This window comes from Oryza brachyantha, chromosome 4 (genome assembly GCF_000231095.2).
Source record: "Oryza brachyantha chromosome 4, ObraRS2, whole genome shotgun sequence".
Taxonomy (NCBI): domain Eukaryota; kingdom Viridiplantae; phylum Streptophyta; class Magnoliopsida; order Poales; family Poaceae; genus Oryza; species Oryza brachyantha.
This window is the reverse complement of record NC_023166.2, coordinates 15,054,716-15,192,800: the sequence shown is the minus strand read 5'-3', so window position 1 is coordinate 15,192,800 and position 138,085 is coordinate 15,054,716. Positions and strand designations below refer to the sequence as shown.

Here is a 138,085-nt window from a genome sequence, read left to right as displayed (position 1 = left end):
CGCCTCGGCGCCGTCAAGGTCCACTGCAGCAGCGAGCGCCTGCACCGCGCCTTCCGTCAGGAGCTCGAGGTGCTCCTCTCCCTCCGCCACCCGCACATCGTTCGCCTCCTCGGCTACTGCGACGAACGAGGTAATTATCGTCGCGTCAACACCAGATCACAATTGCTCCCTTAAACGTCGAGTAAATTAAACGGCTTGTTACAAGTGTGCTAACGTTCTTGCGCCTCTGTACAGATGAAGGTGTGCTGGTGTTCGAGTACGCGCCGAATGGTGACCTCCACGAACGGCTACACGGCGGCGAGGTCGCGGGAGTGGCGGCGGTGCTGCCCTGGTCGCGGCGCGTGGCGATTGCGTTCCAGGTGGCCATGGCGCTGGAGTATCTCCACGAGAGCCGTCACCCGGCTGTAATCCACGGGGACATCAAGGCATCTAACGTCCTCCTCGACGCCAGCATGGACGCCAAGCTCTGCGACTTCGGCTTCGCGCACGTCGGCTTCTCGGCGACGGTAGGGTGCAGGCCGTCGGCCCGCGCCGTCATGGGCTCCCCTGGCTACGTCGACCCCCACCTCATCCGCTCCGGCGTGGCCACGAAGAAGACCGACGTGTACAGCTTCGGAGTGCTGCTGCTCGAGCTCGTGACGGGGAAGGAGGCCGTGTGCCGCGAGACTGGGCGACGTCTCACCGCGGCGGTAGGTCCGACGCTCAGCGAGGGGAAGGTGTCCGACGTTGTCGACCGGAGGCTACGAGGCGAGTACGACGGCGCAGAGGCGGCTGTCATGGCGGAGCTCGCCATGCAGTGCATCGGCGACAGCCCCGGGCTGAGGCCGTCCATGGGCGACGTGGTGCGCGTGCTCCAGGAGAAGACCTCCGCGTTGGCTTCGGCCGTTGGATCGAGATTGGACCGCAAGATGATGTTTTAACTTTCTGGTGTAGATTGTGAATAGTACCAGTATTTTAGGGTAGGTAGAAGAATGTGTGTACTATTGTGTAGTTTGAGAAGGTAGATTAGTTTAAGTCCTTTGGATCAGGATAGAAAATTTTGTGATGACATGGCATCTTGTAGCACTAGTGTATGCCTGCACGGGTTCAGTAATCGAATTCTTTGCTTGTAGATCGCGTGTATTAGGTAAGGAATTGTTTGTTGTTCTTTTATGCTTCTCTCATGGGTCTAACTTTAGATGGTTGGTGGAGGACAAGCAATTTAGTTTGCTTGACGACATAGTCAAATTAATTTGCTTAAATAATCACCAAACTAAATAAATGTTGCTAGTTGCTATACATGCATTTGACATTGCAGGATAGGATTAAACAAGATCGGTTAGAAGAAATGCACAAATGAAGTTCATATTCACCAATACGCGTTCCAAATAATGCTCACCAGAAAGCTTTATCTCCAATTAAAGCTAGATTCCACATGTGTCTGTCGTGTTTAAGTGTTTAGAACTCTTCTTTTTCTCCTTTATATGTTTAGCCACATCTTGCGTGGCAACAACAAAGCGTCTTATTTGTTGGATACTACAATTCGTTTGTGCAGTATGCAAGGCGTGTTCTGCAGCCATTGTTTTCCCTGCATAAAAGGAGGGGCTTTTTACCATCCTCGAGAGTATCTTAAGCTATAAAAAAAATATTTTAAAATTTCAGGACATAGAGTATATTATACCTTAAATAGTGAATTTTTATATTGAAAAATATATTACCTCAAGATATTTTTTTAACCACGGCAAGAAAGCTTTAAAAGGGATTGTTGCACTCGTATAATATAAGGGCACGTACAACGTCGATCTTTAAACCGTCTATATGTTGCGAAATTTGCAAAAAAAAAAAGCATGTTCCATCTAACAGACGACAACATCGTCTCTTCGCGAAGAGACGACGACGTGGGTGCGTGCTTCAATGCCAAACCAACACCTCTAGCACTGTTATACGACACGTCTCGTCTATTTGCTAACACCATGGATTACCTTGATTCATGTGTCAAAAATAAATTAAATGTTTTGTATACAAACAAATAGACAAGTTATTGTATAAGTTGTCTATTTAGTTGTCTGTGTGCATCAAATAGATAACAACCGTCTATAGTATTGTACTTGCCTAATATAGCTTTGTCGTATGTATTTTACCGAGATGCTATACTTTTCCTCTTGTTGACTAACATTCTCCATTTGGTTTCATAGTAGTGAACGCACGAGAAAGCAGAGCAGAAAGCACGACAACAATCACTATCCGTGTGCATGAATGCATTGTGAACGCGTGGGTTGTGTGATGATTTTTCATTTTAAAAATAAAACTGTGGTCAGCGAGTAACGAAAATTGACAGTCATACGAAAGAAACGCATGAAAATGATGCAGATTACTCCTACTCCTAGATTAGGTGTTGCGTGTGACATCCTAACCAACCAGTACCCTATTGGCGACCAGAAAGAAAAAAACAAGTACATACGACAAAGAGAAACAAAACTATTTGGCTGCTTGCTTGGTTTGCTAGCTGTGACTCATAAATAAAAGGCATTGCTGTTGCAGAATTGAATTCGTACAAATGTGAAGTAGGTGCCTGTGCAACTAAAGCAACATTAAGAAGTCACGGTTGCTTGTGAGGACAAAGGCTTATCTGACCGTGGATGATTAATTTTTCACTAATGCAAATGGCTTTGAGGCCATTTGTGACTGATAAAGTGGTAATATCACCACTGGACCAGCTGTAGCTTTGATGTCACTGTAAACATCTATAGAGGAAAAAAAAATAGGTCAGCTTCGTACTGAAGGAGAACGTCGTTGAGCTAGAACTTGAACCTATGCTCTGAATGGCAATTTGTTGATCTGTTATACCCGGCCCTGCAGGTCCTATATTGCATGGACTGTAATGAATTATACCTAGTCCAACCAATGGTATGTTAAATATAGTGCGGCTAATTAAGAGCGGCGAATCGGTTGAGTCCTCCTCCATGCTAGTCACATGCAGGTCAGTTAGCCAGATGGCCCAGATCTACCTCTGGCACAATCCTTTCATCCAGCAAATTCATGGCTGCAAGCCTGCAAGTGCGCATTGTATTTGTACCAAACTGAAACACTGACATCGGGACTAGAGGGGACTGTTCTTGTTGGCCTGTAAATTGGTTAGTTGAAGATTTTCTCCTTTTTTTAGATAATGGCCGAGGATGCTTTCCTGTTCACAGCTGAAATGCCCCGTTGGTTTCGTTGTTTATACGTGGTCTCTGTTCCACAACGGATAGTAAAGTAGAATTAGCACAGCAGTATGTGCATGCTTACATTGATATTCTCACCCTGTTCATGCACGGGTTAGTCCGGGTTTCTGTGGTTTTTTGACCCAGCCCACCAGCGTGTGGTTTAGTCAGGTTGGGTTGATTTCAGCGGTTTGAATTGATGTGATCTAAACGGGTTGGCCTGGTCCGGTTTCACAGTTTAAATGGTTTGAGACTAGTTAATAATGCCTATCAATTTCAGTTGCTGCTAAGAAGGTAACTATAGACACTAGTAACGCACACACCATTTTCAGTGAATGTACGTGAATACACAAATATAAGATTTAAATCACTTTATACATCGACAAGGACAAAATGAAATGGTCGGACTATGAATTGATCTGATCTATTTCACACATCTTTCGCCTAATCAAACAGCATTATAATCCAAAATTTTGTCATGTTAAGCCCACGCCTGATGAAAAGAGATCCTGCAAACCATAGAATTGATTAATTCATAGCTTCACTAGGTCAGTTTTGAATTTGAAATAATACAAGAGAAGAACAAATCAAAATAATCATCAGATCAAAATACAATACACAGCCTGCTACAGAAAAATTGTCAACCAAAATAAACTATGCAACCGACTCTAAACTTCAGAAGGGGCAATATTCTAACCTAGAGTAGCAATATAATGTTAGCAAGCTAGTTAACTTGTGCCTCCACCCATCAGTCTAGTAATTTCTGTAAAAAAGATAAACACCATGGTCATTTTAAGTTATGCTCTAAGCAGACTTAAAATATGCAAACATAAAAAATTTTACCTTAATTACATAAGGTGTTTGGCCCCCAATAGTCGTTGAGCTAATTGTGGTTGTGCTGTTCACCTCAACAGGATTTCTTACCCTGGTTTGAGTTTCAGATATTTCCATCGGCACAGTCATAGTGTGCTCAGCCTCCACATTAAAATAGCATTGTGGTGCTACTTGATTGTCCATCTGCAATAGAAACATTCTTAAATTCAGAATAAATGTTATGAAGAAACCAAACAAACAAGAATCATCTCGCTGAATCTGAATAAGAAATACTAAATAGAGGACTAGTGCAGTGACAGCAATGTACAAACTCATTCATAGATTAATTTTAATCTATGAATAGCCATATTAGCAAGGGTACAATTATTAGAAATCAGATCGAATTAAAAAACCTGTCACCATAATACAATAAATACCTTTTCAATCCATATATTCTTTTGCAAGAAAAAATAAAACCTATGCATGTTTCAACAGGTGAACTATAAGTCAAATATTCTCAGTGAATCTTACTACCAGACATTTCAAACTAAACACTAGCCTATTCACACAAATTACTGCTAATACCAAGCATCAGACAAAGGTCACAAAGGTTCCAGCCCACACGTACTGCATATATGAAAAAGAAACATATTAAGTGCTACATACTTACATGCCATTGCCTATATGCCTGACACTTGGGCATTATTTTCTGAACAAACGTCAGCACAAATTAGACCAAAATAAATCTAATAGTTGCATCAGTGAATGATAATGCTAATCTTGAACGGACTGCATCACACACCAACAAGAAACATGACAGTAAAAAAATGTCTATATCGAAAATCCTCTATCTCAGGTTCTTTCCTGACAGATCAACCCATCAGACTTAATCCAATCAGAGAAAAGATGCAAATCTAATTCATAGGATGAATCAGTGACCCATACCTCAGAACGGAATCAGAAAGCGCACCTTGTGCGCTCAGAACGGAATCAGAAAGCGCACCTTGTGCGTGCAGAGGAAGGACGCGTCCGCGGCGGAAGAGGCAGAGAGAAGGATGGCGAGGAGGACGGAGCTCCATCGTTGCCGCGCGCGCCGCGCCGCCGCCGCCGTTGCCGTCGTCGTGTGTGGTTTCGAGCGTGAGAGCGTGGATTGGGACGGGTTTGGTGGTTTCACTGGTTCTACCCACCCTAAAATCTAACCCGTGAGTATTTTTTGTGGTTTTGACCCGGGAACCATCAGACCCGTTAAAACTATCAACAGCGGATTGGTCCGGTCTGGTTTCACGGGCTGGGCTGGTTTTGCTCGACCCGTGTGCAGGGTGAGATATTCATTCTTTTTCTGTAGAGAAAAGAATATGTGCATGTGGCGACGATGCGCGTGCGTTTCATGCACCAATTATTAAACACAACAATGGACCATCCATCTTATGTGCGAAAATCCATCGTAAAGCAAACTATATTAGTGTTTGGTAGCTGAGGCCGTAAGGTGCAAAATCTAAAGGACAGGCATACGATATGTGTCTGTATTCACATACATGCCAACTCTGAAGTCTGGACTCTCGTGGTTCTCAATGCTTACATCCATATATTCCTTCTCTTCTGAACATAAACGCCATGTTTGTTGCTGTGGCTATATTGTCGTCATCACCAGGCTAGTCCAAAATATACACCTCATATCGTCTTGTTTCTTATTGACGGGTCTGATTCCTCTCATCAACATTCATCAACCGAGGACAAGAGCTTATGTCTGCATACCGATTATGCTTGCGCGGTATTGCCCAAACCCCGTCTGTCCCCGCCGCCTCCGACGACTTACATGGGCCTCCAACCGGTGAAGCCGATTGCTTGCTGGGCTTCTTCACGACGAGAGAACCTAGCCTAACCGTCGTACTGCCTGCCGTTGCCGCGAGTGAATTTCCACGGAGGAATTTGCTCCCTCGCCGGAGCGAGGCGAACTAATACGTACGATTACACGAACATGAATGCGGATTCTCATCGGACCCAAGTGTAGAGCCCAGGCAACGCAATACTGATGGAACTGGCATAATTGCTGCGGCTAGGGGTGGGCAAAATATGCCGAAACGGCGAAACCGAAAAACCTAAATCAAACTAACCGAGATCGAAGCCGAAGTGACCTAAATCAAATCATCCGGTCACAAGTTCGGTTAGCCATTCCAACTAACCGAATTAATTACGTTTAATTCACTCAGCATAGTCGGTTAACTAAAAACCAATATACTCTATAAGAGCATCTCTAACATATATCTTAAATTAAAGTCCTAAATTCATGTATTATGAGCATCCAAAAAATTATTGCGGTAAAAATCACCCAATTCTCCAATAGTTGCCTAAACATATAGTCCTAAAAACTTTAAATTTCTAAATTGGAGAGCAAATGATTTGACACTCAAATTCAGCAATTCAATTATATATGCTAGACCAATAAATCCAAACCGCATATCCTTACTCTACATGTGATCAATTAATTAACAAACTTACAAATTCTTCAACGCAGCAAAGCTATAGATTATTGAACAACTCGAGGCACATGCAATAGTGGCGGCGACGAGCGATGAGGGCTGGAGACGATGCGAGTGACGGGCTAGAGACAGTGCGCGCGGCTAGATGGAGGCGACGCACACGATGGGCTAGAGACGGAGATGCTGTCGCGGGAAGGGGCAAAGTGGAGGCCGAGCGTGAACTGGACAGAAAAAATGGCACGATCGATTCACTTTTGGCGCACTAACAGATTTAGGAACGCAGAAGATCATCCTGAATCTTGGATACAAATGAGGTGATATTAGGAATACCTAAATTTTAGGAATAGATTTAGATACCTATTGGAGAGATGTTTTTCAATCTATTTCCTAAATTTTAGTTTTTGGGATCCATTTTAGACATCTCTTAAATATGCTATAAGATCCAATAGAAGTCTATACAACATACAAAGCCTTCGCTTTTAACTCTAATCCTAAGTCACAAACTATTCCCCTCCTCCCACACTCCTTGTATCCATAGCCACAACCGGCCCACTTACAATCCCCAACGCGACGGCTGCTTGGCGACGTCCCTAATTTGGACCGACATCAGCGAGTGTCGGCGTTGATTAGTGTCGCCTCTTCCAAGACCAGGTAGCAAATAAAGCATCGTCAACATCTCTATTGCATGATTGTGTAGTCTCTCTCCAGTGCCATGGTAAACTATGGCACCGCCGATACTCAGCGACTCAATACAAATGTCCACTTGAGGCCTAGAGGCAGAGCAAACTTGATATTGACTCACACGGGTTGTATTGCTAAAGAAGTGAAGGAAAAAGAAAGAGCATTATTGTCGTCCCGAGGTGGTACATAGAAAACGGTTGTACTTTCTGGTACCTACTCAGTAATGATAAAATTATTTCTAAATTTTATATAGAAAACAGTGGTACCTCCTGCACACGTAAAATTGCTCAAAAAAAATGCGGCTTGTTTGCTTCTGCTTGCATGCTTGGTTGTTGTTGTTGTTTGCGTGATTTCTTGCTCTTAATTTTGTTTTCTTGTTAACGTGCATGTGCCTCATGATGTCAATTTTCGTTGAGCCATCTCTGATTTATTTCTTTCATCCCCTGTCTGTCAAAATTCAGTGATAACCAAGACCGAACCCGAAAACTAACCAAAACCAAAAGTCTCGGTCTTGCCTTTTCCCAACATGTTTTCGGTCTGGAGTTTCAACTAACCAAATTTTACTATCAACCGAAAAGAAACCCAAATGCCCACCCCGATCTACGGGCCATATATATATGTCGCTGCGCCAAAGACCGCTTCGCGTCAGCCCACCATGCCAAGGATATCTCGAGAAGCCCATCGCACAATGCAATGAAAAATGCATACGCGCCCATGTTAGAGGATCTTTCGGATTGTAGGGCTGGTTAGCTGGGCCAGGCCGTATCCACTCCAATAGACAAAGCAGAAGACCACAACCCGATGCTTTCCTGCAGTTGAACGAAGCTCCACACAAGAAATGAATCGTATGAGGCCATCGGCAATCGGCATATCCTGATCCCTGGCGGCGAACGGGTGAAGCACGCTGCGCTGTCTGCGCAGATGCCCATCATTCAGCCTATGCCTGGTAGGCAGGTACGTACCTTCGGCCCATCACCTAGAAGCCGACGAGTAGGAAGATCGGCCACGTATGTTGATTCTCCCTGCAGTAATGCAGACGTTGCCACGATCCATGGTCAATCCCCTCGGATTGTATCGACCAAAACCCCATGCCCGGGAGCCTCGCACTCACCCGGACGGTGATGGGTCACCCGAACTCTGGCAAAATCCTCAATTTTCTCCGTGACATTTTTTTTCCTGGAATAATTTCTCCGTGACATGTGCTCTTGTTTCTTCTGGTCGTAGCAACCGGTTGGTACCAATCATGAACCTTTGCCCGAGTTACACCATTAATGGGGTGAATTCTGCTGAACCGCCCTGGTACCACCATTGATGGAGTAGTGCGTAGGCAACAGTCGCAGGAGCACGTCAGTTGCCATAAATTGGCCTCCCGGGACGAGACTTTTTCTTCTCCTTGCCGCTTGGCGCTTGCAGTTGCACTACACCGGAGTGAGGCAGTGAGATTGGTGGAGGAGAGTGCGGCGAGGAGGATGGGAACGGTAGCGCCTAGCGTCGATGAGGCTGCAGGGGGCGGGCAGCCGCTTGGGCTCGGCGAGGCTGTGAGCGAGACGGTGGGCGAGCTGAGGGCGGCGTACGAGAGCGGCAGGACCCGGAGCCTGGAGTGGAGGCAGTCCCAGCTCAGGGGGCTCCTCCGTCTCTTGGCGGAGGAGGAGACGGCGGCGTTCCGAGCGCTCCGCCAGGACCTCGGCAAGCACCACGCCGAGGCCTATAGAGACGAGGTTTAGTAGGCAATGAAATGTGCATTTAGCATTTCCTGTGCAGAATATCAACTGATCGATCTGTCGATTTCGTTTTTAATAACTTGTATATATGCGAACGGTTCTGTGGCTTTAGATCGGCGTGCTCGTCAAGTCCGCGAACGCTGCTCTGCGGGAGGTCGGCAAATGGATGGCGCCGGAGAAGGCAAGCTTGATCTGACCACGCTTGTGTGCACTGTTCGACAGTTTCCACGAATGGTTTGGTGCTCCAGGTTCTAAGTTACTGACGCCTCGCTCTCCGGCCTTGTGCTGTACGAATGGCGGGGTTTGGTTGCAGGTGTGGGTGCCGCTAATTGCTTTCCCGGCGAGGGCGCAACTGGAGCCGCAGCCGCTCGGGGTCGTGCTCGTCTTCTCCTGCTGGAACGTCCCCTTGGGTAAGCGACCACCATCAATCTCTGTCTGCGATTTTTACCTTCGTTTGCGTTCTTCGTGCAAGAGCATTTGCATTATTGCATAGTAGAGTGGCTGCCCATGTGAAGCATTGTCAGAAAAACTGTGCTACAGACGCGCATTGATGAACTGGTCCATTAATTGTTCACCTATGCTTCGTCGGGACAAACCTAGCTAGCTGCCACGCAGTGCTGCTAGCTGGTTTCCGTTTCTTACGTGAAATCTGCAAGACTAAAATTAGGCAATTAGCATAGCAATATACGGAGTAGAGATGGCGATATGGGCCGTCCGGCTGGGCTCATGCCTAATTCCGTCGGCCAGCACGTCCTAATCAGCGCACCAGGCCGTGCTGCGCTGCCTACAGGCTGCACCGAGCGCTCAGGCACACCCCAAAAACACTCGGACCATGTCGGATCGGTCCGAAGACACAACAGCTTATTGTGCTTATTCATTAAATAAGTCTATATTTCCTTGGTCACCTCTTTAGCTATGTGAACAAGTCTGTTTCTCATCCCTCTTCTTTGGGTCATGTGGCTAGAATAAATCTATTTTAAATACCTCTCTTTTTGGCTAAGCCTTATATAACTAAATTAAATCTATTCTAAATCATTTAATATTTTTATCCCTATTAATTAAACCAGACCGGCCCAGTGTGCCGAGAGTGCAGCCCAGGCACAGCCTAGCACTCCGGTCGTGTCAACACGTGCTTGGGCCGGGCCATCGTGCGGGCCTTATGGCCAACTATAATACATAGTGTTATATCATATTAATATTTTATGCGGTTGCTTCGAAAAGATTAAATCTAAAATTATATAGTTAAATATAAATTATACTACACTACTACCGCCAGGGGCGGATCCAAAAACCAAAAATTGGAGGGCTGAACTGCCTGAACATACTACTAAGCACCTCCTACCTCTTATTCATGGCAATTTTTTTCAAGGGGGGCTCCATGGGTCTGGAGAGGATAGGGGGGTATGAAGCCCCCCTGCACCCACATTAAATCCGCCACTAACTACCGCTACAAGTAAAACGTACCGTAGCATTGCCCCTTACTTAAGAGCCTCACTTTCCAAAGCAACAAATGGTGAGGCGCTTAAACTTTTACGGCCTATCCCCACCAAAAAATACCGTTAAGCCTCGTCGTTTCTGCTAATTCATCGGAATATTACAATGGATATTATTTGTACCACAATTCTAAAAATATGTTTGTACTTTCTTCTACTAAACTATAATTGTCCATAATATAGGTGTTATCTCTTTCAATCATCCTATTCTTCACCAGCTCCTTAAACCCCTCAACCAGCAGCCAAGTTGACTCAAACATAAAATTTTTATTTCTAATTTCTACAAAACAATCACAATCTAGGACCATGGGTGAGTGGTCTGAACCAACTCTAGCTAGAGATCTAAGAGAAGTTAGAGGCCAGCAACTATCCCAATCGGAGTTCGTCAAGACTCTATCCAAAACAACTCTATCTGGGTATTCATGCTTATTAGACCAAATATATTTGCAACCATGTCTGTAAATCTCTCTCAAGTCACAATTGCCAAGGAAATCATTGAACTTACCCATCTCTCTTATCAACATTATCATTAGATTTTTCCTCTTTAAAACAATACATGTTAACCACCCCCACCCCAACCCCCACCTCGCGCAAAATATCAGTGCAGATGTTTTTCGAGGGTCGTGGTACAAAGTCTAGAATTTTGCGCGTGAATGATACATGTAAAAGATTTTTTTAAATGAAGTATTAATAAAATTATGGGTGTTACAAACTTTAAGCATGCCTTGTAATTTTGCATATTTGGATAAAAAATTTAAATAAGACAAAACAGTCAAATAAAAAATGGAGGGAGTACAATGTAAACATGGGCAAGCATATTTGGATACAAATTTTAAATAAGACAAATGGTCAACAAACGGAGGGAGTATGATGTAAACATGGCAATATACGCATCCCTAATGAATGGTTCAAAATAAATTGCGAGTATTGTGAAAATTGCAATTTATGTTTGATGCACTAGCTAGTTTGACGTTTTATAGTTCGAGTTTCCTTTTTTCGTGGTGGCAATATGATTGGCACTTGGGTTTTTTTGGAAATAAATTCAAAGATATTCACTCCGTCTTAAAATATAAGTATTTATAGGATTCAAATTTTGTACAATAATATAAAGTATTTCTGCACTGATTTCATAATTTAATCATTTCAATGATTACAAAACAAATCGTGTGCTTGAAAAGAGAATCTAATAAATTTAAAATTTAAAATTAACCACACAAGCGCTCCAAACCTGGTAAACCATACGGGCAGCAGCCGGCAGCTCCTATGAACTACTCATCTAATGCATAGTAGCTGCCGTTAGGCTGTTCTTGTATATTTTCATTTTTGCAAAAATAGTATATTAGCATGTGTTTTTAGGAGCTGAGCTTAAGTGATGGAGGGTTCCCAGACACCCGGCGTAGAAATTTTTTAAGTTAGAGTTTACATATTTTACCATATATGCACCTCTCTTAGTTTAAGCTATCACCCGTACCACTGTGAATACATAGAGTGGCACCCTGAATGTTTTGTTATGGCTCCGCCCGGTTTCCCGTTACGTTTATGCCTCAGCAAAAACCAAGCGGCGTACAGTACATCCGTTGCGGCGGTCTGCGCTCGTGCCTGTGACTCTGGCTGACACAATGCACAAGGATGTGCCCCACGAGGGTTCTGCATGCCGAAATCGCCTGCCTATCGAGCAGTGAGTCAGTGACTTTGCGTGCTCTATGCATGCAGGACTCTCTCTGGAGCCGCTTGTTGGGGCGGTGGCGGCCGGCAATGCGGTCGCGCTGAAGCCGTCGGAGCTGGCGCCGGCCACCGCTAAGTTCCTCGGCGACAACATCGGCAAGTACATGGACGCCACGGCCGTGAAGGTCATCCAGGGCGGGCCGGAGGTGGGCGAGCAGCTCATGGAGCACAGATGGGACAAGGTCCTTTTCACTGGTAATTAACAAGCCCCCCACCATGCGTATTACTATCATGGAGCACTGCCGTAGTGTGGTCGCAGCGTTTCCGGTCCCGTTTTGTCCCTTCCGAAACGCCAATGATGTGTGTGGCCCGTGTGGGGTTTCTTCGTTACGTGCAGGGAGCCCGCGCATCGCGCGCGTCGTGATGGCCGCGGCCGCGAAGCACCTGACGCCCGTGGCGCTGGAGCTCGGCGGGAAGTGCCCCTGCATCTTCGACACGATGGGTGGCAGCGCGCGGGACCTGCAGACCGCGGTGAACCGCGTCGTCGGCGGCAAGTGGTCGTCCTGCGCCGGCCAGGCCTGCCTAGCCATCGACTACGTCCTCGTCGAGGAGCGCTTCGTGCCCGTCCTGGTGCGTTTCGCCTCACCTCACCTCACGTCTCCTCTGATGTACTCTGTCGCATTGTGTGCCTGACGTGTGCCTCGCGACGTGCACGCGCGTGTTCGTCCTCATCCGAAGATCAAGGCGCTCAAGTCGACGCTGAAGAAGTTCTTCGCTGACTCGGATCACATGGCGCGGATCGTCAACGCGAGGCACTTCCAGCGGCTGAGCGGCCTTCTCAAGGACAAATCGGTGGCGGCGTCCGTCCTCCATGGCGGCACATTGGACGCCAAGAACCTGTAAATTCTGAACAAAACTGCGTGCCATTAACTAGTCTCTGTCGTTTCGTCCCACAACCCAAGGTGATCTGCCTCGCGAAAATTTTCAGGTGCATCGAGCCCACGATTCTGCTGAATCCCCCACTCGACTCGGCGATCATGACCGAGGAGATCTTCGGCCCTCTGCTGCCCATCATCACGGTAACTTAATGATGAGTTCACAACACCAGACTGTATTAAGTGAAGTGCTATCGGACAGATCGATCAAATGAAATTATTACTTCTGGTCACAGGTCAAGAAAATAGAAGACAGCATCGCCTTCGTGAGAGCGCGGCCAAGGCCACTTGCCGTCTACGCGTTCACCAAAAACGCCGCTCTGAGGCGCCGCATCGTCGAGGAGACGTCGTCCGGGAGCGTCACGTTCAACGACGCAGTTGTACAAGTACGCACAGACACCTCACTCAAACAAGGCCTTGTTCGGATGGGCTTCAACATCGGCCCATCAATGTGTACGGGGCCGGAATTGCAAGTTATTTATCCAATGCTGCAGCATCGTTTGACGGATTGAGTTTTCTTTTCTGATGATCTCCTTTGCAGTACGGGATTGATTCGCTGCCGTTCGGTGGCGTCGGCGAGAGCGGATTCGGGCAGTATCACGGCAAGTACTCCTTCGAGATGTTCAGCCACAAGAAGGCGGTTCTGACGAGAGGCTACCTCATCGAGCTGACGGCCAGGTACCCGCCGTGGGATGACAGCAAGATCTCCATGATGCGACAGCTCTACCGTTACAATTACGTCGGATTCGTCTTAACCTTCCTTGGTCTAAAGAAGTGAGGATTTGGAGGGAGGAATTTGCGATGGCTTTGTGGAATCTTATTGAATGGATTTAGCCCAAGAGACTACTGATGAGTGAATAAATTAATAGACATATATCGCTTAGTGAGTAATAAGAATCGGATTTACACTTGCTAGCATACCGTGGTGTGGTGAAAAGGTGCTACCTGTAATGTATGTTTCGTCGAGAAGCCACCTTTATGAGTAGTAAGGTGAATGTAAGGTGCAATTTCAGTAAGAATTCCCTGATGTAGGATTTGGGGTGAACTCAGGCTCAGGCATTCAGCGAATTTTTAGGGAAGTTACCAAGGTAACCTACTCATATATTTTACACCTGTTCTAACACTATTCGACGGTAAGTTTTCTGCTCGCTTGCTGATTAGCGCATGAGTGTGTGCTCTGCATTGTACTACTCGCAACATCCAGGGGGCATATGATCTGCTTATATTTGCAAGATTGCATCTGTATATCCCTCTTTCCTACTTAAACAACAATGTGGCTTGCTCCCCGTACCATGGGGAAAATGATCTTTTAAACGACAAGGAAAATAGAAAGCGAAAGCAAGCAAGAGCCGATGATCAGCAGCCGCTGCACCACCGTGGAACGCGAGCTCGGGCCTGCGTTGGGCAGCGAGGGATACTGATCCGGCGGCGGCATGACGCACTCGTGCCCGTCGAAGTACACCCTCCTGGGGAACGCCCATCCACCAGAGAAGGTGAAGTCGCTCTTGTCCTTCCTCGTTATCATCTTCGTCTGCACGTTACCGTCCTGCAGCAGCATCTCGTTGTAGTACTGGATCCCCCAGAACATCGCCGTGTCGTCTGTGAAATCCAGCAGCAACTCCGTTGTGCTTCCATTTCAATGGAGATCATGCTAAGTGGGTGCCATACTGGATGAGAGACTTGTAGTTAAAGCTGAACAGCTGCACCACCAGGTTCTACTCGCTTTTGTTCTTGACCAGGTTCTAATTGGTGATCGTCACCTTCAGCCTCCAGTACTCCCGGTAACCGATCTTCACGTGCCAGTGCACCCGGACTGGGCACATGTGGTTGGTGCACCGGACGAACGGCGCGACCGCCTCACCGTCGCCGCCCGACAGCTCCGGCTTATCGCTCTCTCTGGAAAGAAAAACCCACCGAAAATGCACAAGAATGAGTGGGGTAGCACAGGGTTTAGGCGGCATGAGAGACGGTCTGGAGGTTTTTCCGGATGCACTGCGGCACCGTGGGGGACCGTGGGCAGCCGCAGCTGCAATGCGCACACGGCACGATCGTTCTGTTGTAGAGCAACGAGAGGGAGACGCAGCACGTCGGCGACGAGGCCTCCCTGAACTGCGACTATGTGTAGGTGACCTGCCATGTCACTGCACGGCGACCGCGGCAAGAATCGCTCAGAACCCCCGCTGCTCAACACACGCGATCCAGAAAGAAAGGGGAAAGCCTTACGCAGAGCCTGGACGTGCCGGTGCTTGTCGATCCTTGATCTGGTCGCGTCCATCTTGGTGGCATTGCTGCAGGAGTACCCCGGCACGCCTATGCCAAAACGTGACGGCAGAGCGGGCCCCTTAGTTTTATCACCCCCGCAAACTCCAACTTAGGCCATACATAGTGCACGTCCTTTCGTCGCGTGGTATCAGATAAAAAACATTACCACGTAGGATAAAGCTACACATATAATACATCTTCCACAGTGCACAATGCCTCGTGTAGGTCCCACCACAACTTTTCTCTCTCTTTTTTTACTCATTGTCCTCTCTCTCCTTTATCTCCCGATCTCTCCCCTCTCCACTCTCTCGATCTCTCCTCTCTCTAGGCTGTCTCCGGCAGCCAGTGGCCGGCGCGGTGGCGCCTCCCCTTAGCGAGCGGCGCATCGGCGCGGGTGCCTCCCCTCAGCGAGCGGCACGTCCCCTCTTTGCTCTTTGACAAAAGTTGCAATCTCTGACGAGGCAAGCGTGCCCTACAGAGGCGACTAGGAACTCTGCAAGGGCATGACTTGAGCCTAGCTTGAGGGAATCTCTGACGAATCCACACGCCACCTCACCACATTGTGTATGTCCTTAGTTGAGCTTCACGACGTAGGTGGCCACGTAGTAGAGGCATAGGAAATGAAGATGTTAGTGGACAACGTTGGAGGCAGTGAACTTGTGTGTTGGAGAAAAGGTGTACATACACCAACAAGAAGAAATAGGAGAGAAATGGAAATGTGGGGTGTCCAAATGGCATGCAGGTCAGCGGGTTTCAGTTTTTGCCATGGAAGTGGCTCATCTGCACGAGTGAACCTAAGATAACTTGACACGTCAACTAACCTAGGATTATAAGATAAGGGATGCATTCATCTGGTTTAGGGGTTTAAAGACTTCTTTTAAACTCGACGCAAATGAGGGACCTAAAGTGGACATTTTTCTTCACCCTTTAGGTTTCCTATTCAGGACTATCTTATAAATACATTGTTTGACATGTATCATCTTTAAAATACACACTTTTTTTTGGCAAACCCACATTGTGCCAAGATTCATGTAGTTACTCCGCTGCTCTAGATCATCTTCATCTCCTTATAATATGTCACATTACTTTCTCCATTGACGGCTAGCCCTCAAAAGCCACCACCTCCCCACCTAGCATGTTGCTCTAGTATTGTCTTATTCGATTAGCTTACTCCCTCACTCTTCTCTTATTCATCTTTCCTCTGAGCAGTGGCAAGGTGCTCTCTCTCCCTTCTCTTCTTTCACATATCCAACAGAGCTAAATACCACTGCCACCATAGCCTCAGAACACTCCAACAATAAGCTTCTTTACCACCATTGTCGCCTTGTCGCACTAACACAAGCACCAATCACCTCTCTAGGCCAACACCGCTACAACCATACATCTCGCTTGGAGAACACTTCTCACTCCCCCCTTCACTTCCCTACCCCAACGCTAAAACCATAACCTCAACCCGACATTCCTAATTCCAACCCTAAAATATTGTGCTTATAGAAAATGTGAAACGTTGATTTGAACTCGTCGGGAAAGTGCATCCAGCCCTACACCCTAGTTGTCAGCCATCCTGTTGTCCAAACTCTATTTTGTACAGCGAGTCAGGTGAATAACTTGTATTTTCTCCTATAATATAAACACTAGTGTGCGACTGTCTTCGGTTAAAAAAAACTTGCACCCCTATCTTTTTTCTTATAAACCTTAAATTTAGAGTTGAATCGGAGGGTTTTCACCGAAGTTTATTTTCTAGCCTTGGCTTTTAGATCACTAAGAATACATATATAAAAATTTATTCACAATTATTTTTCATTTGTAAATATGTCATTTGTTTGTTTTTTCAATCAAACAATCACCCCCTTGCATTTTCTAGGTGCCAATAACGTTAATTGCCGCACGTTCAGCTAGCACCGTGATATTCTGAAAACTTCAGAGCCTTTTTTTTAGAACAAAACTTCAGAGCCTTTTGGAACAATCGTAGTAGTATATTAGGGTGGTGTTTGGGACAAGGGACTAATTTTTAGTCATTTGTCCCATCGAATGTTTAGACGCTTATTATAAATAGTAAACGTAGTATATAAATAAAATCCATGTATAATCTTAGACTAATTTGCGAGACGAATCTAATAAGCCTAATTAATCCATGATTAGGCTATATAATGTTACAGTAAACATGCTCTAATTGTGAATTAATTAGGCTTAAAAAATTAATTAGTGGATTAACACTTATTTATGAAATTAATTTTTTATTAGTTTATGTTTAGTTTCGAAACATCCAATGTGCCACGGGTCTAAACAACCCTAGTACATCTGATTTACGGTACGGAAGTTGCAGAAGGTGAACAGGAAGATTAATGGCAGATAGTACACTAGTACAGTTTGACAATTGACATGTTCGCATTCCGCAAGCGCGCAGAGTTCTTTGCCGACCAAGAAGGCACAACCACTCACATTCGCCAAACATTCAGCAGTCAGGATTCAGGACGGATAAAACACACGTTAATTAAGCTCAAAATCAAACACCTACGAGTACCTCCTATCTTCCAGCTTTAGCAAGTACACATGCATGTACTGGCTCGATAAGCGCACGTTTTTTCACCAGTACAAGCAGGGAGGCGACGCCCTTGGTCGCTTGCTGCCGGCGCCCCACTCCGCGTGCATCTGCGGCACCCACCGCTCCCGGTTGGCCCGCTCGTCGGCGGCGACAGCAACGTCACTGAGCAGCTGCTCCCGGCCGGCCCACGCCGCGTAATCGTCTGGCACCCCACCGATCTGAGCCAGCCCACCCTGCACATCGGAAACCAGGGAAATGCCAATTGCCACATGAGTCCAAGCACAAGTTTCTAGCTACCTTACTGTTCTGAATATGTAGATGTACGGTTAAATTTCGAATATGATATGCAGGTGGTCTCCACAGGACAGGATATTATCCTGACACTCTGATCCAGCAACCCTGTTTTTAGTTCTTTTTAATTGTTGCTAGCTGTGAGTATGGCTATAAACTACCTGCATGGTTAATTGTCAGCTCGTAATATAGTGAACAAATTGGGTTTCAATGCATACGACACACTGCAGGGCCAGACCAGATTGTGGCGTGCCGAGCTGTGCTTCATGGGAGTTTCAGGGTTTCAAGCGTGGACTGGACTGAACATGTATTCAGGTGTGCGTGCGTTGCAATGGAAATCTGAAGTTAACGGTGGAAGAACTGACCTGGCACAGCCCGTCCGAGGAGGATGAAGCGGCAGCGGCGGTGGCCTCGTCTACGAGGAAGTCCTCGACGTGCCACCCAGGAAGCGTCTTTGTGAGGTACTCGGAGATGCTGCTTCCGTCGTTCGCGCTCGCCGCGGCGGTGCCGGTTACGCTGCGGGGGCTGCTGCTGTCCTCCTCCGCTTCCTCCACCGACGGCGCGGGAGAGTCCATCGGCGCCGACGAGAGGCGCACGCCGGTGAGGAGGAACCGGCCGTGCCGCCTCGTCAGCTCGCTCGTGGTGTGCACCGCGACGTCGCACTCCCGACACAGGATCGCCCTGTCCTCCTTGCAGAACAGGAACCCCCTCTTCTCCTGCGGTACGGTACGAGCCCACGTTTCAGAATTGCAGCAGGCAAGAACTCAACCAGAGCGGCGGCCTTTAATTCGACCGCGCGCGCATATCACCTGGCAGATGTCGCAGAGCGGCGGCTTCTGGGCGCACGACGACGACGGCTGGAGGAGGGAGAAGCGGCGATGCTTCCCGGCGACCTTGTTCGCGCTGTGGACGCGGCGGTCGCACGCGTCGCACAGCGCGGCCTCGTCGGCGCAGCAGAAGACCGAGGCCGCCTCCGCCGCGCACACGTCGCACTGCACCTTCATGCCTCCTCCTCCTCCTCCTCCTTCAGTCCGATCGATCGACAGATCCGCGCGTCGCCGGGGGCAGAGGAGACAGCTAATGAAGCGGGAAGTATTGCCGCGGACCGCGGCCAGGAGAGGAGGCAGATAAGGCAGCGGAAGCTCAGGTCAATGGCTTGGGTTACAGACTAACGATGTGTCTGTCAACCGTAGTGAGAAGTAGATTGGTACCAGTAGGTTAGGAGTGGTAGTTGTAGTGCACGAGAGAGTAGAGGTGTTTATATATTGGGAGGTGGCAGTGGCACGGCCGGTTTTGAGGTGAGGCGAAAGGAAAATAAAGTTGAAAAGGCTCGGTGTCCTGCCCATCAAACTTAACCCTGATTTTGCGAAAGCTCTTATGAACCGTGTTTGTGCTGATGGGGAGATTAACTGCGGCTAGTGATCAGTCCTTGTGAGAGAAGTAACCTTAGTTATTGCCAGGACTAATCAACTCCATGTTGTATGTGCATCTGGTGCTCTAAGCAATACCTTTTTCTCTGTGCTAAGAAAAGAACAACTGGAACATTTTGTAGGACAAGTTACAGTCTAGTACATCGTTTCTTCCGCACAATGTGGCAAATAAATATTGCCGCATAAGCGAGGAAAAAGGTCATCGTGTCGAGATCAATTGCATCTCCAATAAATAAGAAAGCTTCATGCTCCATCATGCTTTCATGTCGAGAAAAAAATGTTGAAAGGAAAAGCGCACTCGTTTTCGGGACCACTCGCGATGATACTATCAAGGCCTGATCATCTTCACCCAAGCTGAATCTGTCCCAATTACACTCGTCTTCACGTGCAATAACAGTGTGTCAACAGTATGATTGACCGCTGACAGCAAAAGTGTTACCTCTCACATCCGGCGCCGTACTCACGTCACAACGAGCTCAGTCTGAGACTTTTTCACAACGCATGCTTTTGACAATTTGCAAAAGATCATGCCACAGAGCCAGGTAATCTGAAATGTTTTGTTGTTGTTAGTGTGCGCAATATCTTAACAGATAGGGAAGATGAATTATATCCCCAGAGTCCGTGCACGTTATATTAATTAACAACTTTGTTTTGTGGCAACCGAGAGCGCATGAAGTCACGCATTACCGTTTGCACGTCGCGTTATCTCACCTTTCACTCGAATGGACTGAAGAAAGTTCGAGCCTGGTGCGACCGTGCGAGGCAGCGTCCGTTCCAAGGCATTTTTGCCACAGCTACTACTCCTAGACTATGAGCACGCTGGCTGAACTGGTAAACGGAGTATTAAATAATATATATGAGTTTATTTAAATAATTAAATAAATCTATTTTTAAATTTATATTATTTAAACTATATCTGTTTTACTGTATAAGTTTTTCTGGTCTTATATATATTCATATAAATGTATTTATTTAGATATATATATAAATTATATATATTGATCAATGAACAATTTCAAATATATAAGACTAAAAAGTATTACTATATCAAATTAAGAGAATATTTAATTAATTATGTGATAATGACTATAATTGTCTATCATGCCATGATGGGCATGAAATGGGCTGTTCATGTTGATCGACATGGCCGCATGGGCGCTCTAAGGTGGCTCATTATCACTAATGAGGACATTGACCGTGTTATTTTTCTTTATGAAAGATAAAAGATAAAAGGTTATCTGATTTTTAATAGTTATTTAATAGTATAAATGATAAACTTAACTAATATATAATTAAAAATCAACTCTGCAAAGGCAAGAAGATGTACTTCTATGTATAAACATTTTTCAAAACATACACTCAGTTCGGAAACATAAGCGCAAAAGGTTGAGGAATAATCTCGCTAAAGAACCCAGCCAATAGTCATGCAACTTGATCCCTCCTCATCTGCAATTTGCATTCTTCTTTGGAAGCACTTTCGCCCATTCTTTTGATATTATTAGTTGTGGATAATTCGTGCACCTATACGTGTGATGATTTTTTTTTCAAAACTTTCAATATTAGCGCTCATTAAAGCACTTGTTTTGTAATATTTACTTCATCCGTTGGCCTTTACTCTTCATCCATATTTCTTGTGACAAGAACGTGTCCTAAGCCAAGGGAAGAAGATGATGGTGAATTGGTGATGATGACCACGGTGAAGAAAGTGCTGAACTTTTCTTTATCGCGTCATATATGATGCACAAGCATAAATTCCATAAATTTCTCACTGGAATTCTGAGCCTTATCTTTTTGTTTTGTTTATGCTTATAAACAGAATTTAAATTTTTAACCTTAAATTTAGAGTTTATTTTGGAGCTTTTTAATCAAAGTTTATTTTGTTGTGTTTTCTTTTAATTAATAATAACATGTATATAAAAATTTTATTCGTAAATTATTTTTTGTTTACAAATATACCGCTAGACTTTTCCACCAAAAAGTCAAACGATGGGCCTTTCTGCTGACAAAACACATGCATATCTAGGTTCACACTCTCAGACTGAATTGAGTACATTAAAAATAAATACATTATGTATGTTTGCAAGCTTAGCCCTGTTTTCTTGAGCTCATGTACTGGCATTATTCGTTCCACATTTCGAGAAATACATTTTCTCAATTTATAGTTGCACTATATTGATTAGATTACTTATAATACTCCACAAAATGTTAGGTCAAAGTACTACTCACACATTGAGATATAGAAAAAAACAAATCCAACATATGACAAGTAGAAACTGAATTGAGTGCATTAGAAATGAATACATTATGTATGTTTGCAAGCTTAGCCCTGTTTTTTTTAGCTCACGCACTAGGATTATTCGTTCCACATTTTGAGAAATACATTTTCTCAGTTTAAAGTTCTACTATATTGATTAGATTACTTATAACTCCACAAAATGTTAGATCAAAGCACTACTCACACATTGAGATATAGAAAAAAAACAAATCCAACATATGACATGTAGCGGTATAGTTCATAACCAAACTTGTATATTCTTTAAATTATCGGATCCGCTCACATCGCTAGGTCCTAGGATGGCACAAGCGGCGACCAACTGAGTGTCGTCGCCACTCCTCCTTTGTCGTGTCCGACTAGGGTAGTTGAGAACGTAGGGTTGGGTCAGTGTTAGGGTGTGAGTGAGACAGTACCAACAAGAAGGAGATACATGATTTTTTTTTATAGGTTCGGACTCTCTTAGGTAATAGTCCTACTTTTTTCGGTAGCAGTTGGTTTTGCTATAATATCAATCTCACGTCACTAAAGCGTACAAGTAGGAAACGCTAGTATAGTCTGCAATTATCTCGGCATGGTAGCACTGCTATGGTCATCAGTGGCTAGGTATTGTCAGGCTCTTCAATGTCAGGTTGATGAGATTTATATTGTGTTGGCTTATAGTTGTCCCTTAGGGTATATCGAGTTGGATCAATCTCTAGTTGCCCCCTATGGCCCTTTAGTCTATCTCCTCCTCCTAGGGGGTCTTGTATTTATATCCATGGTTTGCCTCTAGTTCAAGTAGAACCAGAGAGACAAGTATAAAACTATCTGAACCATCTCGGTATAAACCAAATAGAAATTTAAAGTCCCTAAGCAAAACGATTAGGTAAGTAGAATCATACATGGATTGGACTACCTTTGTTTTCTTGTCTAAGTACAGTTTTCTTATTATGTTGTATCCTTCCTTATCTAGTTGCGACTATCCATATGTTTGTCACCTTTTCCGTATAAGATTAGATATGTCATACTCCTGCTAAGGTAAGTACACGTCTATTGCATACCCCCATATTCGTAGCGCTGACATCCCCCGCCACCTGAGTAGTTGCCATCAAAGCCGGGTGAGCACGAGGACGGTGGGTGGGCTCCCTTCGTCCTCTCGCAATCGCAATGGCTTAGGGCATTGCTAAGACCTGAGAAAGGTTTTGAGTGGTGCTCACTCGCTTAGGGGTAGCGAAGCAGCATGATGACAACATTGGTAGAGCCTAACAGTGTGCGTGGTGGAGCCCTGCGGTCAATGATGATGGCGGTAGACAACGACAGTGGGACCACCATGAATCCAGGTCACGTGGGCACACGCTACAGATGGCGACGACGATGGGGCTGCATGCATGGCGACGGTAGCGACGAAGTGGCAGTAGTCGGCACCCCCCCTGCGTAAGTTTCTTGGTTGGTGGTGTGGTGGCAATGGTGTGGTCTTTGGGAATATGCAAGGTCAGACGGATCGGTCGGTGTCATAGACAAGTCAGAAAGTTGTTGGATGCAACGGTTTGGCAATACTTCTACTTTTTACTGGTTGGTTGTGTGCTGGGGTGGGGTAGGGAATTGTTGGCGAAAGATTGATGAGATATTTCCCATTTTGACAACGGCGGCACCCTTTGGTGCCGCTTCCCACCTTTGAGGTGTCATTATGGTGTTTATCCCCTCTCTTCTCGTACCAAGCTTTCAGGTGAAAAGTGAAAACCATGTTTCAGATTTCGGATGGCAGCAACAGAGTGTCATGTCGTGTCGTTGTTGGGGACACTATTTTGGGGAATCTTCCTTGTGCAGTAGTGGTGATTATTTTGCTCATATTTCTACTCAATATTTTTTTTGCCTCGCAGCGTTTCTCGCGGAGCGTATTGGATGGTATGGTAGTGGTAAATGTGGACGAGCGATTGATTTACAACTCAAGTACTCTTCGACGCGATCTTCTATTATGGGTGGATGTTAGTCGCCATCGGTGATGTAAGCGAAATTCGATCGACACAACGATCAAGCGCTGGTGTTGAAGATTTTGTTTCCTAGTTTGAGGAGGACGAGGACGAGGACGACTCACAACTTATAAGCCACTAGGAAAAACGGTGATGCTGATCAAGCTAAATTGGAGGTTATCTACCTATTTAGGCTTGTTGTAGGCCGTTTTCTTGTTTTTAATCAGATTGTGATTTTATAATTCACAATTATGCAACCGTAACCTCTATAATTATTGAGTGTAGCTTATTTAAAGTACCAGAATGAATCCTATTATCTTCAAAATTTTGTTGGATTATAATACATTCCCTTATTTAACCTATTTCTTAAATGGACAATCCACTCAATCAAACAGAACCAGCCTTGCAGGTCGTTGTATGCTCTAGGGGGTGATTGTTTGGTTCTTTTTCTCAAACAATATATTTGCAAATAAAATAAAATTGATAAATAAAGTATTTATATATGTGTTTTAACTATCTAAAGCAAAGATCAAAGACTGAAAAATAAATTACGATAAAAATACTCTAAATTAACTTAAATTTAAGATTAAAATTCAAATTGTACCTTACCATCATAGACAGAAACGAAAAGTAACAGTACTTGCTCCGCCATTCCCACGAATAAAAATACTCAGCTACACAAGAACATGGCGACAGCGCATCCCTAGATCGTGCAGTTTAGAATACAATGATCTGCACACATCGGACCGCTGCAAGTGCCAGGTGCTCCAATGGCAGCTGCAACAATTGGAAATTGAAAAGTAAGGCCGTTTTTGCTGATTATAACAAATCCAAATTCTAAAAGCGTACGATTCTTGAACGATGCTATGGTCCCCTATTGTTGCTTGCTTGCATCCTAATGATCTAACCCCTCCACTGATTCTCGTAAATACCTTTCCATTGATGTCACGGGTGACCTCAATTACCGAGATTTCATTAGGATATGTAGTTATGTACGCTCCTGCCTGGCACAGATCCGCTAGATTACGGGGAGCTCAGTCTTGCATATGCAGCCACACACACAACACGGAGAAGGTTGCTAGGAAGAACATGATTGACCAATGCGAAGTTAATTTCTCAATTACCACAGCTTTATCAGACTTCTCAGCCTGGCACAGACAGAAAATCCTGCCAAGTTTAAAGAAACGCATGTCGATTGCAGCCTGCAGATATTTAGCTGTGTACATGTCACTGTCCGCGTGCTCAGCGCTGCACATCACGCTGCGAGTTCCATATAATTTCCATTGGATGGAGACATGGATTGATACTATCTGCAGATAAGCCGGGAGAGTTCAGATCAGTCGGGCAACCTGCTGCACCCGGGAGGAATAAGAAAAGTGCAGGGGTTCATCCGAGTTGTTCATCCGAGACAAGGAAAAAGGGCACCCTTGGCGGTATGCGCTTTTCTTGGCTGGCGTCATGGGCGTGGAGATCACATCCGGAAGGATCACCAGATAACCTGCATCTATCAGCCGTCCAGCCGTGCCGCGCCGCAACATGGAGAATTGGAGATACGGCATGATCTGTTCACACGAGGATTGATTGAGGTGCTGTTTAGATTCAGGGATTTTTTTATAGTTACTTGTCACATCGAATGTTTGGACGTTAATTAGAAGTATCAAATATGGACCGATAATAAAACTAATTGCATAAATAAATGCTATTTTATTGGATAAATTTTTTAAGCCTAATTAAACCACGATTAACAAATATTTACTGTAGCATCATATTCACTAGTCATGTACTAATTAGGCTCAATAGATTTGTCTCGTCAAATAGTCCAAAGTGTGATATGGGTTTTATTAATAGTCTATATTTAATACTTCTAATTAGTGTCCAAACATTCGATATGACAAGGACTAAAAAAAGTCCCGGAATAACCAAACAGGCTCTGATTGCTGTTGATCCAACTTGCTCCGATCCATAGGTGGTGTTTAGTTGCCAAAATTTTTTAGCAAAAACATCACATCGAACGTTTGACCAGATGTCGAAAGGGGTTTTTGGACACGAATGAAAAAACAAATTTCACGGCTAGCCTAGAAACCGCGAGACGAATCTTTTGAGCCTAATTAATCCGTCATTAGCACATGTTGGTTACTGTATCACTTATGGCTAATCATGGACTAATTAAGCTCAAAAGATTCGTCTTAAAATTTTTTCCATAACTATGTAATTAGTTTTTTTGGTTCATCTATGTTTAATGCTTTATTTAGGTGTCCAAAAATTCGATGTGATGCTCTTAGAAAAAATTTTTGGGAACTAAACAAGGCCTTAATTGATGGTCAGGAAGTACAGATTTTTATTGGGTTAAAAAGGCACCTGGACCAATCACTCATTCACTTGGTATAAGAACCAAGGGCATCACTGATATTTACTACCTACAGTAAATAAGGCTAATCTCTACGTCAGTAGATATCAGTTCTTGTTGTAGGACAATGGTGAAAGAATAAAAGTGGGTAGTAAGCTGGACCTCACTATCACTAACTTGAGAGAGAAAGATAAGAGAAATTATTTGTTTATTTCTTATGACAACTATATAGCAAGCATATTATCTGGTATTAGCTACTTACTACTTTCCCAATGGTCGTGTTCGGCTCCCCAGTTAGATATCTAACCCCCTCTTTTTTCACACGTACGTTTTTCGAACTGCTAAACAGTGTATTTTTTACGAATATTTTTTATAAAAAAGTTGTTTTAAAAATCATATTAATCTATTTTATATTTTTTTAATAATTAATTAATCATGTACTAGTCTATTACTATGTTTTCCGCACCAAATAACTAACTCATCTCCCCTCCAAACGAACGTAGCCTATATATACAACCTGATAGTAGTATTATTTTATTTCTTACTATCCATTTTAGATACACATCGTGGATGCCGTAAGAAGTTGCATAGCCGCCGTGTTGCCTCTGCTTTGATAACTTCTGTTACGCTACAGTAGCGGTAGTACTACCGCTTTGGTCAGGAGGGAGGAGGGTGAACAGTATCACACGCAAGATGAGAAAAGGTCAAGCCGTCGTCCATGATACAACACGATGCAACATCCCCCCGGCCGTAAATGCCGTCGTTTTTTTTTTGTTCTCGGTTTTTCAGAAGCGATGCACGAAAAAGGTTCCAATCTCGGATGAATACCCCCCGGGAAGATAGCCACAAGGGCTGCAACCTGCGCCACGGAAATCGCTCAGCTCCAGGAAAACGAACGCCGCCGGATCATGTGGTAGCCAGAGGGATTGGTAGTTTGCGGCGCGTGCCGTGCGGGTGCAGGCATCGCTGTACTGTTTCTCCGCGCACTTTTCGCATGCTGCGCACTATTATCGGCGACGGCGATACGGCGGCGCGCGGGAGACGATGGCGACGCGACGGCTATCTCGGAGGCAATCAATCTCGTTAGGCCGTCGGTGGTATGGAGTAGCTGGCTCGCTGCGACTGCGAACGGCGATCTCACGTCTGAGTCCGACGCGACGTCGCCGATGCAGGAGGCTGCGGCGACGCTTTCACGGCGCGAGAGGATAGGAATATCAAAAGGTCTAGCAGCTAACGTTCCGTTAAACCACACGGACATTTTATACGTACAAACTTTGTCTATATTTTTAAAGTTATTTTTTTATTAAATACTTTATACGTTAAATTTGTTTCATGTATAGATTTTTATATAGCAAGCTTCTATGCATAAAGACGGAACTTTATATATACCAACATACAGTATAAAACTATAGTATTATACAAGCTTTCTAATCATACGCACAGGTTAATCGACGTTCAGCGTTTATCTATTAGACCGACTCTAAGAATATTCGCGCCCTAATTATTGGTGCGACGTGCTCTCTGCTCCTTCCTCCGAGATTATTGGGGGTAAAAGCTCGCTTTTGTCATTTTCTTCGTTGAAACGATCAGAAGCGCTACGTTCACTTCCGAGATCCCGGTCGATTGCGTCGCGCCTCGTTTGCTTTCCTCAACCTCAAGATTCCTCTTGATCTTTTTGATAGGATCCTGATCTATTTTAGCTGGAGCGGGTGTTCAACTTGCCGGCGAATATGGCGAGACGACAAAGATTTCTGGCTGATCTCTCCGAGAGGCATGCAAACAAACAAAAGGTTTCGGAAACACTGCTTCATGGAGGTGTAGGCCCATTTGTTGGCTTTTTATGCCCATTTATACTTTGTGGCTGTGGTGAGGTCCAGTTCGCAGATACCTGGCCCATTATTGGTGAATGGGATCTTTCGAAAGGATAGTGCTCCCGTACATACTGGCCAATGGGCCACGGGTACTTTGTTTGTCTTTGGAATGGGCCACACGGGAGCGTCGTCCTCAGCAGAGCCATCAAGCCAATCCGCGTGGACGCGGTCCACCACGGCCGCCGCCCCGTGGGCCCCGCATGCCACGACCACCGACCGGTGGGCCCGGCCCAGCACGGCAGAACGGTTTATAGGCCAGAGAGGCGGAGACGACGCGGTTCGTCCGCCACCGTCGGTGAGACGGTGACCGTCTCCGTCCTTGGGCCGTGCACGGAAGCCGCGAAGCCAACCACCGCGAAGCCATCAGAGGAGCAGGTCGTCCGCGGTCCGTCCCCCTCCACTACCCGCTAGGCCGCTACCCCTCCTCGTCACCAATCCCTCGTCGTCGTCGTCCTCCAGCCAGAAAACCAAACGCGGAAAAAGGAGGAGGAGAAGTGAAAAAGGTAAGAGGGCGGCCGCCGGCCGACGCGTCCTACCCCCCTCCCCCGGTCTCCGCGCCGCGGCTTGTGCGTCCGGAGGCTGGGCGCCATGGAGGCGCTGTGGAAGCAGGCATCTAGGCTCAAGGAGCAGGTCTCCCGCCAGGTGACGCCCCCCCCCCCCCCCCCCCCCCCCCCGGCGCCCCCCTGACCTGCTGTATTGGTACAGTTCTCGATCGATCCATTCATCCAAGTAGAGTAGGCCGCGGGTATGTAGTGATTGCGCGTCATTACATCCGACGGGGGACGATCTCTGTCTGTCTTGTTTGGTCTGGTTTCTAAGTTGATGTACATGTATGGGTTTCGAGAAGCTATGGTGCTCATGCGTGCTTATTATGGTGCACGGTTTGGTCGCTCGCTAATTCATCCATGCTGGAAAACGGTGGAATGAATTGAGTTGGGAGGTCCAAACCTACTTCGATGCACATGTTAGTAATCCTGAGAAAAAACAAGTTATGATTGTGATGACAGGGTTGGTCAAATTAGTTAAGCTAATTACAATATATGTGCAGGTTTTTGATTTAGAAACATGGCTCGCAATTTTCTGTTAGAAATACAGAACCATATAAAGCTTGATTTATTTATATCCATTTTGCACAAAAGTAGGAAAATTGGCCGAAATTAAGTAGCCTTAGGAGCACTCCTCTATGTTAATGGTATTAGAGGGCTACAAGCCTAGGAACACAGATATGTTTATCAGGCAAAACAACAAAATTGGGAACAGTATCAGGTATAGGCATTCAGGTGGTCTGTTTGCAGTGTTCTGATTTTAAACCCATACAAATTATTTTCTATGAATCTGAACTGGAACGGCCGTTATATTTTATTTAAAACCACTGTTCCAATTATGATATGGACTATATGAGCAAGGTGATCTTACAATTCAGCGACAACTTTAAACACATGTTACTGTGGTTAACTTGCTATGCTAATGTTTGCGATTTGCAAAGTAACTAGAAACTTCAGTGTGTTAAACGCCAGCTCCATATATGCCTTCACCTGGAAATCCGACTATGAATACTAGATACTTCCTCCAGCAGTAAATACTTGACGTTTCCGACCAGAGAACTGGCCTGCTTGTATCTTTATTTTACTGTCGGAAACGACATATCATATCAACTGGAGGGAGTTCTTGATTTGTAAATATGTACTGTGGTACTCCCTCCGTTTCATATTATAAGACTTTATGGTTTGCCTAGATCCATCCATGTATCAATGTACATGTTTTACATATGTGTCTAGATTTATTAGCATACGTATGAATCTTGGCAAGACCAAAAAGTCTTGTAATATGATGGAAGGAATATTTTTTATGGTATGGGGCATAGGAGTATTTAAGTTGAAAGTCAGCTTTTTCAATCTGGGTATGAACTGCGTAACATTGTATCATTCTACACCATTGCAGGGTGTGTTTAAGCCGTTTGGAGCTGCCTATGGAAATTCAGATAATGCGTTTACAGATGAATCAGAAGTTAATCTACACCAGAGGCTGGAAAAACTATACCTATCAACTCGTGCTGCTAAAGTACGAGCAAGACAAATTTATTCTCTCTTGTTGTTCTACCTAAATTACTTTTTATAAACGTTGGCATCTTTTGGCCAGCATTTTCAAAGGGACATTGTGCGGGGTGTGGAGGGATACATAGTCACTGGATCCAAACAAGTGGACATAGGTATGTTTCTCCAACTATATAGGCAGGCTTGGCTGCTGTGGCTGCGGCTGCAGAGCCAACTGCCACATCAAGCAGCTGAGCATGCATATATTAGGTGATCAGAATACTTTTAGCTTAACGTGATATTCATTACTCAATGTAACATATACATTACTGTATGTTGATTAGATTCATTTTAAATCTATAGGAAATAAATTGTCCGACGATAGCCAGAAATATGGCACAGGAAACACATGTACAAGTGGTAACACTTTATCCAAGGCTGCTACATATTATGGGAGGGCTCGTTCTATGATGGAAAAGGAACGTGGGAACATGTTGAGAGCATTTGGTACACAGGTCCGTTCATGACTTTATGGTGCTTGATATGTTTTTACCTATGCACCAAGTTGCAACTGCGTGCTTCAGTAAAAAGCCAAGCACATTTGTAATCTTATGATTGTATAATATTTTGATTATAATTTGACAGGCTCTCTTTTCATTTTTTTTAATTTTTATTGTGTATAAAGAGCATGAAATATTATTGATTTGTAGGTGGCAGAGCCACTGCGAGCAATGGTTATGGGTGCACCTTTAGAAGATGCTAGACATCTAGCCCAGAGATATGACCGAATGAGGCAAGAGGCTGAAGCCCAGGTGAAGTAGTGTATAACTTTTAGTTAAGTTTCTAGTATTCTTCAAGGTTGTATTAACATCCCAGAATATACTGCTCGCGTGGCGTTACAACGTTAAACAGAAGCTATATGGTGAAAACAGTTTAGCTTATGTATTTCTATAGTTCTACTTCTACACCTTCCTTATTCCTTTTACTGTGAGGCTTACAGATGTATAGTGGAGAAATTGGCATGGGGAAAATGAAAAATGATGTGCATTCTCTAGACTCTCTAAACCAGAACTATCTCATTGATTATGTGTACATTCAGGTCTTGTCCACCTTACTCGTATATAGAATCTCCATAACTAGAAACTGTGATTACCAGTGACATTGCCAAGTTGCCAGATTCCATCATCTAATCCTACCTAGATTTTTTATAAGCATCAGTTGCACACAGGCTACCTAAGATCCTAGGCTGCGTTCGGGTAAGAAGGTGATAAGTTAACTTACCCGACGCGGAAAACGTAGTAATAGACTAATACATGATTAATTAATTATTAATTATTTAAAAAAATATAAAATAGATTAATATGATTTTTTAAAACAACTTTTCTATAGAAAAAAAACACGCCGTTTAGCAGTTCGGGAAGCGTGCACGCAGAAAACGAGGGGGTTAAGTTATCTAACCGCCAGGGCGAACACGGCCCTACTACCATCTCAGAACCTGTGATTTAGTTGAGTCATTCCGAAATTTTAGGTACATAAGTAATCAGTGTTCTTTTTCTGTGGATTGCATTTTTGGTTTGAATTGAACTGTCTAGCTTATTTTCGTTGTGCGCTTCCGTAGGCTGTTGAAGTTTCAAGACGGCAAAACAGAGCGAGAGAATCTGCTGCAAATGGAGAAATGTCAAAGCTAGAAGCTGCTGAATACAAACTTGAAGAACTTAAGTCAAGCATGGTGGGATTAGGGAAGGAAGCTGTTGCAGCGATGGCTGCCGTTGAGGCTCAACAGCAAAGATTGACATTACAACGCCTTATTGCGATGGTAACTATGAACTATACCAGTTAACAAGACATTTTTCACTGTGTCATGCTATTGCATTTTATTTTAAAATTATATAGCTGCTAACCGGTCCTGCTTTTGCTTGAAGGTTGAAGCTGAAAGAGCATACCATCAGAAAGTTCTGGAAATTCTTGACCACCTGGAACAAGAAGTATGTATACTCCAGCAGTTTTTACATTTTTTTCAAAAAAAAAAGGCCTGTTGGCACAGCCCACACACAATGTGAAGCATGCAGAAGTCCTGTATGCATCAACTTAATGGCTATTATCTGATTGGCTAGATGGTATCTGAGCGTCAAAAGATTGAAGCACCTCCGACCCCATCAGAAGAAAGTTACATGGCACAGCCACCACCATCTTATGACGAAGTCAATGGCATGTTTGCATCCTCCTCTGTCGATGATTCAGTGACATCTGTAGATTTCTTCCTTGGAGAGGTGTGGCTTTTTTCTGATGCAAAATGTATCCCCACCCCCCCCCCCCCCCCCCCCCCCCCCCAATCTGCCAAACGGACATGGAGTTACCAATGTAGCATGCTTCTTACATGTACCTGTTTGTTCGTGATATGCAGGCCCTTGATTCCTTCAAGGCTGAAAGTGAGTCTGAGCTTAACTTGTCGCTTGGAGACATTGTTATTGTCCGGAAGGTAATACCTCTGATATATATTTTTGTGATCAACTGAGTTGCCATTGCCAATACTGTCCCGGTGCTTCTAAATACAATTTTCTAGCAAACATATCATTATTGAGATGACAATAATGTAATGTTGTCCTGTCCAAACCCAGATATCAAGCAATGGTTGGGCAGAAGGCGAATGCAAGGGAAAAGCAGGATGGTTCCCACATGCTTATATCGAAAGACGAGAGCGAGTTCTAGCGAGCAAAGTTCCACATATTTTCTAGGGTCTTCGAGGATGAATGTGTGTAGTTTTGATTTCACTTGTTGGAACAGTATATACGTCTTTGCTCCCACTTAAAGCTTCCACGTGATGCTTTCTGATTCATGTGTATAGACTACATTTTGTGCTATTGACAACTTTTTAGTCACATGTCACATCGGATTTTTGACACTAATTTGAAGTATTAAACATAGACTAATAAAAAAACTAATTTCATAAATGAGTGGTAATCCACGAGATGATTTTTTTAAGTCTAATTAATCCATAATTAGAACATGTTTACTGTAGCATCACATAGGATAATTATGGATTAATTAGGCTCAAATGATTCGTCTCGTGAATTAGTCCAAGATTATGGGTGAGTTTTATTAATAGTCTATGTTTACTATTTATAATAAGTGTCCAAACATTCGATGGGACGAGGGGTTAAAGTAGCCCTTGTCCCAAACACCCCCGTAGTTGTTTCAAAGGTGTAAGGTACTTCCTAAGGCAGTTCTTAACCTTCTTTTTATCACTGTGTTTTTCTGTGTATACATACATCAAGGGTATGAATGCACGCTACTGAAGTAGCCAGTCCAAAAGAGGATACTACTGGAGGTGAAACGGTCAACCTGAAGCTACCATACCATCTGTTTTGGCAGAAGATTAAACAGAGAAACCTAATCTTTCATGCTCGTAACTTGTGGGCTGTGGCTGTTCCGTGTTCCAGATGCTGATGGGTACGTAGGAAGAAGGAACAGGATGGCGTGGAAATCAATGCTTTGTCAAGGCAAATCAACGATGCCCTGAACAGAAGGCTTCTGTATGGCTGCATGCGTGCCACCAGCAGAATCTGGCCCGTTTCCTGTAAGCAAGCAGACGAAACTGCCGACGAGGGCGCTGTTCCAACACTTGTAAACAAAGGGCCGTAACCCTTTCCTGAATGCTTGAATGCAATGCTAGATTTAACATTGATGCAGTTCCACTCGTTCAAGAAGCAGGAGTAATTGGCGTAAAAGTGGAAGGGAAAAACGCCAAAGGTGCAGAGTTTGCAGTGTATCAGACTATCAGTTTAAGCACCCACCACTTCTTGCAGGCTTAATCAGTCGGGTGGTCCACTGGGACAGCAGCTAGTCGGCTGAGCCTTATCGAAATGGTTGTGCTTGGGCCACACATACTGACCAAAATAATGAAAGCAATGCGACAACAGCAAAAAACTAACATGCGACAACCAAAAAAAACCTAACACCGATCTCTGATCGAGAGAGGGGGTGTTGCGAGAATCGAACTCGCGACCTCTCGCACCCGAAGCGAGAATCATACCACTAGACCAAACACCCTTTGTGATTTATAGAGTTAATCTAGATATTTTAAAAATACTGGACACAATGTACCATGAGATCATCCGGTGTCAGGATGATTTTTGGTAGCTCCAAAAGACACAGACGAACGGCAGGGAGTAGAAAAGGGGAAATGGGACAAGGCGACGTCCTCGCGCCAATCATGCAGTTCTGGACAACACGCCTGCATGCTTCCACACACGGAAAAAGGATATCGAGGACACGAGTAAAAACTAAAAAAGAGTTGCATCACCCACAGCAACCACTCCGAGCCTTAGGTGTCATGCACACACATATGCCTCGCCTCATGGAATGACTTCATTACGGATTTGCTGGTGACCTACCATTCCAATCGATCGCTTATCTCTTCCGGTGGGTAAACCGAAATCAGTTAGGCGATATACCGAGATTGACCCCTTCGCTACTCGGAGTGGCTGTGGCTACGAGAGCGGGGAGGTGGACGGACGAGGGAGATAGCCGCCTTCGCCGTCGGTATCACCACTGTCACCTCGCCGGCCCAACCCACTGACAGATAAGCTGCGTTCGTAAGCTGCCACATGATATTCTTAACATCCACAGGCTGGATGTCCTCCCGAATTAGCTCATGTACAGGAGTATATTCATTCAGACAGTAAATATAGGTGAAATTTCTTCCCAGTGATCAGCCAAGCACCTGACTGAGACAATTTTCAGAAACACACATGCCAGGATAGAATTAGCAGGTTCTTCGTCAGATTTTGATCAAAATGAGGTGGTGTTTAAACTGAGAAAATTTTTGGGAGAAGTGTAACGTCAATTGTTTGACAAGATATCGGAAGGTGTTTTCGGACACGAATGAAAAAACGAATTTCACGGCTAGCTTATAAACCGCAAGACGAATATTTTGAGTCTAATTAATCGGTCATTACCCCATGTTGGTTACTGTAGCACTTATGACTAATCATGGGCTAATTAGGCTCAAAAGATTCATCTCAAAGATTTCTTTCATAACTGTGTAATTAGTTTTTTGGTTCATGCTTTATTTAAAAGTCCAAAAATTTGATGTGATATTTTTGGAAAAAAAATTTAGGAAACTTGCCTGATCGCAGTCGAAGGGAAAGATTTTGCTTACTGTAAAGCCTGTCTCCCCCGGCCCTCCCTACCTCTCCCTACATACTCCTGGCCACTGTGTGGTGTCAGTGCGTGCGTAAATTAAAGTGGTCAAAAGCAACAGGCACACCATGGTACAGGCAGCGAGACAGACCACAGGCAAAAAAAAAAAGGGGCGGAAGATGGAGAGAGGAAGCAATCCGTACCCATCTTTCCGCCATGATCCATCATGCAAACGCAGCAATACCCGTAGTACGCTGTGCTACGCAGTCTAGGAGCACAGCAAAAAGAAACGGGAGGCTACGGCTAGCACGCCGCTCCAAATATACCTGGCCGGCCGCCGCGAGTGACCGCGCGTTTTTCGCCGATCGAGTGCGTGCTAACCCACTAATCATTACGGCCTCGTATAAGCAAGCGCCTCGCTTTCGCGTAGCACCTATCATTCCATCGCCCACATGGACAGGAAACTCATTGGAGAAGAGAGTTGAGACGCCCGCCCGGATGCGTCCTGCAATAACCATTCCCTTGTTTCTTTCTGTGCGTGCGTTGCTGCTCTGTCCCTTAGCCGGAATTTGACATGCCGCTGCTGGGTTTAGCACCCAAACGGCCAGACGGGACGAATCGATGGAAAAGGAATGCCAAGATACATTCACGGAGCAGTACTGCTAGTCTGCTGGAACATGCACATGTGTATATCGTTGCGTTTTGGTGGTTGGACGCTCGGATGCCAGATTGCCAGCTAAATGGAGTCATTTAACTATTTGCAATTTATTACTAGTGTGTCTGTAAGATACCGGTGTGTCTGTAAGATACTAGCTCTGTCAAAGAATAAGATTATTTTTTAGTTTTTTGATATAATATTTTGACTCTTCATCTTATTTGAATTTTTTTATGATTAATATTTTTATTCTTACTAGATGATAAAATTTGAATACTGCTTTATGTGTAAAAGTTTTTTATAATTTTTTTCAAATAAGACAAATGGTTAAACGTTAAACACGAAAAAACGAAAAATAAATTTATTATGGAACGGAGATAGAACGAGTCTAGGATCTACCTATCGTATACACATAAATTAATTATCATATCTAAAAGTGATAAAATATTAAATATGATAGCTCAACTGGGCAGAGGTATCATCACAAATGATGCTGTTCTCCAATAGCACAAACATTTCCGCGTATGAATTATCGACTCTACAGAACTAGAACATGAGATGCTAGAGTTGTTTCACCTGTTTGGCTGATTGATCAGTACCAGTAGTAGCTTTTTTCCACAAACATTTGGGTATACTGTGTAGTGTATACATGTACAATGCTGCATGCTTACTTGTTTTGCGTTTGGTCTCTCCTTCTGGGTCTCTGGGATGGTATTATTATTGAGCATCCATGTGACCACCATGTGTTAGACAATACGGAGCAGACAGGTATACAATCTCTGTCCTACGATAACTCTTTTTTTCACCAATCTCACGCATATCAATATAAAAGCAAAAAATGATATCATTCACTTTATCAAAATCCAATATAAGTATCACATGTTTTATCTACTATATATGTCCAAGAAGATCTTATTTTTACCTCATATTATTTGTTAAGTAATTATCAAAATGGAGTATGATAAAGTATAGTATAAATACATTCGCATTTGAAAAAAGTATGGGACAAATGTGTCATGGTTTAAAATTTTGAAAGATATTTTTGTCTTTATAACTTTATATAGGTATACGTGACATAGGCTAAAAATGGAGTCTTTGGTGATGGTGAGATTGTTAAAATAAATGATGCAATTATAATCAAAACTAAATTTATTTTGAAATAAACAAAAATGTAAGAGATAATTTTATTTTGGAACCAAAGCCATCGCCACTCTCTCTCCATCCCATAAAAATAAACCTAATACTACTAGATATGACACATTCTAATACAATAAATCTGAACTAGTCTGGTTGCAACCTAACCTCAGTGCCTCAATAACCGCTACGCTCGGTACGGACACATTGCAGGGCTAGAGCTTCCATTGACTTTCAGTGCTTCTTTTCCTTCCAATACCCTTGTTGCCATTATTCCGAGAGTACACTCCATGAGATGGAAAGCATCTCGAAGGGCTGCTTAGGCGAATCCTCTAAGGGGGTTAATTACATCCAGCGCTGTTGGGTACTTTCTCAGTTTCAAAATATTATTGATAACCTTAGTTTTAGATCTAGACGTGATATAACATATTATAGTTGTTTCAAAATATAGACATTCTCAAGTTATTTAGCGGATATTAAGGCTAATAAAAAATAATATCATTTGCCTTAATACATAAAAAGTAAATGTGGGTGGAAGGGTGGGTGAGGGTAAAACAGAAGAATCTTAAAAGATAAATGACCGATCAGACAAGTAGTATTATTAATAATGTTAGAAATATTATAAAAGAATATATTTGGAATGGTGAAAACAACACTTTCAATTTGGTAAGAGGGTTTGTCCAAATTTGTAATGCTAGCTATGTGAGATCATCTCGCTAAATTGTGTTATATCTCATACTTGATTTTAATATTTTAAGATGGATATAGTAACCAATGAATAATGTTTAGACTCACTCGAAAAAACCTACTCCCTTCATTCGAAAAATATAGGTACTTTTGTAGTCTAAATCATATATTACAATACAAACATTTATATTACTATTACTACTTATCTTATCGATCATTTTTTATTTGGATTTCTTCTCATTTTATCCTGACGTGCCTTCCCAACCAGAAATTTCACTATTTAACACCTAATTCGCAGGGCTGTTGTATTTTACCATTGGAAGTGTGAATTATTCTTTGGTACCCCCTTTCTCCTCCTTTTCTCAATTGAATTTCTTTTCTCTTATTTTTGCTTATCTAGAAATACCATGGTATTATTGTTTTGTCTCTTGCTTTCATGGACAGAAAGATTGGATCAATCCAATTTCTCTCCATCCCTATACTTGGAGCATCTTCAAAAGACTAACCAAAATTTACCTCTCCAAATTCTAATTTAGATATTCATATTAAAAGATTTCATAGCCAAATTCATATGCACTCAACATACAAGCATCTTCACTAGTCAAATCCTAACAGACATGTGGGCCTAGCCAGGTTTCTCTATTGAGATGAGGTGGGAGAGACTAGCCAGATTTAGCTATTGAGGGAAAATTTAGCCATTCCAACAGTCTAACATGTTAGATAGTTTTTCTCTTAGAGATTGTTTTTTCACATAATAGCTAAAATTTAAGTTAGCTAGTCATATAACTAGTCTCTCGGAGATGCTTTTATAGGGGAGCTAAACGAGCAGCAGCGTCACACACTCACACCACCGCTGCCCAAACACGGCGCTGACCTGCTCTCTCCCGCCCCACCCACCACCACTGCTCCCCACTGCCACCACCGGGCCGGTCTCCGTCGCCACCTCTTTCGCATTCGGACCTAGGTCCATGCCTTCAAAATATGTGTGGAAATGCTTCAGAAATTCTTGGTAAATGCTATAAAATTGCACTTCAATTTGGATTACAATTTGTTTAGTGCATTGCAAAGCTAGTCACATTTGGAATACCACATGTCCAGTACAGTTGCAAGTAACCAACTTGCTGTCAAATTTTGGTTTCTCATGCTGAACCCAGAGGATTTATCATAAAATGATCCACCGAAAAAAAAAACACCAAAACATCATCTTTTCAAGTTACAATTTAGTTCACCATTTTTTTTCGTTGCAAGTGACAATTACCAACCCCCCATTATCTTCCATTGCATCACTGGTCAGATCATGAAGGAACAAAATACACAACACAAGATACATCAGAATCAACTGACAAGAACAAAATGATAAAATAAATTCAACGTTCGAACGGGTCACGGTGAACGGCAGCAGGCCTTGCTCGCGGCGCCGACGGCCGGAGGGTCAGGGCTCTAACGGCGACACAAGGAAGGAACGTCGCTGATAGCCTAGTTGCAGCGCACGAGAGTCAAGCGGAGCGCTCCGGACCGGGGTAATATAGGGCTCGTTTGGAGAGCTTTTTTTCGCTGAAATTTTTTTCTAAAAGCTATTTCTCTCATAAGCTTCTTTGGTCTTAAACAGTTCATATTCTAAAAAATAAACTAAAAGGTTCTAAAGCTGGAGAAGTTGAGTTTCGTAGCTTTTCCATATTATCAAAAATTGGCTATCAAATAGTTACTTCTCGAAATCTAAAACTCCTCCAAACAAGCCTGTAATCGCAACGCAACCATGTTGTGGCTCCAACGGTGGGGTCTTTGCTTAGGGTTTTTTTTTAACTTTTTGCGATTGTTTGCCAGAAGCGTTTAATCCCTCTCAAGTATTTATAAGAGGAGAGTAACAACAGAATTATCACTCGTACGTAGAAGTGATAGTTAATTTTCCACTTTTTAACCCCACATTTTTCACTTCTATTTATGCTTATAAATCAAAATTTAAATATTAAATATTAAATGCTTAGATTTTAAAAATATTTATTTGTATTGGATATGTTACTATATTTTATATAAATTTGGGCATGCTTTGAAAATGTTTAATTTAGATTAAAACTAAGGTAACTTGTAATATGAAACAAATGAGTAGAATTAATCTCACCGTTGATGTCAAGCTTGCTCTAGTTCATTCGGTGGATATCGCGGATCTATCGCGGCGAGCACATACCTCACGAACCAAAAACATGTTTTCAAAAGAAATAATCGAAAACTTTGGTAAATGTTGTGTTCTTTTTATTGATGAAAGGTTATTTGATTTTTTATAGCTATTTAATAGTATAAAATATGAAAATAACTATTATAATATAAAATTAAAATTTAGATGATAATTTTTTTAAAAAAATATTTTATAAAAATACACCATTTAATAATAGTTTATGAGCATGCGCATAGAAGTTATGAAATAGTCTAGCTAAAAGAATGACACCAAACTAATAGGCTGGTCAGCACAGAATAAGTAGAGGCAGTGAGGCAAGTTTGATTATAAATCGTGGAATCGCGTGGTAGACTTAGATAATTTGGAAATAGATTTCCTCTTCGGTACTCAGTGATCTTGGGCAGAGTAGCCAGAGTTACAAATGCTTGCAGTGAGTACAAGGGATGTTCAAATGCTGTGTAAAGGAGGGAGCGTGATGAGCGGGGTGTTTATATACGTCCGGACGCGCCGACGGGCCCGGCTCCCTGCCTCACGTGACTGCGAAATTTGTTTAAGATACAGGAGTACTTACCACTAAGAAGGAAAAAGCTTGGAAAGAATAGGGTCGTAGCGGGATGGATTCGGTGCGTTGCAGCTGCATTATTCGATCCGTCGTCTTCTGCCTTATCCGCCGCACCGGCCCCGAGTCTGACTTGTGACGATCCGTCCAAGCCCCAAACCCCCAAACAGAAGAACCAGCAGAACCACTCGTAACGAAATTCCCCGGGCACTCCGGTTTAAACAGAACCCAACACACGCGGCTACAGAAACCTCCTGTCATCAACCGGTGAGTTTTCAGGGAGTGTACACGTCGAATTGTTTCAGGCAGCCGCAAATCCCCGTCCTCACTCAGGAAAAGCACCTATCACGCCCGGGCCTAACACGTTGCGTAGGCAGCTCAAGAAGCAAAGATACGGAGCTCTCAGTCAGTTGGGAGCAGAACATCAGCAACAACGGAGCAGAAAAAAGAGATCGAGCACGTACGATCGCCGAAACAGAAACGAGCAAAGAATCCAAGCAGGGGTGGAGGCGAAAACAAATTGCGTGGTTGCTTAGGATAGGACACGGGTTTAGTGTGGGGGGCGGCGGGCCAGCCCAAGTGGAAGCGGGAGCCACGCGTGTGACGAGAGCCGGCGCGCGCAGGACGGGCAGGGCAGGCAGGGGGGCAGCCGGCAGCAGAGGCGAAGCGCGCGAGGCGGCAGTAGAAGAAAAGGCGCGTCGCGGTCGCCACCACATCCCTTCTCAGTGCCCCCACCACCCGTCACCACCTCCACCATCACCATGAGAGCATTCCCAACCTAAAAAATATATATTTTTTCATAAACTTCACATCATCATCAAGAAACTAGTACTAGGCACTATTCTTTCTTTCAACCACTATTTCATACTTTAATTTAATACTACTTATCTCACATAATATCTTAAATGTTATATAGAAAAACCATGTCTCGTGCAAGACATGATTTCATTCTCTTTCCTCATTTATTCACTTGTCACATCATACTTATTTAATATTATAGACACCATCCTAGTCATTGGGTTGGGAATGCCCTGACCACGCTGATTAGGTCGGAAATTATAAAGCCTCCGTGGCTGGGGTCCAAACGAGCGAGTCACCACCACCATGCACTTCCGCAAACACCAAAGGTGCAAAGTAATGGAGAAAAAGAAAAATCTCGCCACGGCCCCGTCAGAAGTCCAAACCTCATGCGCTGCGATTGTGACGGGGTCATGGTAGCATCAGTAGCAATCGATCACGAGAGGCCATTGTCTCGGATTCTGACCGAGCTCTGCTACTGCTGCTGCACCCAAGCTTGAAAGCACGCACGCGAGACGATGTACCTGAGCAATAGCAGCAAAGGCAAGCAAAGGAGAGAGCCCCGAGAGGTGTATAGTAGATGTTCCATTTTTCAAACAGTTCTCCGTTCCAGGTACAAAGACCACCAGGCAGAAAGGGCCACACAGCTGCATGAGTGAGACTAGACAGGATTACTAACTTGCAAAGGGCCCTACCTCCCAGTTCCACACTCCTACCTCTCATCACTGATAGGAGTACTACTAATTCAGCAGTATAGTAGCAAAGACTTCTGCAAAACATGCAACATCTCCATCTATCTGATGCCGATTGCTTCTATCCCTCGCTATCTCAACCCTCATCCTCCTAACTAAGCAAGCATATCATGCTGTTACAGTTGACACCATCACGCGATGTAACCAAGGGTGCACGCAACACACACCCACCCGTCGCTCACACTGCTTCTGCACTCTTCTCTCCTGGCATTGGGGAATAAAACAAGGTGATCAGTTTCGTCTTCCTTCCCTTCTCGCCATGCAAAGGGCGCTTGGTTCTTGGTTTCTCCTTGCTTGGCTCGGAAATAATCACCCAGCATTCATGGACCAACGCAAGCCGGAGCACTAGCTAGAATGGAAATGAAGTCCCTGTCTGCACTCAGCACTAGCGCCACTGCGGCTTGCTCTAACAAACTATAGTAAAAGCTTTGAGCTGGAGCACCGGAAAGCTGAATTCCTAGACCTAACATGACCTAAAGGCACCTAACTCTAATTAATCCAACCGGAACTAAGATAATACTAAGAGAAAGGGGGAAAAATCAGGTACGGTACAAGACTAATACGGCTGGAAAAATGTACAGCCACCGCGGGCGCGCGCAGGGTGGCTTAGCTTTTAGCTAGAACGACGCCACGGCGGGGGCCGCGGTGGTGAGGATGCCGGCCTCTTTCTTGCGCCGCATCTCGAGCACCTTGCGGTGGGAGTTGGAGTGGATGGCGCTCACGAAGGTGGGGCTGCACGCCGGGCGGTACTCGGGGAGGAGGCGGCCGGACTTGTAGCGAACGCCGCACGCGTTGCAGAGCGTCTTGGCGCCCTCCGGCCCCGCGCGCCACTGCGGGGTCTTCTGGACGCCGCAGTGGCTACAGCGCCTGTCGCCCGGTGCTGGGGCGGCCCCCACCGCGCTCGAGGGATGGGGAGGGAGCTGCTTCGGCTTGCGGCCACGCTTCTTGGGCTTGTTCTTGCCGTTCTTACCGTGCTTGGACTTCTTCCCCGGCGGCAGGAGGTGATGGCTGTAATCCTCCGGCAGGTCCGAGGTGCCGCTCAGCGGGTACCACTGAAACTTAAGGAGCGGCGAGAACGAAGCCGACGACGAGCACGAGGAGGTGGTGGTGGTGGACGAGGACGACGTCGAGTCCGAGAAAGGCGAGGCCCCCGAGAGAGACCACGCCGAGGCCCGCGAGCGCTTGCTGCGCTTCGCCTTCACCGGCACAAGCGCCTCCGTTGACAGCGCGCAGATGGTCGGAGTCCGCAACGGATACGACGCGGGTGGCAGAGCGCGGTAAGCTCCGTCCTGAGGCCGCCGCTGCGGCTGTCTCTCGGCTAACGACGCCACGACCGACGCGGGAGGCGGAGGCGGCGGGGGCAACTCGGAAAGGGAGTCGTCCATGATGCGCGACACCCACTCTAGCTCTTCGACGTCATGCGCCTGCACAACAATACAGCACAGCAAGAAATTAATTAGAGCAATAAGACAAATTTTATCACGAAAGCCGCCGTCTTTCCGCCGAAAGGACACGGTCAAGAGAGCCTCAAGAAACCTCACCGGCAGGTCAACAATCTCCGCCGGCGGCGGTGGGGGCGGCACAAGCTCGAACGATACGACGGACGACTGCTGGGACTCGTCCTTCGACATGTCCTCCTGGGACGCGGCGACGACCGGCGCCAGCTCGTGCTCCTCGCCGCCGTCCTTCTCCGCCTCGCAGAACTCCTCAAGGTCCAGCAGGTCCTCGACAGAGAACCCGTCCCTCTCCACCATCCCCCACGCCGCCGGCGCAGCGGCCGCCCCCTCGTCGGCCGCCTCCTCCGACCGGCAACTACTTTTCAGCGCCTCCATCTTCCCATCCTTCTCCGTCCAAAAGGCACACACATACACACAACAAAACCATAAATTTCCCAAAATTCCAGAAACCAAGCAACAACGCAAGTTCAAGAAACTCCTGTTCTCCTCCTCGTCATCCCGCCAGAAAAATCCCACCAAAGAATAAAAAAAAGGAAATCGTGTTTTCTATCGTCTCCTGTCGCTCCCTTCCTTACCAGAGAGCTGTGGTGGTGCGCGTAGGACGGCATGGCTGGCGGGCGTAAGGTATTGGAGCCCTGGGTAGCGGTGGCTGTGGCGGCGGCGGCGTTTGAGGCGCGGAGGAGGAGAGGAGGCGAGAGAGGGGCGGAGCAGGGGAAGGAAAGGGAGGAAGAAGGGATGAGCGTTTGGTGGAGCATTGAATGGCTGCCAAAAGTCCGTGCCCACAACGAATGCACCAGTTTCCCCTCAACCCCTTTGCCTTTCTCCCATTTTACTCCACCCTGTTCCTTTTTTTTCCCTCCCTTCACCTCCAAATCTTTCCTCTCTTTTTTTTCCTTTTCTTTTCCGCCCTTGCTGCTTACTGCTTTCCATCTTTGTACTTTTCAAATCTATTTATACCCCTTTTTAATTCTATCTCGCCACTTCGTAATCTCATCCATCTGATATCAATCTTCCTTTTTTTATACGCTCCTCTTTTCAAAAAGAAACGGAGCCAAAAGAGAGGGGGTGAAATGTGAAATGGCAATGGTGGTAACCGTAGCCAGACAGCCAGGCTTTGGGGCGCCGAGCGCGGGAGCGTTTGCGTGTTTCCAGTTTCTACCCCGCGGGCCGAGTCGCGATTACTGTGCGTGACGGAGGTGGTTTTGGGCCGGACGGACGAATGGGCGGAAGGGTTAGGGTAAAAAGTAAGCGAGGGATTAGTGGCCGGGGCACGTGGTGGGCCCGACGGGACTGATGCCTCTCTTCATTTGGAGGTAAATCATAGATGGCCTCTTTTTTGAAATTCGAGTGCGGAAAGGTTCGGATTGGATTTTGCACGGGATGGGTTTCTATTTCTATCTTTGTCTAGTGTTTTTCTTATGTACTACTCCAATGTATATATACATCCATCCTTCTATAAATAAAGTTGCATTTACATATTAGCTTAAAAATCATTCGTTTATTGTTGAGTGAATCTACTCTATGCAACCGAGTTTATAACAGTTTAATGATTTAAATTTAAAATTATCACGTTCTATACTATATTAGTGAGTTTGTAAAATATTTTACAATATGACATTGTACCTATATCTGTTTCCAAAATACCTAAAATATTGTTATATACATCCATGGTTAATTATTAATTTGTACTCCCTCCGTTTCGCGACCTAAGTTTTTCTTACATTGTCTAGATTTATATAGATGTCAGTGAATCTAAACACATATATAAAATATATATATTTATCAATGAATGAATTTAGACCAAGTTAGAAAGACTTAAAATATGAAACGAAGGTAGTGCTATTATAAGATTCGGCAAATATTATTTTTTTCATAGCTTCCATCCGCAACATGAAAGTTTCTGTATATATTTCAATATTACATATATATTCTATTGTGTACAATTGATAACTATATTTTAAAAACAAAATAATTATGAAAATTATGAAACTCATACACAGACTTCCATGTAGGTAACGAGGATATATTTTGAAAAATATTCTTAGTCCAGTGACAGGAACAATCGATGAACTTACTGGCATACTATGTAGTGTGATAATATTAATGTCAAAACATTAAATTGAGACGGGCACGGTAGCATGGCTTAGGTAATCACTTTAACTTTATTGATTGACTATTTTCTCATTCTTTAAATTGTAAGAGCAACTCTAACAATTAGAAAAAATAGTTTGCCAAATCTGCTGTTTTAGCAACTCGGTAAACAATATGGCAAACGAAAAATTATTTTATCTCCAACAGTTAGCCAAATTTTACATGCCAAAAACAGATATAGTTATCAAAACGGTTGGTTGTTAACGAGATCGTAGATTACCAACACGCCGTCCCATCCTCCTTGTGTCGCCCTTCGCCCTCCAGCGCCGCATCGCCGTCCGCCACCCGCCGGCCACACCACCGCGCCGCCGCTCGCTTCCGCCCGCGCCCCACCCGTGCCCCGGCCGGGCCGCCGCACCCGCGTGCTCACCCCCGCGCCACCGCCACCACGACCCCGCGCTCGCCACCGTGACGCCCCTGCGTTGCCGCCACTGCGCCTGTGGCCCGGACCATGCTGCGTCGGCGCTGTGCCCACCCGTGGCCCGCGCCGCGCCGCCGCTCGCCAAGCCGGGATAAGGACGAGGGGATGCCAGGCGGGCATGAGGTGCCAAGGCGCGGTAGCGGCTCGCGGGCGACCGGGCATCACCGAGGCACGGGCGCGGTACCGCGAGCGGCGGGGCGGCGCGGGAGCGCGGCCACGCGGCGTTGGAGCGCAGGCGTCCGGGCGGCGCCGAGCCACGGCACGGGACCGCGAGCGCCGGGGCGCGGGCGGGCGCACGGCGCAGGCAGACGCGTGGCACCGGAGGACGCGCAACAGGGCTCGCGGCGCTCGTCGGAGCAACGGGGGGAGATGCCGACCGGTTCGAGGGGAGGGGAGACGCCCGAGCGGCGACGAAAGGACGTCGGCACAAGAAAAAAATACGATGAAATTTCCTGGTGGAGGCGCAAGCATTGTACTCTCATGGATGCCAAGTGAAACGCCGACTCCCATATATGCACGCAAACAGGAGGATTTGGCAACTTGCTAAAATTTGGCAACCTGGATGGCAAGCTGTTGGACACAGTTTTTTTTACAATTTGCCAAAAAAACAGAGATGGCAAATTAGGATGGGGAGCTGTTGGAGTTGCTCTAAACACAGCTAATTACTTTGCTAAAAAGATCAACTCACAAATGTAGGTAGGAGTGAAAATGGTCGGGAAACACAAACTATTTTATACTCAAATTGTTCATGGCAAACAGTAAGTCAAACATTTCAGGAGTATCGAAAAATCACAATCAAAACTAATTTTATTGGAAAGATTGCCATGTTAGTTCGAAATACAAAATGGTGAACCATAACATCACATATTATACTAATTGGTGGCAGTGAGGCATCGCCGATATTATCCCTTTGAGCGACGACGGGGATGGCGGTGGCCTAAGCGTTCGACGGCCACACCTCAGTTAGGACTACAATGTAGTCCCGTAGGCAGTAGAGACCCTAAATGCAATTGTGAGATGTGAGTTTGAGCAGAAGACCTTTGCAGTGGCAACCCTAGGGACGGCGGTGGCCTAATTTGGCAAGAACCTAAGTGCCAGTGCAAGGGCCTCACAAGGAGGTGATGAATCAGGAAGAGGTGGCTCCCATCGGTAATGGCGGCCCTAGGGACGGCAAAGGCCTGTGAGTCAGAGCAAAAGAGTTTTTTCTCAACGACGGAGGACTGTGTTATGATACACACAGGCAAACAACAACAACCTAAGGGTCGACTAACTGGAGGCCAAGAGGCGAAAGATGATCTCAATGGCGACAATGGTCCTATGGCGCGACGGAGGCCTTGGAATCCGATGAAGCAAAAGCGGACCTCGTCGGTTCACGTTTGGTTAGCTAGTTCTGATTGTAAGAAAATGGATAAAGGTGGAAGACAAAAGGCTAATTGGGCTCATGGCATCATGTCACATGAAGCATATGAAGATAACACCAGTTGAGAGTTGCGGCAACGACACACTAAGGGTTATATGACTAGACAACTTACTCTACATGAATTTGATCACTTCAGGGAAAGATGTTGGGTCGAAGGGGGTGTCAATGTAACAGTTTATTTTTTTTATTTTTATGGTTGTGTATTATCTTCCTTGACGAGGTATGAGCTAAGTGAAAGACGAAAGCCATAAAGATCGGGAATAACTTAAGGGCCATTTTATTAGTTGCCAGTGGCTACAGTAGCAAGTTTAATAAATTGTCACTCGATAACCCTTGGCTATGACACGTGGGTCTAGAGCCTATATGTCCTAGACACATAGATTAAGAGCCAAATCCAAGAACGACAAATTATTAAATATGTTTTAAGTTATAATACAAACAAGCAGATCCACGATTAGGCACCATCATATATTTAACGGAGAGGTCATGTCATTGGGTCCTGGATCCGCTGCTAGGATTATACAATAAATGAACTACTACAAGCTTTTTTAGCTATTGTCCGTATGTAGATATCTAGTGACGAATCCAGTTATATATTTTGCTCTTGTAAGGAAACAAAATTTGTCGTTAACACGAAGCATCCATTAAAGCATTCAAACTCATCCAAATTTAACATCCATATTGCCATTTGGATGATTATCCAAAATAACTTCTATATTCATACTAGTTTTTAGGGCAACAGAACATCCATATTACATCATTTATATATATTTTATTAATATTTTATAAACATCTTATCTCATGTTGTTATTGCTCTCTAATCTTGCGATTAAATGATGAGATATGAAGCAAGTAGTTTCTATTTCTAATATGGATGATTCTCTATTTTTAAAGGATGAAATAGAGTATATACTGGAGCAATATTTTTTCCGTCACATAACTCTATTTTCGGGATGGACAATATGACGGAGTATATGTTGCTGCTATGATCTTAGAGCAAGTTCAATAGTATAGCCAACTACTAGTTTCTATAGTCAATCTAATAGTTAATTTATATCATAGCTATATATAAAACATATACTATAATGACTCACCTGTCATACACATATTATGTATTGGAGTCTGTGCTGCTGCTGACATCACCATTTTTCTCTCTCATATCTTATTTTCTTAAAACATATTTATATTAAACTTATAATCTGATATTATACCTGCTCTTATATAATTAGATGCATATAGGGCTTTCTTGATGTCCTCCATCGTTTTAGGGAACATCGAGAATATGCCCCTGCTTCCGGTCAGATGAAAACGACCGAGCCATGTCGCCAAACAGTCTCCCGGAGATTAATGTTGATGACTAATGTGATGATAGTTGAAGGTTAACACTAAAAAAAAGTATCATTACTAGCACAGTTCAAATGTTCTCCTCCTTCGCCGGCCCGGCTTCCACGCGTTGCCGCGGCGGCAATCGCGTGGCTTCTTTGCCGGACGACCGTGACCGAATTGCGGAGCCGGTCGCGGGAACCGCCAAAATTGACTAATCCGTTCCCGTGGTCACGAGAAGTTACCGGAATGCCCCTCGCACGAAAAGAATATTCCCATCGGCGGGCACAGCGCCTCGGGGCGCCCACCGTTCGCGCGCTCGGCGGGGCAGTTTCGACAATTCGGCCGCTTCGAGGCGACGGTGCCTTCTCCGGCAGGCAACGTTAGATTATTTTTTTTTAAAAAAAAGGCCGACGTGTGTGGCTGCGCACACGCAAGGCAGCCGGCCGTGGTCCCACGTGTCAACCGAACGGGTGCCGCTCCTCCGGCGCGTTCCACGAGGTGTACCTGCTGCCGAGTCGTCATCCGACCAGGCAGCCGGCCGGACGCGTCACGACCCGGCCGTGGCGGGGTTCGATTGGATGGGGCATGCTGCGCGCCTGCGCGGCGATGGCCGGTGGGCTCGGGCGGCGAGAGCGAGAGAGATGGACTGGGTCTTGGGCCGGCTCACCGCCCGATGTAAAGTCGAGAGGAGGACGGCCGCGCGCGGCGGGCGGTGTGGTTTGGGCTCGAGCTGGCCTATGGGAGTATGGACCGTGGACGACGGATTAATAATCAGGGTTGCCATGCGGCCATTTGCCCCTCGTCGTGGGGTCAGTAAACGTAGATGAATAAAAAAAAAAACTAATCATCGTGGGGCCATTTGGCCTGTAAGGTTGGTGACCTTGTTTATTTTTTAAAAAGTATTTTCAAAAACATTATATCAAATTTTTGAACATTTAAATTGAGCATTAAACATAGATAATAAAAAACTAATTGCATAGTTATGGAAGAAATCCTGAGACGAATCTTTTGAGTCTAATTAGTCCATGATTAGTTATAAGTGCTACAGTAACCAACATGTGCTAATGACGGCTTAATTAGGCTTGAAAATTCATCTCGCCATTTTCAACCGAGCTGTGAAATTCGTTTTTTCATTCGTGTCCAAAAACTTCTTTCAATATCCGATCAAACGTTTAATGTGACCTTCTTTCCAAAAAAAATATTGCCATCTAAACACCCCTAAAAATCGCCGCACGGGCCATGGAATAAGAACGGGGGACGTGAAAATAATGAAGAGGCAGGGTTGTACGCGGCGGTACGTGTACATCTACTTCTACGGCCGTATGGCTGTCGGGTCGATACTTTCCGTGTACGTCAAAACAGATGCCTCTCTCGAGGTTAGCTACCTGGCTGGTTTCACGATCGTTTTAGGTGACTATTCTCGTTGCATATTAAAAAAACTTTCTAAATTATTTAGATAATCTACGTACGTACCAATATATATGTTTTATATATACATGGTTATATTCATCTGCACATACAAGATAAAGTCTTATAATACACATAAACTCGATAATTTCTCCATAGCTCTCTATATGTGTGCATTCGACCATACTTTAGGGATTGAAAAATGATATTGTAAAATTGTCTGCCACCATATCTTCTCGCTTATGTTTAGTTTTATAAGTAAAAGTATAAAATTTTAATCTTAAGCTTTAAGTTGGTTCGTTGTTTTTAGTAGTTAAGAGCACATATAAAAATATTTTCTTCATAAATTATTCTTCACTCGTAAATACTCTCTATGTCCAAGGGCATTGTTAAGGTAACTTTTATTAGCATAGGTAAGTGTAGTAAAATTATGTATTTTTATAAGTATATTAAATATTTTATTTTAAAACTTCGGTAATATATATTTACTAATTCATCTATTTTAATATGATATATTATATATAAATTTATTGTAAATTTATTGCAATGTTATATATTTTAGCTTCAACTTTGCCCCTATAAAATATCTAACAGCATAGTATAAGAAAATCAAATCTGTTGGATTCAAAGTAATGGGCAGCTGATGGTCATCGAAGGGTACCTTGAAAACCATGTCGAAATAAACTTTATTTCTTTACTTATCACACACCTGCCAATACATAAGAAAGACTAAAATATCCTTGACGTTGTCAAATCTTAATACAAGTATTCATACTTTATCTATTTTCAATATATTTATTCTTTACTCTCATAAACTCTAATGTAATGATTACTAAAAATAAACTTATTTTAAGACAAACTATAATGACTAAAATGACCTTATTTTGAGACGTATGCAGTACATCATTTCACCTTTCAGAGAAAAAAAACTAAACAATAAGGACCTATGTATCCGTGCGTTCTAAACCGGACGTCTTTTTTTACTTTTGTTTATACTTATAAGACAAAATTTAAATTTTTAATCTTAAATTTAGAGTTGATTTTGACTATTTTATCAAAGTTTATTTTTTTGCATTAGCTTTAAGATCGCGAAGAATATGTATAGAAATTATTTCTTCATAAATTATTTTTTGTTAAAAATATGTCATTTGGTTTTTTACATAAAAAAAAGTCAAACCATCGCCACCCCATATTTTTAAGCAAGCTGCGTGCTTCAGAAATGTACCACCATTCCGCTGCACAGCCGGATATATCATCATTATAGAAACATAATCTGGAACGAAAATCTAAAAAATAAAATAGAACGAAAAAAAATCCAAAATCAACTGCAAATTTTAGGCTGAAAATTTAAATATTGGTTTGTAAGCACAAGTGAAAATTTTAGGTCTGATACTCACCAAGTCACCAGAGCATATTGGGATGTTTTAAAGATGATACTCCATCCATCTCAATATAGATACATTATAGCAGTAAAGTGATAAAGTAGTTCAAAGACAAATGATTTAAATGACCTCACTACGGAGATGGTTCGGAGTAACATAAGCAGGGGTTAAATAGATAGATATTTAAATAGGATTAATAGGACGATTAATACTCCACAAATATATTCTTTATGAGATAAATTTGAATTCTATAAATATATCTATTATACACAAAAAATAATTTAAATACGTCTCATAAAATAAGGACATTATATAGAGCTAGGTAGTGTTAAATGTGTATATATATATATATATATATATGATTCATAGGACAACTAATACTTCACAAATATATTCTTTGTAAGATTAATCTTAATTCTAGAAATATATTTATTACAGAGAAAAATCATAGTACTTCCTCTGTTTTTTAAGTGGGCGCAATTGACTTTTAAATATATATTTGACCATTCTTATTTAGAAAATAAACAATTATAAATTATATTATTATGATTTAATTTATTATAAAAACTTTAAGTATATAATTTATAATTTTACATATTTTAAAAAATTAAATAAGACTACAGATTAAAAGTAGATAAAAATCAATGAAGCTAATTAAAAAACCGAGGGATACTAGACATCAGAAATGTCAAGCTCGACGGGCCAAAGATAAGGGACATGGATCTAGACGGCTCCCACCACGTGATTGACGGTGGATATTCATAGGTTGTTTAAACTTGAAAGCCGTCCAGGGCCTATGCACCTGCGTCTGCCTGCATGCATGGGATCAAGTTGACGTGTTTCCCTCACCGCACAAGCTTGTGTCTCCGGCAACTCGACGGCGTGGCGCGTAAACCTGCCGATGGATTGCAATTCAGTCCAAATCCACTCTCATCTATATTACTAATGTTCTAAACCAACTTACACCAATTATTCTTTATTAGATTCTAATCCAAACTAATTCAATTGCAATATTAGCCCAACCCGCAGAAACCATTTGGTTAAAATGGATCTAATATACTCTTGCAAGATGAATGTGTCTATTTAGTATGTATTTTAAAACTCGTGTTCACACTATAAAAATATTAAATTTGATTGAAATTTGGTGGGATAATTTATTACGTGTAAAGGCAACTTTGTGCAAATTTTGATCAATTTATATACGTGGGTCTCACATATGTCTATTTTCTTTTCTATTAGCTACCCAATTAAAGGATTAAATTGCCATTCACGGATCAAATTACCTAACCAAATCCAGTCCATACCAATCCATTTGTCTATATAACTCAATCCAATTCAAACCGTTTAAAGTAACCATCCTTTACAATTTAAATTAAAATCAACTCATTTAATACATTTCCTTCCGACTCATTAGCAGGTTCGATTGGTGCGGCGCCCCGAGACTGCTCGGTTTGGGCCTCGCCGTGGGCTGCGCCGCTGCTACGGCCGTACTGCGTAGTGCCTGTGCCTGTCGGAGAGATCCAGTCGGGACCGGTTTTAGGCTTTTGAGTCTTTTCGCTGTCGAGGCCTGTGAGGCGCGCACCAGTAGGCCGGCCGGAGCTTCGGTGCCAAATCGATGCGTACATATCCAATTCACCGGCTCATGTCCCTTTCCTACTGTGCTGCAGGCGCCGTGCCCGGTGGTTTGGCGATGTAAATGCTACGGAGATGTGTGGTTAATTGTTAAACAATCGAGTTGGCAATTTTGCAGGTTTGACATCCACCTTGCTGTTCTGATCTTCTGATCAGTGCCGAGAACTATGTCCTAAATTTCCACGGAGTGAATGAAAATACGGATGCGGTCATGTGCGTGCACCTGACCTATAGGCAATTTTATACCGTTATAGTCCGTATCATTATTGCTCTATGGCTGCCAGATATGCAGATCACAAGAGATTTTCATTTTGGTGTTTTTTTAGAAAGGCGCCAACCAAGGAGGGATGGGATGGCATGCATGGTGCGTATCAGCGCATTAGATAGAGGACGGGAGCGAGCATGGCGTCGTTGGCATGCACTGCGCGACTTTACCACTCGGCGACGATCTTTGAGTCACACAACACACATCAGCTCAACACCTAAAAAGTCCCTCGACCTTTTCCCCAGCTCCTCCGCTTTTGGTCTCATCCTCTCATTGCTTGCAGTTGCAGGACCAATCATGGCCTCATGGGCTTGTTCAAAATTTGCGGAAAATTTTGGGTTATGTATCACGTTCGGTGACTAATTAAAAAACCTAAGGTGTTAGAAAATTACAAGACAAATTTTTTAAAGCCTAATTAATTCATTACCCCATACGAGTTATTATATCAGTTATAACTAATCATACACTAATTATACTCAAAATATTCGTCTCGCAAATTCCTTCCTAATTATATAATTAGTTAATTTCAACTAAGATTCGACGGGTGAACGCGAATTGGGAACTAAACAGGGCCACGGTTGCACGGCCGAAGGAGGAAGAACGGGGACGTATACAGTGGCCGCTGTTCTTCGAGAGTAGCTGTAGCTTCCTTTTTATGGTTATGGTGCGTTCGCCAGAGGGCAAGTTAATGGCTATCGGTGCCCTCAAAATCGATTCTTCCGTTTAACTTGCCGTTCACAGCAAGCAAAGAGGACGTCGTCGTCGCGAAGTGAGCACGAACTACCTGCGTTAAGCAATCAGACGGTGAGATAAACCCTCGGTAAATAGCATCGGTCAAGGATGACAGCAGGTGAAGTATGCGATAAAACGTCAAAAAGTCCAATTTAACTCCATCATGTATACGTCAACTTAATTCATATCCTTAAAAGCCGTGTAAAACAATTCCCTCGATTATTTTGAAGAGTGGTTTTTTACGGACGTGGTGACCTACGAGGCATGGTTGACATGGTCTTTTTCATTTTCATTTTCATTTTTTCTTATCACTTACCCATAGGCCCCACAAATACTTTTAATTGCTATGATGACCAGCTACCATGTGGGCGACACCGTACGTGAAATCTACCCTCAAAACAATCGAGTCATTTTATATGGTTTTAATAGTTGAAAGAGTCAATATACCTTTTACGGTTAGAGTGTTAAATTGGACATTTTCCAAATTTAAACCATTGCTCTTCTGGCTCAAGGCAACACTGGCATTGCACTGAATTATCTTGGCCCAGTAGAGACTTTCCTCAGCTGAGATGTTGGGCCAGATTACTTGTAGCCCAGTCAATGCGAAAGCCCACCATCTCCAGCGATTGCCACCTGTAATTCAATGTCACAACTCAAGGATCGCGATCAAGCCCAAACAAATGACTGTTCTACTACTGGCCCTTTGACAACCTGTGGTAGATCTATCAAAGTGACATAGGGAAAAGTCCAAGGCCTTGGATTCTTAATAATTAATTTGGAGAAAAAGGCAATTTGGATTCTTAATAATTAATTTTCTTTCGATTCGTAGCAACGAAGTATAGGAAACCACTGTTTTTCTTTTCCACATATTGTAGAGAAAAAAGAAAAGAAATTCCTCGCACACTCAAATCTTTTGAAAAAAAATATATGAATTGATGTATACGTGTATTCTTATTTCTCTACTTGTTATATTGTAATGGATTAAAAAATATCCTGAAAGCCCCTAACACTGGGACACCTTTTCTATTGCTTCTCTTGCCACCGCTACACCGACAGTCCACCAGCGTGGGAGCTCTAGCGCCCTCGACAGAAAAAAGTTTGGGGCACGTTTGGTTCGGCCCAAATCAGTCCGCATGTGATTACACTGTGATTCGAAAGGTACACATGTTTATTTTCCGTGGACCGGTAACGGATCCCAGCGGTATTTGATTTTGATACAGGGGGTGATAACAGGGCAAGACCCTTTGATCCTTTCATAACTATACTAAACTCTTAAAATAATTTTAGCTTAAAAGGCTATAAAATTTTAGTTCACCTTGTTTGGACCCCGACCCATAAATTCTGTATAGAAAAACTTTGTCCCATTATCACCCCTACATACGGACCAATACAAAACGGATATGACCCCTTAAGTCTGTCCCGCCATCCTCCGTTCGTGGGTTGCGCAATCACTAGGTTACCTTACCTTGTACACGCGAGGGTTCATGAAATGGCTGGTTACCACCATCGGGGATTAGCTAGGTGTAGTAGCGGTAACACGTCACTATGATTTTATTTGGATGACGTTCAAATTAAAAAAAATTCTCACTTCAATAAGAGGTGATTCTCTTTACTTCAAACCATGCGTTTACAGCAGTGAAACCATGACAAAATCATCCATATGTAAATTTTCAATCTTTCTCTTGTTTCAACAAGTGTGATGATTTTCACTTCAAATCGTATGTTGTGCGGTTACCGTGGCAACATCGCGACAAACTATTCATATCACAAATTTTTGAATTAATTTTTTTGGACATTGAATTCACCATGGTTTTGCGGTAATCGTGGTAATTGTGTTATCGTTGGGCGATGGCATCGACTTAGGGGCTGTTTAGTTCCCCAAAATTTTTTCCAAGAATATCACGTCGAATCTTTGGACATCTGAATGAAGCATTATATATATATATAAATTAATTACACGGTTATGGAGGAAATAGTGAGACGAATCTTTTAAGTCTAATTAGAACTTGATTAGCCATAAGTACTACAGTAACCAACATGTGCTAATGATGGATTAATTAGACTTAAAAGATTCGTCTCGCGGTTTTCAGGTGGAATCTAAAATTTATTTTGTAGTTAGACTAAGTTTAATACTTTAAATGTGTGTTTAAAATTTTGATTTGATGTTTTTACATTTTTTTTTGCAAACTAAACAACCCTTTAGCAAATGGTTTGATGCATGAATCCTGGTGCACTACCGCATTATGAACAAGCTCTAGCTACCCTCGTTGCCTCGTTGCCGAGATGACACCGACACCGCCAGAGGCCATGAATGTGGAGCTCGAGTTGTCCTACCTCATCTAGATAGAGAAACTTAGTTATCGGTCACCCTCCGGTGGTCATGACGACAACAGGATCGAGCCGCGTGCTCATTCACATCGAGCCTGTTAGCCGCACATGCACAAACTGCCTTGAGTCGAGCTAAGCATGCCCCCTCTGATTCAAATATAATCCATGCGTCAAATTAATAATCCGGGGGTAGATTTGCAAACAACGGGATTTGCATCCGGTCCCACCAAATCATTTTTCTGCCTCAGATGGCCGCTTAGAGCATGTCAGCGGATCAGTTATCTTATTCTTTGTTCTAAAAATAAATGATGAAGAGTAAAAGCTGAGCTCTAATAGAATATCAAATCTTCTATTTTTAGATGTCATCTATATCAGGAGAGAGAAAAATCATATTTAGATATTCTCTTTATGCTTGAAAAAGATATGGATGATATTATATATGGATAATCTACTGGAGTATAAAAAGATAAAAAAGATAAAACTGTTTTAGATAATTATTCAAATTAAGATATAAATGATTAAATTTAGATAAACTATCGGAATGCTCTTATGCAGTCAAAGGATACACCAAACTCCACGTAGTGACCAACAAGAGATACCAATAAGAGAATTATTGTGACTATTTTCTATTGATACTTAATAATGCTTAATTTATTCCAAAATGGGAAACTATTGATTTGTTTTAGGGATTCCATGCATAGTTGCTAGGAGTGGATTGGACCATTAAAAATCCGAAACTAAAGACTACAGCGGTCCGATGCACTTAAAATATCGTACGTGCAATTTTACCGTTAAAAACTGGACGAACCGGCTAGTTTTTTAGGAGCCGGCCCGTTGCAACAGCCCAACTAGTTTGCTCCTACGTCTGTTGCAACATGGGAACTATTCACCTGTACAGGGATTCCATATTTCCATGTCAATCAAAGATTCTTCTGGCCCAACCGAATGAATTATCTAACCGCAGAAACGAAAGATTATGATCAGTTGTAGAAATGATAATACATGGTGGACAGCTTGACAACACATGCAAATTTATCGAGGGTAATCATACATATCATCTTCGTTTTATATTATAAAATATTTTAACCATTCCTACGTTATATTTATATAGATAGTAATAAATCTAAACATACGTGTAAAACATATTATTTGTCATAGTATTAATTCATAGATAAGTCTAGACATAATCAAAGTATGTTATTAATCTTATGACATGGAAAAGAAAAGGTAAAAAAAGACAACGTGCTCATAGGCAATTAGGTGCTAAAAATGTTTTACATTTTCAAAGCCACTCGATGTTTTTCGCATGCAAAAGCTACACAGTGCACGCACACTTTTGGGCCTAACGCGCGGCATGGCCGTGGGCCGTCCAATCAGTCGGGTGAGTCGTCGGATCACACCTCTTGATTGGTCCCTTGTAGCAGTGCATGACGATGGCTCCAATATGCGGCTCTACTCTCTGGTACAAGTCTATTTTCTGCATTCTCAGTTCTAAAATAATTTTTTTCCAGTTTTTAGATATAATCGTTGTCTCTTTATCTTATTTGATTTTTTATTGATTTTTTTATTGTTATTAGATGATAAAACATGAATGGTAATTTATGCGTGACTAATTTTTAAAAGTTTTTTCTCTAAATTTTTCAAATATGACGGACGGTCAAATATTAGACATAGAAACCGAAAAACGAAGTTATTTTTGGTACGGAGACAGTAGCTGATGTATCTCTAACACTAGCCTATTTTTTCAGATAATTATTTTTGGATAACACATTTCTTTTAAATCTGGTATTATTTTTAAAATATGTTTAAACCATAATACTCAGCAACAAAAGAAGTCCAATATTAAACCTATTTAGAAGTAAATTATTATGTGGAAGTAACTAAAGACAAAAATGGAAGTAACTTTTGCGGCACTAGAAGTAACCATACTGTTAAGAGTTAAAAACTTAACTACATAATAAATATTGTTTGCAAGTAACTATTAATTAAATTTCAAATTAACATTTATGTTTCCAGGATGGCAAAAACATCTAGTTTTCGTGGGCCATGGACTGAAAATAAGACCAATAAGAAAAGCTCGCATGCTGACATGAAAGAAGATGGGCCTGGTTGCACGAGATTTCTAATTATTGTAGTTTGAATAATTTTACGTGATCTCTCAACTTAACGTCGAGTTTATCTGAGATCTCTTAACCTCAAAATCAGAAATGTGTATCCCTAAACTTGTATAAACCGTTTAAAATACGTCCCTTGGCAGTATTGACTCACACATTTTTGACCGATTTCGCTAAGGTGGACTTCAGTGGCCCCACGTGTCAGGAGGTTTTTTTTTCTTCTTTCTATTTTTTTCTTTCACTCTCTCTCCCTCTCTTCTTCTTTGCCTCGTCGGCATGACCAGCGGGTTTGCCTCACCGGTCAGTATCTGCACTACCGCCGCATCCCCGGCCGGAGCGTCGACTCCGAGCTCGAGCACGACAGCCCCACCAACAGCGCGCTCCTGATCATCTCCCCTCGTCGTAGTCGTCGCTTAACCTCGAGTCCACACCGGCGAGGAGCTCGCCGCACCCCGGCCACCCACCGCCCAGGCACCCACCCACCCCACCCGGCAGCGACTGGCTAGTCGCAATAAGGTTCATGCAACACATGCACTAGCTACTGGCCAGAAGACTCATGCAACACATGCATGGATTCACTAGCGTTAACTAACTAGCTAGCTAAATAATCGATATGCATGCCGCTATTTGTCAAATTTCTCTGCAGCCACTAACTAGCTAATTAATCGATATGCATCTTTTCTCTCTCAGGCTGGGATGCAGACAGCGGCAGGCCAGCGGCTGACGCAGGCTGGAGGGCGCAGCCACGCAACGACAGCTTGCAGCGGCTAGGAGATCTACGACGCACTGGACAAGCTAGCGGTAACGGGGCTGCCCGTGGGGATCACGAAGCTGGATGTGTCGGCGGCGGACGAGGCGGTGCGCGCCGATGACCTAGAGATCGTGCTCCCGGAGGTGTTTTCGCGTTTGCTCACCCGGCCGTGGAGGGCATCATGGTGTGGGAGTTCATGCAGGGTAACATGTGGTGCTCCCACGCCCACCTCGTCAATGACTCGACGCCGACAGGAAGCTCAACCAAGCGGGCCACCGCTACGTGGGTCTCCAGCAGGAGTGGACGTCGCACGCGGGCTAGAGGGCCGCCGCAAGCCGCCATTGCCAGCCCAGCTGCCGCCGCCGCTGCCCTCACCCTAGCTGTTGCCTCGCGGCTTCGCCCTCTAGCCCGCGCCGGCCTGCCGTCGCCTTCGCCCTAGAGAAGAGAGGAAGAAGAGAGAGAGAGGAGAGACCGGTAGAAAAGATTGGAGAAAAAAAGGAAAGAGAAAAAAGAAAAAATCCTAACATGTGGGGCCTACCTATCAAATGACACGTCACCAAAACCGGATAAAAATTAAGTTAATACTGCCAAGGATCCGTTTTAAACGGTTTATATAAGTTTAGTTTAAACGGTTTATATAAGTTTAGATGTATATATTTCTGGTTTTAGGTTTAAGGGATCTCAGAAAAACTCGATGCTAAGTTGAGAGACTGAGGATGAACTTATTTCTTCTCTCTATATAAAAAAGTATAAGTCATATTTGAAATTTATTTAATGATAATTATATTATAACAAAATAATAATTATTACATATATTTTTTAAGTATACGAGTAGTTAAACGGAGGTTTAAAAGTCACCGTTGTTACGTAAAAAAGCCAAAGGAGCGCCTCGTTTCTAGTTAAACAATTAGTACGGTTCTTGTTAAAAGATCTATAGCACAAAACGATTCCCACTTATGCTCTAGCTTATTCTATTCTAGCCTAGCTATAATTAAATATTTTGTAGCCAATCTTTTAAACAAGTTTTATATCTTATTTTTTGTTTTTATTTATAAGTTAAAATTTAAATTTTTTAACCTTAAATTTATAGCTGATTTAAGGATATTTTTATCATAATTTATTTTCTATCATTTGACTTTAGAACGTTTAAATCGTGCATATAAATTTTTTATTTATAAATTATTTATTATTTATAAATATACAAAGAAAAATCCAATAAATACGAGCCTTATAGTGTAATAGTGCTACCCATAAAAAATCCTGCATCGTAGGCTCGTAGCCGAACCTAGTTAGTAAAAGATTAATTAACTAATTTATAGTCATTAAGTGATCCGAATTACAATAAATCGCGAAGTCCATGGGCGCAAGATCAGCCATCCAAATTCCCGAAGCCGCCTCGACTCCTCGAGCCCAAACCAAAACCCCTTCGGCCATCGCCGGCCCGCCCGCCCGCCATGCAGTTCCCCTTCGCCGCCGGCGATTACCCCGCCGACCAGGTCGACCCCGACTACCTCTACTTCCTCCGCCACATCCGCCCCGACGGTGACTCCTACACCCTCGAGCTCCCCTCAGATGGCGTCTCCCCTCCTTCCCTCGTCAAGTACGAGGCCCCCGCCGACTGCAGCACCGACGACGGCGAGTGCGTCTCCGACCCCTCCCCCGGCCGCGCGAGCACCAACCGCCCGGCGGAGGAGAAGGAATCGTCGGTGGAGATGGACGCGGAGCCGGCCCCCTCCTGGATCGACTCCCTCGTCGACATCGACGAGGATTACCGCCTCTTCCTCAAGCACACGCGCGTGGTGAATGACAACATGGTGCTCGAGATTGACGGCGTCGTCGTCAACTATCCGTGTGCCGCGTGCTCCGAGAGCAGCAGCGAGGTCGAGGATGCGCGGGAGAAGGGGGAGAAAGAGGGAGCCATCGACTCAGACGAGCCGGTGGTAATTGTTCGTGACCCAAAAGTATGCGACTGGGTGGCGGAGGGTGACGAAGATGAGGGTCTGCTGAACGAGTCGGCCGTGCGAACAATGGAGACTACGAAGATGAAGACGAATTCAAGTAATGGCAATGATGCTGGCCCTTCCGTTCGCCCGGTGAGGATTTTGTATACAACTCCTTTTGTCGTTACCTTTGCACTGTTATTTCGTATAATTGAGCAGCGTATATACGTTTTCAGTTCATGAATAGTTCTCTCTGTTTCTCACCTAATGGAGCACATGCAAAGGTACATGATACAGTAGTAGTGTATTATTGTATCCAAGTATACAAGTCTTTAGGAGCACTGTGACCTTTTCACTTGATGCATTTTGGATTTTTATATATTGCCAATTAATATCAAACATTTTCTATCAACTTCAATATTTCAGTACGATTCAACCAAAGTCCTGATGGTGGGTATGTATGAATGAGCTGATACTGTATTTGTATCCACCACAACATTATTCTTTAGCAAATTCACCTGAATATCTCCTCTACATTAAATATGGAACAGTAAATTTATATGGACTCATTGCAGAATTAGTCTCAAGTACGAAGGTTATACTTGTATCTAATATACATGCTAAAGTATTTCATTTGTCACAATTGATCTGGCAATTTTCCATTCGCCTCACAAACAATGAAATCTATAAGGGTCTTTTCTCCTCTGTTTGCGTGATGCACTTCTCATGTTGCTTCCTAAAAAAAATTAATATGCAGAGGTTACAAGGTGTTATATGGCCAATACATATCAACAGCCGACCAGACTCAGATTTCAAGCGAAGGTTATTGGATGTTCTTAGCAAACCAGTTAGCCAAAAAGAATATATCAAGCTGTTTGACATGGCTTCTATCCGTACGCCGTTAGTAAAATTAAGGCAGGTGCGCAATGATGCAAAGTTCTACCGTACAGAGGAGATGGGATATTCATATTTTGATCATTACCCAGGTACACTTGTGTGTTATGCACAAACATTGTTTTGCAAATATTGTTTGTTTTTTGGTTATTCTGTTGTGCATTGCATTTTTCCTCAGAAGTATATGTATGGTCATTGTAGTAACGGGGTAAAGTTAAATTCATGGCTGATCTGAATATACTGTTCAAAACTCTTAACTGTTCACACTTTGTGAACATATGTTGACCATAATTTGTGGTTATATAATTATGTCTCCAAAATTTTTTTCACTTGAACATGGAGTCAAGTCTAGTTTTGTTCAACTGTTTATTTTAACATTACAGATTTCTTCTTAAGATGTTACATTGAGGGCCAATTAGTATACAGTCAAAATAGCTTATTGATGCTTTGGTACGATATATTTGCAAACGAAAAATCATTTGTGAATAAAAATTTTATATACTTATTCTTAGTGATCTAAAACCAAGGTTGAAAAATAAACTTTGGTGGAAAAACTCCAAAATTAACTCTTAATTTAAGGTTAAAAATTTAAATTTTGTCTTATAAGTATAAGCAAAAGCGAAAAGAGGGGGGGTGTAATCATAAGATTTTAGAGCACCACTTTGATATACCTAATTTTGCTAATAAGCATGTAATGGCTAATGGTTCCAGAAGGAAAAGGGGTGCTAGGGTAGAAGAAAAAAGTGTCATGCTATTTTTAACAGTTGCCACTGCATTAGTTTCCCTGGGTGTTGAAATTCCAATTACTTAAAGTATTTCGGTGCCCTAGATATCTACAGATCTGGAGCACTTCTATTGGTATTATTCAATACCAACATGTATAACTGTATGTTGTGATACTGAATTACTGATAGTGGGAACCTTGAGCTTATATGCATAGATCAATGCCAAAATCAAAATTAGATATTAAGAAAGTGATTTTATTTTACTCGAGAATTTTTCTTTTATCTTCAAAATGTCACCAAGCTTTCTTTGCCGTTGCTTTTAAATTAGACTAGAAACGAGTAGCAGAGTGTATTACTAGCTGATTTACATAATGTATCTGTTGGCAGTTTTTTAGTATGCTGTTTTCTTCAGTTCTTCTGAGTTACATGGTTATAGTACTAACAAATATCTTTTTGTTTATTTAACTTTAGATCTCGTTGAACAAGTTTTACACACTAACTGTCCAAATGGTTTAGCTCTGATGCGTGGGTTTTTCTTCTGGTTGCAGGTAACCTCATTAATATTTCTTTGGTATCTTAGGAATAAATAATGTAGGAATTGTCTGCTGTCATGATTTTAGTGTACATGTTTCCATCTCTTTCTTATGCACGACATCACAACTGTTGAAGTACCTAACCATTAAAATCTTTGAGTTCCTCCAAAAAGAACTATTTTATGTATACACACATCAAGCAAATGTGTTCTTTTGGTAAGTTTATAGACATTTTTCTTTTTCTAAGTCAAAGAGACAGTTCATTTGCTAGTGCTTAATATACAGTATTACAGTTCATCTTAAGATCGGCTTAGGTGGGTGATATCAATAGTAGCGTAAACAGTTTGTTTGCAGCATTACTGCCTATTCGTTGCTGATTAGCATAATTGCTGAAGATGTGCATTCTGGGTGGCTGTGGGGTTCGATCTACCTTAGCTGGTAGTTTGTGCTTCATGGCTATGTCTAGGTCACAAAATTGTTGTGAATCCTTTTAGTGTTTCTGGGCCTGATGCAAAGCATGGTCGGTTGTTAATACAAAATTGTTGTGTTATAAACTTCCTCTTAATACAAAGATATGCAAGCCTTTTGTGTATCCCTAAAAAAAGTAGTACTGAATACTGTTTTCTTACTTCATATGTGCACTGCCGGTTATAACACAATTACCTAAGTACTTAAGTGCAGTGATGACATTTTTAAGAATTGAGATGCACTTTTGTGGTGGGCAAATTTTGAATTGTATACTCTTTTGCAGAATAATGCTCATGAAGATCAATTCAGGCCATGGGTTGATGTTTCTAAAGACCATGAGGTTATTCCTTTGATCGATTGAGATTACACATTCCAGCTGGTAAAATCTAATCCCAAAACTTCTCTTTGCGGGAATGACTCTCTAAAGGTGACATAATGTTATCAATCAGAGATTGTCTTGTGTCTATATGGAATGTGGTGAATAAATATATTGCTCATGATCGAAAAGTAATTCCCTATTGGAACATGCAGACATCCTCTTTGCAAAGAATTTAACATTGAGTTTTGCCTGTGAGATTGAGGGCTTGATTCCATGTTCTACTTGATCTCACCATCATAAAGCAGTGGTGTTACATACGTCAATGTGATAGGATTACCTGATGACTGAAGTATTCACAGTTTCACACCAAATAACTGTTATTAATACTCCGCCAAGACCCTTGTTTTGTCTTCGCAACAGGGTAATACCCTCAGTTTGCTCAGGTTCTGTTTATGTAACCATGTTGGGAGTGGACAGAGAATGTTTGCTTTTGCGTGAATTCTCGATTAGAGTTCTGGGAATACCCTAACCCGTGGGCCATGGCTCTTCTGGAAGAACAAAATATAAACCGGACATCTTTGCAAAGGGAAAATGACTGTAGCTACATGTTTTTTAAAGGTACATATGCATTCTATTTTACATCTGGGATCTGGTTGCTGTTGAATATGATCCTGGGTTTGCCCATGCTGAAGTTGAGAACTCTAGAATTCATGTTGTACTTGATCTCCCCATCGTAGAGCAGCTTGCGGATGTAGTGCTCGAGATCAGATCCAATCAAACGAAGCGTGTACTCAGACAGTTCCGCACCCTGTAAATTCAGCCCAGAGTAGTTAATTACTGCGTGATAAATAAAACTAACCCCATGCGTGATGCTAATACTAATCCCAGTTATGCCCATGTCTGATGCTAATGCTAACCCCAGTTATGGTGGGTTACCTCGTAGTGATCGACGAGGTCCTGGAACTCGTCGTAGACCTTCTGGCACGTCTCGTCGGTCCAGACGAACTCGTCGGTGGGGTCGAGGAGGAGGGTGAGCTTGTCCATCTGCGTCTGGTCGAAGGCGTTGGTCTCCGGGTTGATGTACGCGGCGTAGATGCGGATGTGCCGCGTCGCGCTGCTCAGCCACTGCCCGCCGTACTCCCTGCTCATGTTCTTGCTCTCCGCCAGTGGCTGCAGCGGCAGCGACTGCGCCGGTCCCTTCCTCGTCTTCCGCCCCCGCTTCTCATCTTCCTCCTGCGGCGGCGGCAGGTTCTCCGCCTCCGCCTCCTCCTTCACTTCCTGCTGCTGCTGGGCTCGCACCGGGTGGAACCTGACACTCCGTCGCGCCGTCCTCGCGCGCGGGAGCCGGCTCCTCTGGAGCGACAGCTTGGCCGGGGACAGAAACGGCGAGGCTGTGGTTGCCATGCTGCGCGGCTGTTTTTCGCTCTGGCTTGTGCTGCGCTGCGTGGGTGGTGGTCGTTTTTTTTCAGGTTTGCTGCGCCTGCGCCTGCCCCGGCGCGCGCCGCTGAAGTGCTGCCGCCTCGGAGGCTTGGAACCACTGGCTGTGTGGCTTGTGTGGATAAGGGCTATTTCTGCACTGGGTCTGGGTTGCAGCGAGTCGTACGTACACTCGTACCTGTTCTAGGTCTTATGGCCACACAATTGTATTGGGCCGTGGACGTTGGCACGGTCCCGTTGCATTGCGTAGTTTAACCAAGGTAGGATGCGTTTTCGTGTGGTGATAGATAAACACTGTTGCATTTCTGGTAAACTTTTGTATGCGATTGAGTTTTTATAACTCCATGTGGTGTGTGTGACGGTGATATCACATGTTGGGCATACTTTAACCCAACTTTTTTCTCAGCACAGCAAAAGCTGGAGATACGCAAACCCCATTGCCTTTAAAATTGTGATGATGGCTTCACATCGAAGCCAAAGGCAAAGGCGCTGCAGTGATATTTTCGCTTTCGCAAGAGGGAAACGTCTGTCTAAGATTAACTCAACCGTTAATCTAGTAGGATTGGAGACGTGTACGTACGTACACTGGGGACTGGAACACTTAAAATGCTTTATTATAAACAACTTGTACATATATAATACATTGCGCAACAGTCAGTTATAGCTAACTTGGATGCATGATGCAGCAAATAGAATACTTCAATACAACTGACGAACAAAGCAATTCAAACGAATCGAATGAATGAAATCATGTGTACAGTTAGATTTATGTCCAGCCCCATATGAACATAGTACGAGGTAGCTGGAATTAGCCATGGATGACGTTTGTCTGCACCGGCGACAGCGCAGGAAGCCCGGCCGCTGCAACGTCGACGAGGGGTATCACGGGGAGGTTCTCGCAGTTGCAGACCTCGATCATATTGCTATCCGGGTCGTGGAAGAAGAGCTGATCCACCACCGTTTCTCCGTCCCACACTTTCCTCACGACGAACTCCCTGTCCATGTCTCGCAGCCTCGCCTTCATGAGCGCCATGTCGGAGCACTGCCATTCGCAAATCGAGTTATTAGACGAACAACATATACACGGACTCTTCTCTCGATGAACAGTAGCCGACTTGCGTGCATGCGACTGACCTGGAAGGAAATGTGGTTGCCCATCGGGTTGATCGCCGGGGGCGGTCTTGTCGGGATGCTGCAATCGGCGGCGTCGCCACGCTGCAGAAGATGTATTCCCACCCCGTACTTGTATAGCCTGCAGCAAGCAGCATTTCACACTGAAATGATCAGGCATTGGATGCAGCACGTACGACTGCTTAATTACGAAGTTGCGCAGATACATTTCGGGCTTTCGTGTTGATGTCTGCACTCTGCAGGCATAGGTTACTCACCAAGCACCTTTGAAGTTCAGCGACTCCGGCCGCTTGATGAGCTCGAAACCGAGCACACGGCGGTAGAAGTCGACGGACTTCTCCACCGACGTACACAGGAAGGACACATGGTTCAGGCGAACGAGAGGCACGGGTGCAGCAGCATCAGCGGGGTGATCAGGCGCCTCAGAACCCATATCAATGCTAGTTTCGCACGAGAAATCACACGATATTGATCGTCGAAAGCACTCGCTCGGTCGCCATAGCCCATAGCAATGTATTTATACATACACGAATGGATAGAGTAACGCGGACATGGAATCAGTTGGTTCCTGGTCAATCAATCCTCGGCGCAGAAATTACGCGTCAAGTGTCGTAGCACGGCAGACTGCGTTTCTAGTTGCCGCCACAAGGCAAGGTCGTCTCGTGACCTGGGTGAGAGAGGAGGAAATTCGGGGGCAGAACAGAAGAGGCTTGATTGCCACGTACGCTGTGTGTTCGATCCAATCGCCTTGGTCGACAGATCTGTCTCTGCGCTGGATTAATCTGTGCGTCTATTATTACTTGTCATGGACGAAGTTGACAAAGTCAGCTAAATTAATAATTACCGGTGCTAGCTTATACGTAGTATTTGATTATCCAGTATTTCGCCGTCATCCAGATTCCAGAATCATCTGGGAAAAGAGGGTATCATCCAGAATGGCAGTTGTTGGTGCATGCATGTTACAACTTACAAGGTGGCAGGTTTCTAAAAGATGGGCGTGGAGCCTTAATTTTAAATATTTAAATTCTAAATTTTGGATAATAAATATAGAAATTATATTATCCATCCTTTTCAAATTGCAGCACTATCCAGAGGTGCCTAAAAAAGTAGTTTGGATTCTTAATTTTAACTCTTTATGTTTTAACTAGTGGATTTTCCCATGTAAAAATTTGGTGGATATTATTTTGGAGTGAAATAGGATTTTATATTCAACTTTACGTTTATGTTTCCTTGATATAGTTGTACACGATGCAATACATTTTAAATTTACAATTATAATACAACTCTTAGGTTATAGGTCTACACCTTTATATTTTTGGCCTACTACGATAATAGTTTAAATATATTTCTTTTTTCGTACTCAACGTGGCAATTTCTTGGTCTTGCGAGGATAGAGCAAACGTAGACATATTGTGACTCCTTTTAAAACCATCTTCTATAATATATAGCTATATTATTTATAATCAATATGCAAAAATACAAAGTTCTACTTGTGTAGGACTCAATTTAATGCGCTATTAAATTATTTTATAATTAATTATTAATAAATTTTAACTGATAGATGATAGATCGAGAGGTGAGAGCAGAGGAGAGGGTGGCTGCGAGCAGAGGAGGTGGTGGCGAGCATGTAGAGGAGATGGGGGTGGCGAGCAGTGCCCCGGCTTCAGACTCGTTTAACATGTTATATGTGCTAGTTATTTTTAAAACTAACACTTATAATATATTATATGTATCGATTTTTTTTAAATAGCGACAACTATAGCTACCTAAAATATCGGTTCTCTATTTTTTTTCTCCAAAAAGAGAAGCAGTCATGTCGGTTCTATACGAACAATGCATACGTAGCTTTCGCCTATTACGGGTTCTACAGTATCACACCTTGGGTTGTTTGAATCTAGGATTTTTTAAGTTCTCGTCGTATCATATGTTTGAACGTTAATTAGGAGTATTAAATATAGACTGATAACAAAATTAATTGTATAAGTAAAGGCTATTTCATTAGATAGAATTTTTAAGCATAATTAATCCACGATTAGTAAATGTTTAACTTAGCATCACATTCGCTAATCATAGACTAATTAGACTCAATGGATTTGTCTCGCTAAATAGTCCAGAGTATGAGGTGTATTTTATTAATAATCTATATTTAATACTTCTAATTAGTGTCCATCCAAAGAGTCACATGAAACAAACTGGGTCATCCAATCACCTAACCGGCTTCCCCTCGGATGTGTCATATCAAACATACATGACATATCAGTGAACAATAAGGTGTCGTTTGGATGCAGGAATTTTTTTTAAGTTCTAATCACATCGGATGTTTCGATGTTAATTAGAAGTATTAAATATATACCGATAACAAAACTAATTACATAAATAAAGGCTATTTCATTAGATAAAATTTTTAAGCCTAATTAATCTACGATTAGCAAATGTTTACTGTAGCATCATATTCACTAATCATGAGCTAATTAGGTTTAATAGATTCATCTCGCGAAATAGTCAAAGATTATGGATGAGTTTTATAATCAGTCTATATTTAATACTTCTAAGTAGTATTCAAACATTCGATGTGACAGAGATTAAAAAAAAAATTCTTGGAAACAAACATGGTCTAAAGAAGCATGTGCTAGATGTTTTCTCTTCATATATAGAGTAGACAAGCCGACTTTGATTAGAGTCGAAGGTAAGCATGCACTCAACATCAATCAGTGGACAGTGGCATCCTCTTCTTTGCTGCTACCTTTGCACAACACAATATCACAAGGTTAAAAAAGAATAACCACATTCTCCATTCCGACAGAACACCCAGATTAATAGCTAATGAAACGCAAGTTGGGCTGTAAGAATATATCGTGGCCTGGTAGAACAGTAGTGCATTACGGTACTGATCAGGTGACGCGGCAAATTTCAATTGACTAGCAGGCACAAATTTTTCTCAAGTACTTTGGAGGGCATACACAGGTTGGACCACCCACAATGGTTAAGCCGAGGAAATTCCCATCACGTGTTTACTGGCAAAGTACGCCCACTGGACCCCGGCCTAAAATTGTGTCAGGCCGGCGTGCCGTCTTTCGAGTCACCCGTGGATCACAACCGCGAGGGAGAAATGATTCGTGGCGCACCAGGGCACGGGCGCACGGCACGGCGACGCGCGCGATACGTGCCGTGGCAACCGACAAAGCCCGTACGCGCGCACGCTCCGCCTCCCCCACCGGCCGCGTGCGGCTCCCGTCCGTTTGCATGACGCCACATGATGCATCGGTGCCGAATCGATCGCTCGCTCGCAGCTCGCTAGCCAGCCGCTGGCCCTGCTGCCGCGCGAGATCGAACAAACAACTTTGGGTGGCGCGTTGTTGGCTTTGTTGGCCGAGCGCGTCGTGGTCACGGATGGTAACCGATACGTACCACCTACTTCGTAGTTGTAGACGTACGTCGTCACGTATAGTACGTACATTTCGTTTGTAGTTCTTTTTCCCTTGTAACTGAAGCTTGCGGTTTCGATTGATCGGTCGTTCGAGCGCTCTTTGTGGATAGTAGTATTGGCGGTGCTATGTTTTTGGCATGATTCGCTATTTCGCCAAGTTTTGAGAGGAAATAGAGTGCGCGTTCACCGGGAAAGAGTAGGTCAGTGATTTTTTGCCCTGGACAACATGAGTGCAGCTTTATGCGATGCAGTAACTGACACTGCCAGCAAAGGGACAGAACCATCGACCCCGATCATCATTCACCTTATCAAGCGACAAAAATTTAAGGCCAAGAGTGGTGGTACTAGTATATTGCCAAAACGTTATTGGCAAAAACGAAGACAATTATCATAGCACTCATTATCATGGCATGGCCATCGGACGGTATGTACAAGATGCACATCTACGCAGAACAAGGTGGATTTTTCTCCCTCTAGATCCTTCTACTGTCAGTACAAGAGAACATATACAGGACTACAGGAGTGAGGCAGTTAAGCAAATGATACGGGCTTCGGGGAGCACGATTAAGGGTCTGTTTGGGCTTCTTTTTGCTGTAGTTTTTTTTTTCAAAGGTTGTTTCTGCCAGAAGCTACCTTAAACGATCTATAGCTTCTAAAAATCTATAATTACATATTCTGAAAAATGAACTCAGAATCCAAAAGCTGGAGAAGCTGGGTTTAGAAGTTTTTACAGATTCTCAGAAGCTAACTACCGAGCAGCTGCTTCTCAGAATCTAAAGTTCCCTAAATAGGCTCTAAACAAGCTGAGCAGACGGTACCAATTCACCAATTCGAGTAAGTTTCAAGTAACCACACAGAAAAATCCCAATTAGCATTTGCTTTACCACTAAGGGACTGTAACCGCGCAGTCACATCAAAGCTGAATCTCCACCTTTATCCTAAGAAATCCCTAACAAAACCATGGATGATCCTCCATCCACACCATTATGGAAAAGCTGAAATGATCTAATCGCATCATAGTGGTAATCTCATCTTGCTTCCTGAATTCTGAAGGCACCCGTCTGGCTGTGAGCCTGTATGCCCAACTCCACTCCTGTGCAAACAGCCAGCAATACGCCAATGATGATCCACTCCGTATTTTACTGCTATTCGCAGTACATAGAAAAGCAGAGGAGCATCGTGCAAAACCGCGCGGCAAGGAACAGCAGCGAGAGCGACGTGGGGACAAGGGAGTCGACGATCTCCTCTCCCATCCGTGTGGGAGAAGGGAAAACGAGGAAAGGAGAGAGGGGCCCAAAAGGAAAAAAGACACCGTCCTCTACGATATCGCCCAAAAACGACCAGATCGTGCCATCGTGGGGGAGGGCGAGGAGGCGCCTGCCGGTGGTGGCCGCGAGGTTGATGCGTTGCCGCCGCGCATCGCAGTGACGACTGACGACACCCCCTCCTCTCCCCAACTCGCTGGCTCAGAGCAACGCCACCATTGGTACCGTACACCTGACAGGCTGACCACGCATCGACCGACCGCGCGCCATGGCCGCCGGCAAGCTCGGCCGCTGCGCCGTCGAGGGCACTCTGCAGGGCGGTTTCCGCTTCCAGAAGCGCGCCTCCGCCTCTAGGGACTAGGGGTAGGTAAAGTCGCCATCGCCTTTAACTTGGTTTTCTTGCTCCCTTTTGTGGCTTGAGTAGCACTACAGGTTTGTGCTTCTTGGCTGCTAGCGCCTAGCGAGCTCGGCGATGTGATCACTGATCAGCTCGCGATGCTAGCTTGCAGGACGCTGGTTGCGCCGTCGGTGGATTCATAAAAAATGCGCAATGCTTAGGCGTTCTTGGGAAGTAGCAGCAGCCAGGATAGTCAACACTGGCATCAGTAGAGTAGCTGCTGGGCGGGTGCTAGATTTGGCCTAACTAGTGTGATTCTACTGTTGCGGGCGACGCTCTAACCACCATCTTAATCACCTCCACGATTGGGGTCCACGAGAAGTGCTTGCCTTGCCTTCTCCTCCACCTGCAAGAGCAACAACTCAACACCCCCGTGTCCGTGTGGCTCCTCCCCGCCCAACGAGTAGGACGGGTCCTTGAATTCCAGTTTGCCTTTGCTGACCTGTTTGTTCTTTTGGATGTGACTGCTTTTCTGTCTCTTATAATGGTGTGATCTTGGCAGATGGTGTTGGGGTAGGGAAGAGTGAGAGAGGAGAGAAATGGGGGCGGTTGGCAGGGACGAGGTGGTGCAGTGGGACAAGATGGACGGAGGTGAGGTGGTCAATGGCGGCGGAGGTGGTGCGGGGAAGCTGGAGAGGATACTGGTTTCAGTGAGGCTGAGGCCTCTCAGTGACAAGGAGATTGCGAGAGGGGATCCGACGGAGTGGGAGTGCATCAATGACACCGCCATAATCTCCCGGAGCACCTTCCCGGACAGGCCAACGGCTCCGACTGCGTACTCCTTTGGTTAGTTCATCACATCCTGTTCTTTCTGCTTCTGTAGTTCATTAGTTCTGCATCCCATATATATTACATTCCAGTTGCTGCACATCAAGACAAACCTTGTTTATTTTTAACATCGGATGAAATTGAACCTTCCTGCAGTCCAGTTTTACAGATTGATGGTGATTTGTTACTAGAAATGTACATTGCTGTTTTGTTACAGCCAACAGAACACATGGTGCATCCCCGTTCCCAAACAAACAAATAAACTGATAAAACATCTTGAGAAATTAAGCTGGCACTCCTGAAATGGCATGTTTACTTACTTGGACTTTTTTTTTGTAGTGAAAAAACTACACAACACTAGAATATAGATAAGTGGGAGTTTAGTTTGCTCCAACCACAAGTATGCTCTTTAATGTTCTCACTTTCTTGTTGTGCATTTTTGGCACAACTCTGTTCTAATTGCAGATAGGGTATTCCGTTCTGACTGCGACACCAAACAAGTATACAAGGAAGGGGCCAGAGAGGTTGCCCTCTCTGTAGTTAGTGGCATTAACTGTTAAGTGCAAACCTATTACCTATCTTAACCAATTTGGTTTGATCAAAGCATTGCATGAACTCACTGAGCTCATTTTATTTCCTTTTATTTAATACAGCTAGTATTTTTGCATATGGTCAAACAAGTAGTGGAAAGACATACACCATGACTGGCATAACTGAATATACAGTGGAAGATATTTATGATTATATTGGCAAGGTAATCAACTACCCAGCTTAGTACTTATTAGTCTGAAATGACACGGTTTTAAATTATCAGGCTGATAAGCACGGTTATTTTGTAGCATGAGGAGAGAGCATTTGTCTTGAAATTTTCAGCAATAGAAATATATAATGAAGTTGTAAGGGATCTGCTAAGTGCAGAAAACACTCCTCTTAGACTTTGGGATGATGCAGAGGTCAAAACAACTCCCACTTGTTTCATAATTATTTTTTAAATCCTGCTCGGCTCCTGCATTATTAATGATCTTGGTGTGGTTTATTTTACAGAAGGGTACCTATGTGGAGAACCTTACAGAGGTTGTATTAAGGGACTGGGACCACCTCAAGGAGCTTATTTCTATATGTGAAGGTGCGATGTTGTTTGCGGTAGATTATTTAATTTACAGGTGATGATTACTGCCATCTGATTCTGTGTTTTTATATCAGCTCAAAGGAAAACTGGGGAGACATACTTAAATGAAAACAGCTCCAGATCGCATCAAATACTTAAACTGGTTTGTTCACTATACCGTCGCATGTATTAAAGAAAAGGCTTGGGTAAATGTGTAAAATTAATCTTGCATTGGACCATTATTTCTAACTTATCCATCTATTCTTTCAGACAATAGAAAGTTCTGCTCGTGAGTTCTTGGGTAAGGACAAATCAACTACACTTGTAGCTAGTGTGGTAAGTGACATTTGAATTTTGGTCTTATTTCTTTTTAATTTAGAAATGGTGAAGTTTAAGCATCTTTTGTTGTACCATGCAGAATTTTGTTGATTTGGCAGGAAGTGAACGTGCATCTCAAGCATTATCAGCTGGTGCTAGGCTGAAGGAAGGTTGTCATATTAATCGAAGTTTACTTACCCTAGGAACTGTCATTCGGAAACTAAGGTTAACACCGTGACTTAAAATTTTATGTAGCTCTGAGTTCCAGTTTCAATGCCTCACAGCGTTAGAGTATGGATGTTGTGTCTTTCATTTGATTACTTGCTTTCATCTATGCAGCAAAGTAAGAAACGGGCACATACCATACAGAGATTCAAAGCTCACTCGTATACTGCAACCTTCTCTGGGTGGTAATGCAAGAACTGCGATTATTTGTACAATGAGTCCTGCCCGTAGCCATATGGAACAATCAAGAAACGCTCTGCTATTTGCAAGTTGTGCAAAGGAAGTAGTTACAAATGCCCAGGTCAATGTAGTCATGTCTGATAAAGCACTAGTTAAGCAATTGCAAAAGGAGCTTGCTAGGTTGGAGAGTGAATTACGATATCCTGCTACCTATTCTAGTCTTGAAGCATTGGTGAAGGAAAAGGATAACCAAATCCGAAAGGTAAGTTCTACTTCTGACCTTTATGTGTTCATTCTTGCTCTTTCCAACTTATGATCCAAACCACCATTTCTATCCATTCTTTATGCTAGTTGTCTTCAATGACAACAGCACACCAACTTCTCACCATTTTGTAAAAGTTTCACATATTGTTCCTTGCAGATGGAGAAAGAAATTAAGGAATTGAAGTTACAACGTGATTTAGCTCAGTCTAGGCTTCAGGATTTGCTTCATGTTGTTGGAAATAACCATGTCTCAAAGCAATCCCTGGTATGAAGACTTCCTTAGTATTACTGTTTTGTTATAACCACATAAAGCTATTGACATTTTTCCTTCTATGTGCATGAAGGCTTCTGGGAGGAACTTTACCTTCGATGTTCCACAGACACATGAAGATGAACAATCAACAACCGAGTCATCAGAAGTTGTTGATAGTGTCCAAATTTTTAGGTTTCAAGGCCAGCGAGCGGCACAAAAGGAACATAAGCCTCAGCAATCTGAAAATAATGTGCAGTTTACTACTCCATCTAGGTATTCAGTCAGCAGTCCTCCCTTTAGTGGGATGCCCCCAACTAACATAAGAGATGATCTCCCACAGATCTCTAATGAAGATTCAGATGATATTTGCAAAGAGGTACGGTGTATAGAAACCAATGAAACAGGAAGAAATGAGTGTTTGGAATCATCGGTCATGCAGAGCAATAGTTTGCAAGACTCCAATGCAGATTCTAGTATGCACATAAATATTGATTCAAATCCATCCGTGAGTTCCAGGCTTCACAATGAATCACTTATTACCTTGGAGCAACATTTGGAAAATGTCAGAAAACCTTTTACTAGTATTGTAAAAGATCTGGGATCTTCAACACGTAATTCATCGAGCTCTAAAGTGCTGGGTAGGAGCAGGAGCTGTAGGTCTCTTACCGGTTCTAGTTTATTTGAAGATTTGGAGAAGGATGATCGCACCCCACCAAACAGAAGTTTCATAGACTTCCCTGGGAGACCTCAAAATTGTCAAAGAATGGGGTCTGCACTGAACTATGATGCTGAGAGTGAGACTCTATCAAGGGCAGGGTCAATGCTTTCTGAAATTACTACTACGAGGGGTGGACTGAAGACAAACAATTCTGTTGCAGGTGACACAGAGTTTACTGGCATAGGTGAATTTGTTGCTGAACTGAAAGAAATGGCACAAGTTCAGTACCAGAAGCAACTTGGCGGACAGGTGTGTCATACCTGTTTCAATTTACAAAAAAAGCAGATAGTTATTGTGCTTCATATTTTTAATTGCTCATGGAGTGCTTAACTAAAAATACTCTACCACTAATTGAACTTCCATTATACCACATTTAATTATGATTCGTGTTCTTTGTTCCAGAGTGAAAATGGAGACTTGGCAGAAGGGACCATCCAGAGTATAGGACTCAATCCGATTACAGATGCCCTGCGATCACCTTCTCGATGGCCCCTGGAATTTGAAAAGAAACAAGAAGAGATTATTGACCTTTGGCATGCATGCAATGTTTCTTTGGTCCATAGGACCTACTTTTTCTTGCTATTCAAAGGAGACGCAGCTGACTCCATTTACATGGAAGTTGAGCTTAGGAGGTTAACATTTCTCAAAGATACCTACTCCAGTGGAGCAGTAGCTAGTATCCCGAATATCTCTCTAGTTTCAAGGTAAATCATATTTGCGATTCATCATTTTTCTCATAAATTCACTGGTTCACAACATTACATCGGTATAATTAGTTGGATACTTGGAGACCTACTGATAAAATGACACGGTATGCAGTGCCAAGAAGTTGCATCGTGAAAGAGAGATGCTCTGCAGGCAGATGCAAAGGAGGCTCTCGATTGAGGAACGAGAGAGCATGTACACCAAATGGGGTGTCACGCTGACCTCCAAGAGGAGAAGGCTACAAGTCGCACGTCGCCTTTGGACCGAAACCAAAGATCTGGAGCATGTCAGAGAGAGTGCATCCCTTGTTGCTAGACTGATCGGACTCCTTGAGCCAGGGAAAGCCCTGAGGGAGATGTTTGGGTTAAGTTTCGCACCACAGCAATTCACTCGGAGATCATACAATAGCTGGAGGTATGGTGCTCTTCTCTGAACTGATCGAAGTTGAACCCACAAGACGCAACTGACAAAAGGATCTTTAACAGTTTTCCTGTTTTATTTTGATTTTAGGCATGTTCTTTTGTATAATATATATGTAGCTCACTTGCTATTTTTTGATTAAATGAAAACTTTGGTAAGATATATTTATCAATTTATCTATTTTAACATGATATATGACACGATTTTATCTCAAAGTTATATTTTTAGTTTTAATTTAATCCTTATAGAATTTCTACTGCACATACTGCCAGGTAGTATAATGAAATTAGATCGGTTGAATCCTAAGCAATGAACAAATGAACAACTCACGATCAGTCAAGTAAACCAGTTAACGACTGTAATGAACCTCGATCAGTATCCTATCCACCATGTTTGATGGATTCCAGGAAGTTATCCGTCAAACATCATCTAGATTCGGCTATTGTTTCTGGTCGAGTGTTCATATGTACTCCCACATGGAACACCTTTTAGGCAAAATTGGCTCGAAAGCATCAAAAGTTTACGTTTTTGGTTCTTAATAGCACTACCGTTTCACTTTAGTAGCACTAAAAGATTTCGTTTCTGTTCTAAGCACTTCTATTACATCTCGATCATTTGTCGTCTACTTTCACCAAGATGTACTCAGACATGCTCGAAAAAATTGTTTCCTACCCCGGTTCAAGGTTCAATCTAAACCAATCGATCCCATGTGCTTCTGTCGAGACGAGCTGCAACAGATCACGCTCTGTCGCTGCCGGTAGCGACCTCGCCCACAATGTCCCACAACACCTGAAGTGCCCACACCAAGGCCTGTGGCGGCCGCCCAGCCACAACTGTTCCGTTGCAGCCACATCGCTAACTCTTTCGAAGTGGGAGATGCCACTCCAATTTTTTTTACAGAAACAACACCAGAGAGAGATATATTCTATATAAATTACCAACTTTGCTAAATTAGAGTGCCATGCCAGCTTTGACAACATTGAAGGTGACTTGAAATGACTCTTTTGTCCCTGGTTTAACCATGGTAGAAACTGAATATACACCAAATATTTAAGCAATATTTGAGAAATTATATACAAATATATTTTTACAAAATATGATCTATCATGTTTAAAAAAGGTTGTTACATCGCGGGCAAAAAATGGTTACATGGGTTGTCATCTTCTATTATTATATTCGATGATCTTGTTCGAATTGCTCCATTTTTACCTGTGATGACCCTTTTTAAAAGATATATGCTATACCATATTTTTTTTATTATGTTTGTGTTTTTTAAATATTTGGTGTATACTCAGCGGCTAAAATAGTTAAATCGGGGACAAAAGAGTTTTTCATGTCACCGTCCCCGCTGCCAAATGCCAAAGCTGCCTATGGCACTCTAATTAAGCAAAATTAGTAATTTAGAAAGAACAAATATATCGCTTGTGATGTTTGTGTAAAATTTTTGAAAGAGTGGTATCTCAAGAGTGTCAGTGACAAATTGTTACCCCCCCCCCCCCCCCCCCCCCCCCCGCGTCTCCGACACGACATTATCCACATGAGGCATTAACTTGCATCAAGTTGCTGAAACATAAACTCACCTGTTGCATTAACTCGCCGAAACATGAATTTCAGATATTCACTTACATCGATGCACTGAGTGACCGAGGAACGAGGCATAGTCCAAAGGTGAGTGATGCAGCGGGGAAATTGCCGCACAGCGGAGGCACGAAGCCACCTGCGAGGACGAGGCAACGCCGCTAGCACTGGTCCAGTGGTAACTTTGCATCGAGACGACTTTGCAGTGGGTCCAGTGGTATACTTAACCGGAACTAGATGAAGAGAATTGATTAAATTGTGCAAGAAAGATATTTTTTGTTGCATATGATACGGTTATACCATGACTTGGCCCTGTTTAGTTTCTAAATATTTTTTTCCTAAAAATATCACATCGAATATTTGAATATCTAAATAGAGTATTAAATATAAATGAAAAAAAACTAATTACACAATTATGAGATAAATTATGAGACGAATATTTTGAGCCTAATTAGTTCATGATTAGCTATAAGCGCTACAGTAACCCGTAATGATGGATTAATTATGCTCAAAAGATTCGTCTCGCGGTTTGCAGATGAGCCGTGAAATTTGTTTTTTTTTCATTCGTGTCCGAAAACCTCTTTCGACGTCTGGTCAAACGTCTAGCGTGACACATGATTTTTTTCCCAGCTGAACACCCCTAAATAAAATCATAAGGATGTATTGTATTAATGTTACTGGGATATTAATGGGTAAGGTCATTAGATTCAGTACATCATACTTTATTTTCAATTAGATGTTCCTTTTGGAGGAAGAAGTGAACGAGTAGACCATGGTAAAGAAGCACCAACGGATCGAAACGTCTTATTCAATTTCATTCTGTTGGGCACACGCTAGTTTCTGGGGAAATTTCAGGGTAGTTTAAAGATGTTGCGTCGGACGAGCAGCTAACTACCATTTGTAAAGCGTTTGTCAAAGTCTATGGAAAAGAAGAGCAAGAGATAAAGCCACTCAGTCGCAATAAAGAATGTAGAATATGCTATTGTCAAAACACCAACACATGATCAAAGATAGGAAGCAACTAGCAAGCACCCAATATTTTCGTAAATCTACAACAGTAACTTTTATAATGCTCAATTGCTCAGCAGAGCGCACAATATTATCTGTACATGAATCGCCCTTCAGCTGAATGGATGAGTAGATCCTAGATTGATAATATTTGAGTGTACAAATAAAATAAATATATAAATAAATAGAAATTAAGACAAACTTGTGTATATATATATATATAGTTTTTAAATAATCACACCGTTTAAAAACTTAAAAAATAGAACTATGACAATCATTAATCAGTAAGAGGAAACGATACTAAAATTTGATCATATGCGAGCACTTGTATTAAAAGATTCCTTCGAACAAACCCAGTCCTAGCAATACACTAAAAAGAACGCAACGAATGGCTGGCACGCGCCTATATTCCCGGGATGCTTCTACGAATTCAGAAGAAAAAAAAAAGTTGAAACTCAACTAAAAATTTTAAAATATTAATGAATGATGGCTTAATAACTTAAACAATCTCGAAAATAATCTCGTTTTGTCGTCGCCACCACCATTATAATCTCATCACGACCACATCAACAGCGACCTCTTAACCCAAAAATCCAAAATCAAAAGTATCAAACCAGCGAGCGATCCTTAATCTTGAGGATAAACAACTCAACTCCCCCCCCGCCCGCATCCAACTCCAACCTCTCCTCTCCTCTCCTCTTCTCTTCTCATCGACGCGCAGATCTATCCCGCCTCCTCTCCCACCTCCGATCGTGAGCAGATCGGATTTATGCGGCCGTACTGCTTCTGCTGCTGCGGGAGCCAGCCATGTCGTGCAGCTTGAGCCGCGGCGAGGAGGAGGCCGGCAGGGGCGGCGGCGGTGCTGCGGCCGGGGCTCGCCGGTCGCAATGTCTAGCATGTCAGACTCGGGGACGGGGGGCCGCGGCGGCGTGGAGCTGATGGTGAAGCAGTTCCACCTCAAGGTGCTCGACGCCGTGCTCGCCGTGCGGGGGCCGCGCCCGCTGCAGCCGGCCGCGTCGGCGTCGTTCACGCGGCGGGACAGGTGGTTCCACCTCCCGCTCCACGATCCGCCGCCGCCGCTTCCCGCGGCGGAGGGAGTGGAGGCGCCGGCGCCGGGGGAGCCGCTCGTGGTGGATATCCACTTGGCCCCCGCCGGTGGCGGGGGAGCAGCGGGTGGGGATGTGGTGGAGAGGTGGACGGTGGCGTGCGAGCCCTGGCCGGACGCTGCGGCCGCGGCGGCGGGCGAGGGGATACCCGTGAACCGGGCATACAAGCGATGCATAACGATGCTGAGGTCGGTGTACGCCACGCTCCGCTTCCTGCCGGCGTACCGCGTCTTCCGCCTCCTCTGTGCCAACCAATCCTACAACTACGAGATGGTTCACCGCGTTAGATCTTTCGCCGCGCCGCTCTCCCGCGATGAGGAAGCCGCGATGCGCTCCTACAGCTTCGTTCCCGTCGAGACGCAGCACGGCCGCCTCGTCGTCTCTGTCCAGTACCTTCCCAGCCTCGCTGCCTTCAATCTCGAGATCTCCTCCCTGTCGCCCTCCATGTTAATCCCCGACTACGTGGGCAGCCCTGCGGCCGAGCCAATGCGCGCCTTCCCGGCTTCCCTCACGGAAGCAGCAGGCTCTTCTTTCCCGCTGTTTAATCAGCCACAGCGCCCGCACAGCTGGGCGCCGGCTGCGCTATGGGCACAGGCGCCGGCACAGCAAGCTAGCTTTTCTCCTCCGCAATTGCTCGACGCATCACCCACTCCATCGCCACCCAATTTTCCCAGCGGATATCTGCAACATCGTCCGAAGGTAGGTTCTGCACCAGTGAGCATACCACAGATAGGTGACAGGAGGAACCCCTTTCACCGTCCGATCACTTTCCCACCACCATCTCCGAGGAGATTAGGGGAGTCGGGAACAGGTAGTGCACAACAGTCTCCGTCAGAGAACAGCCGATCGTTAGGGAGGGGAGATGGACTTCGGATGATGGATCCCTATGCAAGCTTGTCGCCAGGACATAAGGTGATTCATGGTTTTAAAGCCTCTACCATGCGCTCAACTTATATTTGGTAGTTCTTGTGTATGCCTTATCTTCATCACTGCTCAATACTGAATCCTTCATGTGTGATAGAACTTTGAGGGTGTAATGCACTAAATTGATCTGGTATATCTGAAGTAGATTTTTCTGTTTGTATGTGGCTGACTAAAGCCTACTGGCATTTGCCTTAGAAACCAGAAAACCAGCTCTACTAAGAGCCACTTGAAGTCAAAGTTAGTTTCATGATTTTGTGCAAAATTTCAAGCTGTTATGTTAAGTTTAGCTTAAAGTTAAGTTGTCATCCGCAATTCGTGTTGTTATGTTAAGTTTATCTTCATGATATTGTGCAAAAACAATGTTTGATGGGGATGTCATAGTGCAAGCCATGATTATTAGTACTGGAGTTGAAGCAGCCAAATACTGTTAGTATATATACCAACAGATTACATATTAGGGCCTATCATTAGTTGTCAGCTATTTCGATTAAAATGAATACATCATTTAGTACTAGATGAAACAGAAGTGACGGCTGTTGAGTTAGTGATTTTCTGAGGCTTTCCTCCAAAGCAGCTTTTAATATTCAAATGGCTGGCATTTTTTGGATTATCCCTGTGTGTGGTAATATTTGTCTGTCCTTGTATTTTAAATTTTTATGTACTGGATTGCCTTTATGGGACTTAACTTATCCTCCACACTAACTACGGATAACTTATTTATGAATTCAAATGGCTCTCCTCCAGCTATTGGAGCTAGAAAAACTGATGTACTCCCTCCGTCTCATAATATAAGGGATTTTGTTTCGAAAAAAAATAGGAGGAAGACAAAAAGGATTATGGTACAGGTTGTTGCGGGTAAGATTGGGAGAATTTTGAATGAAAATTGATTGATTGGGCAACTAATACTTTAGAATCCCTTATATTGTGGGTCAAAATTCAAATGCTTGGATCCCTTATATTATGGGATGGAGGTAGTAATTAACCCATGAGTTTTCTTTGACACTATTTTATCCATGTGCAGGGCAAGGACAGTAAGGATGAATCTGGCAGGTTCTCTGCACTCTCCTGTGATTCCCCTCGACGAGATGATCTAGATGATGCAGATTATCCTTTTGCTGTGGATGATGTTGATACACCAACTTCCCAGCCTGGGTATGTATAAATAACTTTTAAATAATGCTATCTATATTTGTGTCATTTGCTAGTCAGTAGTGCATTGGATAAAGTGAGATGTAAATTGCATGAAGTCTCAGCTGTTCATATGAAATTCAAAATAATAAGTCAACTTAGTGTCCATGGAAATAGTTGTTAAGGAATGCTAGAGGCAATCTGGTTGCATAGATATTTGATTCTTGTAGCTTGCAGAACCTATTGTGTTTCACATTATTTGATTTTGTCAAAAGTTTGCACATTACTTGAGGATACTGAGGATTTAAAAACCTTGGCAAAAGTAATGTTGGAACAACAGTTAGAGATAGCAAAAAAGGGGGGAAATGAGGGTAGTTGGCTTAGTTTAACATGGGCTCGGTTTGTCTTGCAACAGCTCTGTCTATATTCAGTTCACGGTGAGGGTCTAGATTTTGCGTAATTACCAGATCTTAAGTTTCTTTGCAGTATAAATTAGAGAGAATGCAATCATATATCACTACTATATCAAAGATAAGAGCTGCTACAAGTGCCAAGCACAATTTTGGACTTGAGTCAGTGACTGATTTTTTTATTTGTCACATATAACCTTATGTAACCTTACAGTCATATTCAACAAGTTTTAACGTAGGAAAATATCAGAGATCTTATATTCAGCATTTCATATCTTATTGCAAAACTTAGATCAAAGTACTCATAAAAGATTAAATTGTACTGGTGATCATCAAACATATCCTACACGTGCAACTGTGCAAGTAGGTCTGTTATGGCTTGGCCCTGGACTTAGCTAAATGGATCTAAACAAGCAAATAATACATTAACTAATATTTAACCAATTAATTCTTTAGTCACGCGTCTTCTGTAGCACATCATCTGGCTTGCTGGATCAACAGAATCTGTGCCCCCACATAACAAGGTCATGGCACTAAAATCTATGCCATCATCGTAGCTGACATGGCATTGATGGGTTAGGCAAATTAACTTGCTAATGACCTCTATGAGGACTTAATGAGGTTTATTTACTTATATTACGTCAAGAATCTAAGCTAGGTGAACTACTTGCATGTATGGGACAAGTTTGATGATCATTGAGGCACTCACATAAATTGCACTATATTTGACATATTTTTGAGTCTAAATCTCATTCCAACAGAAACTGCTATGATTTTATATGAACTCCCCTACCCCCGAATCCCTGGTATTCCTTTGGTTAAACAAGTCTAAATCTCATTCCAACAAAAACTGATGTGATTTTCTATGAATTCCCCCCCCCCCCCCCCCCCCCCCCCCCCCCGAATCCCTGGTATTCCTTTGGCTAAGCAAGTTGACTATGTTGCAAAACATTTCAATCGCATTTTCCACCAATCTCACCTGATTGTCTAATCTCATTAATGCAAAATTCATCACATATAATATTTCCCTTCCTTCCTGAGTTCCCCCATGTCCCCTGATGGCCTGTGCATGCTGGCAGGCCAGCACAAATAGGGGTGATAATGGCCCAAGGCCCTTGGGTCCTTTCACAACCCTTTTAAACCTATTGAACCCTTAAATATTTTTAGTTTAAAAACCTATATAATTTCAGCCCACCCCATTTTGGACCCTAACCCATAAATTTTGTATAGAAAAGCTTGGGCCTGTTACCACCCCTAAACACAAACAAGACCCAGAATCTAGTTCTTTTTTTTCCTTTACAATATGGGGGTATTCACATACAGTTCACCATAAAAATCAGTTACAACAACACTTGAAACAGAAATCCAACCTCCAACTCCAAGACACCAACTTTTGGAACCGGCCACTGTGCCACCATATAGGGAGTGACAAGAAAAGGGAGGCAGATAGAAGGAAGAAAATACAAACCCTTTGTGATGATCGCTTGTGGACCCATATACTTGCTTACAAGGGCATTGATGGCTGCTTGAAACTTGAATGGTGACAAATGACACAGAAAAACCAGATGGACTGGCACATGGGGAGGGTAATCAGATTTTAATTGATTATTCAGGGATGCTGATTGCTGACTATCTGGTTCTTTGGTTGAAGGTCAAATTTCATAGCTTTAGGAAGAGTGGAGTGCCCAAATGGAATTTTCCTTTTACCTTTCTCACACTCACTCATAAATTAAAGATAAATGTTTGCTTGTTTGGGTGGTCGTTGATATGTGGTGCTACACTAGGAAAATTCTTTCCAATGCATGGAGGTACAGTTGTTGCTTGATATCTACATTGTGTTTTGAGTAAGATGATTAGTCTATTTGACAATTCAACCTGGCATCATATATTCCTTTAACGCAGCACCCTATATTAACAAGAGATTCAGCTGTAATATAACCTTTTCTTGATATGCGTCTGTCTGTTATTCACCCAATTAATCTTCAGCTTTGTTGAGCTATACCCATGGTCTTTTGATAAAATGGCACAATGCTGTATGTCTCTTGAGTCTTTGCAGTGTATAAGTGTAGTTCTACTATTTGTTTCCTTCATTTCCACTGCCGAGTTCTTGCAAATCTAACATCGTTTCCGTATCCTTATACAATGTACAGGAGCAGCGATGGAAAGGAAGCTAGAGATCAGGCAAGTTCGTCGTCCCATAGATCACAAGATGCTGCAGTTGGCTCTTTGGTGCACCTGCTCAAAACTGCGCGTCCTCTGCGAAATCCTAACTCTCCATCTCAAGTTCGATTGTCTAATGAAGCAGCCTCAACGGTTGAGTCTAATGAAGCAGCCTCTACCAGTTCGATTGTCTCCCGTCGGAAATCTGATGCACTCGAGAAGCTTCAATCATTTAAAGAAATCAAGGAGAGGTTGATGTCCCGGAGTAGAGCAAAACAGCAAGAGTCACCGGAAAAACCGAAACAGCAAGAGCCACCAGAAAAACCATAGCTCCGTTCTTCCCTTTGTGAACTTCACAATTGAAGATCACCAACCACAGACCGGGCTATACGGTGAGCTCAGTGACTTTGTGCTGAGGAGTTCGTGTATATATAACTGATGGTCTGATGCTTTTAGTTAAAGAGGATACAAGTCACCACTGATTTCTGCGAGAATCCCTCGCCATTCTTGAACTCTAGAAGATTTGTGCTACTGTTTATACGCTTTTATACGGTAGGTGTGCGCCTCTTGATGAAGGTAGCAGCTCCAGCGCGTGCGTGTGTAATTATGTGACTACTGAACTGAGTGTTCGGTAAATTAAAGTATCTATATTCAAACTTCCAGAATTTTCAGATGCTAATATTGGACTTTTGCTTTTGCTTATACATATAAACTAAAATTTGTATTTTTAACCTTGACTATAGAGTTGATTTAGGGATTCTTAACTATAGAATTGATTTGGGGGTTTCGTAGTTTATTTTTAGGTTTGACTTTTAAATCGCTAAGAACAAATATATAAAAATTCTAATCATAATTATTTAAATTATTTTTTCATTGGTGATTTAGCCGATAGGAGGTGTGATGAGCCCCGTTTCCCGTTTGCAATACAGTCCATTTCTCGTACCTTTTTATAATCTCTGTGCTCAAAGGCCTTATTGCAGAGTTTGGTTGTATTGATATTGGTCTGGGATTGAGAACTACTACTACGGCCGGTGAGTATAAGGTAACTTATGCCCTGGCACGGAAAACATGATAATAGATTAACACATGATTAATTAATTATTAATTATTAAAAAAATATAAAATAGATTAATATGATTTTTTAAAACAACTCTCTTATAGAAAATTTTTATAAAAATATACCGTTTAATAGTTCGAAAAACATACGCGCCAAATACGAGAGAGGTAAGTTAACTTATCGTCCAAGCCGAACGCGGCAAGTGGTAATTCATTTCTTCCCGCGAGTTCCCAGCTCTTTGCGTGCAGGCTCAACGCAGAAGAGGAAAGCCGCGACCCATCGTTAGGAGGCCTCGAAGGCTCGAATCTAGTATTATGACTTCTGGACCGCAGAAACAGTGGCCTCGTAGACTGGTTTATGCTGGAAAGAACCCTCGTATAGGGCCGGAAAGATTATTCATTACATAGGCCCATTTCTACTGGAGATCAATGGCGCAAAGCCGCAAAGAACAGCAGACCAGTGATGACTGGTGAAGTGGTGAGTGGTGACGCCCGCCGCTGCGGCACTTCCCGCTGACCAAATGGTTTGGCTCGGTGCCTCGAAATACTTCCTCCCTACTGTGCTATTTTTCTTTCCAACCACATATGTCACACAAGGACTTTGGACTCCTTTGAAACACAAAAATCCAAAAGACAGGAAAGAGAAAACATAGAAATCAAGTGGCATCTCCAATTGAGCAATGGGAATTATAGAAATTGTGCAAAATTTCTTGTGTGGAAGCTTCGTAAGAAATGTATAGGATCTTAGGGCTGGTTTGTTTGGAGGAATTTCAGTCTATAGGAATAGAAAAAATGAAGTAATAATAACATATGTATGTGTCAATGTGTTGAAATATTTCTAAGAGATTTGAATGGATGTAAACTTTTCTATATTTTTCTTAACAAATTATCAGAAAAAAAATTTTTCCTTTGTTTTTCCCATAATTAATGACTTACATAAGAATTAATTCTTAAGAATATATATATATATATATATATATCGTGTTTTAATAGCACATACTCATAGGTGCCCGCCATACGTTGCTCTTTGCCTACGACATTGAATGTGATAGATATGGTAGTTGAGGGGCTTAGTCGCCCCCTCCTGTTCCCAGCCAATCTCCTAGCTGAGGAGGCTAGCACTGTATTGTTTTTTGTCGGTCTTTGGCGCATAGAGAGCTATAATATTTAAGATTTATGCTCAAACTCGACAAGTTGGATCAGCTATTATCTTCTTCTCTAGCGAGCTATCTATGGTGTTCCCCCGCTTCCTTCGTGAAGGCGTGATCGAAGTCTTATTGATTCATCGAGGTTGGCTTCTAGGTACCTAAGTGAACTTCTTCTGTGGTTAGCCATGGATTTTTTTTTGATATCGTTATCATTACTACATCGATTTGGTCTCCAATATCTATGTGCTTTTTATTTCTTTTGAAGCCTTTCTTTGTTTATTTTAGACAATTTTGGTTATTTACCCATATGTTGAGGGCTTATCTGTAAAACTTCTTGTACTTCATAAAGCTACCGTTTGTTTGTACTCTACTTAAAAAAAAAATATGTAGACAACTATTGCATCATATTTTATTAACAAATTTTACTTTGGATCGTCCTTTTACCGATCGTTTTATTTTCACTAAGTAATTTTATAGTTATTGTAATTTAGACCACTCTAAACCACATTTTTACACATGGCTCACAAGGGTAATTTTATAGTTATTGTAATTTAGACCATTCTAAACCACATTTTTACACATGGCTCACAAGGCTCTCCATTCGTTGTACACTTGTACTAATCGTTGTTTTGCCAAGGCTCACAAGGCTCGAGCCAGCAAAGGAGCTGAAACCTTCTTCGACCTAGCGAAGCAAAGGTGACGGCTCGGCCCGCAGACTCTAGAAGTAGAGACGAGAGTATCATATTCCTCCTGCAAATAACAATGGCACAGCTCTAGAAAAGTCGAGATCATAGAAGTGGCAACAGCTAGAGATAGCGTTCACACTTCTTTCGAACGGAAACTAAACCGGCTATTATTCATGCGCACGGCACCGAAAGGAGGAGAAAAACCGGCCGGCGGAGTCGCCAGCCGTATCCTATCCTGTGCATCCGCGAGATGCGTCCGCGAGCGAAACCCCTCCCTCCTCGCTCGTTTCACCTCTATCTGCGGACGGTGCAGCGCGCGCGCGCCTCGCCTCCACTCCGTGCGTCGACCGATCGGACGCCCACGGCCATCGACCAGAATTAAACGTTGCTCTGCAGTCGGCACCGGCACCGGCACGGCCACCCATACTCCGCCCCCCGTGCCTGCCAACCTGCGTACTCGCTCTCACGCGTGTCCACTCCCGCCGGTCACCACTCGCTCGCGGCGTCGCGCGTGCACCCCACCCCGCGCCGCCCTTTCGGCTACTAGTAGCCAGGGGGCGCCGGGCGCTAGCACCGAAGGCCGCCTTGCGGCGTCCAAAGTCTTCTCGCGTAAAATCAGATATCGGCAAGCGGCGCTCGCTATTTTCGATCGGCGGTGCCCCTGGCTGGTGCCCACGGTCTCCACGACCTCCCTCGTCTTTTAATTTCTTATTTTTAGGCTGTTTCCTATATAGTAAGGTTGAGCTCAGGAGAGATTATAGCGATTGTTTGGTGTTTTATGGAAAAAATTAAATGGTATATTTGTAAAAAAAATAAATTAGAAAGAAAACTTTTATATACGTGTTTTTAGTGATCTAAAAATCAAAATTTAAAAATAAATTTTGGTGAAAATCCTAAAATTAACTCTAAATTTAAGATCAAAAATTTTATTTTTGGGTTATAAACATAAATACAAGCGAAAAGATAAGGTGCATAGTACTTTTAAGAAGGGGTGTGAGGGTAAGCAGGAGATAAAATATTTAAGAAGGGGTGTGAGGGTAAGCAGGAGATAAAATAGAAAGAATCTTGGATAAAAAGAGATTAATGGGACAAATAATATTTTGAGGATTGAAAGGCTCGAAATGCATATATATATATATGTATATATATATATATATATATATTCATAGCAATTTAATTTAAATTAAGACCAAAAATAAACTACGATGAAAAGACCTTAAAATCAACTCCAAATATAATGCTAAAAATTTAAATTTTAGCATATAAGCATAAATGAAGATGAAAAGATAGGATATAAGATATAAAATATTTTTTTTTCAATATATACACCTAACATATATATTGGTTCATGAATGAATATGATAAAACGGTAGGAGTACGTGATTATGTATGGCAACTAGGCAAGATAACTCGTCCGTCGTCGCTCGATCACGCATTCACGCTTGCTCCACAACTCGCAGGATCGACCAAGCGCAACCGTCCGGACCGATCGGGCGCGCAAACGTCAGAGGCGGCGCTGCACCACGCACGCACGCACGCGCACTCGCTTTACCAGCGGATGTGATCGGTGCAAAACTGCAAGCCTAGATACATGCTATTCATTTCGTTCTTGAGAAGGATGGAGGAAGATGGAACTAGAGGCGCTAGCCTACATATAATCCATAGCATATTCCTAGCTAAATTTCTAAAACTACTGCCGCCCAGATCGCGATTCTTTGGCACCGTACTGATTGGTGGATCGCGCACGCTAACAAATTTTCTTGGCATCACCTTGCTATTATTGTATCCATCTGACGTTTCAAACATGCGTACGTACGTGGTGTGTGTTGGTTTATGCTCAACTGAACATCTATCTTTCTCTAACCGAACCTGTTATCTCAGTGACGTCGACGTGGTTGAATTATAGCTACCGGGTGGTTCTCAACTCTATCGTCCTATTAACTCTTGATGCCGCATGGAAATTTCGCTGAAAAACCAGAGTACGCCCCTTGGCAACACATACAAGCTAGGGGCGTGAATTGGAAGACACAAGATACAAAAGTTCAAAAGAATATAATACATGTCTCTCCAATCACGAGCACGAAGGCGTTGAATCGAGGTATTTAGTCCAGCCTTTCTTTATCATTCCTTTGGAAGTTCCAATACGTTTTCGCTCCCTGTCCCTCTCACTCCGGCTAAAGGAGCATTTTTTCTTCCGGTTTCCTCCAATTTCCTAGTGGAGCATCCAATAACCTCTTTTCAGTGATCCATCTGTGCTAATTTTTATTGATGCGTACCACTAATACCCAACAAAGCAGCAGGGGCGTCCAGCATTTTATCGTTCACATGTACTTTTTCCCTAACTTTTACATATATTGCATCAAGCTTATTATGAGCATCGGCCCTTTTCCTGTTATATCGCATCTTTTGTGGCACTTTTGCTGTTCTATATCGCGCATTATTAGGTGTTGTGGTATGCTGTGCACCATCACATCCATTCTGCACTACCGTAGAAGATATTTCGTAGCTTAGCTAGACATAATATATATATATATAGTCTGTAGACATGTTTGTGCTGTTCACAACATGTTTTTGCTGATTAACATAAGATTATCAAAAGATGTGCAGACAGATAGTGGATTGATTTATTATCATGCAGTACTTAATTCATAGGAATGACTATATTTGTATTTTAACTTTGCATTTAGTAATATACTCACCTTGTTTTTTATCCCTCCTCCCCCAATGAATTTTTTTTAGTAATTGGCTGAGGGGACTGTCTAGAACCATGATAAAAAGGTTTTATTTTGTCCTAGTGCATTATGTTGGTCGATTGGCATTGTCAAATGATAAAATATCTGATAACAGAAAAATGTTTAACCCTATACGAGTTACTTTTAGCTGGCCCCAATATTAATATATAATAATATTATCGTAGGAGAAGTAGGATGTTATATGGTAATGTTGCTACACTCTTGGGATCATCCGTCAAAAACTTCTTGTTCTGTTACGAGTGGGTAACATATCTTAGTGTTTTTTTAGAATTTAAATAGTTATTTTACTATCTAAAAGGGTAGCTTGGGACGTGTCTCGTAACTCTTTGTTTTTTATTTCTTTAAAAACCCGTTGGTTATGTGCCTTATAGTAGAGGTAGGGATGCAAAAAAATTATATTATCTAATTAAAATATTTCTATCTTTGATCCTACGGACTAGCATGAAATACATATTTTTTTTATTCATTGCGAGGGAAAAGAAGCTAGTATTTCCTCAAAGAAAGAAAGACACCTAAAATCAACATAAAAAGGGTAAAATGGCGCAATTAAGGCACAATATACACCGATACCTCTCATCACCAGTTGGCTAATTAATTATGCCCCTCCCCTCTACGTAGTGAAATACGTAGTACTATGCACTTGGAGAATTAAGCTGACGATGACGACAGTTGTGAACTTTGTGATGTGGTCTACCCTTTCCGGGTGTTCACTCCACAGAATACGCACTACCCGTGGTGGCCACGCGCCTGTCTAATCTTTATATGCCAGTGGCCGCGGCACATCCGCACGTCCGTCAGATTAATGAAAAGAACGTGTCAGGATCGAATCTTAATTCTTCTCTTTTTTTTTCTCCTGCCTCCCACGCGTACCCACTACCCAGAGATGGCTATAGCTTGCTAGCTAGAGCTCAATGCAACTAAGCTTTCAAATTAATATCATGCATGGCAGGCTAAATTGCTAATGATGGTACTCACGCTACCGATCCCTTTCTTCCCGGCGCTTGCAATACCCTAAAGGTCAAAAGTCCAGAGAGCCAGCCACCGTGTGCAGTGCGTGTTGTGCTCGCTTTGCTCATTCCTTAATCGTGAACCCGCACTACCTATCTGTCTTTCGGTCGAAATCAATGCTAACTAACCTTAAGATAAGCTGTTGTGGAGTGTAAAACAGGCATGCATCGTGCACAGATGAGTACAGTTCGATCAGGCCGGGGCTCGCTGTGACGGATCTTTCGGTGCGCCATGATCATGATCACCATGTGCATGTTCGGTTCCTGCTTCTATAAACTCGTTGTTTAAACGTCAACACACATTTGTATACTTGTTTAGTTTTGTTCTTGCATTATTTTACATTTCATTCGTACTACTAACCATACTTAATTAATACGGAGTAGTACAGAAGAAGTACGTATTGATACTTATACTGCGTTGAGAATTAATGTGTGTATCGCGTGAACTTTGGTGGTGTTTAGATTGAGAAATTTTTTGGGAGAAGTGTCACGTCAAATATTTGACCGGATGTCGGAAGAGGTTTTCGGATACGAATGAAAAAACAAATTTCACGGCTAGCCTAGAAACCGCGAGACGAATCTTTTGAGCCTAATTAATCCGTCATTAGCACATGTTGGTTACTGTAGCACTTATGGCTATTCATGGGCTAATTAGGCTCAAAAGATTCGTCTCAAGATTTCTTTTATAACTGTGCAATTAGTTTTTTTGGTTCATCTATGTTTAATGCTTTATTTAGGTGTCCAAAAATTCGATGTGATGTTTTTGGAGAAAAATTTTAGGAACTAAACAAGGCCTTTATATACGTAGTACTAGGTGCAGCCGTGAGTTATATCAGCCGTGATGTCACATCGTGCCGGTCTATGTCAAGATGTTACATGCCTTGTTTAGTTGCCAAATTTTTTTGGCAAAATGATTTTTTGGACACGAACGAGAAAACAAATTTCAGATTTCGCCTGGAAACCGCGAGATGAATCTTTTAAGTCTAATTAATCCGTCATTAGTACATGTTGGTTACTGTAGCACTTATGACTAATCATGTATTAATTAGGCTCTAAAGATTCGTTCACGATTTCATCCATAACTGTGTAATTAGTTTTAATGCTTCATTTAAGTGTTTAAAAATTTGATGTGATGTTTTTGGAAAATTTATTGGGAAACTAAACAGGGCCACACTCCACGTAGGCATCTAATCCACACAAGTCAGCGAGGGGCGCGTGGCGGCCACACGCCGGGCGATCCAGGGCGCTCCATTTTCGCCAACCCTAGCTGATCGCCTATAAATGCCCCTGGGTGAGGCGTGTGGCCGCCACACTGCGATCCCCATCTTCTCCGCACACGCCGCACTCTTCTCTCCCATCCCGTCCCGATCAGCTGATCCGGCCTGCCTCCGGTGGCCAGCTTGCCTTGTGTTTGCGTCCATGGATCCTCACCTAAGCTCCCACGTCCACGCGGCGGCGGCCGGCGCCGCGCCTAACTGCACGTGCATGTTGGCCAAGGAGGAAGATCTAGCCTCCGTCGTCGTCGACGTCGAGGCGGCTCCTCACTACTCGTCGTTGAAGACGGCCGAAGGTGACCTCGTCCCGAGAGGAGGCGGCGGCGGCGACGGCGAGGGAGACGAGGTAAACTACATGGCGCGCGCGCAGTGGCTCCGTGCCGCGGTGCTCGGCGCCAACGACGGTCTCGTCTCTGTGGCGTCCCTCATGATCGGCGTGGGCGCCGTGAACACCACCGCCAAGGCGATGCTCGTGTCCGGGCTGGCCGGGCTCGTGGCCGGGGCGTGCAGCATGGCCATCGGCGAGTTCGTGTCCGTGTACGCGCAGTACGACATCGAGGTGTCGCAGATCGAGCGCGACGGCGACAACGCCGACGCGGCCGCCAAGGAGAAGCTGCCGAGCCCGACGCTTGCGGCGTTCGCCTCGGCGCTGGCGTTCGCGGTTGGCGGCCTCCTGCCTCTGCTGGCAGGCGGGTTCATAAAGCCGTGGGGCGCCAGGGTCGGCGTCGTGTGCGCGGCGAGCAGCGTCGGTCTGGCCGGCTTCGGCGCGGCGGGCGCGTACCTGGGCGGCGCGAACATGGTGAAGTCCGGCACCAGGGTCCTCCTGGGCGGCTGGCTCGCCATGCTCGTCACCTACGCCGTGCTCCGGCTGTTCGGGACGGTCTTCCACATGGACATCTCGTCGTCGGGGTGATGCGTGTGACGCAGCCCCAGATCGATCGAGCTAGCTAGCGATGAACAAATAATCAAGGGGCCAGGACAAGGCATAGCAAGCTAGCTGTTAACTACTCTTGGTTTGCCAGTACTGTACGTACCTAGTGGCTAATTAAATTAGCGATTCCCTGGATACCGAACTGGGAATAATCAGGGGGTGTAATGCTTGTGATGAGGCGAGGCCAAGCTAATGGTCTCACATGAGAATATTGATGTTAATTATTGTATACAGATTCCCTTCGCCCTTTGCCTCATGTTTGTTTTCAATTTGTCTCTGACAGTTCAGAAACTAGCTGATGCTCTGGTTTGCGAATATCCACGTGTGCCACTGGCACGTTGAATTCTTTTGGTTAATTGGCAAGCAAATGCCAACCAAGACATTGAATGTAGCCAGGATTGTCCATGACTCAACGGAACTTAGACCTGTTTGGAACGCAGGAAAACATGAACAATCTACAGTTGTTTTTTTAGAGAGAGGGTGAGGAAATAGACAATAATCACTCGAGAGGATGTTTGTCAGTCGATTAATACGTGACATATCATTTCACAACACATGCAGATCCGAATCAGATTTATAAGTTGTAGCAAAACAAACAAATTAAACTAGCATATTCTCTCTCTTTCTCTCTTTTTCTGCTGCAACTCTAGGAAGTCGGATTCGATTGAACATGTTTATTTGTGTATTGATATATCTCACATCAATTTACCTTGTCAATTGTTTTTAAAAAATCATAACTATTTAAATAACATAAAAAAACCAAATGAATGTCCCCTCGAGGCTCTAAAAGAATTTGTTGATAGAATATACATATTAGATGTCTCTGATGCCTTCACAGATGGTCCAATAAAAGGCCCGGTTTACTTTGGGCCTGTTTATGGCACACAGGCCCAGCTCGATTTTACAATAGAGGCATTTTTCATCCACACTCTGAAGTTTAGATTTCTTGATGGTTTGGCACTGAAGTTAAATGAGTTCTTTTTCCTACTAAAGTTATAGACTTGTGAAAAATTACGCTAATTACTGTTGATATGTAAACGAGCATTCGACCGATCCAGCGGAAATGTTTGGTGATCACATATTCACAGATCTGATGATCTGTTAGGCTCGAAATATTCTGCACCTGATTTCTCGATCCTAGCGTTATAAAAGTATCAACCCAGTTGGCCGGTTGCACAAATGGAAGCTAAAATAGTATGAGGAAAGGACGATACAGCTGGAACGTTGACAAAAGAAAGATAAACCCGGTTGCTTTCAGTGTAAAACAAAATGGTATTATACTCCACTAACAATAAGGCCCTCGTCGTTCCGAAAAAACCAAACTGACATACTCACTCCGTTTTCTTTTATTTGATGTCATTGACTTCTATACATAATTCGTTTTATTTAAAAAATTATATAATCTTTTTAGAGAAAAGGCCACGGCCCTGTTTTTACAAACTATTTTATTATGATTTGATTTACTACTAAAAAATTATATAATTACTAACTATTTTGTTATGATTTGATTTACTAATTAAAAAAGTAGAAATTAACTTATAATTTTACATATTTACACACAAATTTCGAATAAAACGAACAGCCAAACATATTTTCGAAAGCCAATGCCATCAAATAAAAAAACAAGAGGGAGCATTTTTAAATGAAAAATAATATATGAATAAAACTTTTATACGTGTGTTTTTAACAATATAAAATTAAAGATGAAAAAATAAACTAGGTAAAAATACTTGAAATCAACTCTAAATATAAGGCTAAAAATTTAAATTTTAGCTTATAAGAATAAATATAAGTGAAAAAAATAAGAATGCAGAAGTTCAGCTACAGCTGTGCACAAATATTTAGATATACTATACCCCAGCAAATTGAACTGGAAAGGATTTCTAAAGAAAAGCAAGGAAGGAGCCTCTGAAATTGAACTGGAAAGGATTCTCAAAGAAAGCGGGGAGAACTTTGTGAGGGCCGAAAGCCAAAAGCTGCTGGTTTTACGCACTTCCCCACGGGATCCATTCTCTGCTCGTCGGTTGCAACTTCTTCCAACCTTTCTCTTGATTCCTGTGGCCACCACGCGCCACCGCGGTTTTTTTTTCTCAAGTCTCTACCAACTACGAGATCATGAGACGACCTCGCGCGGCGCGAAAGTCGCATGTGCCAACGACTGCATCGTGCCGGCCTCTTCCACCGTTCCACGGCACCGGATCAGTCTCTCTCTCTCTCGTGGCGGCCACACGCCTCTTCGATAGTTTAAGCCCCAAGTCGCACGTCGGATTCGTCGCGACCTCACGGACAGATCGCGTTGTCGCATGGCGGCCACGCGCCCACCGAGTAGTTTATTCCCATGACGACGAATATTTCGGCCTGTTTCCATCTCGGAGCACGTAATCCGGGACGCTTTAGGTGAACTGCTCCACGTACTACCCCCTCGCTCCAAATATCCCATCGTGGTGGCCTTGATGAAAGTCTGCTCTAATGAGGAGCAGATAATAATATGGGCGCGTTAGGTTTAAAGTCTCATCTTTGAAAAACAGATAATAATATAGTCATAATATATTTATGGACGGTTCATATATGTTTATGCTTGGTCATAGTGGCGAAGCTTAGGTATGTTACATATAACAATAGAGATAACATATTATCTCTAAGCATTCTAAAAGACGACTTCTTTAATGATCTAGCTCTGAGCAAAATAACTCATAGTATAAATGACCTTATAATTCATACTCACTTGATATTAAAATATGTGCAAGAGACTATCTTAAACTCTCGATTAAGAGATAGCTTTATCTCTATTCTATTAAACAATTATATAGTGTACCTTATATATATAGCTTATAAATACCCATTGGAGATGACCTAAGGTATATGTTGATATATATACATATTTAAAAAACCACCTGAATGTGAATATATGTTACTTAGTATGTATATATATATTGAATCACATTGTTAATTTTATGATATTATCAATTTGCTAAAATGAATTTATCGAATTATATACGATAACTTTTAGATGGACATACCATTAGCTAAAGTTTTAGATTCGTCACTGATTGGTCGGCCTATTCTTTTTATTTAGACTGAGACAGGTGGGTTACTCTCATACGTCTAACTAGTCGTCGGTTTGCTCGTCACATGCATGATGCATATTAAGAAAGTTTGAGGCTCGTGATCTACTTGAGCTTAGCTCGTTTAGGTCATGCTAGGGGTTCGAATGAGTTAGGTTGAGCTTATGCCCAAGTTTCGTGTGCTTGATTGTGTAATGCAAATAGACTTAGAAGATTAGGCATAAAGTAGTATGTATTCTACACGATAAAACTATATGCAACGGTATAAAATGAAAGAATACATGTAGTTTGGTTGTAGTGACCTAAGAGTACGTAGCACATAAGGTTTTGAGTTTAAATCTTAATAAAAGCATGAATTTCATATTGCCTTACTTAAGGGGCTAAGTTCCTGAATTTAAAATAAATAGTTACATATATCTGATCGTGGATATAATTATTAGTTTAATTTAAATCGTAAATTTTCTCCTTCCTACTCTGAAACATTTCCTAACAAGCTTTTAGCCAAGCTCGACTTTCAAAGGTGGAAATATATTCAGCTTGGATTTTTTTTTTTGTAGGGCTTGAGCCTAACACCTAGAATATATATAAACCACCACATTCACTCTCATGGGATAGAAAATTCCACATTAATCAGAAAACAAAAAAGAGAATCTGATTATAAATACCATTTTGAAATTTAAATAAAGTAAAATAATAAAAAGAGTCCATGTGTAAATACAATTTAGAAAAATCCAAATCTCGGATTAAACATTTTAAAATAATTGATATTGATGGAAGAGTGCATCTATAAATACAATTTGGAAACATCTAAAATTCCAGTTAAAAAGAATCCAATTAAAAAATACAATTTTAGAATTAAAAATAAAGAAAAATAAAAACAAAGAGTCCATGTTTAAATACAGTTTAGAAAAAAAAATCCAAATTTTGGATTGAAAAATTTAAAATAATAGATATTGAGGGAACAATCCATCTATAAATACAATTTAAAAACATCTAAAATTCTTGATTGAAATAAGTAAAATTAAGAGAGAGTCAACATATAAATACAATTTAGAAGTATCTAAAATTTGAACTATAAATTAAATAGTATGCAAAAATTAGTTTATGTACATGTACAGTTTAGAATACAGGTAAATGAAGTTACATATAAAAATATAATTTAGAAAAATTTAAATTTGAATTTATAATTAAAAATTCTTATTATCAAGACAAGCGCCCTATATAGATACAATTTATAACAATGCTAGTCGTGTAATATATATGGGCTACCGTGCTAGTTATAAATATACTAGTGATAACTTCACGTGTTTCTTGTAGAACTTCTACATAATTAAATAGAAAATATTAGGCTCATAATATATTCTACCGATTGTATATAAATATGTGCATTGTTCTAAATTACATGTATGATTGATATTTGTGATGATTTATATACATCTTTCAACTGTTTTTAAAAACTTGGAAAAGTTTTAATAATTAATGAATAGTTGGAGAAACACATTTTTTGGTGATGGCTTCGGTTAAAAAGGAAGACGGTTGGAACTTTTTAGTTTCATGCTAATAAACTTAGCACTGTTATGAAAAAGTATATAAATTAAATTATAGTTCGTGAATTAAAGAAAAGTTATAGCTATATATATGAACATTGGTTATGCTGAAAATATAAGCACATCAGTATGCACTATGCTACTAGAAGTGGGTATGTGAAAAGATGACTAATCAAAGATTGAAATAATTTGATAATAGATAACGTCTTAATCCAATGGCTGATATCTTTGTACTAATATACTCCAATGGCAAAAAAAATTTAATGGCGCGGCGTTGTGTATGTCTTGCTTTATAGGAGTTAATGCTTCCTAGTGGATAACAAATATATATGAAGAATATATAATATTTTCGTGATCTTTCCTTGACTTTTAGAACACAGAAGTTTTCTTTACTACAAGTTGAGTTAAAAGTCCCACTTTAAGTTCATTCAAATCAAATGTCCTTACTAGGGTGGGGGTTGCAAAACGTGAACTTAGTGATTTATCAAAAAGGAATGTGGCCTTATAGTCTTATAGCTAGGTTTAGTCAATTCAAGCATCTACTTCGTGGAAGATTTGATTTATCTATTTTCTCAGAAGGGTAAGAGCAAGCTGTTGAACTTTCTGTTGGGCGCTCTGAACTAGTCAGTGCGTGCTGAAATAGCTTTACTGTGCAATCCTCTGGGTGGACTTCTAGTCTACCACAGTAAAATGGACTAAAGTGCGCATATGAAGAGAGAGTTGGACAAAATTAACGGAAAGGGAGTTGTTTTTGTTTTTTTAGGAAGGTTTTTTTTTACCCGGTAACTACATCCACTGGATATATGCATTCTTTTTAAATTGAAAACTTTGACTCTCAAACAACTCAATCTGAAATTCTCACTAACTTAGGGTGCTACTAAGGTCATTATGACTACTAGACTGTATGTCCTTTTATGGATATTTTTTAAAACTGTGTAATGTTGCCTGCTGGTGCGAATATTTCGTCAATTTGACATAGGACTTGGTACAGATCAATCTATCTTCTTTTTCCCTATTCATATACATGGATGTGTAAAAATGTTGTCACGGATTTAGGATATGTATGTCGTACTATTAGAAAATCCATGGTAAAATTTTAGGTTCTTACCCTTTCGGCTCTGATTATGATTTTACCCCCATTCATTTTTCAGTTTAATTTGCGACAGGTTATTTTACGCTGTCCTTGAAGATGGGCAAAAAGTTAATTATTCCCATATGTAATGTTTCTCCCAACCTTTTTCTGGAGGAGAGCAATCCCAGTCCGCAACAAAATTTTCACTCATTTTTAACCGACTTAATGTGTAACAAATGCACGTACACTCTTGTAGATTTGCCTCACCTTTCTAACGATTATGTGATTTTGCCCTTCTTTTGAGTCAAACATTTTGATATGAATTTTCCCCTATTTTAACATCAATTTTAACACTGTCAGTTCCTCTAAACAGAATGAGGATAAGAGCTTCAATTCAAAAAAAAAGGGACAAGACGAAGTTGAAAAGGTAGAAGCAAAATCGTAATTGTGGTTAATAATAGGTGTAAAAACACACGTGCCTTTTTTTGTTTTTTTATAAAAAAGAAAAGATAGGAGCTCAATTAAGGAGGATAAAGGGAGTAACAAGGCCGGCCCCCTTTCACAACATTATATTTTTAATTACAGTTGGTGTAATCCAGAAGGCATAGCAATCAGATAAGGATTACTGTCAATATGCACAATTGCTAAATTAAAATTTGAACGAGAATTGGAGCTAACTGTATACTACTCTTAGCTCTATCCATATAGAGAGCATTGTGTTTCATTTGTTTGGATGTATTGTACCATCTAATACCCCCTAAATAACACCCATATGTATAAGGAAATCTGGGAAACGCGACCACTTGGATTTATACTCTTTGCAATCTTTTGTGCTTCTTGCGGACGAACTAATGGACTTGCAATGCCATAAACAGTATTTTACTTCTGGGAGTATATAATATTATCCATGACAATGGCGTCTGTAAGTTCATTAATATCCATTACCTAAAAATAAAAGAGTAAGTTCAATAATCTCTCCAACTGCAACACTTAAAAAGAAAAGGATGAGTTTTCAGTTCAGGCTATTTGATTCCCTTTGTCTTCCTTGTGCTCACACCTAGTACTACACGATGCAATGCTCTTTTACAACACATTCTTGTGGTTGCCACATGCCTCACCAGTAATTTAGAGGCTAAGATTCTAGCTATGCATCGAACCATTCAAGCCTTCCCGTGTCAGCCACGCGCTCCGGATTAATATAATGCTAATACGTCCATCAGATGAGCTGGATACATCTAACTTGGCCATCCTCCTTTTAGCACCCAATTGCACTAATTAGTCCATCCTTGACTTGGAAATTTTTGGTCTTTCCATAGCCAAATGACAAAGAGGTGCCAAAGGATTAGGTGAGAGTTTTCACCTTGTTGTGTCATGATTATAAATAGCTAGCTGAGCCCCTAGATATGCCCTGCCCATACCATTACCATAGACGCAGGTCTTTCTCAGGAAGTGAAAGAGAGCAGCAGAGTTGCATATCTTGCAGTGTTTATCAGGTAAGCTCTATATAGGTCGCCTCTTCTGGGCTATTTGTTTTATTTGGTTTTCCTTTTGCTTATGTCATTTTTTCTGCATCTAGAAAATAGAAAATACTCATGAATGTCGTTCTGCTCTTCTGTTTCAATACAAGTTCTTGACCTGTTCTCTAACTACTAAGGAGTTCAGGTAGCTTTGATCTGCAGAAGATTTCCCCGCACTATACTGCATGCTGTCGATCGATCATCTGGCATGCATTGCTCCCACACAATTCCATGGAGTTAATTTATCTCGCTGCCGAATTTGCGAAATTAAAGAATTTAATTTCGATCTATCATATATGATCGAAATATTTCGATCATCGGTATATAAAATCCCAATAATGTGCTAATCAACCTCAAATGGAACCAATAATGCATCTACTGAGAAGAAGAAAAATTCAGGCTATACATTCAGCACAAGAAATGCAATGTGAATCTTAATCATGTTCATGCATTTCCTTGTTTGTGATTCGAAGCACGCCCTTTACTAATGTCCAATGCATAAAATAGCGGAAAGTTTCTTACAACTGGTGTTACTGTAATGCAGTTTGCGGCGCAGAAGGAGCAGCGTAGCAATTAACTGAAAGTCTGAAACTCGAAATCGTCGACGCTAATAGTGATCTTCAGACAAGATCAAGAGCAGGCATCATGCAACGGTGGACACGGAACGGGATGCTGAACTTCTCGCAGCCGGCGTCGTCCTCGCCGTTCGGGTTCTACGACGCCGGCCACGGAGCGTCGAGCAGCGGCAGCCGGTCGCACAGCTGCAGGAGCCAGAACAAGGACCAGCGCAACCTGGAGAAGAACCTGACCAAGGTGAGGAAGGAGTGGATGAAGGTGAAGGAGGAGATGGGCTACGCGAGGCTGCTCAGCGAGCACCTCAGCGAGACGGTGACGGAGACCGACCGGAAGGTGGCCGCCATGCTCGAGGAGCTGGACCGGACGGACAAGTACATGCAGGATATACTCTCGTCCCAGCAGAAGTAGTGAACCCACCCCATGACATCGCGATCGATGCATGTTTTGATGGATCTATATGTATTTACCTAGCAGCTAGCTAGATCAGCTTCTCTTTTCTGGGCATTTTTGCCGTTGTGGATTCGGTTATTTAGCAGATGGATTTCCTGGTACAGGGTATATATATATCATATGTTACCAATATGTCCTGATATGTTATCTTGTCATTTTTCAGCTTCACCTCTCTCTTTGTGCTAGGGTTTTCACTTAATCCCATTAGACATTGCGAAAATTAAAATCTAGCTAGCAGCATGGCATTGATCTCTAGTTGTTTTGAAGCACAAGGATTTGATTGAAACGCATGCACGATCCCCACCCCTCCAGTTCTTGTGGACAGATCGACTGATTCTTGTTATTTATTCATTTTTTACGAAAATCTTGCGAAATTCACGCGTTGCAAACAGAGCGAGGTAAACATGTCATTCAACGATGTTCCTCACGTATGCTCGGAGTGATTGGTATACACTAGACTTGCGCACATCGTGCTCGCTGCACAGTACGACCTGTACTACACGGAACGTACTAGCAGTACAAGAGTACTCACTATAGTTTTTTTTTAATTATTATTAACACGCGCGCTCTCTATAAGAGGAAGCATGGCAACACGAGGGGCTACTAGCTTTGACCTGACCAACAAATTCCCAATTAGCAAACAAAGGAAAAAAAGCCGACACTTTTACCGTGCAAGCTAAGTCCAGGAAAGCTCAGGGTGACGATTACATCATAGCTGACGAATTCTGGGGGTGGTAGTAGCTGGCTGGCTTGCTATCTCCTCTCTTAGCAAAAAGCGATTTATCTATGTGCAATTGTCAAACGTACGAGGAGACAGCAAAAGATATATATACGTACAGATCGTGGCGTGTGTCGCCATTAGTCTAGTCTAATGGGTGCGACTTGATCACCCACTTGGGGGAAGGCCGGCCGGATCGAAGGCCTCCCCTGCGTTGTTTCCATTAAACAAAACCAACGCGACGACGTCAAAACCAGGCGACACCGGCTTGCGACCGAGAGAATACGGTGGGCGCCGTGATGCGGTGATGCCTTGGCCTGACGCGCCTCGTCTGCCCCCACCCCACCCCCCCCCCCCCCCCCCCCCCCCCCCGGCCACGGGACGGTTCATGCATGTGACCACCGTAGTTTATGTTTTTTTGATGCTCTCTCTCTCTCTCCCTGCTTTGATGCAGAGATAATGAGTATCTCGTGCGTGTTTCTGTGAGATGGTAGTTTAATTTAATCCCGATTTGCTTCGCTAACATTAGATGGGCCAGAGATCAACGTAAGCTGGACCCAGTACGTCTGGCCTGGCTCCTGCTTTTTTTTTCTTCTCTTGTTTATCTTTTTTTTTTTGGTTTCTTTAAGAAAAACAATTACGTAAGCTGGACCCAGTACGTTTGGGCTCTGGCAGGCCGTGTGCACACTTGGTGTTGACATTTACGGCCCAATAGATGCTGTAGTTGTATTCGCGGACGGCCGAAAGCCCCAGAATATCAAAATGGTCTGAGAACCCGTTTTCCAATCCAAAGGAGTCCACATCTGAGTTTTTCTGGCCTGTGAATTTGGATCAGCGTTCGTGGACCGTGGTAGACTACAAACCAAACAAAGCCCTAAACCGCTCTGCTGCTGCCAATGTATCCCATACCTTCGTGATTGCCAAACTCAAAATCATCACGACAATTCTGAAACAGGGATAAGCCATCTGTTTTAGTCCATCCGGATCAAAATATTAGTAAAATTTGGTTAAATTTCTAAAATTTTAACTATTGATAATTTCTTAAATATTAATTTAAATACAAGTCAAATGATGTATATAGATTCTTCTCGAAAAGTACGATCATAATATTATAAACTTATATATTTTATATATTTATTTTAACGCAAAATTACTTGTCGGAATTTAAAAAGTTTATAAAAAATGGTTCTAAACGATAAATATTTTTAATTAAAGTGAGTATGTTAGCAATGGCGGAGCCAGAAATTATTTAAAGCCTGAACGGTGGACAAGCATAACTATAATCAAATATATGATCTATACTCTTAATTGCTTAATCAGCCATGTTTTATATCATATACTCCCTCCTATTTTTTATATAAACTAACCAACGTCATATATTTAATCATAGAGGGAGTAATTGCTAATCCTCTAATAGTTTGACACCGGAAAGCCCGGGCAGCCGTCTTAACTGCCGGGAACTAAATCTGCCGCTGTATGTTGGTAGCACAGATGTCGTGACTTGCAGAGTCAAACATACAATATCTCAAAGTTCTGAACCTGTGAAACCGTATATTAGCATATTCTTCCCGTGCATGTCGTGACAGGAGAATGCCTGAGTGACACGTCATACGTGGCTTCTCCGGTATGTACCAGGCTAGCTTCAGGTAGAACTGCCAAGTACGTGGCCTGACAGCAGGCCATTAAAATGTCTCGGAGGATGGCCATCCGGTGGCACACGTACGTACGTGCGCCGTAAACAACTAAACACACGCGAAAACGGGTGGAAAAAAAAAAGGCGAGGAATTCTGAAGCGTGGGGGGTGGGTTCGTCTTCGTCGCCCGCGCGGACAGGGTGGAGCCGTGAGATGCTCAGTGCGGCGAGCTCTGCAACGTCCAAAGGCCCACTCCCTGCGCGTGCGTGGGCCGCTCGTGGTCGAATTTGCGGAGACGTGGCTTCTTCGCCTGCACTTTTTATAGCTGATTAGTAGATTACTAGTGCGTGAATGGTAATATAGTAAAGTCATTTTAGAGTTGTATACATGAAATAGTTTCATGTTCATCTTGGGTATGACGTTCTGGGGGATAATATAGGATGTGGCACTGTAGTGAAGGTATAAGCTCGAAAGTACAAAACTGAGCACAAGAAAAACACCATTCACGCAGGCCAGGTTATGTGAAATATCATACACCGAGTTTTCATTGGGATAATCTTATATTTGGAAAATCATTCAAACATAGTATAAGATTGGGCATATTGGTTATTCTTTTTTAAAAAGGAAAATGAGTTGTTAGTTAGTTGGTTGGGCAGTCTCAGGAAATAAGGCGCCAATCCAAAACGTGAGACGGGAAACGATCCTCGCAGCCCCGCGGCTGACATTATCTGCAGCCTCCCCTCCTCACCATCGTCGCCACCACCAGCAGCTCGTCCCGCGCGCATAAAGCCTCCACGACAGCCGCACGCTCCCGCGGCGCGCGCAGGCGGCAGGGCAGGGCAAGCCGGGAGAGCTAGCGGCAAGAGGCAAGGAGAGAAGACGCCACTTCCGCCTCCGCCCGCAGCCATGGCAGCCGAGGCGCCAGTGCGGGCCGCAGCGCCCGCGCGCCGGCCGGCCGTCTCCGCCGCGTCCGCCTCGCGCCTCCTCCTCGGCCACCGCCCCTTCCCTGCGCCGTCGGCCGCGTCCCGCTCACGCTACGCCGCCGCCGGGCGCGCCCCGGTGGCTGGCCCCGCGGCCGGCCTCCGCCCGCGCCCGCGCAGGCCGCGCCTATCGGTCGTCGCCATGGCTGGAAATGGTGAGCGAGCCACTGTCTGGCGTTACTTGTTGTGCATGTTCCATTTTTTTTCCCCATGGGCGGTTGCTGATTTGCCGTAGTGCAAAGTGTGCACTGATGCTGTTCGATAAAATGGCCAAGAAAGAGTATATTTTGTTCTTTCTCAGAATTGCAGATGGATTGATTGCCCGTTTGCCACCCAGTATGATACTAGAATTATAGGAGTGTTCTGTTGGATAGTGTATTAGTTGCTCTTTTGCTACAACTACGTCTGCAAAAAGAAAAGGTTGGGGCATCATGCCGGCTATGTTGCTTACGATTGTTGATGTGCTGCTAAACAATTGATGAAGCTGTTTCTTAACTAAGAGTAATTGGTGTAGGATCACCTTCTGGAGTTCATAACTACCCATGGCATTGATTTCTGTAAATGGTTATTGTAGTAGTAGGATTTCTCCCCAACATAACAAACCGAGAAGCAGGGAATAGAGAGATGCATGGATATAACGCCATAAACATCCAAATAGAAAAATGCACACGTCTATTAATCAAGTGTGTACTCTCCATGTTTGCTTAGTGAAAAGAAAATGTATGCTTGATGGTACTTTGCTCTACCATAGACTTGTATGCATGTAACTTATCTTTTTGATAGAATGTATTGGATAAATATTTTACTTTCTTCTAATTACTATTTGTGCAGAAGTAACTTGCTATGTACAGTATAATTTGTCATGAAGTTTACTACTATTAGCTCCGAAAGCCAAGCCGCTTCGATTCTTTTTCACATTTCCTTTTTGCAGATTCACAGTTTTTATCAAAGGAAATTACATTGCTTTCTTTGACTTAGAAATTACATAATTATTGACATATTTTACTTTTATATACAGACCGTCAAGTGCCTTTGACAGATTACCGCAATATTGGTATCATGGCCCATATAGATGCAGGAAAGACAACAACTACAGAACGTGTTCTGTATTACACAGGAAGGAACTACAAAATAGGTGAGGTCCATGAGGGAACAGCTACCATGGACTGGATGGAGCAAGAACAAGAGAGAGGAATAACTATTACATCTGCAGCAACTACTGCTTTCTGGAACAAACATAGAATCAACATCATTGATACTCCTGGGCATGTCGACTTCACTCTTGAGGTTGAGCGTGCTCTCAGGGTGTTGGATGGAGCTATATGTCTATTTGACAGTGTTGCTGGGGTAGAACCACAATCTGAAACTGTGTGGCGCCAAGCTGATAAATATGGGGTTCCAAGAATATGTTTTGTAAATAAAATGGACCGCCTTGGTGCTAACTTCTTTAGAACTAGAGACATGATAATCGCAAACTTAGGTGCAAAGCCTTTGGTAATACAGTTGCCAATTGGTTCAGAGGATAATTTCCAAGGAGTTGTCGATCTAGTCAAAATGAAGGCTATTGTGTGGACAGGAGAGGAACTTGGTGCAAAATTTACCTATCAAGATATACCTGCTGATCTCCAAGAGATGGCTCAAGACTACAGAGCTCAGATGATGGAAACCATCGTAGAGTTGGATGATGATGTTATGGAGAGTTATCTAGAAGGTGGTGAAATAGACGAGGAAACTGTTAAGAGATTGGTCCGAAAGGGAACAATATCTGCCAGCTTTGTTCCTGTTCTATGTGGTTCAGCCTTCAAAAACAAGGGTGTCCAACCACTGCTTGATGCTGTTGTTGATTACTTGCCATCACCACTTGACCTGCCACCAATGAAGGGCACTGATCCAGAGGACCCTGAACTGATCCTTGAAAGAAAGCCTAGTGATGATGAGCCATTTTCTGGTTTAGCTTTCAAGATCATGACTGACCCATTTGTGGGATCATTAACATTTGTTCGCATATACTCTGGGAAGCTGGTTGCTGGCTCATATGTTCTCAATGCAAACAAAGATAAGAAGGAAAGGATCGGAAGGCTTCTAGAGATGCATGCAAACAGTAAGGAAGATATAACAGTTGCTGTGGCAGGTGACATAGTAGCTCTTGCTGGTCTCAAAGATACAATTACTGGTGAAACACTGTCTGACCCAGATAAGCCTGTTGTGCTTGAACGTATGGAATTTCCTGATCCTGTCATTAAGGTTGCTATTGAACCAAAGACCAAAGCAGATGCTGACAAAATGGCAACCGGACTAATCAAGCTTGCTCAAGAAGACCCGTCATTCCACTTCTCTAGAGATGAGGAGACAAACCAGACTGTTATTGAAGGAATGGGAGAGTTGCACCTTGACATCATTGTTGACAGATTAAAGAGAGAGTTCAGGGTTAGTATTCTGACTAGCTTTATTCTTTACTCTATTTATGTGCAAATTATATTGCAGTTAAACCACATCATTTCCTATGTGCTTAGATTTTTTTTCCTTTTTCACTAAGTGAGAGAAACTACCCAATAAGTTAGTAAAATGTTCTCTTGGTTAGATTATTTATTTACATGTTATTATTTTAATAGTTCAGTCCCTCAATTGTGCTACTTATCTCACTCCAATAGTCTTATTGAACACCTACAAATAGGATCGTTCCACTAGTTTCTTATTCATAATTGCACACAAGAATTTAACTCGTGCTCTTAAATATGCAACTGCACAGGTTGAAGCAAATGTTGGAGCTCCGCAAGTCAATTACCGTGAAAGTATTTCCAAAGTTGCAGAAGTACAATACGTTCATAAAAAACAGTCCGGTGGATCTGGGCAGTTTGCAGATATTATTGTGCGATTTGAGCCTTTGGAGGCTGGAACCGGGTATGAATTCAAGAGTGAAATAAAGGGAGGGGCGGTGCCAAAAGAATATGTACCAGGAGTGATGAAGGGAATTGAAGAAAGCTTACCCAATGGTGTCCTTGCTGGTTACCCTGTTGTGGACCTCCGAGCAGTGCTGGTCGATGGCTCATACCATGATGTCGATTCAAGTGTCCTGGCATTCCAAATTGCAGCCAGAGGCGCATTCCGTGAAGGATTGAGGAAGGCTGGTCCAAGACTCCTGGAACCTATAATGAAAGTTGAGGTGATAACACCTGAAGAGCATTTAGGCGATGTTATCGGTGATTTGAACTCTAGAAGAGGACAGGTCAATAGCTTCGGGGATAAACCTGGTGGACTAAAGGTAACACATGATACATATCTTTCCCCTTTATATCCACTTGGTAGTGCTTCCAAGTTTTCATTATGTTATATTTAGCTACCTCCTTAATAAATAGGGTCTAACTACAGACAGAAAATCTCGTTGATAACAACCTCTCGCCGATAGGTTCTTAGTTAAGTAAAATCGATTGTACTCTAATACAAAGATAGCTACAATTTTGAGCAGCTAATTTGCATGAAGCTTCATAGACCAGACCACAACTTCTAGCTGATAGGTCGTGCCCACTTCTCTGTTTAACCTTTCACTAATAGAAGCTTTCAACTAGACCAAATCTTCCAACTGAATTTTACATCCATTATCAGTTATAGCTAAGCATCTGGAAAGACTAGAATTCAATCTCTATTTTTTTCGGCTATCTATCTATCTATCTATTATTCTATTATTTATAATATAAAGACAGCCCGAAAAGAAAGCTCTGGGCTATAAAATCCCACGTTAATCGAAAAAAATAGGAAAAAAGAAAAAAATAATTTTTTAATTCAATCGGACAAGGACCAGAGTTTAGATAAACTTTTTCCAATCGGACCACGACCAACATGTTGCAACGTGGCTTAGGACTCCGAAAGGGGCAACACGCGTTCTATAAAAGATAATTATTAATTGATTGATTAAGCAGGTTGTTAGGATCAAATGTAGGCCCAAATACCGAGAGGGTCAAAGAAAGTCCATGGGTAAACAAATCTCAGATTAGAAGTTTAAAATAATTAATATTGGGGAATAGTCCATATATAAATATAATTTAGAAACATCTAAAAGAATCAAATTATATTATGATTAAAAATAAAGAAAACTAATAAAAAGAGTCCACATGTAAATACAATTTAGAAAAATTCAAATCTCGGATTAAAAATTTAAAATAGTTGATATTGAGGGAATAGTCCATCTATAAATATATAATTTGGAAAGATATAAAATGTTGCTTAAAAATAGGAAAAATTAAGAGAAATAGTCAAATTATAGATACAATTTAGAAGTATCTAAAATTTGAATTCTAAATTCAATACTACGCAGAAAAGAGTGTATGTACAGCTTAGAATACAAGGAAATGAGGTTCTATGTAAAAATATAATTTGGAAAATTTTAAATTTAAATTAAATAATTAAAAAAGTAACTACTATCCAAATAAGAGACTATACAATTTATAATGGTGCTAGCTGCGCAATATGTGCGGGCTACCATACTAGAAATTCTCACGTTAATCAAAAAAGAGAGAAAAATATATACTGTTAGATCATGGTGGATTTATATTTTAATGGCTGAGATTGATAGGATACCTATAAGGAAAGAAAACAAATACCACGCATATGCCTCTCCAGCAATTAATACAGTCGATAAGTTACCAGACATGCTATTGAGATATTTTTTAAATATAATTTAGAAAAGAATTAAATTCAAATTAACAATTTCAAAATAATCATTATCAAGATAAAATAAGAGACCCTAAATATATACTACCTCCGTTTCATCTTGAAAGACTTTCTAGCCTTGATTAGCATCCATATGAATTTAGACAATATCAGAAAAAGTATTACATTGTGAAATGTATAGAGTACAATTTATAACTATGCTAGCCGCGCAATCTGCGCGGACCGCCATGCTAGTTTGAATTCAAGTACCTGTCGATTGAAATCTGCCAGTTGAAAAATGTGGCCTTTGACTTATTACGGTATTTGATGCAGGTTGTCGATGCTTTTGTGCCACTTGCCGAGATGTTCCAGTACGTCAGCACTCTCAGAGGAATGACCAAGGGGCGCGCGTCTTACACGATGCAGCTCGCGAAGTTCGACGTTGTCCCACAGCACATTCAGAACGAGCTCTCTGCGGCGAAACAGGAGGAAGCTGCTGCTTAATCCTCGCAGTTTTTGGTAGATATACAAAACGGCGACATCGGAAGAAGGCGGATAGGACATCCAGGTGTATGTAGCTTTGTAGTGTCAAACCCCTCGGGGAGGTATTGTTTGCCATTGTTTTTGGATTGAACCTGATAATGGCCTTGTCAAGTTCTTTTCTTCTTTTTCGAAGACTGCCTTGTCAAGTTTTCAGAACGAGAAAGCGGTAATTATAAAATTTTGCGTCCTTTCTCTAGCTGATGCGGAACCATCTACTTAGGCTTATAATTAACAATGCGAGTTTTGAACTTTAAATTTAGAGTTAAATTTAGGTTTCTTTTATCACAGTTTTTCATCCATTGCTTTTACATATCTTACTAATAAATTATTTTTCGTCAAAAAGCCAAAAGATCCCCAAGAGTTTTGCACTGGCAGCAAGGAAGCCACGGATCATCACTGCTTGCTGCTGTACTTGCTAGCGAGGGGATAAGGCAGCGGCCATTTCAACAAGACCGACCAGCGGTGTAACGGTGTTTTACGTCGAAACGATTTTACTGGCGCGTGAGAGGTCATAGCGTGACGTGGTTTCAGACTCTTCAGGCCGTGGTGAGAGGTGGAAAATCACAGTACTGAACATAAGACGTAGTCATTACGAATATCTGTAACAGCCAGTACCAAAATTTCACGACAAATTTTGGATTAAGTTTCGAGGCACACCAATCAAATTACACCATCCCTTGGGCCCCTTTCACGCAGCCTTGCCTACTTCATCTGGACAATTCCTGCGCTTACTAGCTTCTGTATCTTTTGCATCACGCCAGGGTTCTTGAGGTGCGCCTGAGCAGCCTTAGGATTCTCCTGGAAGTCAGTCAACACCTGCAGAACAGCATTGCCAGAGATGTTCACCAGGCTACTGGAATGACCTATCACCTCCCAATGCTTGAATTCAACAGATCATATGATTGTGCTTACCTGCTGCATGATAGGGTCCGTCAGGATATTCTGGATTTCTGGGTCCTGCATAGCCTTGTTCTGTAATGAAAGGGAGAAAGGCATGTTAACAACAATGGATGTACCGAGAGCACCACCGTGGCCGGTACTAGAAAGAACTTTACCTGTCTTTCTTTCAATTCCTCCTGGCTCAGTTCACCTCTGCTAGCCTTGTTGATCTGTTCGACACATCTTAAAGAAGACAAGGACAGTTAAGTTAGTGGAAAGGCAACATGTGATAGGCCGGCCGATGATGATCTATCCCTTTCTTTTAAGCATTGCTTACCTCCGAACGCCATCAAGCAACTCCTGGTTGTTAGGGTCATGCTTTAAGCCGGCCTGATAAGTTTCCAGTGCTCTGTCATATTCTTTCATGAAAAACTGGATTGCACCTTTCCTTGTGTACCCCTTGGAGAATGTAGGATCTAGTTCAATGCATTTTTCAGCATCTTTGAGACCTTCAGGCATGGCCCCCAGCTTGGTATAACAGGCAGCTCTGTTGCTGTATACCTGCAATTAGAATCCATGTAACCAATAGCCTATGAACACTGTCCCAACCCACCAAAGAGACAACGAAGAGAACACGCCTAGCATGTTCAAATGCCAGGGACTAGTAATTTACCCTTGGATCCTTGGGATTCCTCCTGAGAGCTTCAGTGTAATGCTTCACTGCTTCTGGGTATTTCTGCTGCTTGAAGAATTCATTACCTGCACAAGAGTGACCAGAATTAAAGCTTCATCCTCATCAACACCAGTATGTGGCAAGAAACACTGATAATAACAGGTTTGGCTGATAATAACAGGTTTGGCACAACATACCTTTCTCTCGCTCCTCATCAGCTATTTTTGGGTCATAGTACTCTTGTTGCTCAAGCTCCTTCTTTGCTCGTTCAGCATCATTTAGTTTCTTTAGGGTATCCGGGTTCCGGTGCTCAGTCAGAGCCTTTTGGAAAGTCTCAATGGCAATATCATAGTCTTTGGAGGTCTTAGCAAGCTTAGCAAGAGCAGTTCCCTTTCTTGTCAGCGCCCTAGAGATCATTTTGAAATCAGCACGATGTTCCCTTCCCTTCTCAACAGCCTTGTCACAGTCCTTAATGCATTCATCAAACTACAAATTGGGGAGAAAATGAGTATATTAGATTTCAGGCCAGTATACTAGTACAGCCTATAATGTCAAGATATTAGGCATATTTGCAAACGAAAGATAATTTGTGAAAAAAATTACATACGTGTTCTTAGAAATTTAAGAGTCAATGCTGAAAATAAAATATAATAAAAAACCCCTAAAATCAACTTTAAATTAAAAATTAAAAATTTAAATTTTTGACTTATAAGCATAAACGGAAGCTACCAATACTTGAACCCATCCTTTGCATCACAATCATCCACATGGCTACAATTCACCACTTCCTTTTTTGAAATAGACAATGCATCACTTTCTTAAACGAGGCAAGGCATCTCTACCTATGCTGCTGAGTGCAAGCATACATAGCAAAAGCATATTCCTTGCCTCCAACACTCCCAACCGGTTGTCCTCTAAAATTAGAACAATATAAAAACGTTGGTAAAGTTAAACTTCTAAATAAGCAATCACATTAATCGATTTCGCTTCTGCCAGTTCCTAGGGTACTGCAGCTCCACACAAGTGCACGATAATGTGAGCTTTTTAGAGAAAATATTAATACAATGGAATAACAATTAGTACAGTAGTACAGAAGAACTCACCTTTCCCATCTCAAGGTAAACGGCAGCCCGGTTGGTGAGATAGGAGATGTCCTCATCGTCGAGCTCCATGGCTTTTGTGTAGTGCTGGATCGCCGTCTCAAAATCCTTCTTTTTGTAAGCGGCGTTCCCCGCTTCTTTCTCCTTGTGCGCTGCAGCCTTCTTTTCCTTGTGCTCCTTCTCCTCCTCTGTCACCTCCATCGGCTCAGGCTCAGGCTCGGGTTCAGGTTCCCTCGCTTTCGTCTCCGGCTGATGATGCTGCTTCGTCGGTGGTGAAGTCGACTGCGGTGGCGGCGGCTGAGGCGCGTCATGGTTCTGTAGCCTGATGTTAAGCATGACGCTGAGCACCTGCACCATCCGAGGATCGGAGAGGTAGTTGTTTAGGTTGCTGGGATTCCGCTGCACGTCGCGTAGCATCTGCATGAAATCCGGCTGGTCGAGGTAGGGTCGTGTGGTGGGATCGGCGGCGATCCTGCTCCATAGCTCGGGGCCCTGGAACACCTTGGCGATGGCGTCGGCGCCGGACGCAGGGCGCGGGAGGGCCTGGCGGGCCTGCGCGAGGCCGTCCTTGAGGGCCTGGTTCGACGGCTCGAGGGCGAGCCCCTTCTCGTAGGCCGCCACGGCGCCGGCTGCGTCGCCGAGGCCGAGTCGCGCGGCGCCGAGGCGGGAATACCCCTTTGCCCAGTCGGGCCGGATCGCGACGGTCTTGTCGGCGTCGGCGAGCGCCTCCGGGTAGCGGTGGAGCGAGGCGTAGGCCGCTGATCGGTTTGAGTAGAGGACGTGGTTGTCGGGCGCGAGCGCGATGGCGTCGGTGAAGTGCGCCGCCGCCTCCTCGAAGCGGCCGGCGGAGAACGCGGCGTTGCCCTTGGCCTTCGCCTCGTCGGCCATCTCCTCTCTCGCGCGGCGGCGCGGCTGCTACCGATTGATCGGGGAAGCGAAGCGGCCGCTCGAGGTCGTCGGATCGGAATCGGTTGGGGCGTGTTTGGACGGAAACGTCGAGTGGGGGAGGGGGAGAGTATAAAAGGTCGCCGTGCTCAAGAGTCGCGCGATCTCAACGGTTCTGGAAGGTTCCGGAGGGTGGGAGAGAGCCGGGAACTCGCCAGATCGCGCTGGTCTCCTCGTTCTATCACTGTACTGGTTGAAGATGTTTCGGATAGTTTTTAAATCGTAGGTATGTTTTGATTTGTTGTAAATAGTCCTATTGAATTTTGTTGGTGTTACCAAATTTGACGAAAAATGTTACTCATATGATATTTTTTTCCCGATCTTAGTCACAGCGTGGAGGGCAGAGAAATGTAATGACGCTTATGGGTCTAAAGCCTAATTAAGAAAGAAACGTAAAAAAAGCATCGTACATATATTAATGCCGGTGTACAAAGAAGAAAAAACAAACAAACTGTATCACAATCTAATCATACAATACCAAAATGGTTTATGGGCTCGCCAGCCTATGTCTGGAACCAAATTCATTTCGGACCTGATATGATCCCTAGTCAGTCCACCTATGCTGCGTTCGTTTTGGTCTGTTAGAATAAACTCTTTCTCATTTTTCGTTAGCACGTTTTTTTAAACTACTAAAATATTGTATTTCGTGTAAAAAATTTCTATATAAAATTATTTTAAAAGATCAAATAATTTCATTTTTCAAATTTTTAATAAGTAATATTTAATTAATCATATATTCACGTGCTAATTATATTTATTGTTTTTCGTACAGCCAATTAGCTTCTGTGACCCCATGTTTCGAACGCAACCTTAATGCATCGGCCTATGATGCCATTATTCTAAAGCTATGTTGGACATGCTATATGGCCCATGTTCCCAATTATTATATAGTCTGGACCTTTCCGTGTATCCTCTGGGCTTTTTTTAAAAAAAATATATGTAGAAAAAAGTTTGTTTTTCGATATAACTTCTAAAACAAAATCAAGTGCCCTAGTGGTTTTAACAACAATTCCACTTGGCGTGGCATATAGGTTGACATGTTGACACGTATTTTTTCATACGTGCAATTACAGCCGGTTGTTTACGAGCTATCGTTCACCCTCTCTTGTCACTTATGATTATGCTTATAAATCAATATTTAATTTTAAAATTGATTTTAGGTTATTTTTTCACCGAAATAAATTTTCCTTTCTTATTTCTTATATCGCTAAGAATATATATATAAAGTTTTATTTATAAATTATTTTTTATTTACAAATATGTCATGAAAAAGACAAACAATCCCCACGTTATTTCACGCTGAAACTGAATCCTGAGCTCAGCATAAGTTGGGCACAACTACAAAATTACTGACATGAGACGCATGCTTGGTAAGAACAAATCATGATTATCGCCTTGTTGGCACGATCCGAGAGGATACCTACATCTGGTTGATCTGGAGCCCCTGACGAGAAAGGTCTAAACTAAACTAAACTTTTGACGTTTCACCGCTAAACTGTAGAGCAGCAGCCAGCAAGGCACCAGTAATCCAAATATCGAATGCAAGGAGAATTCTTTATCTACATGTCATTAAAAAAGATTAAAAAAATTAGAGGTTACCTCTGTGCCACTAAAAAGATTTTAGGCATCCATATGTTATTGACCTAACTTTCTTTTGCCTACATACTATTTTGGATAAATGAAGACTTAGCCGTGCCAAATGGAGGTGTAAAAAGACGGTTTTGACCTTGTTAGTAAATAAACGATAGAAATAAATTTAAAACAGTAAATAAATAAGAAAAATCAGTAAATAATTTACTGATTCTCCATACTTATTTCCTGATTTAAAATTAATGCTCTAAATTATTTACTGATTCTCCATATTTATTTACTATTTTAAATTTATTTCTGTCATTTATTTACTAACAAGGGCAAAACATTCTTTTTACGTCTCCATTTGACACCGTTAAGTCTCCGTCCATCTAAAATAGGATGCAGGGAAAAGAAAGTTAGGTATACAGACGTCGCACATAGGTAATCACTATTTTTTAGTGGCATATAGGCAAAGGACTCAGGACCCATGGTTGTCTCACTTATGCCCCGTTTAGTTCCCAAAAATTTTCACCCAAAAATATTACATCAAATTTTTGGACACCTAAATAGAGTATTAAATATAGATAAATCGAAAAACTAATTACACAGTTATGTGAGAAATTGTGAGACAAATCTTTTGAGCCTAATTAGTACATGATTAGCCATAAGCGCTACAGTAACCCACATGTGCTAATGACGGATTAATTAGGTTTAAAAGATTCGTCCTGCGGTTTCCACGCCAGCCGTGAAATTCGTTTTTTCATTCGTGTCCGAAAACCTCTTTCGACACCCGATCAAACGTCTGATGTGATATGTAAAAATTTTCATTTCACGTGCTAAACACCCCTTAATCATGGCCAGCGATCAACTGATCACTTCTGTCCTCCTCCTCCTCCATCACGCAAGGTCTAACCATCCTTCGCAAAAAGCAGTTCACCCAGTGTCAGTTTGTGTTCCAGAAAAAGGATGGTAACGCACGAAGTTCACCTGAGACGGCCCTGGAACTCCGCTCCTTTCCCCAACACAGAAAGTTTGAGACTTTTCGGTTTCAGCTTCCCTCATTTCTGATTTTCTCATTTCATCAAGGCACGGAACAATGCGATCTTTGCGGGGTGTTTGCAGCTGAAATTTCGCAAAAATCCCTCCACGTTCAGAGTGCCGAAGTGTACACGTTCTGCGGCCACAAGCTATGGGATTTCCAAATCGCAAAATAAATGAACGAAGCTGCAAGTTTTTCCACGCAATGGCCGCGTGATCCACGCGACCAACACCCCCTCCACATCCACGCTCACGAGCAGCGCGAGCGAAAGCTGCCCGTCGCCCCGTCCGACGGCGAGGCGACGAGCCGCGGGTCACGTGCCCGCGTGGCACGCCAGTGCGTCTACTTAAGGCCGTCTCGGACCTACCTACTCGCGGCACTTTACTTGCCTGCTTGATATTGCAGTATACTGTACTGTGCTCGCGGACGACGATGGCTGCGCGGTGCTGGGTATGGGGCTTCGTCGTCGCGCTGCTGGCGGCGGCGGCGGTGGTGGCGGAGGTGGCTGATGGGGAGGAGGAAGGGAAGTGGGAGCCGCTGATTCGGATGCCGACGGAGGAGGGGGAGGACGCTGAGGCTGCTGCTCCTGCTCCTGCTCCTGCGGCGCCGGAGCGTGTGGGGACGAGGTGGGCCGTGCTCGTCGCCGGCTCCTCCGGCTACGGGAACTACCGGCACCAGGTGAGCCGGCGGCATCGGTCTAGGGGCGCGGCGACGGTGGTCTGGGGGCGGGGCGACGGTATAGATTAGAGACCAGAAAAGGAACTGCCGTTGGGGAAAGTTTGAAACTTTTGGTCAATTCCCCTTTCCTGGGCGTGTTCTGCAGCCAGTTTGTGTTGGGTCTTTTCGGTTCGGGGTGTTACATTCTTGCTGCAGTGTTTCTTCGAATTTGTGGTAGATGTTAATTCGTATGGTAATCTATAACACCCCTGCTCCAAGATCGTCTGTTCTTCTACCAAGCTCCTGCTGTCTGACCACTGAAATTGGCCTTTGGGATGTTCTGTTCGTTCAGGGCCCGGTTATCCTATCCGAATTACTTGCTTCTTTAATACTATTTAGGAAGCTCCAGGCAGCTATAATTTGCATAAGGTGTTTCCTTTGGGTCATCTCTAAGTCGATAATTAGATGGAGGCGAAATTTCTTGGTAATATCAATTTTGTTCAAGTGAAGATATTTGGAACTACTGTAAAATATCATGACTAAGATACCACTATAAATAGCATCTTCCTGCATGATCTACGTTTGTTTAGGGTTTAATTGACAAACATGGAGGCCGGGGTGGTAAAGCTCACTTAACAATTGTATGAATGCTTGCTTAAGGGACGTTGGTGTTTCCTGGTTTATGGCAGGCCGATGTGTGCCATGCATACCAGATTCTGCGGAAGGGAGGAGTGGAGGAAGAGAACATTGTGGTGTTTATGTATGATGATATTGCCCATAATATTCTCAACCCAAGGCCTGGGATCATAATCAACCATCCTATAGGTGGAGATGTTTATGCTGGTGTTCCAAAGGTAGCATTTTTTTCCTTTTGAGGTGCATTTTCAAAAAATAAAAGAGGGTGCAAGTAGTTACAGTTTCGGACTTCAAATTCGATTTCCTTTTCTTTAGCATCTATGTATCTCTAATGCTAGTTCTGTATAAAATTTTTATGCATGTCGATTTTATGCAAGGCTGATTAGCTTAACATGTTTTACAGGACTACACTGGTCATCATGTTACTACTGAAAACTTCTATGCTGTTCTCTTGGGCAATAAAACTGCAGTTACTGGAGGAAGTGGAAAGGTCATAGACAGCAAACCAGAGGATCACATCTTCATCTATTACTCAGATCATGGGGGTCCTGGAGTTCTTGGTGCGTACTCCCACGTTAGATGTTTTAGTTAATTATGTCTGGAGCTTAGCTTACAGTTTACAAATTTTAGGCATGCCCAATCTGCCATATCTTTATGCTGGTGATTTTATTAAGGTGTTACAAAACAAACATGCTTCCAACAGCTACTCGAAAATGGTACATAACATCATCATTTTTTTTATTTTTCCCTCCATTTTTTATAATCCAAAATGATATACTGAGACTGAAATTAAACCATAATTTATTCAGGTTATATATGTCGAAGCATGTGAAAGTGGCAGTATCTTCGAGGGCTTAATGCCAGACAATCTTAATATTTATGTCACAACAGCATCCAATGCAGTTGAAAATAGCTGGGGAACATACTGCCCTGGGGAGGAACCATCACCTCCTCCCGAATACATTACATGTCTAGGCGACATGTACAGTGTTGCTTGGATGGAGGACAGGTAAGCTTCATTAAGTATATATATTAGGTGCAATGTCTTGTGAATTTGTGTTGTTCTTATATAATCTTTTTTGTGCGTGTCAAAGGTATGCCATAAGGTCTTATACAATTCAGTTTTCAGCTTGTCATACTCACAGTAGTTTATATGAGCTACGGTCATGACTGAACATTGTTGGTCCGCTGCAAGCTATCTTGCTCAGTTATCCTTTTACACACTGGAAATTTGGTTCTGCCTTCTGATCTGGGACCATTCTCAAAAGTTCCATCTTTCAAAATCTGTACAATACTGTTTCATCTGTGTGGTCAGAAGTACTGTCACAAGGCATAACATATTAACATGCACGCCTGCTTGTAACTTAGTGTGTTAGACCTGACTACACATAAGTAGTCCACAAGTCACTGTGTTCTTCATAGTGTCAACAAACAAAAGCCTATAAAAATTGGTGAAGACTGGGAAGTATCAATTGATAGAACAGCCAGATGCAATACAAGTACACATATTGCTTTGCTGCTTTATTTATAGTACTTGTAGCAATTATTCTCTGATGCCTGATGTTTTTGAGCAATTTTGTCCTTTTGTCAGTGAGACTCACAATCTAAAGAGGGAAACTATCGAGGATCAGTATGAGGTGGTAAGTGTTGAGTGCACTTTCTTGATATTGATTCAATGCTTCCACTTACTGCTTTCTTGGGCAGGTTAAGAAAAGAACCTCAAATGCAAATAAGTTAAACGAGGGCTCTCATGTCATGGAATATGGTGACAAGACATTCAAGGATGAGAAACTTTTCCTTTATCAAGGTTTTAATCCTGCAAATGGTAACATCACAAACGAGTTGATTTGGCCAGTACCAAAGGCTGCAGTCAATCAAAGAGACGCTGATCTTCTTTTCATGTGGAAGAGGGTAAGTTGTAGACTTCTAGTTATATCTTCAGTTGATTCATTTTCGTCCGTCCTTTCTTTAAAAATCCAAATGCTATGTCTATAATATTGAACTAGCATGGGGCCTGCACATATTGTGTGGTTAACATCGTTATAAATTATATCTATATTATGAGTTCTTATCTTGATATTAATTATTTTTAATTTTAATTCGAATTTCAGATTTTTTTTCTAAATTGTATTTCTACCTGTAACCTCATTTTACTTTTCATTATTTTGTAATTCTCAATTTTGTATTTATACTTGTATTACATAGACTCTTTTTTGCATATTATTTATTTTTCAATTGAATTTTTTGATACTTCTAAATTTATTTATATGTCGACTCTTTCTCTCAATATTACTTATTTTTAACCAGAGTTTTAGATATTTCCAAATTGTATTTATTGATGGACTCTTTACTCAATATTAATTATTTTTAATCTGAAATTCTGGATTTTTTAACTGTATTTACACTTGGACTTTTTACTTTTCTTTATTTTCAATTCTGAAATTTTATTTCTAATCGGATTCTATTTTTTGTTTTTTGATTAATGTGAGATTTTCTAGCCCGTGTGAGCGAACGTAGTGACTTCTTTTCTTACACTACTAATAGTAGTATCGATAAATATTAATACTAAAATTACCATGTTAACTGGAACATCATCACACAGAAGTTATATACTTTGGATGAAATATATATTTTATGAATTATGTTTTCTTTTTTCTTGTTGCTGAATGGTATGGGCGGATGCATGGTCCCTTAATGCATTGACATAGATTGCAGTTCAATGTTATGTTGTTAGGACGGTGGTGTTGATGTAGTTAACCCTTTTATTTCCAAGATATTTGTTCCATGGACGTTTCACCCTTTTTTCCCCCTCTACTTGTGTATGGGAATAATGGAATTATATTTCATATTTGAAAGGGTATAGTGTGATACTATGCGAGCTCTGTTTCACAGAATATGACTAGACATGTTAGACTTCTGAAGTTTTAAGCGAAAAATTTTTTTGGGAGCATATGATAGTTTCTTGCTAATGTTTATATTTATGTTTTCAGTATGAGCAGTTGAATGGAGGATCTGAAGACAAGCTGAAGGTTCTTAGGGAGATCGAAGACACGATAGCACACAGGAAGCATCTTGACAGCAGCATTGATTTCATCGGGAAGCTTGTCTTTGGTTTTGAAAATGGGCCTTTAATCCTTGAGGCTGCTAGAAGCTCTGGTCAATCATTAGTTGACGACTGGGATTGTTTGAAGAAGATGGTGAGTATAAGGTTCTTTTTAACTCTGGTATAATTGTCCTCTTGTTGGCGTTAATTGCTCAAAGCTATGCTTGCCTTTGTCAGGTGCGAATTTTTGAATCTCAGTGCGGATCCCTCACTCAGTATGGCATGAAACACATGAGGGCATTTGCAAACATGTGCAACAATGGTGTCTCCGAGGCCAAAATGATGGAAACAAGCATCAACGCTTGCGGCAGTTACAACTCGGCGAGATGGAGCCCAATGACTGAAGGCGGACACAGTGCTTGATCCCCTGCAGTACAGGTTAAATAGCAAAGGCCTCGGAGATTTGGAGACCTCGTTTGTGTGAACCTATGTATATACCATGGAGACAAGAATGTAGCTAGCGACCCAACAATATGGCCCTTTATGTGATGGGCCAATCAGTAATCAGTGGGTTTCATGTGCTTGTGCCAACAATATGGCTTGTGTGAAGTGGCCCTCTGTAAAGTACTCGATTAGCAATTGATCCAAACATGATTATGACCAATATGTGCATGATGCTGCCTTCAGACTTGACAATAACAGGTAGGCCGATTATTAGTGGACAAAAAAATGATGATCTAAAGTAAGGTAGTGCTGCTCCGACAGCCCTACCAAGATCTCGCTTACATATATATTGCTGGAAAAATGAGATTACAAGCAATATGAAGCTCTTGCCAGCGTCATGCAAGCGAAGCTCCCTTTACAAGTCCTCTTGCACAGAGTGCAAGTTGAACTGAAACTCCTTCAGGTGTCAAAGCTAGCCTGCAGTTTACAGGGATACACCAGTTTATACCATGTTAGTGCATATCGAATAAAAGATAACGTGGCAGAGAGCGGCAGATGCTCCTACCAATTCATGATCTAGTACAACCTTAGTCTTTTCGCACGTGCTTAAACTTATAAATCAAATTTAAATTTATAACCTTAAATTTAGGATTTAGGGTTTATTCACATAATTTATTTTTCAGCATTGGCTTCTAGATCGCTAAAAATCTAGATATAAAAATTTTATTCATAAATTATTTTCTATTTGTAAACATGTTGTCTGGCTTTTCTCAAACAACCACCCCATGCCCCGTAGTCTCTCCAAAGACAACAAAATAGAAAGGATTTCCAGGTCAAAGAGCTTACATGATTTTCTGAGGAAAGATATGAACACCACGATGATCGCTAGTCCTGCCAAGATGCCTACGATTATTGCCACAGTCCGCCCGACGTCATCTTGTGAATAATCTGCAGTACAAAGCCTACTATCAACGCCAGAATCAAAAGGAAATCAGACCAAAGATTAGAATAACATCGATCATATCTACAGTACAGTTACAAAAAGCAGAGCCACTTGCAGAGTGCCTCTTTTCGTTTTGTTTATCGCGAATATATTCAGCATGGCGAGTGGCTAAGGTGCTAAGCTAGCAGATCAGCCGGCGCCCGCCGTCCTAAATAAATTTGATATGCTTAGAGAGATAGGAATCATGTTTAGTGGCCATCACTGAGTCGGAGAATTGAACCCTCTTTCGCACCGGTATATCCAGTACAATAAAAGCAGTGGACGATTATTTAGCTTACGGATTAAGCACTGCCCTGTAGGAAGTTGTTTGAATTCCTGCATAAGAAAGTCCTCATTTTTACTGCCCCTTGACATCATCTTTTCAGTACTAGAATCATCTTTGTCGGTCTCTCTCTTTTTTAGGATCAGAAAGAATAGTTCCTTTTGTTAATGCCGCTTAATCATCTGGTATTCTGGCTAGTGCTGGTATCCTACCAAAGCGAGTCCAATGATATTGTCACTTGCATGCCGTCTACCAGAAAAACCGAAGTGATTAACCTTGCAAATTTCTTATTGCAGGCAATTGACTGAACTACGCCGCTGGAGCTTAGCGGCTGATTTTGCAGACCAAGTGAACATATGATGCTGACACACTGTACCTTATGGGTGGTTCAGTGGTTGTTAGCTTACAAGTATTCTGTAGCCACTAAGCTAATTTTTGATTTCTCAGTACCGCCGCTGCCTGCAATCAAGTGATTGCTCTCTTGTCTTTTTCTCCGTATCATATGGACATATACCTCTTTGAATTTGATCGATAGGTGGCTAAATAAGCTTAACCATATGTAGATTTTATCTTAGACAGCTGAACATACACTGATTATTGTGGTATGTTCATCCGTGGTGCATGCATGGACATAAGATGAAAAGGTTGTCAGTACTCAGTAGTGGACACCCATTCTGTCTGATCTCTCTATCAACTTTGGGAAGTTTACCCATTGCCCAGCGGAATCAATTCCGGTTGCGACTTGTTCAGCTAAGGACTCTGTGCACTGTACTGTACACCATCTAACCGGGATAGCTTAGGACAATTGGCGACTTGCAAGTGGTAAGCTTGATCACTTGATCAGTATAGGTTGCAGAGAATTGATTCGGGTTTGCTGTCCGAAACGCATGAAAAATGCAATTTTTGCACTGTTGCGCATACCTTGTGACGGGCGGAAGTAGAAGCCGTTGGCCCAGTACCTGACGTAGCACTGCGCCAGGTACACGTCGGCGGCCAGTGACGTGCCGCAGGTGCCCTTGAGCTGGCCGACCGCCTGAGCCAGGCACGTCGTGCAGTCGGCGGCGGCGAGGTCGCCCAGGCACTGCGACACCCCCTGCACGTTGCCGGAGCTGCTCACCTTGTACCCGTTCGCGAGGCCGCCCTGCAGCGCGGCGAGGACGGCGTCCCTGTTCTTGAGGAAGTCGGCGTCGCTGTTGGTGCTGGTGCTGCACTTGCGGTACACCATGGCGTTGTCGGGCTGACCGACGAAGTTGCTGCTGTCGTAGCGCACGTAGCACCCCTCCAGCTGCAGCGAGGCGGCGTACGCGCTGGGGCATACCTCGTTGAGCTGCGCCACGGCGTCCCGCACGCACGCTGAGCAGTCGTCGTTGCCCAGGTCCCCGCGGCACTGGTACAGCCCGTACGCCGCCACGCCGTCCCCGGTGCCGTTGCTCCCCGCCGTGAAGCTGTTGTAGCCGCCGTTGGGCGCCGCGTTGGCGAAGGAGGCGAGGAGCGAGTTGAGGTTGCCCTCGAACGGCGTGCCGGGCTGGTACTTGGACGGCGAGCACCCGGCGTAGATGAACGTGCCGGTGGCCGCCTCGGCGACCGTCGTCGCGCCAAGCGCGACGAGGACGGCGAGGACGACGGAGCAGCAAAGCCGGTCGCGCTGGCGCATGACTGAATTGAAACGCTCGCGCTAGCTGCTGGGTCGAAGCGGCGAATGTTTTTCCGATCGAGTCCTTGTCGTGAGAGCGAAGACAAGGTGGTGGGGAGCACGCAGAATAAATGCGAGCTTTTGGTTAAGCTAACGCCTGCGATGCGGATGATCTGTGGTGGTGCGCGCGCGCGGCGTCTCTAGAATTTATACGTCGACTCGGTCACTCGGCACGGTGACGCCTACTTTGCACGGTGCACGGTCGGGTGACTCTGGTCAGTGGTCTACTGGCCTGGTCCTTCTTCGAATAACCCTGAATGATTGCACCGGTACATTCGGTTATCCTTCTGCTGTACCAGATTGGGGTAAGACAGTATGGGCAGTGACAGGATGCAACCTATCATAATCTGTGGCATGGTGTGAAGATAACCAATGTCCAATGCCGTTGTGACGAGTGCACCCGAGGAATAGGCTGTTTGACAAGCTGCATCCTCTGCCTCTAGACTGGAAATCCGGGATGCGGGGATGGGAACAGGATTTTGAGCATTTTTGCTTCGCCAATAAGCAACTGCCGTTTCGAACTTCCAGCTGTCCTTTTTCACTTGGGTGCGGTTGCGTCCGTCGCTCACTGATAGTAGTAGGAACGACAATCTCTGTATTACAGTCAACAGGTTCACAAATCCAAAGTTGACATGAGGGGAGCCTATGTGCTGCACACAAACTTATCGTGGCAACCAACGTGTCGCTTCCAGTAGTATGCGAAAGGAAGTGCATGCCTTTTGGAAGATTACCCTCTTCCAACTGAAGAAGGCTAGATCCGTCGAGATAAAAGAGTAACGCGTGAAGCCGTGAAGGTGAAAGGGCCCCGGCTTTGCACGCCGAGGATTCGGGCGCGCAACAGCTGTGGGCGAGAGCGACCGGGCCGGGAGCCTCGCAGCATACGGCCACCAGCCGCGTCTTTTCAGCGCACTACTTACCTCACGCTCCCGAACGTTCTCAGGCACGGCAACGGCACGGCCCACCTGCGCCGCCGGATGACCAGCAGTCCAAGCATACGCCGCGGCCATGCATATGCGCTCGAGGCGGACACGCGAATTCTGGCCTCGTTTCGGCCCTGCCGCGTCGCGTTGCGGCTATGCCTATGCCACCACCCCGCACCGACACGACCTCGTCAGTACTACTGTTAACTGCAGGTGCAAGTGCAACCCGGCCATGCTGCATACGCGCGTCGTTGCACGGTTTCGTCGGCCGGTCGGGGGATCGTCTATGGTCATTGGTCGATCCAACGAAGCAATGGATGGCCGGTTTCATGAGAGCTCAGCCAGTCTCCGTCGCCAGTTCAGATGCAGGGATTCTGAGGAGAAGAGCCCCTTCCCAGCAGCTATTGAGTTGTTGCTGAAAGTGAACAGGGCAAACAATATCGGTCTGGCTAGGATCTTGGGCCTGAAATCACATGGTTGCTATAATTTCCTCTTGGTAAAAAAGTTTAGTTTGGATCCATCATCCTGTTGTCGAGTTAAAAAAGATCGGTAGCCACGAAAACCTATATAACACATTTCTTATCTTGCAATACTAGGTTAATTGAGATCCCAAGGTAGTATTGCTCTCGATTTTGCTAACATGGAAGTTGACACGGGTCCACTCATGCAAAGTAGGTGCTTGTGTGGCAAAAAAAAAAAAAAAAGTGGGGCCACATAACCCCACAATCTCCTCCTCTCTTTTCTATCCCTCCTCCACTCCACCCATTTCTCTCCATCAATCTACAGAAAATTTAACTATTCGTTATTTTTAGGTTTGTCACTTATTCAAACACCCTTGTTAGATTTGCGCTTAAGAATTTGTCACCAGAGAAATGCTATTTTTTAACTATTTGCCATTTTTGCCTACGGTGGCTTGTTCGCGTGGAAAGCGACGTGGACCCCACCCGTCAGCCAATCCCCTCTCCTTCTCCACCTCCGGCCGGGCGCACGCTGCGGTCGTGTGACGGCGCCGACGTGCTCCCGCTCGCCGAGGAGCTCCTCGTCGTGCCGTCGCACTGGAGGAGCTGCGATGCAGTGCGTCGATGCCTTGCTCCCGCACTGCGCCGGAGTCGATGCGATGTAGATCCGCATTCCGCAGCGCGCCGGCGTGCTCCTCGGCATGCTCCCGCAGTGCGTCGACGCCTTGCTCCCGCGCTGGAGTCGATGCGATGCAGTGCGTGCTCCCACAGCTCCTCGGCGTGCTCCCGCTCGCCGGCGTGCTCCCGCACGACTCGTGCCGCGCTGCATCGACGCACTAGTGAGCAAGGCCTGCGCGGCCGTCTCCGCCGGCAAGGCCGACATCAATTTTCTTTTTCAAAGAGAAGATGGAAACGAGGATTCAATGTTCATACTTTTCCAAGGCCGACATCAATTTTTTTAGCACCTGCACGAGGCCGACGAGCACACTCCTGCAGCTAGTGACGAGCACGCTCCTGCAGCTAGCAACGGCATGGCCGGAGGTGGAGAAGAAGGAGAGAGGATTGGCTGACGGGTGGGGTCCACGTCGCTTTTCACGCGGATGCGCCATGGTGGCTCGTCACGTAGGCAAAAGTAATAAATAGTTAAGAAATAACTTCTCTAGTGATAAATTATTTAGCGCAAAGTAAGAGGGACATTTGGATAAGTGGCAAACCTAAAAATAGTTAAATTCCGCTCTCTCTCTACCGTGTTCTTGGCACCACCATCCCGAAAGAGGCCAGCGGTTGTGGGACCAGTGGGTAGATAGAGGTGCAGGTCGACTAAGGCAGGCAGGTGAGCCTCCCTTGTGATCTTGAGCTCAAAATCTGAGTTACTAGTCATTAGAAACGAGTACGGCCAGTATTTCCAACCCATAATATTAAATATAGTTTTCATAAACTTTTTATTATCAACAAACTAGTATTAGACACTACTCTTCCAATACAAACACCACTATTCCATACTTTAATTTAATGTTACTTATCTCACATGATATCTTGGAGGTTGTGTAGAAACCATGTCTCATGCAAAACATGGTTTTATTTTTTTTTTCTTATTTATTCACTTACCATATTATCTTTCATCTTAAATGACAACTTATTTAATGATATGAACGTCATCCTAGTCAATGGGCTGAGAATGCCCTAATTATTTCTAGCAATATCACATATCCCTAAAGACAAAAGTGTGTATGGCTATGGAAGAACAGATTCCGGGATATGCGAGTAAAGAGTTTAATTCATGATCAAATTTATTTACTACGTCGTACTACCTAATGAGTTCTCGGAGTCCTACTTGAAGAACAGATAATCTCTAGATATAAATGCAATAGCTCCTAGGAGGATAAGGCATCTGAATTTTAGGCCAGATGCAAGCCATCTCGAGTCAAGATCTACGTGGCTGTCTCGCTGCAAGCCAACGACTATATCTGCTGTCTCGCTGCAAGCCAACGACTATATCTCGCCACTTATTTTGTTGCATACTGCGACCTCCGTCGCATACTGTTACCTCCGTTTTATAGCGTAAGATGTTTAATTTTTTTATAATATTTGATCATTCGTTTTATTAAAAATTTAGTATAAATATAAAAACAACAAGTCATGCTTGAAGTTCTTTTAATAATAAAGTAAGTCACAAGCAAAATAAATAATATTTTCATAATATTTTAATAAGACAAATGATCAAACATTGCAAATAAAAAAAATCAAAAATCCTGCATTATGAAATAGAGATACTATACTAATACTAATTGATATGTTACACAAAGTAGAAACAATAGTAAGAATATTACTTGTATTAAGGGTCCAAATTTGTACATAGATTACTTATATCATCTTCTTATTAACATATTATGGATATCTTCACATCAACCGAACCCTATACCTATAAATACTACAGTCGTCTTCTTATTAAGATGAGGAGCCTGGAGTGACATTTTCCTCTCTCCGAGAGTTTTTGGCCTGGGCTATTCTGGGACGAACCGCCGCTATCGGACCAGCCCCCTAGGCAGGTAGATTTCAGCCATGATGTTATTATTATCTTGGTTTAATCGAAATATCAGAAATATGTATCTTTAAATTTAAAAAAGACCTCAGATAGTATTAATTTTTTTTACTGATTTTGCTGATGTAACGTCAGATCGGTCCCACATGTTAGATTATTTTATTTTATTTTTTTCTTTTCTTTTCTTCCTTCTCTTCCTTCATCTCCTCTCTCTTCTTTCTCTTAGCTTGGGGCTGGCAGCGGGAGTCGGTGGACGGTGGCGGAGGCTGGGGCGGACGGCGGTGGGAGGGGGCAGGCTGGCTCGGGCGGGCGGCGATGGGCAAGCAACAGCGAGAGGAGGCGGGCTGGGGCGCGGTCGGCGGTAGCGGCGAGCAGCGGGGCTTTGCTCTCTTCGGGCTTGCTGAGCGCGCTCACGGCCTCCCTGTATGGGCCATCGAACGCATCGGTGACGAACTCGTCAAGCTCCTTCCTGCCGCTAGCCTCGCCGACCGACTTGATGACCACGTCGTGGCGCCCTGGATCCGCGTGCCGTCCGAGAGCTCGAGCATCGGCGTGAACTTGAGCATCAGTACATAGTATTGTTCTTGCATGCAAGTGCTCTTGATTGTTCTTATTTTCCTCATTTTCCGACTCATATCTAGATGCATGCTATGTAGGTTATCTTCAAATTTTTGATTATCTGCCTGTGATTGTAACTGTGATCTCTAACTTGGTTTTCATTGAATAAAGACAATACATGAATTTGGCAGGTAATTTTCTGAGTATTAAGCATTGATTTGTTTTGTGGCATTCCTCAGTTCATTTTAAGAGATGTCTATCTGCACTTATCATTATTCATAATATGCACCACTGAACTTCTCCTCTACATGTTCTGGAGACTGTCAAGTAGTTGCCCCAGAGACGCATGCGGCTTCGTCCGCTCGGCGGCCGCACTCCTGGATCACTTCGCCGCGGCGCATAACTGGTCGTGGTCGTGCACCACCAACCGCGACGACTTCACCTTCCTCCGTGTCTATCACCACCGCCGCGGCAGCGCCACCTTCTCCGACCACCTGATCACGCTGAACGTCACTCGGGGACCGCTCGGACGCATCATCTCCGTGCTCTGCATACAACGCCGCGTTGCCGAGCAGTCGGCGATGCAATGCGAGGTCCTATTCGTCTCGAGGTTCGGCTACAATGGCTCCTGTTCATCTCCGCAGGCCGCCACCGCCCACCGCCGGCCACGAGCTAAGGAGAGAGGATAGGTAGGGACAGGAGGGGAGAAAAAAATAAAAAAAAATATATAACACATGAGACCCACCAAACGTTACATCAGCAAATCTAGTCAAAATGTGAGTCAATACTACCGAGAAATCGCTCTGAACGGATTATATGAGTTTAGAAGTATACATTTCTGATATTTTGGTTAAGGGATAAAAAACAGACTCACGTTTATGTATAGGGAGCTGTTTTAGACTTTTTTCTTGCTATCTTGAAACAGGGCAGTGTTTACGGCCTAGGAAGGTTAGTTTTCGGCCTGGGCTATCTGGGCCGAACCGCCACATCGGCCCAACATAGTATTGATGGGCTGCCGATAATTTTGCGATACCCCTTCCGAGTCTCCGCCGGAACCAGTTGTTCCGAACGTGCGATATCTGCTGTTCGGGTCACGGCGGCTGGAGCCAGAATCCCAGTGTGCGGCGAGTGATATACTTGCGCCGCTTCCCTAGCCAACCCCTAAGGAAGGCCGCCGCTTGGGCGCCAGCCGCCCACCTCCTACCTCGGCGCCGTCCGGCGTTATTCACGGCCAACGAGGTCAGTACACAAAATCCCCTCTTGTTGTTTTTTTGAGGTCAAAATCCCCTCTTGTTGTGGTCTTACAAATCGATACGGAAGATCGATGCGTGCATATTCCTTGCAGTGATTACCGATTAGTTGTTGTGATTTTCAAGATCTAGGTAATTGGCTGTTTTGAGCTGACGGAAAACATAATGTTTTTTTGGGAAATTCTGCTATCCTCGAAAAGGAACTTTGAGATGTCAATATTTTAGGGTAAAATTTTGTTAATATACCGAAATTTTACACTAGAAATATGAGATTTTGAGTAACCTTCTCAAGGATAGTAAGTTTGCTCAATGTCTAGAGAGGCACATTAGTACACTACATATGCCTATAAGCAGTTCTTCAAAATATCAAATGTGTCCTCTTTGTGAAGAACAAGTATCGTGATACCAGATAATAGACTTTCCAGACAGAGATTATAGAAGATTAAAACTATGATAATAGCATTTACAAAGTCACTCACTCTGAATTCCTTGGATATATGTGTCTGATCAAATTTCGCCGAGCTCAGATGGTAGCCTGGTCGGTATAAAAGCAGCTCGTTCTGAAATTTAGTTTTGATCCAATCCAAGGAGTTGCATGAGATTATGCTGTCTTTTCTAACCTGGGAACAAATTGAGCCTGGTTTAGCACTTCTCCGAGTTAGAGCGAGCAAAAAAATAGTTTAGGAGTTAAATACTTGGGGTTTTTTTATCATCCTTGAAAAGTATCTCAAGGTATAAATTTTTAGTACCTCAAGGTACAGTATACCTCAAAGTGCCATACTTTTTACATTAAAAGTATGATAACTTGAGGTACTTTTTCAAGGATAATAAAAAAGCTCTAAATACTTATGTGAAATAGTTTGAGGGAGTATAAATGCATTTCCCAAATACTTAGTATATATCATCCAGCTGTCATGACTAATGAGCACGCTAGGAAGCTTGATTCGGAATGTTTGTCCTGTTAGTTGGTTGTCACTTAGCAGGAAACTGAGGTTAAGCAACACAACCTGGCTCCTTCATAATTCATTATATTTGTTTACCCAAATTCAATTGACCTTGTTCCAATAGGATGAAGGAAATCAGTAGATCTCTTTGTTCCCCGCGTGTGCTTTGTCACTTTCCAATAAGATGCTGTGATATTATCTGGATATTCCTACCTCATGGTAAAAGTGACCAAGCATTCCTGGCCTTTGAACTGCCACATGCATCAAGGTTTGATTCTTCTTGTTTCGGTCAGTCCTACATCACATTTATCACACTGAACCTTGTTTAGACAGGCTGTAGCTAAGTAATCATGCACCGAACCTATGATTATGTATGGGGTGATTGTTTGGCTTTCTCATCCAAACAATATATTTGTAAAGAGAAAACAACTTATAAATAAAACTTTTTATATGCATTCTTAGTGATATAAAAGTCAAGTTTGAAAAATAAACTTTGGTTTAAAACCTCAAAGTCAACTCTAAATTTAAGACTAAAAATTTAAAATTTGATTTAGAAGCATAAAACAAAAGCGAAAAGATGGGGGTGTATATGTTTCGACTCTTCAGATTGATTTGAGTCTGACAAATCCTTTTAGGAGTTTGAGTTTGAAAATTTACCAAGGGGGCATCTTTTGGGGTTTTAAAAGAAAAAGAACAAATAGTATATTTGCAAATAAAAAATAATTTGTGAATAAAAATTTACATATGTGTTATAGAGATCTAAAAGCCAAGGCTGTAAAATAAACTTCATTTAAAATATTAAAATTAATTCTAAATTTAAGTTTAAAAATTTAAATTTTGCTTGCAAGCATAAGAAAAAACTAAAAGATGTAAGCTGCAAGAGGAATTCAAACAGTGCACGCTTCATTTGCCAACTGAAAACGGCATTTTTTTTACTAATCGTGGAGAGGAGACAACACCTTGGCACTTTCCACCCTTGTCTTGTCTGATTATATTTATACTTATAAGTTAAAATTTAAATTTTAACCTTAAAATAGTTGATTTTGGAGGTTTCTTCATCGTATTTATTTTTTAGTCTTACCCTTTAACTACCCTTTAGCTATAGATAGCTAAGAACATATATATATAATTTTTATTCATAAACTATATTTTATTTATAAATACATGTTTCCAAAAGATGGACACCTTTCTTCTTGTTGTTGTCATCTGATACAACCTAAGAACTAGATATCACCATGCACAATAGTCCACGCACAAATAACATCAAATACAACTATGTAATGACGTACTTGTACTGGAGTCGAGACGATGGTCCAAATCGTATGTGTATTTCCCATGTCAGGAGATCAGCTTATCTGTCCGGCTACTCTTTTTTAAGCCCTACCCTCCATGGTGTGCTGACTCAAAAGTGCTATTCTGGTTGATGACTTAACCAGTGTATATTTTGAGCAAAAAACAGGGGTCGTCTTTTAGGTTTCTAAAAGAAAAACCAAAAAATAATTTACAAATAATATATATATATAAAGCAATATAAAAGTTAAGACTATAAAATAAACTTCGGTGAAAAAACTTAAAATTAAATTTAAATTAAGACTAAAAATTTAAATTTTATTACCTCCGTCTCAAAATAAGTTTATTTTTCAGTTTTTGGATACGGTGTGTTTGACTCTTTATCTTATTTAAAAAAATTACAATTAATATTTTTATCGTTACTAGATGATAAAAAAATCAATAGTATTTTATGCGTAACTAATTTTTAAAAGTTTTTAAAAATTTTTTTAAATAAGACGAATGGTCAAACTTTGGACACATAAATCGAAAAATAAAGTTATTATAGGACATAAGTAGTAGCTTATAAGAGCACTTATAGTGTTAGAAACTATCTTGGTTTCTATACTCTATGGTATCATGTCAAGAAACTATCTTTTACCATACAACTTTTATATTTTATTATTACATAACACACTTATCTCTTTTACGTACAGTCTTGTTTTACGTAAAGATATGGATCTTAATCTAAAATTAGTTTCTTTATTTTTGTGTCTATCTCTTTAATATATAACTTGTTATATCGGCAAATTACTTATATGATATAGCAATAAATATATATATAAACTATCGAACCATCCGCGAGAGCCAAAAGAGGCAGTGTCAGTGTCATTCACAAAAGGAGAACGGAGCAAAGGACATCAAGTCTGGTGCATCCTGACTGTACAGAGTTCAGTTGAGATTTCTTGGCCGTGTCGCTTTTTTTTTTTTCTGAAGAAGAACCTGTGGGAACGCAAATATACTCGTGGGGTCCGTCCAGAAAGCAGCGACGATCTAGATGACGAAATTACCCGGGAGAAACGAAAACGAGAGGATACGCGAGGGCGCGACTGTTTCGCTCGTAGTAGTATTGGCGTCCAGTGCTCGCGCAACGCTCGTCACAACCTATCTCCGGACAATTTAGCGGGGTACTAGTACGTACGTACTCTCCCCGGCTCCCCGCGCTTGCGTACCGTACTGGTGCAACTGCAAGCCTACGCTGGAGTCTCACCGCCCGCGGCAGGGCGACCAGCACCGTGTTTATTTTCAGGAGCTAAAGTTTAGCTTTTAATCATATCAAATGTTTGTACGTTTATTATAAATAGTAAATGTGATCTATTAATAAAATCCATCTATAATCTTGGACTAATTTAGGAGACGAATCTAATGAGTATAATTAATCGATGATTAGCCTATGTGATGCTATAGTAAACATTTGCTAATTATAGATTAATTAGGCTAAAAAAATTCGTCTCGCGGATTAGATCTCATTTATGAAATTAATTTTTTTATTAGTCTATATTTAATATTCTAAATTAGTGTCTAAACATCCAATGTGACATGAGGCTAAAAAGTTTAGCCCCATCTAAGCAGCCCTCGGTTTCTCGCCGAAGAACGCGTAGCGCTAAAAAAAAGCCAGCGTCAAGCAGTGTCATCTGACGATGCGTGCGCTGTCCCGGCAGGGTCCCGGAGAGGCAGGACGTGAAGAGAGCACAGGAGATGTGCTGTTTTGTGACCACGCCTGCCGAGCTGACGCCGAGGGGGCAGGCGGGCGAAAGGGGCGGCAGCGGCAGAACGGTGGCGTGCAAAAGTGGCACGGCGAGGACAGCGTGCGCCAACTACTACCGGTACCAGATTGGAGCACGGAGGTACGGATGAGGGCGTACGGGTTCGTACAGTTGTTTCCCACCGTCCGAGGAAGGACTGAATGGCACACGCGTCCAAGCATCCCAGTCCTCGGCGTAGGCAGTCTAAGAGCAAGTATAATTGCAGGAATATAAGCTAGCTAAATACTGATGTGAAAAAGAGAAGATAGAAGAGAGAGGAGAAACTGGCTATAAGCTTATAGCCAGCTCAGGCACAAGAACCAAGATAGCATGTGAGACAGACATGTGGCCCTGCATTAAAGATAAAGAGCTAACTATTATATGAGTGGACTATAAAAAGACTACAAGTAGTCTTATAGCCAGTTTATTGGCTATATTATTAGGCATGCTCTAATCTGATGAGTAAAGCGTGGCAGAAAATTGAACTGCGTGACCGACTGACTGCTCGTGACAAATTTCCAACGAAGGACGGTTGTCATTGCTCACAGATCCTCTGCATGGAGATTTAGGACTAGTGAAACTGAACGGCAGATCCATCGTTTCTGATATTTTCTAGCATGAGGTTTTTTGTTTATTAGTTGTTCTTCAGCTCGATTCATATGGGAAAAACCAGAAGTTCATCATTAATGAACGCTGCTTGCTCAATCCGTCCAACTTGGATTTGTAAAGGGGAAGGAAGTTCTATCATTCATCAACGCCATTTGATCAATCCGTCCAACTTGGATTCGTAAACAATAACAGATCTAAAAACAACAGTTACTCCTCTCCGTTAGTGATTCCAAGATGAACCCCGGCACGCACATGTCGAGAGAGAGAAAATTGATAGCCTCTAATTAAATCCATGGACAAACAGAGAACAAAAAATCAGCCCCTTCCGATGGAACGCATATTTACACCATCCGCCTCCGCCGCCCGACGAGCCTGAAGGAGGAGATCAGCCGGGTCTCCTACTGAGGTTTGATGCTACCACCTACCGAACCCCTTCTTCCCGGCGGCCGCCACGGCGGCGATGCGCTCGAACCGTGACGCGGCGCAAGGGATGGTGATGCCGCCGGGGTGCTGGAAGCCGAACTCCTCCTCGGCCTCCCTCAGCAGCTCCCCGAACATAGGGTGGTTGAAGTACACCACCGGCACCACGTACCTCAGCGACTCGCCGGGGTTGCCGCCGCCGACGTACACCGCCACCTGGCCCTTGGGCGTAACGTCCAGCATCCGCCGCCCGCCGTCCTTCCGCCCGAGGCTCAGCCGCCGCACTAGCGACAGCCCCCACCGCAGCACCGGTGCCAGCCTCTTGGCTTCTCCCTCCTCCTTGCAAGCGCCGCCGGTCGCGCCCGTCGTCTGCAGGCGCAGGTAGCCTCGCCGGCGGCGGCGCCGGACGCAGAGCACCCATCGCCAGGCACTGAGCAGCTTCCGGCCGAGCCGGAACCCACCATGCGACCGCTTTAGCATATCCACAAAGAAACCGCACAAATCCCTCTCTCCTTGGACTGCTTGCACCTTCCTGAGTTGAATGGACTTTGGGAATTGGGAGGGAGGAGGAGTGGCGAGCCAGAACGGGAGCAAGTGGGAGCGCGGTGAGGCTAGAGAAACGAGAGTTTTATAGGGCACGGACACGTAGCGAGCGAGTGAGCTCGATTAAAATTAAGAGCTTTTTAATCATCTTTAAGAAAATACTATAAGATATCATATTTTTTATGTAAAATATATGATATACCTTAAATATATTTTAAGATACTAAAAAATTATACTAAAATTCTTGATACGTTGAGATATTTTTCAAGAACGGTAAAAAAACACTAAAATTAAACTTATTAAGGACGATAAAAAAAACTCTATAATTAAACGGAACGGCTACCCTCTGCGTTCCGCTTGTTTTTTAGGCCTTTTTGGCCACAGGCTAAGATTCGTGCGAGGATTTGGCCAGGATTTACCGGGGTTTCTGGTGGCGAGCGAGGCTGCGTTTGTTCGGTAATGGCGGGTGGTGTGGCGTCGCGCGGGCGTGGTCCATGATTCCCCGGGGGGCTAAGCTGGACAGGGAGAGGTCGCCCGACCCGTTAGGCTACGCTGCTTTCTTCGCTTTCCGCGACTATTGGCATTCGGCAGGATAGACTCACTCGCGTACTTGAATTGAGTTGGAGAAACGCCTTGGACTTGTGCCTTGTATCTCTTGCAATCTTGCAAGAGTTTGGCACCCAGCTCAAAAAGCCGCCTTGAGAATTCAGCATACCTTGCTCCTGGTCGACGTCAGCTCCCAAGCCTCCCAACAGAAAAAGGTCTAAAAGCAGTCTTGCTGTGAAGATCCCAGAATATCAGTTTGGTTCGGAGTAACAGCAAAGCTGCCCATGTTTTCGCTTATTTCATGAATAAGCGAAACAATATATTTATAAATAAAAAATAATTTGTGAATAAAATTTATATATATATAATGATCTAAAAGTTAAGATTGTAAAATAAAAAAATAATTTAAAATCATAAGTTTAAATTTTGGTATATAAGTATAAACAAAACGATAGAGATGAAAATGTCGAACCGACTGGTGCAGTTTAGGTTGTAACTGCAACTAGCAGTATTGGCACATTGTTCTGCATTGATACTATACATCCTGAATTTTGGATTCTATTTCTTACTCCGCTATTCTTTGTACAACCCATTAGATGCCTCTAAACGGCCGTTTGTGAAATCACAACGATAATAATAGAGCGTCGTTCACATCACGTAATTAAAGCTTGTGGGTCAAAAGACTCAAAACTAATCTTTTATCCGTATGACTGAACGACTCGTTCGCATAAAAATACTAGTAGCAAGCACTGGCAATTTTCTTCAAGTTGACTAAGCACGCGTAGCTTTGGTCGAATATGGAAAAAATCAAGCAACGATATAAATTGCGATATGAGAACGGAGATCGTGACGGTGTATTAGATAGACTTTTTTTTGGTGTGAGAGGAGGGTGGGGGGGGGGGGGGGGTGGGGATCACCGATCACGGTGTTTTGTTGGAGCGGGTCTGCGGGTGCGCACACATACGCTCAATTTTTACACGTGTGACCAGCCACGCAACTCGCGGAGAACCACCAGAAATCTGGGAGAGCCTACTCGCGTCGCGTATACTGTATAGCTTCACAGAATATGTGCCTTATTTTACCTCGACATAGTTTTGTCGATGCTGACGACGTATGAAACTGTATCACGGGACAAAATCTGAAGCCCGGAGAGAAACTTATCCAACATCCGGTGTGTAGGGCGCACCTAGGACAGAAAGCACGCGAGTTGTGGATCCCTGTCCCAGTTGCACGGAGAGTTGGAAACGCTTTTTGTCCTGTACTTGCTCCACTCCAAAACGAGAAAACACGGCTTCGTCGAAGGCCGTCCGAGCTCAGGGAGGGTACTAAACGACAGTGGGATTTTTGTTTATGGATGTATCCAGCTGACCTCAGATGTAGCTCCACACGACCACACCATCCCAGTGAGACAGACAGACACGTAGTCTATCAAAACAAATCAATATTAGATGGCACCTGAGTCCCGACTGCGCGCAAGAGTAGATGTACTGTAGGCAAGAGCTTGTGCAAGATACGCGTACATGTGTGCGTCAGTCCATGCCTCCCTTCATCCTGGCATCCTGCATCCAGCTGTGCAGCGGTTGCCGAGAGCTTGCCTTCGCGTT

At 43.0% G+C, this 138,085-nt stretch overlaps 17 protein-coding genes, 1 long non-coding RNA gene, 1 other non-coding gene and 1 pseudogene across 20 annotated transcripts in view; 10 read left to right on the top strand and 10 right to left on the bottom strand.

Annotated features, from left to right (window-relative positions):
• LOC102706650 (salt tolerance receptor-like cytoplasmic kinase 1) overlaps positions 1–1,172 on the top strand; it is a 1,676-nt gene extending 504 nt beyond the window's left edge. The window contains exons 1-2 of the mRNA XM_006652530.3: positions 1–130; positions 235–1,172. The exon at positions 1–130 is cut by the window's left edge and continues 504 nt beyond it. Of these exons, the coding sequence (XP_006652593.1) occupies positions 1–130; positions 235–920 (816 nt within the window). The 3' untranslated portion in view covers positions 921–1,172. The remainder of the gene's footprint in view (positions 131–234) is intronic.
• Positions 1,173–3,457: 2,285 nt separating this feature from the next.
• Positions 3,458–5,164, bottom strand: LOC107304107. Its single transcript, XR_005811712.1, has 4 exons — positions 4,999–5,164; positions 4,026–4,199; positions 3,880–3,945; positions 3,458–3,691 (listed from the first exon to the last, which is right to left on the bottom strand). It is a non-coding gene; the product is annotated as an uncharacterized LOC107304107 (long non-coding RNA).
• A 3,201-nt stretch (positions 5,165–8,365) lies between these two features.
• Positions 8,366–13,982, top strand: LOC102706376 (aldehyde dehydrogenase family 3 member F1-like). The gene is made up of 9 exons (XM_006652529.1): positions 8,366–8,874; positions 8,990–9,058; positions 9,191–9,287; positions 12,084–12,290; positions 12,433–12,665; positions 12,774–12,934; positions 13,024–13,114; positions 13,207–13,356; positions 13,512–13,982. The coding sequence occupies exons 1-9, from the start codon at positions 8,626–8,628 to the stop codon at positions 13,746–13,748; spliced, it is 1,494 nt and encodes a 497-aa protein (XP_006652592.1). The 5' UTR covers positions 8,366–8,625; the 3' UTR covers positions 13,749–13,982.
• A 297-nt stretch (positions 13,983–14,279) lies between these two features.
• Positions 14,280–16,327, bottom strand: LOC121054201 (annotated as a pseudogene).
• Positions 16,328–17,487: 1,160 nt separating this feature from the next.
• On the bottom strand, positions 17,488–19,302 carry LOC102706095 (B-box zinc finger protein 20-like). The gene is made up of 3 exons (XM_006652528.3): positions 18,878–19,302; positions 18,434–18,784; positions 17,488–18,010 (listed from the first exon to the last, which is right to left on the bottom strand). Exons 1-3 carry the CDS (start codon positions 19,070–19,072, stop codon positions 17,819–17,821), a joined length of 738 nt encoding a protein of 245 aa, XP_006652591.1. The 5' UTR covers positions 19,073–19,302; the 3' UTR covers positions 17,488–17,818.
• Positions 19,303–28,371: 9,069 nt separating this feature from the next.
• LOC102705809 (SH3 domain-containing protein 2-like) lies at positions 28,372–32,920 on the top strand. Its single transcript, XM_006652527.3, has 10 exons — positions 28,372–28,582; positions 29,882–30,001; positions 30,080–30,149; positions 30,337–30,488; positions 30,684–30,785; positions 31,592–31,789; positions 31,896–31,958; positions 32,088–32,243; positions 32,378–32,452; positions 32,592–32,920. Exons 1-10 carry the CDS (start codon positions 28,529–28,531, stop codon positions 32,706–32,708), a joined length of 1,107 nt encoding a protein of 368 aa, XP_006652590.1. The 5' UTR covers positions 28,372–28,528; the 3' UTR covers positions 32,709–32,920.
• Positions 32,921–33,951: 1,031 nt separating this feature from the next.
• TRNAP-CGG lies at positions 33,952–34,023 on the bottom strand. Its single transcript has one exon. It is a non-coding gene; the product is annotated as a tRNA-Pro (tRNA).
• A 7,662-nt stretch (positions 34,024–41,685) lies between these two features.
• On the bottom strand, positions 41,686–44,208 carry LOC102705525 (GATA transcription factor 5-like). Its single transcript, XM_015836726.2, has 3 exons — positions 43,906–44,208; positions 43,415–43,714; positions 41,686–43,297 (listed from the first exon to the last, which is right to left on the bottom strand). Exons 1-3 carry the CDS (start codon positions 44,083–44,085, stop codon positions 42,491–42,493), a joined length of 1,287 nt encoding a protein of 428 aa, XP_015692212.2. The 5' UTR covers positions 44,086–44,208; the 3' UTR covers positions 41,686–42,490.
• Positions 44,209–60,619: 16,411 nt separating this feature from the next.
• LOC102704973 lies at positions 60,620–64,451 on the top strand. The gene is made up of 4 exons (XM_006652524.3): positions 60,620–61,352; positions 61,957–62,185; positions 63,290–63,366; positions 64,103–64,451. Exons 1-4 carry the CDS (start codon positions 60,714–60,716, stop codon positions 64,178–64,180), a joined length of 1,023 nt encoding a protein of 340 aa, XP_006652587.1. The 5' UTR covers positions 60,620–60,713; the 3' UTR covers positions 64,181–64,451.
• Positions 64,452–64,692: 241 nt separating this feature from the next.
• On the bottom strand, positions 64,693–65,674 carry LOC102705246 (NAD(P)H-quinone oxidoreductase subunit M, chloroplastic). The gene is made up of 2 exons (XM_006652525.3): positions 65,075–65,674; positions 64,693–64,946 (listed from the first exon to the last, which is right to left on the bottom strand). The coding sequence occupies exons 1-2, from the start codon at positions 65,540–65,542 to the stop codon at positions 64,770–64,772; spliced, it is 645 nt and encodes a 214-aa protein (XP_006652588.1). The 5' UTR covers positions 65,543–65,674; the 3' UTR covers positions 64,693–64,769.
• A 499-nt stretch (positions 65,675–66,173) lies between these two features.
• On the bottom strand, positions 66,174–67,139 carry LOC102704697. Its single transcript, XM_006652523.2, has 3 exons — positions 66,964–67,139; positions 66,710–66,827; positions 66,174–66,617 (listed from the first exon to the last, which is right to left on the bottom strand). The coding sequence occupies exons 1-3, from the start codon at positions 67,137–67,139 to the stop codon at positions 66,384–66,386; spliced, it is 528 nt and encodes a 175-aa protein (XP_006652586.1). The 3' UTR covers positions 66,174–66,383.
• Positions 67,140–71,473: 4,334 nt separating this feature from the next.
• On the top strand, positions 71,474–76,951 carry LOC102704415 (kinesin-like protein KIN-7F). 2 transcript variants are annotated; one of them, XM_040523498.1, is made up of 14 exons: positions 71,474–71,761; positions 72,298–72,581; positions 73,029–73,118; positions 73,217–73,317; positions 73,403–73,516; positions 73,608–73,689; positions 73,767–73,834; positions 73,942–74,007; positions 74,090–74,214; positions 74,329–74,656; positions 74,816–74,923; positions 75,003–75,878; positions 76,032–76,333; positions 76,449–76,951. In XM_040523498.1, exons 2-14 carry the CDS (start codon positions 72,335–72,337, stop codon positions 76,765–76,767), a joined length of 2,826 nt encoding a protein of 941 aa, XP_040379432.1. In that variant the 5' UTR covers positions 71,474–71,761; positions 72,298–72,334; the 3' UTR covers positions 76,768–76,951. The 2 variants fall into 2 exon arrangements, with proteins under 2 accessions (XP_040379432.1, XP_006652585.1); XM_006652522.3 differs by having other exon boundaries at positions 71,474–71,765.
• A 2,962-nt stretch (positions 76,952–79,913) lies between these two features.
• LOC102704140 (autophagy-related protein 13a-like) lies at positions 79,914–85,728 on the top strand. The gene is made up of 3 exons (XM_040523556.1): positions 79,914–81,358; positions 82,392–82,522; positions 85,059–85,728. The coding sequence occupies exons 1-3, from the start codon at positions 80,228–80,230 to the stop codon at positions 85,396–85,398; spliced, it is 1,602 nt and encodes a 533-aa protein (XP_040379490.1). The 5' UTR covers positions 79,914–80,227; the 3' UTR covers positions 85,399–85,728.
• A 7,316-nt stretch (positions 85,729–93,044) lies between these two features.
• Positions 93,045–94,162, top strand: LOC102717984 (vacuolar iron transporter homolog 2-like). Its single transcript, XM_006653562.3, has one exon. The coding sequence runs from the start codon at positions 93,138–93,140 to the stop codon at positions 93,903–93,905; it is 768 nt and encodes a 255-aa protein (XP_006653625.2). The 5' UTR covers positions 93,045–93,137; the 3' UTR covers positions 93,906–94,162.
• Positions 94,163–101,020: 6,858 nt separating this feature from the next.
• On the top strand, positions 101,021–102,234 carry LOC102717705. The gene is made up of 2 exons (XM_006653561.2): positions 101,021–101,100; positions 101,669–102,234. The coding sequence occupies exon 2, from the start codon at positions 101,770–101,772 to the stop codon at positions 102,106–102,108; it is 339 nt and encodes a 112-aa protein (XP_006653624.2). The 5' UTR covers positions 101,021–101,100; positions 101,669–101,769; the 3' UTR covers positions 102,109–102,234.
• A 3,026-nt stretch (positions 102,235–105,260) lies between these two features.
• On the top strand, positions 105,261–110,867 carry LOC102717429 (elongation factor G-2, chloroplastic). Its single transcript, XM_006653560.3, has 4 exons — positions 105,261–105,636; positions 106,500–107,908; positions 108,231–108,743; positions 110,462–110,867. The coding sequence occupies exons 1-4, from the start codon at positions 105,408–105,410 to the stop codon at positions 110,630–110,632; spliced, it is 2,322 nt and encodes a 773-aa protein (XP_006653623.3). The 5' UTR covers positions 105,261–105,407; the 3' UTR covers positions 110,633–110,867.
• Positions 110,868–111,238: 371 nt separating this feature from the next.
• Positions 111,239–114,317, bottom strand: LOC102703860 (hsp70-Hsp90 organizing protein-like). Its single transcript, XM_006652520.3, has 7 exons — positions 113,327–114,317; positions 112,421–112,709; positions 112,224–112,309; positions 111,888–112,111; positions 111,727–111,793; positions 111,584–111,643; positions 111,239–111,487 (listed from the first exon to the last, which is right to left on the bottom strand). The coding sequence occupies exons 1-7, from the start codon at positions 114,209–114,211 to the stop codon at positions 111,374–111,376; spliced, it is 1,725 nt and encodes a 574-aa protein (XP_006652583.2). The 5' UTR covers positions 114,212–114,317; the 3' UTR covers positions 111,239–111,373.
• A 2,597-nt stretch (positions 114,318–116,914) lies between these two features.
• Positions 116,915–121,901, top strand: LOC102703575 (vacuolar-processing enzyme beta-isozyme 1). The gene is made up of 9 exons (XM_040523769.1): positions 116,915–117,557; positions 118,226–118,390; positions 118,576–118,732; positions 118,803–118,888; positions 118,982–119,181; positions 119,764–119,812; positions 119,877–120,083; positions 121,163–121,369; positions 121,453–121,901. Exons 1-9 carry the CDS (start codon positions 117,312–117,314, stop codon positions 121,636–121,638), a joined length of 1,503 nt encoding a protein of 500 aa, XP_040379703.1. The 5' UTR covers positions 116,915–117,311; the 3' UTR covers positions 121,639–121,901.
• An 11-nt stretch (positions 121,902–121,912) lies between these two features.
• Positions 121,913–124,728, bottom strand: LOC102703300 (plasmodesmata-located protein 8-like). Its single transcript, XM_006652518.3, has 3 exons — positions 123,846–124,728; positions 122,506–122,607; positions 121,913–122,136 (listed from the first exon to the last, which is right to left on the bottom strand). The coding sequence occupies exons 1-3, from the start codon at positions 124,576–124,578 to the stop codon at positions 122,132–122,134; spliced, it is 840 nt and encodes a 279-aa protein (XP_006652581.2). The 5' UTR covers positions 124,579–124,728; the 3' UTR covers positions 121,913–122,131.
• Positions 124,729–135,087: 10,359 nt separating this feature from the next.
• LOC102703028 (indole-3-acetic acid-induced protein ARG7) lies at positions 135,088–135,983 on the bottom strand. The gene has a single exon (XM_015835838.2). The coding sequence runs from the start codon at positions 135,870–135,872 to the stop codon at positions 135,387–135,389; it is 486 nt and encodes a 161-aa protein (XP_015691324.2). The 5' UTR covers positions 135,873–135,983; the 3' UTR covers positions 135,088–135,386.
• Between the last annotated feature and the right edge of the window lie 2,102 nt (positions 135,984–138,085).

What these genes read in the sequence shown, in the direction of transcription:
- LOC102706376 (XM_006652529.1), top strand. Translation starts at nt 8,626, where the DNA reads ATGGGAACGGTAGCGCCTAGCGTCGATGAGGCTGCAGGGGGCGGGCAG. An exon ending in CCGAGGCCTATAGAGACGAG is followed by an intron (nt 8,875 to 8,989) that starts GTTTAGTAGGCA and finishes CTGTGGCTTTAG; the next exon opens with ATCGGCGTGCTCGTCAAGTC. An exon ending in AGCGCTTCGTGCCCGTCCTG is followed by an intron (nt 12,666 to 12,773) that starts GTGCGTTTCGCC and finishes CCTCATCCGAAG; the next exon opens with ATCAAGGCGCTCAAGTCGAC.
- LOC102706095 (XM_006652528.3), bottom strand. Translation starts at nt 19,072, where the DNA reads ATGAAGGTGCAGTGCGACGTGTGCGCGGCGGAGGCGGCCTCGGTCTTC. An exon ending in CGCTCTGCGACATCTGCCAG is followed by an intron (nt 18,785 to 18,877) that starts GTGATATGCGCG and finishes ACCGTACCGCAG; the next exon opens with GAGAAGAGGGGGTTCCTGTT. An exon ending in CCTCGGACGGGCTGTGCCAG is followed by an intron (nt 18,011 to 18,433) that starts GTCAGTTCTTCC and finishes TCCGATGTGCAG; the next exon opens with GGTGGGCTGGCTCAGATCGG.
- LOC102705809 (XM_006652527.3), top strand. Translation starts at nt 28,529, where the DNA reads ATGGAGGCGCTGTGGAAGCAGGCATCTAGGCTCAAGGAGCAGGTCTCC. An exon ending in TATCAACTCGTGCTGCTAAA is followed by an intron (nt 30,002 to 30,079) that starts GTACGAGCAAGA and finishes TCTTTTGGCCAG; the next exon opens with CATTTTCAAAGGGACATTGT. An exon ending in TACAACGCCTTATTGCGATG is followed by an intron (nt 31,790 to 31,895) that starts GTAACTATGAAC and finishes TTTTGCTTGAAG; the next exon opens with GTTGAAGCTGAAAGAGCATA.
- LOC102705525 (XM_015836726.2), bottom strand. Translation starts at nt 44,085, where the DNA reads ATGCTCCACCAAACGCTCATCCCTTCTTCCTCCCTTTCCTTCCCCTGC. An exon ending in CGCACCACCACAGCTCTCTG is followed by an intron (nt 43,715 to 43,905) that starts GTAAGGAAGGGA and finishes TGGACGGAGAAG; the next exon opens with GATGGGAAGATGGAGGCGCT. An exon ending in CGGAGATTGTTGACCTGCCG is followed by an intron (nt 43,298 to 43,414) that starts GTGAGGTTTCTT and finishes ATTGTTGTGCAG; the next exon opens with GCGCATGACGTCGAAGAGCT.
- LOC102704973 (XM_006652524.3), top strand. Translation starts at nt 60,714, where the DNA reads ATGCAGTTCCCCTTCGCCGCCGGCGATTACCCCGCCGACCAGGTCGAC. An exon ending in CTGGCCCTTCCGTTCGCCCG is followed by an intron (nt 61,353 to 61,956) that starts GTGAGGATTTTG and finishes ATTAATATGCAG; the next exon opens with AGGTTACAAGGTGTTATATG. An exon ending in ATATTTTGATCATTACCCAG is followed by an intron (nt 62,186 to 63,289) that starts GTACACTTGTGT and finishes ATTTAACTTTAG; the next exon opens with ATCTCGTTGAACAAGTTTTA.
- LOC102705246 (XM_006652525.3), bottom strand. Translation starts at nt 65,542, where the DNA reads ATGGCAACCACAGCCTCGCCGTTTCTGTCCCCGGCCAAGCTGTCGCTC. An exon ending in ACCTCGTCGATCACTACGAG is followed by an intron (nt 64,947 to 65,074) that starts GTAACCCACCAT and finishes CTGAATTTACAG; the next exon opens with GGTGCGGAACTGTCTGAGTA.
- LOC102704697 (XM_006652523.2), bottom strand. Translation starts at nt 67,139, where the DNA reads ATGGGTTCTGAGGCGCCTGATCACCCCGCTGATGCTGCTGCACCCGTG. An exon ending in CTGAACTTCAAAGGTGCTTG is followed by an intron (nt 66,828 to 66,963) that starts GTGAGTAACCTA and finishes TGCTTGCTGCAG; the next exon opens with GCTATACAAGTACGGGGTGG. An exon ending in GCAACCACATTTCCTTCCAG is followed by an intron (nt 66,618 to 66,709) that starts GTCAGTCGCATG and finishes TGCGAATGGCAG; the next exon opens with TGCTCCGACATGGCGCTCAT.
- LOC102704415 (XM_040523498.1), top strand. Translation starts at nt 72,335, where the DNA reads ATGGGGGCGGTTGGCAGGGACGAGGTGGTGCAGTGGGACAAGATGGAC. An exon ending in TCCGACTGCGTACTCCTTTG is followed by an intron (nt 72,582 to 73,028) that starts GTTAGTTCATCA and finishes TTCTAATTGCAG; the next exon opens with ATAGGGTATTCCGTTCTGAC. An exon ending in TTTATGATTATATTGGCAAG is followed by an intron (nt 73,318 to 73,402) that starts GTAATCAACTAC and finishes GTTATTTTGTAG; the next exon opens with CATGAGGAGAGAGCATTTGT.
- LOC102704140 (XM_040523556.1), top strand. Translation starts at nt 80,228, where the DNA reads ATGTCTAGCATGTCAGACTCGGGGACGGGGGGCCGCGGCGGCGTGGAG. An exon ending in GCTTGTCGCCAGGACATAAG is followed by an intron (nt 81,359 to 82,391) that starts GTGATTCATGGT and finishes ATCCATGTGCAG; the next exon opens with GGCAAGGACAGTAAGGATGA. An exon ending in ACACCAACTTCCCAGCCTGG is followed by an intron (nt 82,523 to 85,058) that starts GTATGTATAAAT and finishes TACAATGTACAG; the next exon opens with GAGCAGCGATGGAAAGGAAG.
- LOC102717984 (XM_006653562.3), top strand. Translation starts at nt 93,138, where the DNA reads ATGGATCCTCACCTAAGCTCCCACGTCCACGCGGCGGCGGCCGGCGCC.
- LOC102717705 (XM_006653561.2), top strand. Translation starts at nt 101,770, where the DNA reads ATGCAACGGTGGACACGGAACGGGATGCTGAACTTCTCGCAGCCGGCG.
- LOC102717429 (XM_006653560.3), top strand. Translation starts at nt 105,408, where the DNA reads ATGGCAGCCGAGGCGCCAGTGCGGGCCGCAGCGCCCGCGCGCCGGCCG. An exon ending in CGTCGCCATGGCTGGAAATG is followed by an intron (nt 105,637 to 106,499) that starts GTGAGCGAGCCA and finishes TTTTATATACAG; the next exon opens with ACCGTCAAGTGCCTTTGACA. An exon ending in ATAAACCTGGTGGACTAAAG is followed by an intron (nt 108,744 to 110,461) that starts GTAACACATGAT and finishes TATTTGATGCAG; the next exon opens with GTTGTCGATGCTTTTGTGCC.
- LOC102703860 (XM_006652520.3), bottom strand. Translation starts at nt 114,211, where the DNA reads ATGGCCGACGAGGCGAAGGCCAAGGGCAACGCCGCGTTCTCCGCCGGC. An exon ending in TGATGAGGAGCGAGAGAAAG is followed by an intron (nt 112,310 to 112,420) that starts GTATGTTGTGCC and finishes ACTCTTGTGCAG; the next exon opens with GTAATGAATTCTTCAAGCAG. An exon ending in GGAATCCCAAGGATCCAAGG is followed by an intron (nt 112,112 to 112,223) that starts GTAAATTACTAG and finishes TTCTAATTGCAG; the next exon opens with GTATACAGCAACAGAGCTGC.
- LOC102703575 (XM_040523769.1), top strand. Translation starts at nt 117,312, where the DNA reads ATGGCTGCGCGGTGCTGGGTATGGGGCTTCGTCGTCGCGCTGCTGGCG. An exon ending in TTCTTTTCATGTGGAAGAGG is followed by an intron (nt 120,084 to 121,162) that starts GTAAGTTGTAGA and finishes TTATGTTTTCAG; the next exon opens with TATGAGCAGTTGAATGGAGG. An exon ending in GGGATTGTTTGAAGAAGATG is followed by an intron (nt 121,370 to 121,452) that starts GTGAGTATAAGG and finishes TGCCTTTGTCAG; the next exon opens with GTGCGAATTTTTGAATCTCA.
- LOC102703300 (XM_006652518.3), bottom strand. Translation starts at nt 124,578, where the DNA reads ATGCGCCAGCGCGACCGGCTTTGCTGCTCCGTCGTCCTCGCCGTCCTC. An exon ending in CTACTTCCGCCCGTCACAAG is followed by an intron (nt 122,608 to 123,845) that starts GTATGCGCAACA and finishes TTTGTACTGCAG; the next exon opens with ATTATTCACAAGATGACGTC.
- LOC102703028 (XM_015835838.2), bottom strand. Translation starts at nt 135,872, where the DNA reads ATGCTAAAGCGGTCGCATGGTGGGTTCCGGCTCGGCCGGAAGCTGCTC.